Source organism: Nyctibius grandis, chromosome 10 (genome assembly GCF_013368605.1).
Source record: "Nyctibius grandis isolate bNycGra1 chromosome 10, bNycGra1.pri, whole genome shotgun sequence".
NCBI classification, from domain to species: Eukaryota; Metazoa; Chordata; class Aves; order Nyctibiiformes; family Nyctibiidae; genus Nyctibius; species Nyctibius grandis.
Window position 1 is genome coordinate 13,641,839 of NC_090667.1, and position 136,764 is coordinate 13,778,602.

General features: G+C 60.1%; 8 protein-coding genes across 12 annotated transcripts in view; 2 read left to right on the forward strand and 6 right to left on the reverse strand.

Annotated features, from left to right (window-relative positions):
- TAP1 (transporter 1, ATP binding cassette subfamily B member) overlaps positions 1-3,462 on the reverse strand; it is a 7,739-nt gene extending 4,277 nt beyond the window's left edge. Inside the window, exons 1-4 of the mRNA XM_068409647.1 lie at positions 3,278-3,462; positions 2,761-2,863; positions 2,326-2,662; positions 1,620-1,817 (exon numbers count right to left, since the gene is read on the reverse strand). Coding sequence (XP_068265748.1) covers positions 1,620-1,817; positions 2,326-2,662; positions 2,761-2,863; positions 3,278-3,374 — 735 coding nt within the window. The 5' untranslated portion in view covers positions 3,375-3,462. The remainder of the gene's footprint in view (positions 1-1,619; positions 1,818-2,325; positions 2,663-2,760; positions 2,864-3,277) is intronic.
- Positions 3,463-4,398: 936 nt separating this feature from the next.
- Positions 4,399-9,893, forward strand: TAP2 (transporter 2, ATP binding cassette subfamily B member). The gene is made up of 13 exons (XM_068409646.1): positions 4,399-4,686; positions 4,857-4,906; positions 4,991-5,532; positions 5,632-5,740; positions 5,848-5,978; positions 6,050-6,255; positions 7,251-7,448; positions 7,537-7,665; positions 7,744-7,932; positions 8,893-9,066; positions 9,147-9,306; positions 9,381-9,520; positions 9,594-9,893. Exons 3-13 carry the CDS (start codon positions 5,058-5,060, stop codon positions 9,855-9,857), a joined length of 2,175 nt encoding a protein of 724 aa, XP_068265747.1. The 5' UTR covers positions 4,399-4,686; positions 4,857-4,906; positions 4,991-5,057; the 3' UTR covers positions 9,858-9,893.
- Positions 9,894-12,169: 2,276 nt separating this feature from the next.
- On the reverse strand, positions 12,170-15,504 carry LOC137668257 (class I histocompatibility antigen, F10 alpha chain-like). Its single transcript, XM_068409648.1, has 8 exons — positions 15,400-15,504; positions 14,650-14,913; positions 13,701-13,981; positions 13,354-13,621; positions 13,170-13,271; positions 12,983-13,015; positions 12,651-12,683; positions 12,170-12,472 (listed from the first exon to the last, which is right to left on the reverse strand). The coding sequence occupies exons 1-8, from the start codon at positions 15,461-15,463 to the stop codon at positions 12,459-12,461; spliced, it is 1,059 nt and encodes a 352-aa protein (XP_068265749.1). The 5' UTR covers positions 15,464-15,504; the 3' UTR covers positions 12,170-12,458.
- Positions 15,505-20,673: 5,169 nt separating this feature from the next.
- Positions 20,674-24,759, reverse strand: LOC137667626 (class I histocompatibility antigen, F10 alpha chain-like). Its single transcript, XM_068408555.1, has 8 exons — positions 24,653-24,759; positions 23,884-24,147; positions 22,162-22,437; positions 21,812-22,084; positions 21,628-21,729; positions 21,441-21,473; positions 21,110-21,142; positions 20,674-20,929 (listed from the first exon to the last, which is right to left on the reverse strand). Exons 1-8 carry the CDS (start codon positions 24,714-24,716, stop codon positions 20,916-20,918), a joined length of 1,059 nt encoding a protein of 352 aa, XP_068264656.1. The 5' UTR covers positions 24,717-24,759; the 3' UTR covers positions 20,674-20,915.
- Positions 24,760-34,361: 9,602 nt separating this feature from the next.
- Positions 34,362-36,887, reverse strand: LOC137667606 (class I histocompatibility antigen, F10 alpha chain-like). Its single transcript, XM_068408496.1, has 6 exons — positions 36,788-36,887; positions 36,132-36,395; positions 35,276-35,551; positions 34,926-35,198; positions 34,742-34,843; positions 34,362-34,587 (listed from the first exon to the last, which is right to left on the reverse strand). Exons 1-6 carry the CDS (start codon positions 36,849-36,851, stop codon positions 34,490-34,492), a joined length of 1,077 nt encoding a protein of 358 aa, XP_068264597.1. The 5' UTR covers positions 36,852-36,887; the 3' UTR covers positions 34,362-34,489.
- A 12,052-nt stretch (positions 36,888-48,939) lies between these two features.
- On the forward strand, positions 48,940-109,896 carry LOC137667575 (tenascin-X-like). 5 transcript variants are annotated; one of them, XM_068408405.1, is made up of 42 exons: positions 48,940-48,968; positions 52,328-52,530; positions 53,177-53,401; positions 54,972-55,084; positions 55,856-56,009; positions 58,189-59,166; positions 59,245-59,334; positions 61,671-61,964; positions 63,186-63,479; positions 64,346-64,639; positions 65,955-66,248; positions 67,145-67,438; positions 68,673-68,966; positions 69,829-70,122; positions 71,444-71,737; positions 72,845-73,138; positions 73,951-74,244; positions 75,122-75,415; positions 76,523-76,816; positions 77,633-77,926; positions 79,084-79,377; positions 80,710-81,003; positions 82,160-82,453; positions 83,590-83,883; positions 85,034-85,327; positions 86,480-86,773; positions 87,623-87,916; positions 89,066-89,359; positions 90,516-90,809; positions 91,649-91,942; positions 92,654-92,947; positions 93,286-93,579; positions 94,565-94,858; positions 95,165-95,458; positions 96,306-96,599; positions 104,642-104,766; positions 105,288-105,420; positions 105,838-105,989; positions 106,819-106,915; positions 107,507-107,668; positions 108,320-108,489; positions 109,816-109,896. In XM_068408405.1, exons 2-42 carry the CDS (start codon positions 52,332-52,334, stop codon positions 109,894-109,896), a joined length of 10,911 nt encoding a protein of 3,636 aa, XP_068264506.1. In that variant the 5' UTR covers positions 48,940-48,968; positions 52,328-52,331. The 5 variants fall into 5 exon arrangements, with proteins under 5 accessions (XP_068264506.1, XP_068264505.1, XP_068264508.1 ...); XM_068408404.1 differs by lacking the exon at positions 48,940-48,968 and adding an exon at positions 48,972-49,022; XM_068408407.1 differs by lacking the exons at positions 48,940-48,968; positions 83,590-83,883 and adding an exon at positions 48,972-49,022.
- Positions 109,897-109,997: 101 nt separating this feature from the next.
- Positions 109,998-120,135, reverse strand: CYP21A2 (cytochrome P450 family 21 subfamily A member 2). Its single transcript, XM_068409357.1, has 10 exons — positions 119,952-120,135; positions 119,555-119,644; positions 118,871-119,025; positions 117,730-117,825; positions 117,326-117,433; positions 116,200-116,286; positions 115,438-115,623; positions 114,372-114,541; positions 111,769-111,872; positions 109,998-111,206 (listed from the first exon to the last, which is right to left on the reverse strand). The coding sequence occupies exons 1-10, from the start codon at positions 120,133-120,135 to the stop codon at positions 110,938-110,940; spliced, it is 1,449 nt and encodes a 482-aa protein (XP_068265458.1). The 3' UTR covers positions 109,998-110,937.
- Positions 120,136-121,121: 986 nt separating this feature from the next.
- On the reverse strand, positions 121,122-125,955 carry CENPA (centromere protein A). The gene is made up of 4 exons (XM_068409358.1): positions 125,874-125,955; positions 124,390-124,481; positions 121,901-121,978; positions 121,122-121,256 (listed from the first exon to the last, which is right to left on the reverse strand). The coding sequence occupies exons 1-4, from the start codon at positions 125,953-125,955 to the stop codon at positions 121,122-121,124; spliced, it is 387 nt and encodes a 128-aa protein (XP_068265459.1).
- Between the last annotated feature and the right edge of the window lie 10,809 nt (positions 125,956-136,764).

Sequence of the window (136,764 nt, forward strand, 5' to 3'; positions counted from 1 at the left end):
TCCCCTGTCCCTGTGCCACCGTGTCCCCATGAACCCTGTCCCTGTGCCATTGTGTCCCTCAGCCATTGCCACCATGTCTCCATGTCCTGTCATTCCCATGCCATCACGTCCTCCAGCCCTGTGCCACCACATTCCATGTCCTCTGTCCCCATGACACTGTACCCCCCTGTCCCACTGCCCCCATGCCTTCTTGTCCTCCAGCCCCATGCCACCACGTCCCCTGTCCCCTGTCCCCAGGCCACTGGTTCCCCATGTCCCGTCACCCCCACACCATCACATCTCCCAGCCCTGTGCCACCACATCTGAAGTCCCCTGTCCTCATGCCACCATGTTCCCATGTCCCCCAGCCCTGTGCCACCCCATCTCTGTGTCCCCCAGCCCCATGCCACCACATCCCCATGTCCCCCGTCCCTGTGCCACCACATCTTCATATCCACCAGCCCCATGCCATCACGTCCCCATGTCCCCATGCCACCGTACCCCCATGTCCCCCAGCCTCGTGCCACCACATCTCCGTGTCCCCCAGCCCAGTGCCACCACAGCCCATGTCCCCTGTCCCCATGCCACCGTGTCCCCATGCCACCTTGTCCCCATGTCCCACCATCCCCACACCATCATGTCCCCTGTCCCCATGCCACCTTGTCCCCATGTCCCACCACCCCCACACCATGTCCTCTGTCCCCATGCCACCTTGTTCCCACACAACTGCACCCCTGTGCCCCATCACCCCCACACCGTCATGTCCCCTGTCCCCATGCCACCTTGTCCCCATGCCACCATGTCCCCATGTCCCACTGCCCCCACACCGTCATGTCCCCTGTCCCCATGCCACCACGTCCCCATGTCCCACCGCCCCCACACCATCATATCCCATTCCCATGCCACCTTGTCCCCATGTCCCACCACCCCCACACCATGTCCTCTGTCCCCATGCCACCTTGTCCCCATGTCCCACCACCCCCACACCATGTCCTCTGTCCCCATGCCACCTTGTCCCCATGTCCCACCACCCCCACACCATGTGCTCTGTCCCCATGCCACCTTGTCCCCACGCGACCGCATCCCCGTGCCCCATCACCCCCACACCATCATGTCCCCTGTCCCCATGCCACCTTGTCCCCATGCCACCTTTTCCCCATGTCCCACCACCCCCACACTGTCATGTTCCCTGTCCCCATGCCACTGCATCCTCATGTTCCACCACCCCCACACCATCATGTCCCACCACCCCCACATCATGTCCCGTCCCTATGCCACCTTGTCCCCATGTCCCACCACCCCCACACTGTCACGTGCCCTGTCCCCATGCCACTGCATCCTCATGTTCCACCACACCCACACCATCATGTCCCACCACCCCCACATCATGTCCCCTGTCCCCATGCCACCTTGTCCCCCTGCCACTGTGTCACCATGCTCCATCACCCCCACACCATCATGTCCCCTGCCACCATGCCACCTTGTCCCCACGCCACCGCATCCCCATGTCCCACCGCCCCCACAGAATGTCCCGTCCCCATGCCACCGCATCCCCATGCCCCACTGCCCCCCAGCACCATGGCCGCCCTGTGCCACCCCACCCCCACATCCCCCTGCCACCGTGTCCCCTGTCCCCATACCCCGCTGGCCCACAGGGTGGCCGCGTAGGTGGCCGCCTCCTTCCCCTCCAGCCTGTAGACGTGCCGCAGGCGCCCGTGGTACCGCTCGGCCGCCCCGGCCTCGTGGGCAAAGCTGCGGACGGTGGCCATGGCCCGGAAGGTCTCCATCACCACCTTGGTGGCATCTGCCAACGCCTCCTGAATCTGTTGTGACAGCCTCTGGGGACAGCAGTGTCACCTCAGGGCTGGTGAGCACAGGGGGGGAGCAGGGAGGGGATGGCAGGCATGGGGAGGGGACAATGAGTGCAGAGAGGGGACAAGGGGTGTAGGGAGAGGACAATGGGTGTGGGGAGGGGACAAGGGGTGCGGGGAGGGGACAAGGGGTGCAGAGAGGGGATAAGGAGTGCGGTGATGTGACAGCGGGTGCAGGGAGGGGACAGAGGAAACAGCAGACACACGGAGGGGACGGTGTGTGCACAGAGGGGACAGGGGGCACTTGGAGGGGACAGGGGGCACAGGGAGGTGACAGTGGGCATGGGGAGGGGATGGCAGGCAAACGGAGGGGATGGTGGGCACGTGGAGGGGACAAGGGGTGTGGATGAGGGGGAACAGCAGTCATGGGGAGGGGACAGTGGCACTTGGAGGGGATGGCGGGCATAGAGAGGGGACAGCAGGCACAGGGAGGTGACACGGGACCCGTGTGTGTCCTGTCCCCCCGCCTCGGTACCTGCTGGATCTTGCCGACGCACTGGGGCAGCAGCAGGACGACGGGCAGTGACAGGAGGGTGACAAAGGCCAGGTGGGGTGACACCCACGCCATGGTGCACAGGAGCAAGACACCCCGCGCCAGGTACCACAGCAAGAGGAGGAGCGCCTCGGCCACCGCCGCGTGGGTGGCCTCCACGTCCCCCGTCACCCGCGCCGTCACCGCCCCGGTCCCCATCGCCTGCAGGGAGGTGACATCCCGTCGCAGGACGGCGGCGAAGACGCGACGTTGGAGTTGTCCCAGCGCCCGGCTCAGCGTCCCCGCGTAGGTGACGTCGCAGACGCATTCGGCGATGGCACTGTGGTGGTGGCACCGGGGGGGGGGGGGGGGGGGCCTTAACGTGAGGGACACGTGTGTCACCCCCCCCATGTGACATCCCCGGTGTCACCGTCCTACCTGCCAAGCCCCAGCAGTGCCATGGGCCAGGCTGCCGCCAGCTCGTCCTCGCTGGCCACCCAGTCGGTGACGTGCCCCGTGAAGTACGGGACGGCCATGTCCCCTGCCGGGGAGTGGGGGGTGGGGACATGGCGTCAGGGTGATGGGGCCACGACCCCCCCCAAGTCTGTGTCACTATATTGGGGGGGGGGGGGGAGACACACCCCATGGTGTGACCTCGAGGGGCTGCTGATGCGCCCACCTGCCCTCCACCCTGTCCCACTGGGTGCTGCCCCCCCCCCACTGGGTGCTGCCCCCCCCCAAGCTGGGTGCTGCCTGCCCCCCACTGGGTGCTGCCCCCCCAAACTGGGTGCTGCCCCCCAAAGCTGGGTGCTGCCCCCCAAAGCTGGGTGCTTCCCCCCCCCCAAACTGGTTGCTGCCCCCCCCACTGGGTGCTGCCCCCCCCCCGGGTGCTGCCCCCCCTAAATCTGGGTGCTGCCCCCCCCCACACTGGGTGCTGCCCCCCCTGCCCCGGTACCGAGGACCGAGGCCACCATCAGCGCCGCCCCCATCGCGCAGCGCCGGCGCTCGGTGCTCAGCAGGGCCAGGAGGCGGCGGGCGGGAGCTGCCCCCATCGTCCGGGCCCGGTGTCACCCGGTGTGTTCCGGTGTGTCCCGATGTGCTCCGGTCTGGTGCCGGTGTGCTCCGGTTCTGCTCCGGTACGGTCCCGGGGTGCTCGGTCCGGCCCCGATGTGTCCCGGTCCTGGTCCCGGTGTGCTCTCGGTGGGATTGATCCGGTGCCGGTGTGCCCCGGTCCGGTCCCGGTGTCACCCGGTGTGTCCCGGTGTGCTTCGGTCCGGTCCCGGTGTGACCCGGTTCTGCTCCAGTCCGGTCCCGGTATCACCCGGTGTGTCCCGGTGTGCTCCGGTTCTGCTCCCGATCCCGGTACCGGTCACGTTCCCTCCCGGCAGCCGCCGCCGTTTCTCGGAAAACGAAACGAAACTAAACGGGGCGTTGCGGGGGAGAGGCGGGACCGGCGGCGGCTGCGCGTGGTCCAGCCCCGGGCATCGGAGGGGGGGGACCAGGTACCGGGGGGGCACCGGGCATCGCAGGGGGGACACCGAGTACCGAGGAGGGGGACACCGGGTACCGGAGCGTCACCGGGCATCGCAGGGGCGGCACCGGGCATCGCAGGGGGGCACCGGGCACGGAGGGCGGGGCACTGAGCATCATAGGGAGGGCACCGGGTACCGGGGTGGGGGGGGGCACTGCGTACCGGGGGGGCACCGGGTACCGGGGGGGCATCGGGTACCGGGGGGGGCACCGAGCATCGCAGGGGGGCACCGGGCACCGGGGGGGGTCCCCGGGGGTCGCCATCCCCCGTGTCCCTGCCCGGGGGGGTCCCTGGAGGATGGGGGGGGCTGGGAGAGGCGAGAGCCGAGCGGGCGGCGCTGATTGGCCGAGGCAGCATCGTCATCAGTTGCCGGGCAGATCGAGGTGGAAGAGTTTGTCGAGGGGCGAGGGGCGGGGAGGGGGCGGGGCGAGGGGAGGGGGCGGGGCCGCGGAAGTGAAACCAAGAGGCAGAGCGATCGGCATCGCAGCGGCAGTGCTGGGAGGTACTGGGTGGGACTGGGGCTACTGGGGAGCTGTAGTGGGAGCACTGGTGTGTGCTCTAGGGTGCTGGGCAGGGTCTTGGGGAGCTGAGGGGGCCGGACTGGGAGCACTCATGTTGACTGGTGAGTGCCCCAGGGTGCTGAGCATCATCTAGGGGAGCTGGACTGGGAGCACTGGTCTTTACTGGTGGGTACCCCAGGGTGCTGGGCAGGGTCCTGAGGATCCAGACTGGGACTGTGAGGCTGGACTGGGAGCACTGGTATTGACTGGTGAATTCCCTAGGGTGCTGAGTGTCATCTAAGGGAGCTGGACTGGGAGCACTGGTCTTTACTGGTGGGTACCCCAGGGTGCTGGGCAGGGTCCCGGGGATCCAGACTGGGACTGTGGGGGCTGGACTGGGAGCACTGGCCTTTACTGGGTGAGCCCCAGTGTGCTGGGTGGGGTTGAGGGGAGCTGAGGGGGCTGAACTGGAAACACTGGTATTGACTGGTGAATTCCCTAAGGTGCTGAGCATGATCTAGGGGAGCTGGACTGGGAGCACTGGTCTTTACTGGTGAGTGTCCCAGGGTGCTGAGGATCCAGACTGGGACTGTGGGGCTGGACTGGGAGCACTGGTATTGACTGTTGAATTCTCTAGGGTGCTGAGCGCCGTCTAGCGGAGCTGGACTGGGAGCACTGGTCTTTACTGGTGAGCCCCTCCAGCCATGGCGCTGCTCCCCGCCGCCCGCCTCGCCTGCCTCCTGCTCCTCGTTGATGTGCTGGTGCTGGCGGCGCTGGCCCGGCTTGCCCCGGCGGTGGCCCACTTGGGCCTGGTAGCCACGTGGCTGGAAGCCGGACTGCGGCTACTGGCGTTCCTGGTGGCCGGGCGGCTACTGGCCCTGGGGGGTCCCCGAGGAGCCGCCGCGGTGCTCAGCCTCACCCCGGCCACCTTCCTCACCCTCCGGAGCCTCCTGGTGCCGCCCGGGGCCGCGCCGCTGCAGCTGGCCACGGCCGCGCCAACCTGGGTGGCCTTGTCCCACGGGGCCACCGCCGCAGCGCTGCTGGCCTGGGCCGGGCCAGTCCCCGGCAAGGCCGCGGCCACCAAGTCACCGGTGACCTTGGGACAGCTGCTGGCGCTGGCGCGGGACGAGTGGCCCGTCCTCGGTGGCGCCTTCGTCTTCCTGGCGCTGGCCGTGCTGGGTGAGCGATGGGTGGGGAGGGACAGGAGGGATGGGTGGGGGGGGGACACGGGGGGTCCCGGCATTGTCACCCCCGCGCTGACCCCGTGCCACCCCCCAGGTGAGACCGCGGGGCCGTACTGCACCGGCAGGGCCATGGACGCCGTCCGCCACGGGGACGGACTCACCGCCGGCACCCTCGGCTTGGTCGTCGCCGCCGATTTGGGCAGGTGGGGTGGTGGTGGGGGGGGGATGTCCCGGTGTCCCCCTTGTCCGTCCGTCTGTCACCCGTGGCCGCGCTGACGGGGGTCCCCGTGTCCGTCCCCCCCCTCCCCAGCTCGCTCTTCGCCGGCTGCCGCGGGGGTCTCTTCATGTTGGCGCAAGCCCGGCTCAAACTGAGCACCCGCTACCGGCTCTTCTCCCGCCTGGTGCGCCAGGATCTGACCTTCTTCCAGAGGACACCAGCAGGTGTGTGTGGGGGGTCCCCATCACCACACAGGACCCCCAACCCCACCACTGACCACTTGTGGTCCCCGCAGCCGAACTGTCCTCCCAGTTGGACCACGACGTGCCGTTGCTGTGCCGGGTGCTGCCGCGGAGTGCCAACATAGCGTTGAGGAACGTGGGGATGGTGTTGGGGTTGGGTGGCTTCATGGTGGGTGTCTCGCCTCGCCTGGCACTGCTGGCGCTGCTGGAGGTGCCCCTCACCATCACCGCGCGCAAGGTCTACGATGCCCGGTACCAGGTAATGGTGGGGACAAGATGGGATGGTGGGGACAGGATGGAGACCAAGGAGATGGGATGGTGGGAATGGGAATGGTGGGGATGGGAAGGTGGGAAGGGGATCAGGGAAATGGGATGGGATGGTGGGATGAAGACCAGGGAGATGGGATGGTGGAAAGGGGATGGTGGGAATGGGATGGTGGAGTAGGGACGGGGGAGATGGGATGGTGGGAATGGAAATGCTGGGGACAGGATAGGACAGTGGGAATGGGGATGGTGGGAAGGGGATCAGGGAAATGGGATGGGATGGTGGGTTGAAGACCAGGGGAATGGGAATGGTGGGAATGGGAATGGTGGGGATGGGATGGTGGGAAGGGGATGGGATGGGACAGTGGGGATGGGATGGGACAGTGGGAGTGGGGATTGTCGGAAGGGTATCAGGGAAATGGGATGGGATGGCGTGTTGAAGACCAGGGAGATGGGATGGTGGGAATGGGAATGGTGGGGATGGGATGGGATGGGATGGTGGGAAGGGGATCAGGGAGATGATGGGATGGTGGGATGAAGACCAGGGAGATGGGACGGTGGGAATGGGAATGGTGGGGATGGGGAACTGGGGGGGACAGGATGGCGAGATGGGAACCAGGGGAATGGGGTAATGGGAGTGGTGGGGACAAGCTGGTGGGATGAGGACAGGGAGATGGGATGATGGGATGGGGGACACGATTACATGGTGGGGAGGGGGACGGGGGAGACTGGAATGGGGACGGGGGGACTGGATGGGATAAGACAGTGAGGACAGGATGGTGGGATGGGGGGGACTGGAATGGGGACGGAGGGACTGGGGGATGGGATGGGGGCACTGGGGACTGGAGGGGACAGTGGGAATAGTGGGATGGGGACAGGGTCAGTGGTGACAGGATGGTGTTGGCAGTGATGGGGACAGTGGGGTGGGGAGGTTTGGGGCCGGTGGGGATGTCCTCATGGGCGCTGAATCTGGTCCCCCACCCCGTGCAGGTGCAGCAGCGAGCCAAGCTGGACGCCGTGGCCAAGACGGCGGCAGCGGTGCAGGAGGCCGTGTCCTCCATCGAGACAGTGCGGACCTTCGCTGGGGAGGAGGAGGAGGAGCGCCGCCACAGCCGGGCCGTGGCCAAGGTGGTGGGGCTGCAGGACCAGATGGACGTGGAGCTGGCGGTCTTCACCCTCGTCCAGCGGGTGAGGCGGGCGAGGAGGGACCACCCCCCCCCCGGCGTACGGGCACCCCTGTACCCCACCCGCTGACCCCCCCACCCCGTCCCCATAGGCGCTGCAGTTGGCCGTGCAGGTGCTGGTGCTCTGCCACGGGCACGGGCAGCTCCGTGAGGGGACCATCACCACCGGTGGCCTCGTCACCTTCCTCCTCTACCAAGCTAAAGTCGGCCGCTGCGTGCAGGTGAGGTGACGTGACGCGGGGGCTGCACTGTGTCTGTCTGTCCCCCTCCCCCCGTGCCACCGCCTCTGCCCCACGCAGGCGCTGGTGTTTGGCCACGGCGACTTGCTGAGCAAAGCGGCTGCCAGCCGCAAGATCTTGGAGCATCTGGACCGGGAACCCAGCGGGGACAGTGGGGGCACCCTGGCACCCGCCACGCTGCTGGGCCACGTCACCTTCCAACACGTCTCCTTCGCCTACCCCATGCGCCCCGAGCACGTCGTCCTGCAGGTAGAGCTGGGGGGGGGTCTCAGGGGTCCCTAAGGAGGGGGATGGGGAGGTGTCCCTGAGCACCCATCCTGCCCCCCATCTTATCAACACAAATACCTCAGGGGGGCGTCAAGGGGATGGACCAGACTCTTCTCAGTGGTGCCCAGCGACAGGACAAGGGGCAACGGGCACAAACAGAGACATGGGAAGTTCCATCTGAACATGAGGAGGAACCTCTTTGCTGTGAGGGTGCCAGAGCCCTGGCACAGGCTGCCCAGGGAGGGGTGGAGTCTCCTTCTCTGGAGATATTCAAACCCACCTGGATGCGGCGCTGTGCAACATGCTCTGGGTGACCTTGCTTTGGTGGGGGGTTGGACTGGGTGATCTCCAGAGGTGCCTTCCAACCCTTAACATGAGCCAGCAGTGTACCCAGGTGGCCAAGGTGGCCAATGGCATCCTGGCCTCTATCAGGAATAGTGTGGCCAGGGAAGGGATCGTCCCTCTGTGCTCGGCACTGGTGAGGCCGCACCTCGAATCCTGTGTCCAGTTGTGGGCCCCGCACTTCAAGGAAGGTGTTGAGGTGTTGGAGCGAGTGCAGAGGAGGGCGACCAAGGTGGGGAAGGGTCTGGAGGGTCTGACCTACGAGGAACGGCTGAGGGAGCTGGGGGTGTTCAGCCTGGAGAAGAGGAGGCTCAGAGGTGACCTTAGTGCAGTCTACAACTACCTGAAGGGAGGGTGTAGGGTCAAGGTTGGCCAGGGGAGGTTCAGGTTGGACATTAGGAAGCATTTCTTCTCAGCAAGGGTCATTAGCCATTGGAAGGGGCTGCCCAGGGAGGTGGTGGAGTCACCATCTCTGGAGGGGTTTAAGACAAGACTGGACATGGCACTTAGTGCCCTGGTCTAGTTGCCGTGGTGTCAGGGCAACAGGTGGACTCGGTGAGACCCGAGGGCTCTGCCAACCTCATTCTGTGATTCCCCAAGGACGTCTCCTTCGAGCTGCACCCCGGCGAGGTGACGGCGTTGGCAGGACTCAACGGCAGCGGGAAAAGCACCTGCGCGGGGCTGCTGGAGCGATTCTACGAGCCCAGGGCCGGGGAGGTGCTGCTGGACGAGGTGCCGCTGCGGGACTATGAGCACCGCTACCTCCATGGCCAGGTGAGGGCAGCGGCCGGTTGGGCAGCACAACTGCGCCGAGCGGTGCCCGGTCTCAGCCTGCGCCTGGGGGAGGGGGGCAGGTGGTGTTGGTGGGGCAGGAGCCCGTGCTTTTTTCCGGCACCATCCGAGACAACATCACCTTCGGGCTGGAGAACTGCGGGGAGGAGGAGGTGAGGGCGGCCGCAGCCGCCGCCGGCGCCTTGGGCTTCATTTTGGAGCTGGATCAGGGCTTCGACACCGGTGAGTGCTGGGAGGGGGCTGGTGGGGAGGGGATCCAGGCACCCAGGTCTTGCTCACCCCCTTTTGTCTCGTAGATGTGGGGGAGAAAGGGGGGCAGCTCTCCGTGGGGGAGAAGCAGCGCATCGCCATCGCCAGGGCCCTGCTCCGCCGCCCCACTGTCCTCATCCTCGACGAAGCCACCAGTGCCCTGGAGGGGGAGGAGGGCGAGGCGGTGGTGAGTTGGAGTTGGGGGGGGGGTTGTCTCAGGTCCCACAGCGGGTGCTGATGGGTTGTGGCATCTCCTGCAGCTGCGGCAGTGGGTGCAGAGCAGGGTGGCCCGCACGGTGCTGCTCATCACGCACTGCCCGCGGCTGCTGGAAGCGGCCGACCGCGTCGTGGTGCTGGAACGCGGCTCCGTGGTCGAGACGGGGACGCCTGCCCAACTGCGGAGCCGCTGCGGGCCCTACAGCTGCCTGCTGCAGCGCTCCCCCGGCGCGGGGCGGCCAGGGACCCCGGGGATGGGCTGCGGGGAGCAGCAGCCAGCCCCTGCCCCCGTGACTGAGCAGGAGTAGAGGGCTGCTCCTGTTGGGATGGAGATTGGTATGAAATAAAGCAGAATCGCTTCGGAGAGGAGGCGGCTGGGCATGGGGGGGGGTCAAGGGGGAGTTACTTGCCCAGTGGCGGGGTCTCGGGTGCTGAAGCCATGTGCTCGCCCTCCCCTTGTCACTTGCCACCGTGGGAAGCACGTGGCGGTGGCCTCAGTGTGGTATAATTAATCTGGGGCCTCCCCCTTGTCCTTCACTCGCTCGATGCCGGCACATGGGTCATGTCGATGAAGGACCTGTGTGATGGCTGCAGCGGGCAGGTCCACCCCTCCATCATCAGCCCACCTGGACGTTGTGTCTCTCCTCCCGTGTCCCACGGGGCTCTGACCACCTCACAACGCCATTCCCAGCCCATGTCTCCCTCAGCCACTCCAATTTTGGCTACCTGGTCTACTGGCTCCTTGCGTTGATGTTCTCCAGGATCATGGCTCTTGGGCGTCGACATGACGGGGCTCTACCCGGGCACCAAGGTCCTGCTGCCATAACGCAGCAGCCCAGAGGGGTTTACCTCTGCGACCATCGCTCTGGCCACCCACGCAGGGCACTGGCCACCCTCAACGAGCCAGTACCGAGGCAGAACGCTGGCCGTGTCTCTCAGGCAGCAATGGCTAGGGCCAGCGGGGTGGCTTTGGCTTCTGCAGCTTCCCTCGAAGGAAGGAAGAGGGATAGAGACTTTTCCCCAAGGCCTGGAGGGAGAGGAGAAGGGCCGTGGTTTGACCATGAAAGAGGGAAAATCAAGACAGGCCAGAAGAAATGTTGTACAAGGAGGGGGGTGAGATGGTGGAACAAGTTGCCCAGGGAAACTGCGGACACTCCATCGCTGGGGGTGTTCAAGGTCAGGCTGGACAGGACCTTTGGGCAGCCTGACCTAGTGAAAGAGCTCCCTTTGGAAGCCACCGAAGCCATTTGTCCCTTGGCCCTGCCCGGCCCGAGCAGGAGCCCCCGTCCTGAGCAGAGCAGCCATTACCCGACTCACGTCATCACAAACCAGAAGCTTTTCACCCTGCGAGGAGCCCACATCCCTCTTGCCCAGGCTACGGCGCAAGGACACGTCACAGGTACCATCCTCCTGTGGTCCAGCATGGTCTTTCCATGGTGCTGGGTGTGAGGTTCGACCCCATTGGGACGTCCATCCCCTGGCTCAGGATCAGGAGGAGACACGTCCTCAGCCCATCTGCTGCGCCTGGGGAAGTGCGCGGCAGCCACCGGAGCAGCCATCTGCCTGGATGGTCCCTTCTCAGCTGCTCTCTCCCCCACAGTTGGTGCCTGTGGGCTGCCAGGACCGAGGTGGGTGCACCACCCCACTGCCTCATGTCCTCCCCACGGTCACGCAGCCAGAACCCTACCAGGTGGCACGCGGCCACCATACAGACCGTGGGCGCTGAACGCCGTCCAGACCTCTGGGGGCCCCAGCATTGTCCAGGTCACTGCAGACCACCACGAATGCCCTCAAACACCAGGTATCTTCCTTTCTGGTAGACCACTGACCCTGCTGGGTGACAAGACCTCCCTTGAGAGGATACTTTGCCTCCATGCTCACAAAGAGCCACCTCCCGAGGCCGTGGGTGGCTGCCCCTCTGCCGATCCATGGATCCCACACTCCCCAGCACTGGATCCTGGCTGCTGGGCTTCCCGACCTTCTAGTCCCAGCCTGACAGCCCCACCATCCCAGCACCACAGCAACCAGGGAGCAAACACCTTCATCTGGCTGATGGACGAGATCGTGGCCTGTATCTCGCAGTCCGGACAGGGACCAGGTCGTTCCTGCCTCTGCCCCCTCTCAGGGAAAGAGTCCACGGTGTGGCCAAGTGTGTGGCCAAGTGTCTCCTCGACTGTGAGAGCAACTATTAGAGTTCAGAGTTGAGCCCTGGTTTAGTTGTAGTAACCAGTTGGTGTAACCTCAGAGCAGGAGACCTTCTTCTCAGAGTCCATCTACGTGGCCTCAGAGAAGGAGACCTTCCCCTTCGTGCCTGCTTGCGTGGCCTCAGAGCAGATCTTCTCAGTGCCCATTTACGTGGCCTCAGACCAGGAGACCTTCTCAGTGCCCATCTGTGTAGCCTCAGAGCAGGAGACCTTCTCAGTGCCCATTTATGTAGCCTTGTAGCAGGAGACCTCAGCGTCCGTTTGAGTGGCCTCAGAGCAAAAGATCTTCTCAGCACCCCTCTGAGTGGCCTCAGGGCAGGAGACATTCTCATCCCTATATCTCAGGAGAGCTTCTTCTCAGCGCCCAGCTACGGGCCCTCAGAGCTCGCCACCTCCACACCACAGGGACACGGATACACAGGTGGGCAGCTGCATTTATTGCGCGTGAGAGGAGAACAGCTACAGTCAGAAGAGATCGGTTACAACCTCAAAATTAAACAATCAGAAATAACGAAGAGCGGCCAATTGTGAAAGCAAAAAAGCCAATTCCCCGCCAGCAGAGCCCCCGCACAGCCGGGGTGGGCAGTGCAGCGGGACAAGCTCTCTCTGCAGGCAGCTCCCAGCCCCCTCCAGCTCCTCTCTGCGTCCAGCCGGGCACAGGGCACGGGGCCGCATCCAGCCACGTGCCAGCCCCTCGGCCAGCGGTCAGGCGGTGATCCCTGCAGGGACGAGAGGAGAAGACAGCGTCACCCAGGGCCACCCCTGTCCCCAACCCTCTGCTCTGGGGGGTCTCGCTGCCCCCCTCCCGCAGCCCAGTGTGGCCCTGGCTGTGGGTGCCATGGGGGAGCACGGAGAGCTGGGACCGCCCCGGCCCTCCCCCCCGGCCCCACGCCGTACCTGCAGCCCCGCTGTCAGACCCCTTGTCTGAGCCTGCGAGAGAGAAACAGCCGTGAGCTGCCAGCCCCGCGCTCGCTGCGGGCACGGTGCCCGGACCAGGAGCCGGTCCGGGAGCCACGGCCGCACCACAGCCCCTGGAAGAAGGGGACGGTGCCGCGAGCACCGGAGGGGAGACACGGCCTCTGCCACACGGCCCCACTACTGGGCTTTAAAGAGGGGTAGCACAGGGAGCCCGGGGGATCGGGAAATGCCGGCAGGGAGCAGAAACCAGAGACACGAGGCCACCCGGGCACTGGGCAGTGGCTGGAGCCGGACCTGCCGCCGGTACTCACTTGACGCCACGTCATAGCCCAAATTCTTCTTCCCTGCAGAGAGAAAGAGCCATCAGCACCCACCGCGCTTCGCCGAAAGGCTTGGGGGCTCCCCAGGGCACAGCGGCTGGTGCCCACAGCCCCTCCCGGCCCCGCGGGCCCTGCCTTCCTCCCGCACCCCTCTGCCTCGCCGGCCCCGGTGCTTTACCCGACTTGTACTTCCAGAAGATGACTCCAGCGACGATGGCAGCGACAGCTAGGACGGCAACGAACCCCCCCAGCACGATGGCCAACAGGTTGGACTTGGGCTCTGGGGGAGAGCGGGGCCGTGAGGAGGGGAAGGGGAACCACCCCAGCCCACTGCCCCACGTGCCCACGGCCACCGGGCTCACCCCACGCAAAGAGGCCGGGCTCGGGCAGGCCGGTGTGCTCCACGCGGCACCGGTACTTGTCCTTCTCCTCTGGGCGGGCCTCGATGGAGGCCCAGGCGTAGTAGGTGCCGTCGCTGTTGGGCACGGTGCTGCCCCGCTCGGTCTCCTGGTCCCTGACCTCGCCGTCCTTCAGCCAGCTGATGGTGATGAGCCGCGGGTAGAAGCCGTAAGCGCGGCAGGACAAGGTCAGGATCCCGTCGGCCTCCTTCCCCGACACTCGCACCATGGGGGGGCTCTGGGGAGGGGGGTGGCGCTGAGGGCTGGCACACGCCCCTGCGCCGCCCGGTCCCCGGGGTCCCCGTCTCGCCCTCACCTTTCCTCTCCAGCTTGACCCGCCCGTAGCTCACGTATCTCCTCAGCCACTCAATGCAGGTGTTGTCCAGATACCCCTTCCAGCGATCAGCGACGGTCCCGTCCTCCTCCCACTTCCTCTTGGTGATTTCTGCCGCCGCGTCCGCCGCGGTGAACGTCATCGTGTCCATGTCCAAGGCGATAAAGTCCCTCCCGTCGTAGGCGATCTGCATATACCCCTTGGTGCTACCGTCCTCCAGGAGGTCACAGCCAAACATGTGCTGCCGCGTTTGAGCCCCTGAAACACGACCATGGAGACGGGGCTGAGGGGCTGCTGCAGCCCTGGGCCTTCAGTGGGGCACAGACCCCCCGGCAGTGCCCCCACTCCAGCCCCGTGTGAGGCCTGGGGGGATCCCCCCGTCCTGCCCAGGGCCCACAGCACTCGGGGTGTCCACATAAAGCCTGATGCAGAACCCTGCACCCATGGCTTGGCTGGGCTGGCACCCAGCCCCACAGCACCCTGGGACAGCGAGGGGCTGGGATGGGGTCCCCAGTGCCATAGGGGGACAAGGAGATGGGATGGAGTGGGGGAAGTCCTTCTGGCTCTGGGATGGGGCACCTGAGCACCATGGGGAGGGCAGGGAGCTGGGACACTGCAGGTGGGAGACCCTCTGGTTCTGGGGGTCTCAACTGCCGTGGGGATGGCGAGGGGCTGGGAGATGGCAGCCAGTCCCGGGATGGGGGTCATGGGCCCTGGGGGGTTGAGGATGTGGTGGGCTGGGGTGTCCAGAAGCCCCCCCTGGCTCTGGGACAGGGGATCCCAAGCACTGGCAGCCTGTGACAATGACGCCGGCAGGGAAGGGCCAACACAAGCCGGGGCATTAGCGTGGGGCAGGATCTCAGGCGGAGGGGGGTTGGAAACTCTCCTGTCCCACACAGTCCCGTCCCAGCCCAGCCCACACTCACTCCCGCTCTGGTTGTAGCGGCCCCGCAGCGTCTCCAGGTTCACACGGTTAATCTGCTGATTGCTCTTTTCAGTCTGGGTCTCGCTGTCCCAGTACTGCTGATCCACGCTGGCCGCCATCCAGCCCGCCCGGGGCTCCATCCTCCCCGTCTCGCTGTCGTAGCGCACAAAGGGGATCCCGTCCACGTACCCCACAGACACAAACTCGGGCACCCCCGGGCTGGGCTCTGACACCGCAACATCGAAGTAGCGCAGGGAGTGGAGCACTGCGGGGACATGGGGGTGGTGAGAGATGGGGGGCAGGGGGGTTGGGGGTGCCCGGGGTCATGGGTGGGCAGTGAGGCTGGGTGGGGGTCCCAGGGGAGGAGATCCGGGCGTGGGCGGCAGCTTCAAGGGGGATGAGACTGGTGGGGGGATGTGAGAGAACGAGGTGTATCCAGGAGGGGGTCCCTGTTCCCAGGAAGGGGAGCTCCGGGGGTCCCTGGTGTCAAGGACAGGGGGGTCTGGGAGACCTGGGGTGCCTGGGAAAAGGGGTCCAGGGGGGTCCGCGGTGCAGAAGAAAGTGAGATCTTGGGGGTGGGAAACCCGGGATGCCCGGGCAGGGGGGTCCAGGGGGGTCCCGGTGCCCAGGGATGGAGTGGGGACAAGGAGGGGGGAGGATCCCAGTGCCCGGGGAGGGTCCCTGTGCCCGGCAAAGGGGGTCCAGGGGGGTCCCGGTGCCCAGAGGGTCCCCCGGGGCCCCCCGCGCTCACCGCTCGCCGCCCCGACGACCACCCCCAGCAGCAGCCCCACGCCCAGCGCCCGGCCCGGCCCCATCGCGCTGCTCCGCTCCGCTCCCGCCCCGCGGCCGCACGGACCCGACCGCACAAGCCCCGCCCCAACGCCCGCAGCAAGACACGCCCCTCACCGCCATTGGCGCTCACACCGCCCGCCCACCAATGGCAGCCCGAGCCGCGTGCGACGTCACCGGGCGCCGGGCAGATCCCGGCTCCGCAGGTTGCCAACAGCGAAAGCGAAAGCGCCGGAGGCAGCGCGGGGGGGGCGGGGACAGGGGACCTCTGGGACCTCCCCGGGACCCCCCGGGACCCTCGGCCCGGGACCCGCCACGGGGCAGCCCAGCCCTCTGCCCCCCCGGACCCCTCCGCAGGGTCCCACACCCCCCACGCCCCCGCTGTGCCTGTGTCCCCCCAGCCCGGGGTCACCCCTGGGGCCCCCCAGCCCCAGAGACCCCCCGGGGCACCCCGGGACCCTGCGTCCTGTAACCCCCCAGTGGGGCACCCAGGCGTCCAGCGCCCCACGGCTCCCCAGGGGCTGGTTTGGCACCCGGTGTCCCTCATTCCCGGTGTCCCCCGTACTGGTCACTCTGCTCCTGGTGTCCCTCGTTCCCCTGTCCCTCATACCGGTCACCCTGCTCCTGCTGTCCCTCACTCCTGCCATCACCCTCCTTTCTCACACCGTGGCTGCTGCTGCCACTGGTTTCCCCCAGGCCCGTGCTCCTGCTGCAGCCAGATCTGCCTGCACAGGGCCGTATGCAACCGGGCTCTGCTCAGGGCCTAATTCCTGCGGTATCGCTCCAGCGGCGATTTCTTTTTCTTCACGCACACAGAAATTAAAGGGCTTTGTATAATCCGGGAGCCCCAATGCAGGAGCTGATGCCAAAGCTCCTTTTATCCCCTTAAAACCTCGCTCCCTTCCCGCACTCCACGCAACAGCTTCTGCCTCCTCAGCTCTTGGTGCTTCTGCCAGAGTTTGTTAATTCTCCCAACTCGGGGTCAACAAAACCCCACAGCTCCGAGGAGCCCTCGCAGCTGTTTCGTTGTGGCTGGACGTGGAAGCTTTAGTAGAGCTTCTCTTCTTTCTGGCTCTGTCACTCACTGCCCTTCCCTCAGGATAAAGCCAAAATATTTGACTTGCTGCTGACACAGCTCAAGTCTGGACGGAGATGCACGACGACATTGCTCCGCTAAGGCACTATGGAGATGTAGAGTGTCCTTTATACAGGTGTCCTCATCTTTACATGCTAGTAGTAAATCATCTACGTGTTGTACAAGAGCTGATTCACCCGGTAGCTTGATGTCTTTCACATCATTTCCCCGCTGTGAAAAAATTGTAGGAGACCCTGCAAACCCTCGCAGGAGACGTATCCAGGTTGATAGTTGTCCTTGCCACGGAAAGGCAAACAGAACTTGGCTCTTCTCATCTCAAGGGATAATGAAGAAGGCGGCGGTTGACCAATCGCAGTGAAGTGTTTTGCCCAGTGTGGTATTTGTAAAGGTAGAGGGATTGGGCGCTGCTGGAGGAGGAGCCACCACGTGCTCATTAACTACCCGGTGACCTTGGACAAAACGCTGTTCCGGGTCCCCGTCTTCATCTCATCTACTCTTTGGTCCAGGGACTAGAGGAGGGTTCTACGGTGACACACACACGCTTTCAAAATTCCTTGGGCTAAATACTGGTCTCTGGGCTTTTGGGTGCTCTTCTCAGCCTCTGGGGGAACAGGAGACTATGTCGTGGCCGGGGCGGGGTTTCCTCCCTTTTTTTTGTCATGTTTACGGGTTGAGCTGAAACTAGTAACCCTACAGCCGTGCTAGTCTTACTCCACAGCTTTGTTGGTACGGATTTCAAGACTTCTCCTATTTTTAGCTCATTATTTGGGCTTCCTGTGTCCACAGTCATCCCCATGTTGATCAAGTCTATCCCTTCAGGTGACAAGTGTAATTCTACGTCTAGAGCCCGCAGGAGATCTCTCCCTCACAGGCACACTGGGGAGCTCTCCACTAATACAAATTGCTCCCGTACACTCTTGTTTCCTGTCGTTACTAACAGGGGTTTACGCAAATTCTGCTCTTTCTCCTCCGACTCCATCTATTAAAATCCTGTATGTGGTCCCCGACTGCCTCGGGGTAAAATTCAAAAGGCATCACGTGACTACCCGATCTACCAAGAATTCAACTTCCTGACCTTCCCCTTCACCAATCATATGTCCCCGCTGGTCCCACCGGGTTACCCACAGAGTACAAATTTCTACTTTTCCCAGGCCCCCGCCACGATCCGCAGGGTCCCTTCCCTCCAGCCACCGTGATTGTGAGTCTTCCCCGGGGCAATTCCCCCCACTGCGAATTTCCTTTTTTGTCCTTTCCCGTGGCCAGAGTGGGCATTCCCACTCCACATGTCCACCGTTCCCATGATAATAACGCTCCCTTCCAGCATTCAGTGGTCCCATTGGTTCAACAAGGCCAAGGGTCGGGTCCTGCACTTGGGGCACAACAACCCCATGCACCGCTACAGGCTGGGGGAAGAGCGGCTGGAAAGTGCCCGGCGGAAAAGGACCTGGGGGTGTTGGTCAATGGCTGGTGACTATGAGCCAGCAGTGTGCCCAGGTGGCCAAGAAGGCCACCAGCATCCTGGCTTGTATCAGCACTATTGTGGCCAGAAGGAGGAGGGCAGGGATTGTCCCCCCTGTGCTCAGCACTGGTGAGGCCGCACCTCGAATCCTGGGTGCAGTTTTGGGCCCCTCACGACAAGAAAGACCTTGAGGTGCTGGAGCGAGTCCAGAGAAGGGCAACGGGGCTGGTGAAGGGTGTGGAGCACAAGTGTGATGGGGAGCGGCTGAGGGACCTGGGGGGGTTTAGCCTGGAGAAAAGGAGGCTGAGGGGAGACCTTCTCGCTCTCCACAACTGCCTGAGAGGAGGGTGTAGCGAGGTGGGGGTCGGTCTCTTCTCCCACATAACAAGCAATAGACAAGAGGAAACGGCCTCAAGTTGCCCCAGGGGAGGTTTAGATTGGAGATCAGGGACACGTTCTTCACTGAAAGGGTTGTCAAGCACTGGCACAGGCTGCCCAGGGCAGTGATGGAGTCACCAACCCTGGAGGGATTTAAAAGCCGCATAGATGTGGTGCTGAGGGACATGGTTAGTGGTGGCCTTGGCAGTGCTGGGTTAACGGCTGGACTCGATGATCTTAAAGGTCCTTCCCAACCCAAACGACTCTGTGATTCTATGATTCCTTCCCATTCCCCTTTCCCTTTTTTCCTGCTCTTAGCTCAGACCCCGCAATCTGCTCTTCTCCCTTCCCAGCCCCTGCATTTCGCTTCTCAATTCCTCACTCAATCCGCAGCCAGTAAATTTCCCTCTTGTTCTTTTGCCTTTTTTCCTCTCTTTAACCTGCTCCAGCTTTTCACCTTTCCTCACGCCCATCACACACAAACACAGCAACACTCAAAACCATTTGCAATCTCTGTCCCTGCCACCCGGGCAATGTTCTTTAAAGCATTTCCTTGCGTCGGGGGCTGGCTGATCCACAAAGATGCTCGTTGTGAGTGCGCCATTAAAATTCTGCGCCGTCCCTCCTCTGGATTTTAGCAGAGCTTGTCGGAGCCGTCCCCAAAATCACCCGGGGGCTCCTCAGCTCTCTGCCTGCATTCTTGGACTTTAGGCCAGTTCCCCACGAGTTCCCCAAATGCTCCAACGGCTTCTACTAAATCCCGGAGCCCTACCGACAAACGGCTCCATCCCCTGCACCAGTATACTCCCAGTTTGGATCATTTGCTGGCCAGGGGTTTGTTTCCTCCCACCTCTTGAGCCAATTCAGCACCCTTAGGAATTATTTTCTCTCTCTGATCAGGTTGGAAGAATTCCCTCAGCAACACCAGGGACCCTCCCCAGCTGTGACTGTACCCAGTGCGTCTGTTAGAAAAGAGTCGAGCACATTTCTCAGTGTCCTCCCTCAGTCTCGGCATTTTACTTCCCCACAGAACCACAGAATGTCAGGGGTTGGAAGGGACCTCTGGAGATCATCGAGTCCAACCCCCTGCCAGAGCAGGACCAGTCTAGGGCAGGTCACACAGGAACGCATCCAGACAGGGCTTGAAAGTCTCCAGAGAAGGAGACTCCACAGCCTCTCTGGGGAGCCTGTTCCAGTGCTCTGTAACCCTCACAGGAAAGAAGTTCTTCCTCATGTTGAGGTTGAACTTCCTGTGCTCCAGCTTGCATCCATTGCCCCTTGGCCTATCGCAGGGCACAAGTGACAAGAGGTTGCCCCTTTCCTCTTGACACCCAGCCCTCATCTATTTATGCACATTAATCAGATCCCCTCTCAGTCTTCTCTTCTCCAGACTCAAAAGCCCCAGGGCTCTCAACCTTTCCTCCTAAGGCAGCTGCTCCAGTCCCTTCATCATCCTCGTAGCCCTCCGTTGGACTCTCCCCAGTCGATCTCTGTCCCTCTTGAACTGGGGAGCCCAGAACTGAACGCAATACTCAGGTGAGGTCTCACCAAGGTAGAGCAGAGGTGGACGAGGACCTCCCTCATTCTGCTGGACACACTCTTCTTAATGCACCCCAGGAGGCCATTGGCCTTCTTGGCCCCAGGGGCACATCGCTGTCCCCTGGGTAACTTGTAACCACAGAGCCAAGTCACCGGGACGCCAAGGTCGGTCAGTCAATACACACGACACAGGTGGGCCTCCGGCCCCGGTCGCACGGCAGCGGGATGAGGCCAGACGTCAGGAACCACAGGACAGAGCCCGGCAGCTGGCAGAGCAGAGCAGGAAGGCAGAGAAGGAGCATCAGGTGGGATGGACGCAGCTGCGGCATCATCTGAGGCTTCATCCAGGGCAACAGTCTCCGCTGCTGCAAGCGTTACCTTTGCCAATGCCTCGTTCATCCCACACCACTGACTGGGGTGTTTTCTCTGCCACACCCAATCATCCCAAACGCACCAGGAATCCATTTGTCCCCAGAACCAATCCTCCAGGCGACGTCGCAGCGAGGGGAGTCTGTGCTGGTCCAAGGTCCCTTGCGGTGGCCACCGCTCTGCCAGGTTTCCAGCTCTCGTTAGAAATGGCCGGTCTTCTCGACACAAAGTGAAGCCAACACACAGCACTGCACCAGTGACCAGGGAGAAAATCAACCCTGTCCCAGCCGACACCAGTGCAGCCCTCGAGCCGAGGCTGCGAGAGCAGCCCAGGCACTGGGAGAGGAGGCACAGTCCGAGGGTGGGGACCGGCAATTATCACACACGACAGCAAATGGACACACGCAGAACAAATTGGTTACAACCTCAATAAAATGGAAGCAATTGGAGTGCTCAATTGTGAAAGGAAAAAAGCCAATTCCCGGCCAGCAGAGCCCCCGCACAGCCGGGGTGGGCAGCGCAGCGGGACAAGCTCTCTCTGCAGGCAGCTCCCAGCCCCCTCCAGCTCCTCTCTGCGTCCAGCCGGGCACAGGGCACGGGGCCGCATCCAGCCACGTGCCGGCCCCTCGGCCAGCGGTCAGGCGGTGATCCCTGCAGGGACGAGAGGAGGAGACAGCGTCACCCAGGGCCACCTCCCTGTCCCCAACCCTCTGCTCTGGGGGTCTCGCTGCCCCCCTCCCACAGCCTGGTCTGGCTCTGGCTGCGGGTGCCACGGGGGAGCACGGAGAGCTGGGACCACCCCAGCCCTCCCCCCCCGGCCCCACGCCGTACCTGCAGCCCCGCTGTCAGACCCCTTGTCCGTGCCTGCGAGAGAGAAACAGCCGTGAGCTGCCAGCCCCGCGCTCGCTGCGGGCACGGTGCCCGGACCGGGAGCCGGTCCGGGAGCCACGGCCGCACCGCAGACCCTGGCAGAAGGGGACGGTGCCGCGAGCACCGGAGGGGAGACACGGCCTCTGCCATATGGCCCCACTATGGGGCTTTAAAGGGGGCAGCACAGGGAGCCCGGGGGATCGGGAAATGCCGGCAGGGGTCAGAAACCAGAGACACGAGGCCACCCGGGCACTGGGCAGTGGCTGGAGCCGGACCTGCCGCCGGTACTCACTTGACGCCACGTCATAGCCCAAATTCTTCTTCCCTGCAGAGAGAAAGAGCCATCAGCACCCACCGCGCTTCGCCGACAGGCTCAGGGGCTCCCCAGGGCACAGCGGCTGGTGCCCACAGCCCCTCCCGGCCTCCCCGGCCCTGCCTTCCTCCCGCACCCCTCTGCCTCGCCGGCCCCGGTGCTTTACCCGACTTGTACTTCCAGAAGATGACTCCGGCGACGATGGCAGCGACAGCCAGGACGGCAACGAACCCCCCCAGCACGATGGCCAACAGGTTGGACTTGGGCTCTGGGGGAGAGCGGGGCCGTGAGGAGGGGAAGGGGAACCACCCCAGCCCACCGCCCCACGTGCCCACGGCCACCGGGCTCACCCCACGCAAAGACGCCGGGCTCGGGCAGGCCGGCATGCTCCACGCGGCACCGGTACTTGTCCTTCTCCTCTGGGCGGGCCTCGATGGAGGCCCAGGCGTAGTAGGTGCCGTCGCTGTTGGGCGCGGTGCTGCCCCGCTCGGTCTCCTGGTCCCTGACCTCGCCGTCCTTCAGCCAGCTGATGGTGATGAGCCGCGGGTAGAAGCCGTAAGCGCGGCAGGACAAGGTCAGGATCCCGTCGGCCTCCTTCCCCGACACTCGCACCGTGGGGGGCTCTGGGGAGGGGGGGGCGCTCAGGGCCGGCACACGCCCCCGCACCGCCCGGTCCCCAGGTTCCCCGTCTTGCCCTCACCTTTCCTCTCCAGCACGGCCCGCCCGTAGCTCACGTATTTCCTCAGCCACTCGATGCAGATGTTGTCCAGGTAGTGCTTCACCTGCTCAGCGACGGTCCCGTCCTCCTCCCACTTCCTCTTGGTGATTTCTGCTGCCGCGTCCGCCGCAGTGAACGTCATCGTGTCCATGTCCAAGGCGATAAAGTCCCTCCCGTCGTAGGCGCTCTGATAATACCCCCTGGTGCTACCATCTCCCAGGAGGTCACAGCCGAGCATGTGCTGCAACACATGAGCCCCTGAAACACGACCATGGAGATGGGGCTGAGGGGCTGCTGCAGCCCTGGACCTTCAGTGGGGCACAGACCCCCCAGCAGCACCCCCCACTCCAGACCCGTGTGATGCCCGGGGCCCACAGCACTCGGGGTGTCACATGAAGCCTGATGCAGAACCCAGCGCCCAGGGCACCCAGCCCCACGGCACCCTGGCACAGCGAGGGGCTGGGATGGGGCACCTGAGCACCATGGGGAGGGCAGGGAGCTGGGACACTGCAGGTGGGAGCCCCTCTGGTTCTGGGGGTCTCCATCGCCATGGGGATGGCGAGGGGCTGGGATGTGGTGGCCAGTCATGGGGATGGGGGTCCCGGCCTCTGTGGGTTTGGGGATGTGCTGGGTTGGGGTGGCCAGAAGCCCCCCCTGGCTCTAGGACAGGGGAACCCAAGCACCGGGAGCCCTGTGATGCCGGGCAGGGAAGGGCCAGCACAAGCCAGGACATTATTGATGTTCAATATCTTTATAGATGATCCAGACGTAGAGATTGAGCGCACCCTCAGTAAATCTGCACATGACACCAAGCTGAGTGGGAGTGTCGATCTGCTGGAGGGCAGGAAGGGTCTGCAGAGGGATCTGGCCAGGTTGGATCGATGGGCCGAGACCAACAGCGTGAGGTTCAACAAGAACAAGTGCCGGGTCTGACACGTGGACCACAACAACCCCCGGCAGCGCTACAGGCTGGGGGAAGAGTGGTGAGAAAGAGCCCTGGGGGTGCTGATCGACAGCCGGCTGAACGTGAGCCAACAGCGTGCCCAGGTGGCCAAGGTGGCCAATTGCATCCTGGCCTCTGTCAGGAATAGTGTGGCCACCCAGTCCAGGGAAGTGATCGTCCCTCTGTGCTCGGCACTGGTGAGGCCGCACCTCGAATCCTGTGTCCAGTTGTGGGCCCCGCACTTCAAGGAAGGTGTTGAGGTGTTGGAGCGAGTGCAGAGGAGGGCGACCAAGGTGGGGAAGGGTCTGGAGGGTCTGACCTACGAGGGACGGCTGAGGGAGTGGGGGGTGTTCAGCTTGGAGAAGAGGAGGCTCAGAGGTGACCTTAGTGCAGTCTACAACTACCTGAAGGGAGGGTGTAGGGTCAAGTTTCGCCAGGGGAGGGTCAGGTTGGACATTAGGAAGCATTTCTTCTCAGCAAGGGTCATTAGCCATTGGAAGGGGCTGCCCAGGGAGGTGGTAGAGTCACCATCTCTGGAGGGGTTTAAGAAAAGACTGGACATGGCACTTAGTGCCCTGGTCTAGTTGACATGCTGGTGTCAGGGCAATGGTTGGACTCAATGAGCCCAGAGGGCTCTTCCAACCTCATTGATTCTGTGTGATTAGCGTGGGGCAGGATCTTGGGTCGGGGGGGCTGGAAACTCTCCTGTCCCACACAGTCCCGTCCCAGCCCCACGGAGCCCCAGCCCAGCCCGCACTCACTCCCGCTCTGGTTGTAGCGGCCCCGCAGCGTCTCCAGGTTCACACGGTCCATCTGCTGCTGACCCTTTGCCATCTGGGTCTCGCTGTCCCAGTACTGCTGATACACCCTGGCCGCCATCCAGCCCGCCTGGGGCTCCATCCTCCCCAACTCGCCGTCGTAGCGCACAAAGCGGTTCCCGTCCACGTACCCCACAGCTGAGAACTCGGGCACCCCCGGGCTGGGCTCCGACACTGAAGCAGCAAAGTAGCGCAGGGAGTGGAGCACTGCGGGGACATGTGGGGTGGTGAGAGGTGGGGTCAGGGGGGTTTTGGGGAGACAGGGGTGCGTGTGCCCAGGGTCCAGGGGTGGGCAGCGAGGCTGGTTGGGGGTCCCAGGGGAGCAGATCCTTGTGTGGGCGGCAGCTTCAGGGGGGATGAGACTGGTGGGGGGATATGAGAGAACGAGGTGTATCCAGGAGGGGGGGTCCTCATCCGAGGAAGGGGAGCTCGGGGGGGTCCCTGGTGTCAAGGACAGGGGGGTCTGGGAGACCTGGGGTGCCTGGGAAAAGGGGTCCAGGGGGGTCCGCGGTGCAGAAGAAAGTGAGATCTTGGGGGTGGGAAACCCGGGATGCCCGGGCAGGGGGGTCCAGGGGGGTCCCGGTGCCCAGGGATGGAGTGGGGACAAGGAGGGGGGAGGATCCCAGTGCCCGGGGAGGGTCCCTGTGCCCGGCAAAGGGGGTCCAGGGGGGTCCCGGTGCCCAGAGGGTCCCCCGGGGCCCCCCGCGCTCACCGCTCGCCGCCCCGACGACCACCCCCAGCAGCAGCCCCACGCCCAGCGCCCGGCCCGGCCCCATCGCGCTGCTCCGCTCCGCTCCCGCCCCGCGGCCGCACGGACCCGACCGCACAAGCCCCGCCCCAACGCCCGCAGCAAGACGCGCCCCTCACCTCCATTGGCGCTCACACCGCCCGCCCACCAATGGCAGCCCGAGCCGCGTGCGACGTCACCGGGCGCCGGGCAGATCCCGGCTCCGCGGGTTGCCAACAGCGAAAGCGAAAGCGGCGGAGGCAGCGCGGGGGGGGCGGGGACAGGGGACCTCTGGGACCCCCCGGGACCCCCCGGGACCCTCGGCCCGGGACCCCCCACGGGGCAGCCCAGCCCCCAGCCCCTCAGACCCCTCCGCAGGGTCCCACACCCCCCACGCCCCTGCTGTGCCTGTGTCCCCCCAGCCCGGGGTCACCCCTGGGCCCCCCAGCCCCAGAGACCCCCCGGGTCACCCCGGGACCCTGCGTCCTGCCGGTGTCCCTCGTTCCAGGCGTCCCTCGTACCAGACATACCTTCTTCTCAGCACCCAGCTACCTGACCTCAGCGCAGGACACCTTCTCAGCACTCATCTGCCTGGCCTCAAGAGGAGAAAACCCTCTTCGCAGTGTCTTTATGTGTGACCTCGGAGCAGGAGACCTTCTCAGGGCCCGTGCGCATGGCCTCAGAGCAAGAGAACTTCTCCGTGCCCATTTGTGCGGCCTCTGAGCAGGAGACCTTCTTCTCAGCGCCCATCTGCATGACGTCGGAGCAGAAGACCTTCTCAGCAGCCATATGCATGGCCTCAGAAGAGGAAACCTTCTCAGTGCCTGTTTGTGTGGCCTCTGAGGAGAAAACCTTCCTCTCAGTGCCTGTTTGTGTGGCTCAGAGCAGGAGACCACTTTCTCAGTGCCCCTCTGCGTGGTCTCGCAGCAGCAGACACCCCTGGAGCACTGGGACAGAGACTGGCGGCTCTCCAGGAGGGGCAGGCGGGGCAGGTGAGGTGGAGGAGCTGCACTGTATGGAAGGGAGAGGTTTGGCCGCACAGCCCTCACAGGACGCGATGACGTGATCGAGAGCCTCTGGGTGGGGATCAGAGGATGGGAGACAGAGCAGATGGTGCAGGGGGTGTCCACCACCCATCGTCCAGCCAGGATGCCAGCACCGGTGAGTTACTCCATAGGCAGTTAGGAGAAATCTCTGGATTGGTCGCCCTTGTCCTTATGGGAGACTCCAACATCCCAGCCATCAGCCGGGAATGCCGTACTGTGGGACCAGGAGGTCTGGGAGAGTCCTGAAGCTCATGGAAGATGACTTCTTGTCACAAGTACTCCGTGACCCACCTAAGAGAGATGGCCCCTGTTAGTGGAAGGAAACCCAGGACAGGAGTGCTGTGATGGAGGGCCGCCAGCTCTTCTGGAGGGTTTGCTATCGTTAGTGTTGGCCATCATGGGGTCACGGGCTTCTGGAAGCAGGCCAATGACAGGAGTGGTGGGATGGAGGGCCACCAGCTCTTCAGGAGGGTTAGCCACCGTTAGTGTTGGTCTGCGAGATTCTGGGAGATTGGCTACTTAGACCACGGGACTCGTTTCGAGAAGCCTGGTCTTCTGGCAGCCAACGGGGTCCATCTGTCAGAGAAGGGCAAGACCGTCTTGGGTCATAGGCTGGCCAAGCTGGTAAAGAGGGCTTTAAACTAGAGTTGCCGGGGGAGGGGAACCTCAGTCCATCCCAATTCAGCCAGTCCGGTGCCAGGGCCAGCAGTAGGTGCCCAGAGGCTGGAGAAGGACGGCAGGTCGGCAGGAGAGCGCTGGAAGGGCAGCGGGAAGGAACGTCAGGCAGCTTCGTGGGGCGCCCAACTGAAACGCCTCTGTGGAAACGCACGGAGCAGAGGGAGCAAACGAGAGGAGCTGGAGACGGGCGCGGACCTGCAAGGGTACGACCTTGTTGGCATCACGGAGACGTGGTGGGATGGCTCTGATGAGCAGAGCGTTGGAACGGAGGGTGCGGGCTGTTTAGGAAGGATGGGCGGGGAGACGAGGAGGGGGGTTGTCCTCTATGTGAATGGCCAGATGGAGTACACGGAGCTCTGGGGATGGAGGAGGAGCCGCCGGAGAGCTGATGGGTCAGGACTAAAGGGAGGGCAGGGACGGGAGATGTTATCTTCACCATTGGAGCTGGTGGAGTCACCATCTCTGGAGGGGTTTAAGAAAAGACTGAACGTGGCACTTAGTGCCCTGGTCTAGTTGCCATGGTGGTGTCAGGGCAATGGTTGGACTCAGTGATCCCAGAGGGCTCTGCCAACCTCATTGATTCTGGGATTCTGTGATAGTGGGCGTCAGCTACAGGCCACCTGACCAGGAAGACCGAGCGGATGAGGCCCTCTACAGACAGATGTAGCCTCACGTTCACAGGCCCTGGTCCTCATGGGAGACTTCAACCACCCCAATATCTGTTGGACGGACAACACAGCTGAGCACAAGCAATCCAGGAGGTTCCTGGAACGCGTGGATGACAACTTCCTTCTCCAAGTGATAGAGGAGCCAAGGAGGAGAGGTGCCACGCTGGACCTTGTTCTCACCAAGGAGGGGCTGGTGGGAATGTGAAGCTCAAGGGCAGCCTTGGCTGCAGCAACCATGAAATGGTGGAGTTCAAGATCCATAGGGCAGCAAGGAGGGCGCGCAGCCAGCTCACCACCCTGGACTTCAGGAGATTTGGCCTCTTCGGGGACCTGCCTGGGAGAGTCCCTTGGGATAAAGCCCTGGAGGGAAGAGGGGCCCAACAAAGCTGGTTCGTACTCAAGGACCACCTCCTCCAGGCTCAGGAGTGTAGGGGCCTGGATCGTGGGAAAGTTATAGAGAGAACATACCAGTACACTGTTATGTAACAGCATGAGATAGCAAGAAAGTATAGGGATGTGGCTTGCTTAAGTTTATAGTAAGTATCCAATTAGAACAGTAGAGGTGGCACGCAGCCAGATTATGGACAATACTTGTAGCCAATAGCTTAGTGTGTGACCGTTACATAAGAGAGTATGTAGGTTATAAAAGTGTGTGTTAACCAAAAAAAAGAAGCTACTAGAGCACCATATTGGTGTGCTGTAGTTCTTTCCTCGCGCGGACCCCAACAAGGAGCAATCCATCCCGACACTGAGGAAGGCAGGCAGAAACGCCAGGAGGTCTGAAGATGACTTCTTGTCACAAGTACTCCGTGACCCACCTAGGAGAGATGGCCCCAGTGGGGAACAGAACGTCAGAGTGGCGAGGAGGGTTGTAAACACGCTCAGGTGACTTGCAGCTGAGGTGGCGAAAAAGACAGAGATTGTGTTAATCGTTGTTTAGTCTTGTGTGCTGGACAAGTAGAACATCTGCTTCTGCCCTGGGTGCTGCTTTGGGGATCCCCCAGTTGGTGAGGTCACAGGAATCACGGGCCACACCTGCAGTAACTGTGTGCAGGTCTGGGCTCCCCAGTTCAAGACAAGGAGCTACTGGAGAGAGTCCAGCGGAGGGGTACGGAGATGGTCAGAGGGCTGGAGCATCTCTGCCATGACGAGAGGCTGAGGGAGCTGGGGCTGTTCAGCTGGAGAAGAGCAGACTGAGGGGGATCTTATCAATCCTCACAGATACCTCAGGGGAGGGTGTCAAGGGGATGGGGCCAGACTCTTCTCAGTGGTGCCCAGCGACAGGACAAGGGGCAACGGGCACAAACTGAGACATGGGAAGTTCCATCTGAACATGAGGAGGAACCTCTTTGCTGTGAGGGTGCCAGAGCCCTGGCACAGGCTGCCCAGGGAGGGGGGGAGTCTCCTTCTCTGGAGATGTTCAAACCCACCTGGACACGATCCTGTACACCATGCTCTGGGTGACCCTGCTTTGGTGGGGGGTTGGACTGGGTGATCTCCAGAGGTCCCAACCCCAAACAGGCTGGGATTCTGTGAATTAATTTACTCTCTGTATTTCACCCGTGGTTTCGTGGCTGTTCCTGGGTCCTGCCTGTGTTGGCTCACACCCCCCAGACCTGTTCTTTGTGAACGGAGAAAGACCCATGGGTGACAGGGCGGTCGGTGGCTGTCCTGGCCACATCGATCACAAAATGGTTGAGTTGATGAGGGTGCTGGTTGGCAGGAGGCTCAACAGGAGTCAGCAGCATGTCCTGGTAGCCAAGAGGGCAAAGTCCATCCAGTGGTGTCCCCATCCCTGGTGCAGCCTCACCTGAAGTGTTGTGACCAGATCTGGGCCCCACCCATTGAGAAGGATGTGAAGGTCCTTGAAGGTGTCCAGATGAGGGCAACCAAGCTGGTGATGGGGCTGGAAGGAATGTCCTGTGAGGAGCAACTGAGGACTTGGGGCTTGTCTAGTTTGGAGAGAAGGAGGCTGAGGGGCCACCTCAGACCTTCTCATCAACTGTGCACCTCAGAAGAGCAGACCTTCTGGGTGTCCATCTGGGTGGCCTCAGACCAGGAGAACTTTGCAGCACCACTCTTTGCGGCCTCAGGGCAGGAGACCATCTTCTCAGAGCCCATTTGTATGGTGCAGTGCAAGAGACGTCAGTGACCATTTCTGTTGCACCAAAGCAAGAGACCTTCTAGAGCACGAGACCTTCTCCTCGGCACCCACAGTGGTGGCCGTCTGCTCCACCGCGGAGCTCCACGGGCCGCAGGGTGGCCGTCTGCTCCACTGCGGAGCTCCACGGGCCGCAGGGTGGCCGTCTGCTCCACTATGGACCTCCATGGGCTGCAGAGGGACAATGTGTGTCACACCATGGTTTCTACCATGGGCTACAGGGGAATGTCTGCTCTGGTGCATGGAGCATCTCCTCCTCCTCCTCCTTCTTCACTGACCTCGGTGGCTGCAGGTATATGTGATCACAGAGGTGCTACCACTGTCACTGATCAGCTCGGCTTTGGCCAGTGGTGGGTCCATCTTGGAGCCAGTTGGAAGCGGCTCCATCCAACATGGGGGCAGTTTCTAGCATCTTAGAATCACAGAATCGTTTGAGTTGGAAAGGACCTTGAAGATCATCGAGTCCCACCATTAACCCAGCACTGCCAAGGCCACCACTAACCCATGTCCCTCAGCACCACATCTACACGGCTTTTAGATCCCCCCAGGGATGGGGACTCCACCACTGCCCTGGGCAGCTCCTCATCACACTTGTGCTCCAGACCCTTCACCAGCTCTGTTGCCCTTTTCTGGACTCGCGCCAGCACCTCAAGGTCTTTCTTGTCATGAGGGGCCCAAAACTGCACCCAGGATTCAAGGTGGGGCCTCACCAGTACCGAGTCCAGGGGGATGATCCCTGCCCTCGTCCTGCTGGCCACACTAGTGCTGATACAAGCCAGGGTGCTGGTGGCCTTCTTGGCCACCTGGGTGGCGAAAAAGACAGAGATCGTGTTGATCATTGTTTAGTCTTGTGTGCTGGACAAGTAGAACATCTGCTTCTGCCCTGGTGCTGCTTTGGGGATCCCCCAGTTGGTGAGGTCACAGGAATCACGGGCCACACCCGCAGTAACTGTGTGCAGGTCTGGGCTCCCCAGTTCAAGACAAGGAGCTACTGGAGAGAGTCCAGCGGAGGGGTACGGAGATGGTCAGAGGCTGGAGCATCTCTGCTGCGAGGAGAGGCTGAGGGAGCTGGGGCTGTTCAGCTGGAGAAGAGCAGACTGAGCGGGGATCTTATCAATGCTCACAGATACCTCAGGGACGGGTGTCAAGGGGATGGGGCCGGACTCTTCTCAGTGGTGCCCAGCGACAGGACAAGGGGCAACGGGCACAAACTGAGACACGGGAAGTTCCATCTGAACATGAGGAGGAACTTCTTTGCTGTGAGGGTGCCAGAGCCCTGGCACAGGCTGCCCAGGGAGTGGGGGGAGTCTCCTTCTCTGGAGATGTTCAAACCCACCTGGACACGACCCTGTGCGACGTGCTCTGGGTGACCCTGCTTGGGCAGGGGTTGGACTGGGTGATCTCCAGAGGTCCCAACCCCAGCCAGGCTGGGATTCTGTGAATTAATTTACTCTCTGTATTTCACCCGTGGTTTCGTGGCTGTTCCTGGGTCCTGCCTGTGTTGGCTCACACCCCCCAGACCTGTTCTTTGTGAACGGAGAAAGACCCATGGGTGACAGGGCGGTCGGTGGCTGTCCTGGCCACATCGATCACAAAATGGTTGAGTTGATGAGGGTGCTGGTTGGCAGGAGGCTCAACAGGAGTCAGCAGCGTGTCCTGGTAGCCAAGAGAGCAAAGTGCATCCGGTGGTGGCCCCATCCCTGGTCCTCATGTCCCCATCCCTGGTCCTGGTGCATCACTGTATCACCAGTCAAGAAAGAGGATTATCCCGCTGTATTTCGCATTGGTGCAGCCTCACCTGGAGTGTTGTGACCAGACCTGAGCCCCACCCATTGAGAAGGATGTGAAGGTCCTTGAAGGTGTCCAGATGAGGGCAACCAAGCTGGTGATGGGGCTGGAAGGAATGTCCTGTGAGGAGCAACTGAGGACTTTGGACTTGTCTTGTTGGGACAGAAGGAGGCTGAGGGGCCACCTCATTGCTCCCTGCAGCTTCCGGATGAGGGGACGTGGAGAGGGAGGTGCTGAGCTCTTCTCCCTGGGAACCATGGATGGGACGCCTGGGAATGGTTCAGAGCTGCACCAGGGCAGGTTTAGACTGCAACGAAGCTGGTGAAGGGTCTGGAGTGCAAGTGTGATGAGGAGCGGCTGAGGGACCTGGGGGTGTTGAGTCTGGAGAAAAGGAGGCTGAGGGGAGACCTTCTCGATCTCTACAACTGCCTGAAAGGAGGGTGTAGCAAGGTGGGGGGTAGGTCTCTTCTCGCAAGTGATAGGAGGAAACAGCCTCAAGTTGCCCCAGGGGAGGTTTAGATTGGAGATCAGGGACAATTTCTTCCCCAAAATGGTTGTCAAGCACTGGAACAGGCTGCCCAGGGCAGTGGTGGAGTCCCCATCCCTGGGGGGATTCAAAAGCCGTGTAGATGTGGTGCCTCTGCAGGACCCTTCTCTCCTACAGACACCAGGAGCAGCTGCAGCTGCTGGGGCACACGCAGATACCAACGCTCGGCATCTTCGCGCTGCCGGCACAGGAGAGGGGCAGCACAGGCTGGACCCCCCCAAGGGATCCCACGATTCACCCGAGGGGGGCTGGGGTGGGGGTTGCAGGGGGAGGCCTGGGCACAGCAGCTCCCTGGAAGGGTTCCCCAACCCCACCTGACTCAGCCCGGCTCCTGCCCGGCCCGGCTGAGGGGACAGCGGGGAGGGCAGGGCCACAAGCGGCCGCTCCCTCACCGGCCCCGGAGGGAGGCAGGGAATGAGGGGAGGGGGGGTAGGGATGACGGGACATGGGGAGCGCAACCCCCCCCCCAGGCCCCCTTCCCACACCCCCGCCCAGCCCCACCAGCACCCACCGCCCGCTCCCCACCCGCGCTGGGGCCGGGCCCCCCCCCCCAGCTCCGCCGCCCCGCACCGACACGATCACTCCCGCCCCTCTCACAGCGCCCGGGCGGCTTTGAGGGAGCCGGGGGCGGGGCCGCCTTTTAAAGGCCTCCGCAGCCCGCCCACAGCCTTCACCAATCAGCGCGCAGAGGCTGAGAGTGGCGGGGGAGATAGCCAATCGCGGCGATGCACCTCTTTAACCCCTCCGCGTGATCCGCCGGCTGTGAGGGACGCGCTGCTGCCGCCCCCCCACCGCGATGACGGCGTATCCTTCCGCCCAGGCGCTCTATTTTGCGTGGAAACTTGGTCATTTGACACCCACAGAGACATCAGGGGGGTGCAGGACACCCCCAGCCCCAGCAGCCGAGTCTGCGGACATTGTTCCAGGGGAGTGAAGGGCATTGGGGGGGTGTTGTGAGGAAACTCCCTTCCCTCACCAGAGTATCTATCACTTTTAGAATGTAAAAGCGTATTAGTTGTGTTAATGTGTATTATTTCACATCATACACAGGGACGCGATGGGGTAGCAGGATTGTTCTAGGTGCTTTGGTATGAAATAAAGCAAATTAAGGAGGGCCCAGCCCTGGAAATAAGGACTTTCCTTCTCAGGAGCTTGGAGATAAAGGATCCCCCTACTCAAGGAGTCCCAGGATGGGAGTGGTGAGGTGGAGGACCACCAGCTCTTCAGAGGGTGAGCCCTTGTCAGCATTGGCCATCATGGGGTCATGGGCTAGCGGAAGCAGTCCGATGACAGGAGTGGTGGGATGGAGGGCCTCCAGCTTTCAGGAGGGTTAGCCACAGTTAGCCTTGGTCATCATGGTGCTATGGGTTAGTGGAAGGTGTCCCAAGATGGAATGGTGGGATGGAGGGCCACCAGCTCTTCGGGAGGGTTAACCATCATCAGCATTGGTCATCATGTTGCCATGGGTTAGCAGAAGGAGACCCAGGACGGGAGTGGTGGGATGGAGAAGAACAGACTGAGGGGGGATCTTATCAATGCTCACAAATACCTCAGGGGGGTGTCAAGGGGATGGGGCCAGACTCTTCTCAGTGGTGCCCAGCGACAGGACAAGGGGCAACAGGCACAAACTGAAGCGCAGGCGAAAGCAGGAGGTTCCAAAATCTCTCTCTCTAGCAAGGACCAAGCACCGTGGTGCCTGCGTCCCCGCTCAGGTTGCCGGTGTCCCTCATATTGGTCATCCTGCTCCTGCTGTCCTTCATTTCCAGTGTCCCTCATACCCATCACCCTGCTCCCGCTGTCCATCCTGGCCAGTGTCCCTCATACCAGTCATCCTGCTCTTCCTGGTCCTTATTCCCAATGACACCTGTACCGGTCATCCTGCTCCCGCTGTCCCTCATTCCTGCTGTCCCTCAAACTGGTCCTCCTGCTCCTGCTGTCTCTCGTTCCCAGAGTCCCTCAAACTGGTCATCCTCCTCCTTTGCTCCCTCATTCCCAGTGTTCCTTGTTCCAGTCAGCCTGCTCCTGGGGTCCCTCGTTTCCCATGTCCTCATACTGTCATCCTGCTCCTCCTGTCCATCATTCCAGGTGTCCCTCGTACTCGTCATCCTGCTCCTACTGTCCCCCTTGTTCCTGGTGTCCCTCGGACCAGTCATCCTGCTCCTACTGTCCCTCATTCCAGATGTCCCTCGTACTGGTCATCCTCTTCCTGCTGTCCCTTGTTCCCAGTGTCCCTCGGACTAGTCAGCCTGTTCCTGCTGTCCCTTGTTCCCCATGTCCCTCAGACTAGTCACCCTGCTCCTGGTGTCCCTTGTCCCCATGTCCCTCATACTGTCACCCTGCTCCTCCTGTCCCTCATGCTGGTGTCCCCAACACCCCTGTGCCGCTGGTCCAGACTAAAGGGAGGATGTGCAAGAGAATGACCCTGGCAGAGAGCCCGGGTCCTCCTGCGAGGGTTCAGGGTGCTCTGTGCTAGAAGCTATCACTGAAGGGACCTTTCCTGTGGCTCATGGCCCAGCAAGGACGGTTTTGTCACCACGTCCTTACAGAAGCCCTTCTTGGTGCCTTTGATCTCCCTCACCAGGTTCAAGTCATTCGGCTTTAGCTTTCCTGACCTCATCCCTGGGTGCTCGGACAGTGTCTCTGGGTTCCTCACACTTGCCCATCCTTCCTTCCACCCTCATACGCTTCCTTTTGGGTTTGAGTTGGGCCAGGAGCTCTTTGTCCATCCACGCAGCCCTCCTGGCATTGCTGCCTGACCTCCCGCTCCTGGGGCTGGACCTCGCTGGAGCTTCGAATCACACAACTGTTGAGGCTGGAAAAGGCCTTTAAGATCATAGAGTCCAACTGTTAATCCAGCACTGCCAAGCCCACCACGAAGCCACGTCCGAGGATCCGAGGGTGCCGTCCCTGCACCCGAGCTCCCAGACCTCAGAGTCACGAGACCACCACGGTACTGGGCAGTGGCTGGAGCTGGACCTGGACCTGTTGCTGGGACTCACTTGACGCCATGTCGTAACCCAAATTCTTCTTCCCTGCAGAGAGAAAGAGCCATCAGCACCCACCGCGCTTCGCCGACAGCCTCGGGGGCTCCCCAGGGCACAGCGGCTGGTGCCCACAGCCCCTCCCGGCCTCCCCGGCCCTGCCTTCCTCCCGCACCCCTCTGCCTCGCCGGCCCCGGTGCTTTACCCGACTTGTACTTCCAGAAGATGACTCCGGTGACGACGGCAGCGACAGCCAGGACGGCAACGAACCCCCCCAGCACGATGGCCAACAGGTCGGACTTGGGCTCTAGGGGAGAGCGGGGCCGTGAGGAGGGGAAGGGGAACCACCCCAGCCCACCGCCCCACGTGCCCACGGCCACCGGGCTCACCCCATGCAAAGAGGCCGGGCTCGGGCAGGCCGGCATGCTCCACGCGGCACCGGTACTTGTCCTTCTCCTCCGGGCGGGCCTCGATGGAGGCCCAGGCGTAGTAGGTGCCGTCGCTGTTGGGCGCGGTGCTGCCCCGCTCAGTCTCCTGGTCCCTGACCTCGCCGTCCTTCAGCCAACTGATGCTGATGAGCCGCGGGTAGAAGCCATAAGCGCGGCAGGACAAGGTCAGGATCCCGTCGGCCTCCTTCCCCGACACTCGCACCGTGGGGGGCTCTGGGGAGGGGGGGGCGCTGAGGGCCGGCACACGACCCCGCGCCGCCCGGTCTCCGGGGTCCCCGTCTCGCCCTCACCTTTCCTCTCCAGCACTGCCCGCCCGTAGCTCACGTATCTCCTCAGCCACTCGATGCAGGTGTTCTTCAGGTAGTGTTTCCTCCGCTCAGCGACGGTCCTGTCCGCCTCCCACATCCTCTTGGTGATTTCTGCCGCCGCGTCCGCCGCAACAAATGTCATCGTGTCCAGGTCAAAGGCTGTAAAGTCCCTCCCGTCGTAGGCGTCCTGATAATATCCCTTGGTGCTACCGTCCTCCAGAAGGTCACAGCCAAACATCCGCTGCCGCGTTAGAGCCCCTGAAACACGACCATGGAGACGGGGCTGAGGGGCTGCTGCAGCCCTGGTCCTTCAGTGGGGCACAGACCCCCCGGCAGCCCTGTGTGATGCCCGGGGGGATCCCCCCGTCCTGCCCAGGGCCCACAGCACTCGGGGTGTCACATAAAGCCTGATGCAGAACCCTGCGCCCAGGTCATGGCTGGGCTGGCACCCACCCCCACAGCACCCTGGGACAGCGAGGGGCTGGGATGGGGTCCCCAGTGCCGTAGGGGGACAAGGAGAGAGAATGGCATGGGGACCCCCTCTGGCTCTGGAATGGGGGGCCTGAGGACAAGGCGATGGGAGCCCCTCTGGTTCTGGGGTTCTCAACTGCCGTGGGGACGTGAGGGTCTGGGCTGGGGTGGCCAGAAGCCCCCACTGGCCCTAGGACAGGTGATCCCAAGCACCGGCAGCCCAGTGACAATAATGCCAGCAGGGAAGGGCCAGCACAAGCCGGGGAGTTAGCATGGGGCAGGACCTTGGGTTGGGGGGGTTGGAAACTCTCCTGTCCCACACAGTCCCGCCCCAGCCCCACAGAGCCCCAGCCCAGTCCACACTCACTCCCGCTCTGGTTGTAGCGGCCCCGCAGCGTCTCCAGGTTCGCATGGTTAATCTGCTGATCGTGCTTTGCGGTCTGGGTCTCGCTGTCCCAGTACTGCTGATCCACGCTGGCCGCCATCCAGCCCGCCCGGGGCTCCATCCTCCCTGTCTCGCTGTCGTAGCGCACAAAGGGGATCCCGTCCACGTACCCCACGGTCACGAACTCAGGCACGCCCGGGCTGGGCTCTGACACCGCAACATCAAAGTAGCGCAGGGAGTGGAGCACTGCGGGGACACGGGGGGTGGTGAGAGATGGGGGGCAGGGGGGTTGGGGGTGCCCGGGGTCATGGGTGGGCAGCGAGGCTGGGTGGGGGCTGGTTCAGAGGGGATGAGACTGGTCGGGGGATGTGAGGGAGCGAGGTGTGTCCAGGAGGGGGGTCCCTGTTCCCAAGAAGAGGAGACTGGGGGGCCCCGGTGGCAAGGATACGGGGGTCTGTGGGCAGGGAGACCTGGGCTGCCGGGGAAAAGAGGTCCGGGGGGGTCCCGGTGCCCAGGGATGGAGTGGGGACAAGGAGTGGGGAGGATCCCAGTGCCCGGGGAGGGTCCCTGTGCCCGGCAAAGGGGGTCCAGGGGTTCCCGGTGCCCAGAGGGTCCCCCCGGGGCCCCCCCGCGCTCACCGCTCGCCGCCCCGACGACCACCCCCAGCAGCAGCCCCACGCCCAGCGTCCGGCCCGGCCCCATCGCGCTACTCCGCTCCGCTCCGGCCCCGCGGCCGCACGGACCTGACCGCACAAGCCCCGCCCCAACGCCCGCAGCAAGACACGCCCCTCACCGCCATTGGCGCTCACACCGCCCGCCCACCAATGGCAGCCCGAGCCGCGTGCGACGTCACCGGGCGCCGGGCAGATCCCGGCTCCGCAGGTTGCCAACAGCGAAAGCGAAAGCGCCGGAGGCAGCGCGGGGGGGGCAGGGACAGGGGACCTCTGGGACCCCCCGGGACCCCCCGGGACCCTCGGCCCGGGACCCCCCACGGGGCAGCCCAGCCCTCTGCCCCCCCGGACCCCTCCGCAGGGTCCCACACCCCCCACGCCCCCGCTGTGCCTGTGTCCCCCCAGCCCAGGGTCACCCCTGGGGCCCCCCAGCCCCAGAGACCCCCCGGGGCACCCCGGGACCCCGCATCCTGTAACCCCCCAGGGGGGCACCCAGGCGTCCAGCGCCCCACGGCTCCCCAGGGGCTGCTTTGGCACCCGGTGTCCCTTGTTCCCGGTGTCCCTCATTCCCCCTGTCCCTCGTACCAGTCACTCTGCTCCTGCTGACCCTCGTTCTTGGTGTCCCTGGTGCCGCATGTCCCACTCCTGGTGTCCCTCGTGCCAGACACTCCTGCTCCTGGTGTCCCTCGTGCCCTGGTGTCCCTCATACCAGACATACCTTCTTCTCAGTCACCATCTACGTGGCCTCAGAGCACGAGACCTCCTTCTCAGCACCCATCTGCATGATGTCAGCACAGGAGACCTTCTCAGCACTCGTCTCCATGGCCTCAGAGCAGGAGACCCTCTCAGCACTCATCTGCGTGGCCTCAGAGGAGAAAACCTTCTTCTCAGTCCCTTTATGCATGACCTCAGAGCAGGAGACCATCTAAGCGCCTGTGTGCATGACCTCAGAGGAGAAGACCTTCTCAGCACCCATCTGAATGGCCTCAGAGGAGAAAAACCTCCTCAGCACCTTTATGTGTGACATCAAAGCAGAAGACCTTCTCAGCACCCATCTGCATCACCTCAGAGGAGAAAACCTTCCTCTCAACGTCCATTTGCGTGGCTCAGAGCAGGAGACCACCTTCTCAGTGCCCCTTTGCACGGTCTCGCAGCAGCAGACACCCCTGGAGCGCTGGGATGGAGGCTGGCGGCTCTCCAGGAGGGGCAGGCGGGGCAGGTGAGGTGGAGGAGCTGCACTGTATGGAAGGGAGAGGTTTGGCCGCACAGCCCTCACAGGGTGGGATGACGGGGTCCAGAGCCTCTGGGTGGGGATCAGAGGATGGGAGACAGAGCAGATGGTGCAGTGGGTGTCCACCACCCATCGCCCAGACAGGATGCCAGCACCAGTGAGTTACTCCATAGGCAGTTAGGAGAAATCCCTGGATTGGTCGCCCTTGTCCTTATGGGAGACTCCAACATCCCAGCCATCAGCCGGGAATGCCGTACTGTGGGACCAGGAGGTCTGGGAGAGTCCTGAAGCTCGTGGAAGATGACTTCTTGTCACAAGTGCTCCGTGACCCACCTAGGAGAGATGGCCCCTGTTAGTGGAAGGAAACTCAGGACGGGAGTGGTGGGATGGAGGGCCACCAGCTCTTCAGGAGGGTGAGCCATCGTTAGCGTTGGCCATCATGGGGTCATGGGCTTCTGGAAGCAGGCCAATGACAGGAGTGGTGGGATGGAGGGCCACCAGCTCTTCTGAAGGGTTAGCCACCGTTAGTGTTGGTTGTCACAATGTTTTGGGTTAGTGGATGGAGTCCTAGGACTGAGGAACTTCAGCCCGTGGAAGGACCCATGGCAGGGGGACATGGGGACATGGTGTAGAGCGCATGGGGACATGAACATGGTGGGGAGGGTGTGGTGACATGGTGGAGGGACATGGGGACTTGGTGGAGACATGACAGGTGGACATGGGGACATGGATGTGTTGGTGAGGGTGTGGGAACACAGCAGAGGGACGTGGGGACATGGTAGGGATGGTGTGGGGATGGCGTGGAGACATGGTGTGGGGACACAGACATGGTGGGAAGGGTGGGGCGACATAGTGGAGGAACATGGGGACATGGTGGGGACACGGCAGGTGGACATGAGGACATGGTGGGGAGGTTATGGGGACCCAGAGGTGGTGGGGAGGGTGTGGGGACACAGCAGGGGGACACGGGGACATGGTGGGGGGACAGAGGAACATGGTGGGGACATGGTGGGGGGACAGAGGAACATGGTGAGGGCACGGCAGGTGGACATGGGGACATTGTGTGGAGGGCATGGGGACATTGTGGGGGGCCTTGGGGACATGGCAGGGAGGGCACGGGGAGGGCCGGGGACACTGAGGGAGGGGGCGCGGGGGTGTCACCTCTGTCCCCCCCCAGGGCGTGTCCCTGGAGCTGCGCCCTGGGGAGGTGCTGGTGGTGGTGGCCCCCCTGGGGGCGGGGAAGAGCACCCTGGTGTCCCTGGTCCTGTGCCTGCACGTCCCCACCACCATCCCCGTGTCACCAGGTGTCCCCAGTGGGACCCCACCACCACCCCCTGTGTCACCAGGTGTCCCCAGTGGGACCCCACCACCACCACCTGTGTCACCAGGTGTCCCAGTGGGATCCCACCACCACCCCTGTGTCACCAGGTGTCCCCAAGGGGTCCCCACCGCCACCCCCGTGTCACCAGGTGTCCCCAGCCATCTCTGCCACTTTCCCACGGTGTCCCCAGCCACCATCACCACGTCCTTGCTGTGTCCCCAGCCATGTCCCCACCATGTCCCCACCACATCCCCACTGCATCCCCTGCCACCATGTCCCCACCGTGTCCTCAGTTGTCCCCTCCACCACAGGTGGCCACTGTCCCCACCGGGTGGGTGACCTCATCCCTGGATGCCAAGAGCCAGCTGCAGGGGGGAGGTGACACCCGTGTCCCCTCAGTCCCTGTGTCCAGCAACACCCTGGTCCCTTGGGGTCCCCCTGGGTCCCCAACCTCAGTGTCCCCGGGGTCCCTGGTCCCCATGTCCCCTTGGTCCCTGCTCCCCATGTCCCCTGGATCCCCACTCCCCGTGTCCCCTGGATCCCTTGTCCCCATGTCCCCTGGATCCTCATGCCCCGTGTCCCCTCAGTCCCCTGTGTCCCCACCCCCGGGGTCACCAAGGGATGGGGACAGCAGGAACCAGGATGGGGACACTGAGAGCATGGATGGGGACACCACAAAGAAGGATGGGGACATTGGGAACAGGGATGGGGACAGCAGAAGCAGGGATGGGGACACTAGGAGATGGGATGGGGACACCGCGGCCAGCGATGGGGACACCACAAACCAGGATGGGAACACTGGGGACAGTGACAGGGTCACTGAGAACATGGATGGGGACACTAAGAGATGGGATGAGGACAACAGGAGCTGGGATGGGGACACCGGGGACAGGGATGGGGACTCTTAAGGGATGGGATGGGGACACTGGGGACAGTGATGAGGTCACTGAGAACATTGGGAACAGGGACACTTAGAACATGGATGGGGACACCAAGAGATGGGATGGGGACAGCAGATGCTGGGATGGGGACACCAAGGGATGGGGACACCAAGGGATGGGGACACCACAAGGAAGGATGGGGACACCACAAGGAAGGATGGGGAGAGCAGATGCCATGATGGGGACACTGGGGACAGCGATGGTGACACCAAGGGATGGGGACACCGGGGATAGGGATGGTGACCCTGGAAGCTGGGATGGGGACACCAGGAGATGGGGTGGGGACACCATGGCTGGGGGGGGGACACCGGGGACAGGGATGGGGGGAGGGGTGGGGGGTCATCAGTCCCCTGGGGTGGGGGCAGGGCGGGGGGGACACGCGGTGACGTCCTGGGTGTCCTGTGAGGGTGGGGACCCTGGGGGGGGTGTCCGTGTGTTGGGCATCGGCCCCTCCCCCCCCCGCCGCCTGGGTGTCCCCCTCCCCCCCCTCCCCCCCCATTACGTCACCTGGTGCCGGAGGCCCAGAACGTTCCTTGGCAGGACCCACCGTGGGGCTGCGGGGGGGTGGGGCCCCCCTGCCCCACACATCCCCCAGCTCCACACGTGCCCCCCAGGTGCCCCCCTGCCCCCCCAGCCCCACATGTGTCCCCCAGGTGCCCCCCTGCCCCCCCAGCCCCACACGTGCCCCCCAGCCCCACAAGTGCCCCCCCAGCCCCACAAGTGCCCCCCAGCCCCACAAGTGCCCCCCCAGCCCCACAAGTGCCCCCCCAGCCCCCCTGTCCCCCCTAGTCCCACATGTCCCCCCCAGCCCCACACGTGCCCCTCAGGTGCCCCCCTGCCCCCCCCGGCCCCACATGTGCCCCCCCCAGCCCCACACGTGCTCCCCCAGCCCTCCATGTCCCTCCCAGCCCCACATGTCCCCCCCCAGCCCCACACGAGCCCCTCAGGTGCCCCCCTGCCTGCCCCGGCCCCATATGTCCCCCCCCCGGCCCCACACGTGCCCCCCAGGTGCCACCCTGCCCCCCCATGTGCCCCCCTGTCCCCCCCGACCCCACACGTGTCCCCCCCGGCCCCACATGTCCCCCCCCAGCCCCACACGTGCCCCCCCAGCCCCCCCCCCCGCCCCACGTGCTGGCCCCGCCCCACGCGGGGGCCATGAGCTCACCCCCCCCCCCCCCCCCCGCCCCACGGGACCCCCCGCCCCCGCCCTGACCCCGCCACACCTCGTGCCGGACCCACGTGCCCCCCTCCCCCCCCCCCCCCCCCGGACCCCCCCCGTCACACCCCTCCCCCCCCCCCCCCCCCCCCGGGTCCGGCCGAGACAACAACAGCGGAGGAGGGGGGGAGGGGGGGGGATGAGTCACGGCCCCACCCGGGACCGGCCCCACAAGTGGGACCGTGGTTACTGGGAGCACTGGGAGCACTGGGACAGGGGGCACTGTGGTTACTGGCAGCACTGGGGCAGGTGTGACCGTTGTTACTGGGACCACTGGGAGCCATGGGGCAGGTGGCACCGTGGTACTGGGAGCACTGGGAGCACTGGGGCAGGTGGCACTGTGGTTACTGGGAGCACTGGGGCAGGTGGGAGCGTGGTTACTGGGAGCACTGGGAGCTGTGGGGCAGGTGGGATTGTGGTTACTGGGAGCACTGGGGCAGTTGGCACTGTGGTTACTGGGAGCACTGGGAGCACTGGGGCAGGTGGCACTGTGGTTACTGGGAGCACTGGGGAAGGTGGGAGCACTGGGGCAGGTGGCACTGTGGTTACTGGGAGCACTGGGAGCACTGGGGCAGGTGGCACTGTGGTTACTGGGAGCACTGGGAGCACTGGGGAAGGTGGGAGCGTGGTTACTGGGAGCACTGGGGCAGGTGGGATTGTGGTTACTGGGAACACTGGGGCAGTTGGCACTGTGTTTACTGGGAGCACTGGGAGCACTGGGGCAGGTGGCACTGTGGTTACTGGGAGCACTGGGAGCACTGGGGCAGGTGGCACTGTGGTTACTGGGAGCACTGGGAGCTGTGGGGCAGGTGGCACTGTGGTTACTGGGAACACTGGGAGCACTGGGTCAGGTGGCACTGTGATTACTGGGAGCACTGGGAGCTGAGGAGCAGGTGGGAGTGTGGTTACTGGGAGCACTGGGAGCACTGGGGCAGGTCTGACCGTGGTTTCTGGGAGCACTGGGAGCAATGGGCAGGTGGCACTGTGGTTATGGGGAGCACTGGGACAGGTGGGAGCATGGTTACTGGGAGCACTGGGAGCCGTGGGGAGGGTGGGACTGTGGTTACTGGGAGCACTGGGAGCACTGGGGCAGTTGGCCCTATGGTTACTGGGAGCACTGGAAGCACTGGGCAGGTGGCCCTATGGTTACTGGGAGCACTGGGGCAGGTGGGAGCGTGGTTACTGGGAGCACTGGGAGCCGTGGGGAGGGTGGGACTGTGGTTACTGGGAGCACTGGGAGCACTGGGGCAGGTGGCACTGTGGTTACTGGGAGCACTGGGGCAGGTGGGAGCGTGGTTACTGGGAGCACTGGGAGCCGTGGGGAGGGTAGGACCGTTGTTACTGGGAGCACTGGGAGCACTGGGGCAGGTGGCACTGTGGTTACTGGGAGCACTGGGAGCACTGGGGCAGCTGGCACCGTGTTTACTGGGAGCACTGGGAGCACTGGGGCAGGTGGCACTGTGGTAACTGGGAGCACTGGGAGCACTGTGAGCACTGGGGCAGGTGGGATTGTGCTACTGGGAGCACTGGGACAGGTGGGACTGTGGTTACTGGGAGCACTGGGAGCACTGGGAGCACTGGGACAGGTGGCACTGTGGTTACTGGGAGCACTGGGAGCACTGGGACAGGTGGCAGCGTGGTTACTGGGAGCACTGGGAGCACTGGGGCAGGTGGCACTGTGGTTACTGGCAGCACTGGGGCAGGTGGCACTGTGGTTACTGGCAGCACTGGGAGCCGTGGGGCAGGCTGTGCTGTGTTACTGGTGTTACTGGGAGCACTGGGACAGGCTGTACTGGTGTTACTGGTGTTACTGGGATCCCTGAGGCAGGCTGTACTGTGTTACTGGTGTTAATGGGAGCACTGGGACAGGCTGTACTGGCGTTACTAGTGTTACTGGGATCCCTGGGGCAGGCTGTACTGGTGTTACTGGTGTTACTGGTGTTACTGGGAGCTGTGGGGCAGGCTGTACTGGCGTTACTAGTGTTACTGGGAGCCCTGTGCTATGTTACTGGTGTTACTGGGAGCACTGGGAGAGGCTGTACTGGCGTTACTAGTGTTACTGGGATCCCTGGGACAGGCTGTACTGGTGTTCCTGGTGTTACTGGGATCCCTGGGGCAGGCTGTACTGGTGTTACTGGTGTTACTGGTGTTACTGGTATCCCTGGAACAGGCTGTACTGGCGTTACTGGTGTTACTGTGAGCCCTGTGGCAGGCTGTACTGGTGTTACTGGTGTTACTGGGATCCGTGGGATAGGTTGTACTGGCGTTACTGGTGTTACTGGGAGCACTGGGAGAGGCTGTGCTGTGTTGCTGGTGTTACTGGGAGCACTGGGAGATGCTGTACTGGGTTCTTGGGGGCCCTCGTTCATGCTGTGCTGTGTTGATGGTGTTACTGGGATCCATGGGGCAGGCTGTACCGGATATACTGGTGTTACTGGTGTTACTGGGAACCCTGGGTCAGGCTGTGCTATGTTACTGGTGTTACTGGGAGCACTGGGAGAGGCTGTACTGGCGTTACAGGTCTTACTGCGGACCCTGGTTCATGCCGTGCTGTGTTACTGGTGTTACTGGGATCCCTGGGACAGGCTGTACCGGATGTACTGGTGTTACTGGCGTTACTGGTGTTACTGGGAACCCTGGGTCAGGCCGTGCTGTGTTACTAGTGTTACTGGGATCCCTGGGACAGGCTGTACTGGTGTTCCTGGTGTTCCTGGGAGCCCTGGGGCAGGCTGTATTGGTGTTACTGGTGTTACTGGTGTTACTGGTGTTACTGGGATCCCTGGAACAGGCTGTACTGGTGTTACTGGTGTTACTGGGAGCCCTGGGGCAGGCTGTACTGGCTTTACTCGTGTTACTGGGATCCCTGTGGCAGGCTGTACTGGCGTTCCTGGTGTTACTGGGAGCCCTGGGGCAGGCTGTACTGGTGTTACTGGTGTTACTGGTGTTACTGGTGTTACTGGGATCCCTGGAACAGGCTGTACTGGCATTACTGGTGTTACTGGGATCCCTGGGGCAGGCTGTGCTGGCTTTACTGGTGTTACTGGGATCCCTGGGACAGGCTGTACTGGCGTTCCTGGTGTTACTGGGATCCCTGGGTCAGGCTGTGCTATGTTACTGGTGTTACTGGGATCCCTGTGGCAGGCTGCACTGGCGTTCCTGGTGTTACTGGGATCCCTGGGGCAGGCTGCACTGGCGTTCCTGGTGTTACTGGGATCCCTGGGGCAGGCTGTACTGGTGTTACTGGTGTTACTGGGATCGCTGGGGCAGGCTGTACTGGCGTTACTAGTGTTACTGGGAGCCCTGTGGCAGGCTGTGCTATGTTACTGGTGTTACTGGGAGCACTGGGAGAGGCTGTACTGGCGTTCCTGGTGTTACTGGGATCCCTGGGAGAGGCTGTACTGGCGTTCCTGGTGTTACTGGGATCCCTGGGGCAGGCTGTACTGGGTTACTGGTGTTACTGGGAGCACTGGGAGAGGCTGTGCTGCATTACTGGTGTTACTGGGAGCACTGGGACAGGTGGCACTGTGGTTACTGGGAGCACCGGGAGCACTGAGGCAGGTGGCACTGGGGTTACTGGCAGCCGTGGGGCAGGCTCTACTGGCGTTACTGGTGTTACTGGGAGCCCTGGGGCAGGCTGCACTGGCGTTCCTGGTGTTACTGGGAGCCCTGTGGCAGGCTGTACTGGTGTTACTGGTGTTACTGGGATCCCTGGGGCAGGCTGTACTGTGTTACTGGTGTTAATGGGAGCACTGGGACAGGCTGTACTGGCGTTACTGGTGTTACTGGGATCCCTGGGGCAGGCTGTACTGGTGTTACTGGTGTTACTGGGATCCCTGGAACAGGCTGTACTGGTGTTCCTGGTGTTACTGGGATCCCTGGGGCAGGCTGTACTGGTGTTACTGGTGTTACTGGGATCTGTGGGATAGGTTGTACTGGCGTTACTGGTGTTACTGGGAGCACTGGGACAGGCTGTGCTGTGTTGCTGGTGTTACTGGGAGCACTGGGAGATGCTGTACTGGGTTCTTGGGGGCCCTCGTTCATGCTGTGCTGTGTTGATGGTGTTACTGGGATCCATGGGGCAGGCTGTACCGGATATACTGGTGTTACTGGGCACCCTGGGTCAGGCTGTGCTATGTTACTGGTGTTACTGGGAGCACTGGGAGAGGCTGTACTGGCGTTACAGGTCTTACTGCGGACCCTGATTCATGCCGTGCTGTGTTACTGGTGTTACTGGGATCCCTGGGGCAGGCTTTACTGGCGTTCATGGTGTTACTGGGATCCCTGGGGCAGGCTGTACTGGTGTTACTGGTGTTACTGGGATCCCTGGGGCAGGCTGCACTGGCGTTCCTGGTGTTACTGGGATCCCTGGGGCAGGCTGTACTGGTGTTACTGGTGTTACTGGGATCGCTGGGGCAGGCTGTACTGACGTTACTAGTGTTACTGGGATCCCTGTGGCAGGCTGTGCTACGTTACTGGTGTTACTGGGAGCACTGGGAGAGGCTGTACTGGCGTTACTAGTGTTACTGGGATCCCTGGGACAGGCTGTCCTGTGTTACTGGTGTTACTGGGAGCACTGGGACAGGCTGTACTGCGTTCCTGGTGTTACTGGGATCCCTGTGGCAGGCTGTACTGGGTTACTGGTGTTACTGGGAGCACTGGGAGAGGCTGTGCTGCATTACTGGTGTTACTGGGAGCACTGGGACAGGCTGTACTGGTGTTACTGGTGTTACTGGGATGCCTGGGGCAGGCTGTACTGGCATTCCTGGTGTTACTGGGATGCCTGGGGCAGGCTGTACTGGCGTTACTAGTGTTACTGGGAACCCTGGTGCATGATGTGCTGTTTTACTGGTGTTACTGGGATCGCTGGGGCAGGCTGTACTGGCGTTACTAGTGTTACTGGGAGCCCTGTGGCAGGCTGTGCTATGTTACTGGTGTTACTGGGAGCACTGGGAGAGGCTGTACTGGCGTTCCTGGTGTTACTGGGATCCCTGGGGCAGGCTGTACTGGTGTTACTGGTGTTACTGGGATCTCTGGGGCAGGCTGTGCTGCGTTATTGGTGTTACTGGGAGCCCTGTGGCAGGCTGTACCGGATGTACTGGTGTTACTGGTGTTACTGGGAGGACTGGGAGAGGCTGTGCTGCATTACTGGTGTTACTGGGAGCACTGGGACAGGCTGTACTGGTGTTACTGGTGTTACTGGGATCCCTGGGGCAGGCTGTACTGGCGTTCCTGGTGTTACTGGGATCCCTGGGACAGGCTGTACTGGCGTTCCTGGTGTTACTGGGATGCCTGGGGCATGCTGTACTGGTGTTACTGGTGTTACTGGGAACCCTGGTGCATGCTGTGCTGTTTTACTGGTGTTACTGGGATCCCTGGGGCAGGCTGTACTGGCGTTACTAGTGTTACTGGGAGCCCTGTGGCAGGCTGTGCTATGTTACTGGTGTTACTGGGAGCACTGGGAGAGGCTGTACTGGCGTTCCTGGTGTTACTGGGATCCCTGGGGCAGGCTGTACTGGTGTTACTGGTGTTACTGGGATCCCTGGGGCAGGCTGTACTGGCGTTACTAGTGTTACTGGGAGCCCTGTGGCAGGCTGTGCTATGTTACTGGTGTTACTGGGAGCACTGGGAGAGGGTGTACTGGCGTTCCTGGTGTTACTGGGATCCCTGGGGCAGGCTGTAGTGGCGTTACTGGTGTTACTGGGATCTCTGGGGCAGGCTGTGCTGCGTTATTGGTGTTACTGGGAGCACTGGGACAGGCTGTACTGGTGTTACTGGTGTTACTGGGAGCCCTGTGGCAGGCTGTACCGGATGTACTGGTGTTACTGGTGTTACTGGTGTTACTGGTGTTACTGGGAACCCTGGGTCAGGCTGTGCTATGTTACTGGTGTTACTGGGAGCACTGGGAGAGGCTGTACTGGCGTTACTGGGAACCCTGGGTCAGGCCGTGCTGTGTTGCTGGTGTTGCTGGTGTTACTGGGAGCCCTGTGGCAGGCTGTACCGGATGTACTGGTGTTACTGGCGTTATTGGTGTTACTGGGAACCCTGGGTCAGGCCGTGCTGTGTTACTGGTGTTACTGGGATCCCTGGGACAGGCTGTACTGGTGTTCCTGGTGTTACTGGGAGCCCTGGGGCAGGCTGTACTTGGTTACTGGTGTTACTGGGATCCCTGTGGCAGGCTGTACTGGCGTTCCTGGTGTTACTGGGAGCACTGGGTCAGGCTGTGCTATGTTACTGGTGTTACTGGGATCCCTGGGGCAGGCTTTACTGGCGTTCATGGTGTTACTGGGATCCCTGGGGCAGGCTGCACTGGCGTTACTGGTGTTAATGGGAGCACTGGGACAGGTTGTACTGGCGTTCCTGGTGTTACTGGGATCCCTGGGGCAGGCTGTACAGGTGTTACTGGTGTTACTGGGATCGCTGGGGCAGGCTGTACTGGCGTTACTAGTGTTACTGGGAGCCCTGTGGCAGGCTGTGCTATGTTACTGGTGTTACTGGGATCCCTGGGAGAGGCTGTACTGGCGTTCCTGGTGTTACTGGGATCCCTGGGACAGGCTGCACTGGCGTTACTGGTGTTACTGGGATCCCTGGGGCAGGCTGTACTGGCGTTACTAGTGTTACTGGGAGCCCTGTGGCAGGCTGTGCTATGTTACTGGTGTTACTGGGAGCACTGGGAGAGGCTGTACTGGCGTTCCTGGTGTTACTGGGATCCCTGGGGCAGGCTCTGCTGTGTTACTGGTGTTACTGGGATCCCTGGGGCAGGCTGTACTGGTGTTACTGGTGTTACTGGGATCCCTGGGACAGGCTGCACTGGCGTTACTGGTGTTACTGGGATCCCTGGGGCAGGCTGTACTGGCGTTACTAGTGTTACTGGGAGCCCTGTGGCAGGCTGTGCTATGTTACTGGTGTTACTGGGAGCACTGGGAGAGGCTGTACTGGCGTTCCTGGTGTTACTGGGATCCCTGGGGCAGGCTCTACTGTGTTACTGGTGTTACTGGGATCCCTGGGGCAGGCTGTACTGGCGTTACTAGTGTTACTGGGAGCCCTGTGGCAGGCTGTGCTATGTTACTGGTGTTACTGGGAGCACTGGGAGAGGCTGTACTGGCGTTCCTGGTGTTACTGGGATCCCTGGGGCAGGCTCTACTGTGTTACTGGTGTTACTGGGATCTCTGGGGCAGGCTGTGCTGTGTTACTGGGATCCCTGGGGAGGCTGTGGCGGCGTTACTGGTGTTACTGGGAGGCCCCCCCCCCCCGCTGGCAGCCGGCCCCTACATCTGGCCGCCCCCGCCCAGCTGTTTGGTTACCGGGGCAACCGGCTGCCCGTAAACACATGGGGGGGGCGGTGCCACGCCCTCGGCCACGCCCCCGGCCACGCCCCCCGCCTCGCGCCAGAGCCGACCCCACCCCGGAGCGGAGGCGCAGGGACCGGCTGGGGACGGGAGGTACTGGGGGCACTGGGGGTACTGGTGGTACTGGGGATACTGGTGTGACTGGAGGTACTGGTGATACTGGTGTTACTGGTGGTACTGGTGTTACGGGTGGTACTAGGGGTACTGGTGTTACTGGGGCTACTGGGAATACTGGTGTTACTGGAGTTACTGGAGTTACTAGGGGTTTGGGGGTTATTGGAGTTACTGGGGTTACTGGGGATACTGGAGTTACTGGGGTTATTGGAGTTACTGGGGTTACTGGGGATACTGGAGTTACTGGGGTTCTTGGAGTCACTGGTGATACTGGAGATACTGGTGTTAGTGGGGGTACTGGGGCTACTGGGGCTACTGGTGTTAGTGGGGGTACTGGTGTTAGTGGGGGTACTGGTGTTACTGGGGCTACTGGGGGTACTGGAGATACTGGGGTTCTGGAGGTTACTGGGTCTACTGGTGTTACTGGGGATACTGGGAGTACTGGTGTTACTGGTGTTACTGGAGTTACTAGGGGTACTGGGGTTATTGGAGTTACTAGGGGTACTGGGGATACTGGTGGTACTGGCGTTACTGGAGTTACTAGGGGTACTGGTGTTACTGGGGGTACTGGATGTATTGGTTTTATTGGGGGTATTGGGGCTACTGAGGGTACTGGTGTTACTGGTGTGACTGGGGGTACTGGTGTTACTGGGGTACTGGTGTTACTGGGGGTACTGGGATTACTGGTGTTAGTGGGACTACTAGTGTTACTGGGGTTACTGGGGCTACTGGGGGCACTGGTGTTACTGGGGCTGCTGGTACTACTGGAGTTAGTTACTGGAGTTACTGATGGTACTGGTGTTACTGGGGCTGCTGGGGGTACTGGTGTTACTGGAGTTACTGGGAGTTCTGGAGGTTACTGGGTCTACTGGGGATACTGGTGTTACTGGAGTTACTAAGGTTACTGGGTGTACTGGTGTTATTGGTGTTACTGGTGGTACGAGGGATACTGGGAGTACTGGAGTTACTGGTGGTACTGGGAGTACTGGGGATACTGAAGGTACTGGTGTTACTGGGGCTATTGGGGGTACTGGGGGTAGTGGTCTTAGTGGGGCTACTGGGGGTACTGGGGTTACTGGTGTGACTGGAAGTACTGGTGATAGTGGTGTTACTGGGGTTACTGGGGGTAGTGGTGTTACTGGGACTACTGGGTGTATTGGTGTTACCAAAGTTACTGGGGGTACTGGGGGTACTGGTGTTACTGGAGTTACTGGGGGTTCTAGGGATACTGGTGGTACTGGGGTTGCTGGGGCTACTGGGGTTGCTGGGGCTACTGGGGTTACTGGAGGTACTGGAGTTACTGGTGTTACTGGGGCTGCTGGGGGTACTGCTGTTACTGGAGTTACTGGTGGTACTGATATTACTGGGGGTACTGGGGATACTGTGGGTACTGGTGGTACTCGGGGTACTGGTGTTACTCGGGGTACTGGTGTTACTCGGGGTACTGGGGCTACAGGTGTTACTGGGGGTACTGGTGTTACTGGGAATATTGGGTGTACTGGAGTTACTGGAGTTACTGGGTTTATGGGAGTTACTGGTGGTACTGGTGGTACTGGGGCTACTGGTGTTATTGGCGTTACTGTTGTTACTGGGGGTACTGTTGTTACTGGGGGTATTGGGGCTACTGGTGTTACTGGAGTTACTGCTGTTACTGGGGGCACTGGTGTTACTGGGGGTACTGGGCCTACTGGTGTTACTGGAGTTACTGATGGTACTGGGGGCACTGGAGGTACTGGGCTTACTGGAGTTACTTGGTTACTTGGTTACTTGGTTACTTGGTACTGCTGTCACGGGGGCTACTGGTGTTACTGGTGTTACTGGGGGTACTGGTGTTACTGGGGGTACTGGAGCTGCATGTGCTGGAGGTGACTGGAATTGCTGGAGTCACTGGTGTTACTGGGCTTACTGGGGTTACTGGAGCTGCTGGTGTTGCTGGAGTTACTGGTGTTACTGGAGTTGCTGGACTCATAGGGGTTACTGGAAGTGACTGGAGTTACTGGTATTACTGGTGTTACTGGAGGAGTTGCTGGTGCTGCTGGAGGTGACTGGTGCTACTGGAGGAGACTGGAGGTGACTGGAGTTGCTTGTGTTGCTGGTGTTGCTGGAGGTGCTGCTGTGGCTGATGTTCCTGGAGACTGGGGGTTACTGGAATTACTGGTGTTCCTGGAGACTGGGGGTTACTGGAATTACTGGTGTTGCTGGAGAGAGGCATTACTGGGGTTACTGGTGTTGCTGGAGAGGGAGGGTTACTGGGGGGTTACTGGGTGATACTGGTGTTACTGGGGGACTTGGAGGGGGATGAAGCTACTGCAGTTAGTGAGAACTGGGGTGTTACTGGGGAGGTCACTGGTGTTACTGGGGGTTACTGGTGCAGGGCCCACACAAGGGTGGTGGGTGGATGCTGTGGGTCACAGTGTTGCTGTGTCCCCTGTAGGTGTCCCCATGTCCCCTGGGTGTCCCCACGGGTGTCCCTGTGTCCCCTGGGTGTCCCTGTGTCCCCCAAAAGTGTCCCCGTGTCCCCGGGTGTCCTCTACGAGTGTCCCTGTGTGTCCCCTATAGGTGTCCCTGTGTCCTCTGGGTGTCCCCCATGATGTCCTTATGTCTCCTGGGTGTCCCCTGTGTCCCTCATGACTGTCCCTGTGTCCCCTGGATGTCCCCTATGGGTGTACCCTATGTCCCCAAGTGTCCCTTGTGTCCCCTACAATATCCCTGTGTCCCCTGTGTGTCCCCTATAGGTGTCCGTGTGTCCTCTGGGTGTCCCCTATGATGTCCCTGTGTCTCCTGGGTGTCCCCTGTGTCCCTCACGACTGTCCCTGTGTCCCTTGGATGTCCCCTATGGGTGTCCCCTGTGTCCCTTATGGGTGTCCCCGTGTCCCCTGTGGGTGTCCCTGTGTCCCTTGGGTGTCTCCTGTGTCCCCTAAGATATCCCTGTGTCCCCTGTGTGTCCCCTATGGGTGTCCCTGTGTCCCCTGGGTGACCCCATGGGTGTCCCTGTGTCCCCATGGGTGTCCCTGCGTCCCCAGGTGACCCCATGAGTGTCCCTGTGTCCCCAGATGACACCACGGGTGTCCCTGTGTCCCCTCGGTGTCCCCCACGGGTGTCCCCTGTGTCCCCAGGTGTCCCTTGTGTCCCCTACGATATCCCTGTGTCCCCTGTGTGTCCCCTATAGGTGTCCGTGTGTCCTCTGGGTGTCCCCCAAGATGTTCCTGAGTCCCCTGTGTGACCCCATGGGTATCCCTGTGTCCCCTGGCTGTCCCCTGTGTCCCCTATGATATGCCTGTGTCCCCACGGGTGTCCGCAGGTGTCCCCATGGGTGCCATCCATCCCCTTTCCCGCAGGACCATGACCCCCGGGCTGCCCCTGCTGCTGCTGGCACTGGCACTGCGGGGGGGGATGGGGACCCCCCCCGTGTCCCCACCGGGTCCCCCCTGTGGGGCGGCAGCGCTGGTGGCCATCTTGGGGCGCCTGCGGGAGCTGGAGGAACAAGTGCGGGCGCTGCAGGGACAGTGCGGGGACAGCCGGGGACCCCAGGCTGGCACCGGTACATGGGGGGCCGGGGGGGATGTGGGGGGACATTTGAGGGGACATGGGGACATGGGGGGGGACGTGGGTGGACATGGGGAGATATGGGGGGACAATGGGACAAGGGACATCTGGGGGGACATGGGAGGGATGTGGGGGGGATGTGGGGGGACATGGGGGGGGACATGGGGGGGGACATGGGGGGGACATGGGGGGACATGGGGAGATGTGGGGGACATTGGGACAAGGGACATCTGGGGAACATGGGAGGGATGTGGGGGGGATGTGGGGGGACATTTGGGGGGACAGGGGGACATTGGGGCATGGGGGGGACATTGGAACAAGGGACACCTGGGGGGACATGGGAGGGACGTGGGGGAGACATGGGGGGACATGGGGACATGTAGGGGGCGTGAGGGTTGTGGGGATGTTGGGGGGGGGACAGGTGGGGGCTGTGGGGGGACATGAGGGACATGGGGGGGACACAGGGGACGTGGGGTCATGTGGAGGGACATGGGGGACATGTTGGGGGATGTGAGGGTGACATGAGGGACGTGGGGGGCGACATGGGGGGACATGGGGGCTCATGGGGGAACAGGGGGGTGGCACACCAAGGGCCCTGGGGGCCTCGTCACCCCCGTGTCCCCCTCCTTGTCCCCCCACAGGACAGACGCTGTCCCGGGAGCTCTGTGTCCCCCCCGGTGGGGACGGCTGCGGCTGCCCCTCCCCCCCCACCCCTCCCCCCCCCGCCCCTCCCCCCTGTCCCCTCGGCTGCAGTGACCAGGGCCGCTGTCACGGGGGACGCTGTCGCTGCTTCCCCGGCTTCACTGGCCCCCACTGCGCCACCCCCACCTGTCCCCCCGGCCGCGGCGGGCCCCGCTGCGCCCTTGGTACGTCCCCGAGTGTCCCCAAGGGTCACCAAGGGTCTCTAGGTGTCCCCAAGGGTCCCCGGTGCTCACCCCAGGGTCCCCATCCCAGTGCTTCCAGTACCCCCCATCTCCCTCCTCAGCCATTGTGAGCCCTGATGCCACCTTGGTAGGTCCCCAATTGTCCTCGAGGGTCCCCAAGTGTCCCTGAGTGTCCCCAAGGGTTCTCAGTGCTCCCCCCAGTGTCCCCATCCCAGTGCTCCCAGTGCTCCCCCCACCTCCCTCCTCAACCGTAGTGAGCCCTGATGCCACCTCGGTAGGTCCCCGAGTGTTCCCAGGAGTCCCCAATTGTCCTCAAGAGTCTCCGAGAGTCCCTGAGTGTCCCTGAGTGTCCCCAAGGGTCCCCAAGTGTCCCTGATTGTCCCCAAGGGTCCCCGGCGCTCCTCTCAGTGTCCCCATCCCAGTGCTCCCAGTACCCCCCTACCTCTCTCCTCGGCCGTAGTGAGCCCTGATGCCACCTCAGTACGTCCCTGAGTGTCCCCAGGGGTCCCTGAGTGTCCCCAAGGGTCCCCAGTGCTCCTCCCAGTGTCCTCATTCCCAGTGCTACCAGTGCCCCCTGCTTGTCCCCCCTCAGCTATGGCAGACCCTGAAACCACCAGTGTCCTCCAGTGCTCTCCCAGTGCCCCCCAGTGCCCTGGCCCACCCTGAGTGTCCCCATGGTGTCCCTGTCCTGTGGGTGCCCCATATCCTGGTGTCCCCATGGCCTTGTTCCTTGGGTGTCACTTCCATGTCCCCATGGTGTCTCAAGGTTGTCGTGTCCCATGGTGTCCCCAGGGTGTCCCAGTCCCATGATGTCCCCAGGGTGTCCCAGTCCCATGATGTCCCCATGGTGTCTCGAGGGTGTCCCTGTCCCCATGATGTCTGTAGAGTGTCCCCATTCCCTGGGTGCCCTGTCCCTATGCTGTCCCCATGGGGTCCCCAGGGTGTCCCCATCCCATGGGTCCCCCATCCTGTGGTGTCCCCAGGGTGTCCCCATTCCATGAGTGCCCTGCCCTATGGTGTCCCCATCCCGTGGTGTCCCCATGGTGTCTCAAGGGTGTCCTGTCCCCAGAGTGTCCTCAGGATGTCCCCATCCCCTGGGTGCCCCATCCTGTGGTGTCCCCAGTGTATCCCCAAAGGTCCCCAGTGTCCCAAGGTGTCCCAGTCCCATGGTGTCCCCACGGTGTCCCCATCCCATGGGTCCCCCCATCCCGTGGTGTCCCCAGAGTGTCCCCATTCCATAAGTGCCCCACCCTATGGTGTCCCAGTCCCATGGTGTTCCCAGGATGTCCCCATCCCATGGGTGCCCTGGCCCCATGGTGTCCCCAGGGTGTCCACAGAGTGTCCCCAAGGATCCCCAGTGTCCCAAGGTGTCCCAGTCCCATGGTGTCCCCAGGTTGTCCCTATCCCATGGGTGCCCCATCCTGTAACATCTCTAGGGCTTCCCTGTCCCATGGTGTCCCCAGAGTGTCCCCATCCCATGAATGCCCCATCCCATGGTACCCCAAAGTGTCCCCTCGGTGTGGCACCCCATGATGGGACCGTGTCCCCACAGAGATCCCCTCAGTGACACCACGCTTGGCCACTCGCAACCAGACGTCCTTCCGTGTGACCTGGCCCCGCCCCCTGCTGCCGGTGGATGGCTACCAGGTGGCCCTCGTCCCCCTGGTGAGCTGGGGACGGGGACAAGGGTGGGGACAGGTCCCCAGTGCCATGGTGACCCCAGTGTGGTGGCCCCAACATGTTCTTCATCCCCAGGATGAGGTGGCATCTGTGGCCACCCATTAGGGGACACTATAGGGGTGTTCCTATGGTGTCCCCAATGTGTCCCCAATGTCCCTGTTGTCCCCAGAGCAAGCCAGTGGTCAGGCCACCTCTTACTGCCTAACTCAGGGATGGGGACATCTCCCCGCTGTGTCCCTTGTCCCCAGGATGAGCCGCGGTGGTGTCACCCATCTGCTCCTTGGCTTAAGGATGGGTCCCCACGTGGTGTCCCCAACGTGTCCCCAACATGTCCTTTGCCACAGGATGAGCCAGCAGCTGTGGCCACCCTCCTGCTACCTGGCTTGGGGACAGAGATGTGTCCCCAGCATGGTGTTCCCAGTGTCCCCAACATGTTCCCTGTCCCAAGGATAAGCCATCTGCCAGGACATGTCCCCACCATGGTGTCCCCAATATGTCCCCAGTGTGTCCCTAACATGTCCCCCAGCCCCAGGACAAGCCATTGGCTGCAGCCACCTGCCTGGCTCAGGGATGAGGAGGTGACCTCACCACACTGTCCCCAGTGTGTCGCTCCTTAACTGTCCCTATCGTGTCCCCAACATGTCCCCCAGCCCTGGCAGAAGCTCTTGGCTGTGGCCACCTCCCTCCTGCCTGACTGAGGGCCAGGTCCCACCATGGTGTCCCCAGCATGTCCTTGGCCATGTCCCTTGTCCCCAGGACGAGCCAGCAGCGATGACCACCCATGAGTTGCCCGGCTCTGCTGTCACCTTCGAGGTGACAGGGCTGGCACCTGGCCACGCCTTCGAGTTCTTCATCCAGGCCCAACGGGAGCAGCACCTCGGAGCGCCCGGCACCCTGCGCGTCCGCACCCGTACGTGTCACCTGCTCAGTGTGGGGACCGCGAGGGGACAGACATGGGGATGGGGACACCACGGGGATGGCAAGAGGCGTGGGGACATGGGTGGGTATGACACGGGCATATGGTTGGGGACAGTGGTGCCATGGGCAGGGGGACAGGGATGGGGACACCACAGGGATGGCAATGGGTGTGGGGACATGGACGGGGATGGCACGGGCACATGGATGGGGACAGTGGTGCCATGGGCAAGGGGACAGGGATGGGGACATGGACGGGGATGGCATGGGCACATGGATGGGGACAGTGGTGCCATGGGCAAGGGGACAGGGATGGGGTCACCACGGGGATGGCAGCGGGTGTGGGCATGGGGACAGGGGTGGGGCTGGCACATGGATGGAGTTAGGGATGATGGTGGCGTGGTCATGGGTGTGGGGACAGGGATGGGGACAGCATGGCCATGGGAACAGAGGTGACACAGGGACGGGGACAGTGATGGCATAGTGTCATGGGCAAGGGGACAAGGGTGGCATGGGGACAGGAATGGGGACAGCACAGGCACGTGGTCAGGGTTGGCACAGTGATGGGGATGGTGGTGGCATGGTCACGGGTGTGGGGACAGGGATGGGGATGGCATGGGGACAGCGATGGGGATGGCATGGACTTGGGGATGGCATGGACTTGGGGACAGCATGGACAGCTTGGGGACAGGGATGGGGATGGCACAGGGATGGGGTTGGGGACAGTGATGGCATGGTCATGGGTGTGGGGACAGCAATGGGGACGGCTTGGGCATGGGGACAGCATGGACAATGTGGGGACAGGGCTGGCATGGACATGGGGACAGAGATAGGGATGGCACAGGCATGTGGATGGGGGTGACACAGGGATGGGGACAGTGATGGCATGGGGACAGGGGTGGCATGAGCAGAGGGATGGGGACAGGGATGGGGATGACACAGGAATGGTGACAGGGACAGGGACAGTGACGGCATAGTCATGGGGACGGGGGTGGCATGGGCACAAGGATCGGGACAGAGATGGGGACAGCCATGGAGATGGCATGGGCATGGGGACAGGGATGGCATGGGCATGGCACGAGGAGGGGGACAGCATGGGGACAGGGATGGGGACAGCATGGACATGGGGACAGGGATGTTCTGGGAACATGGATGGCATGAGCACGGGGATGGGGACAGTAATGGGGACAGCCATGGAGATGGCATGGGCATGGGGACAGGGACAGCATGGGCACAGGGATGGCATGAGGATGGGGACAGCATGGGCACAGGCATGGTGACAGGGACAACATGGGGATGGTGATGGGGACAACAGATGGAAGGGAACAGCGTAGGGATGGGGATGGCGTGGGGACAGGGACAGCATGGTGGCAGGGATGGGGACAGGGACAGGATGGTGACAAGCATGGGGATGGCAGAGGGATGGGGATGTCATGGCCACAGGGGTGGGGACAGAGGCTGCCACGGGGACAGGGACTGGGATGGCCACAGGGACAGGGACGGTACCTGCAGCCTCTGTCCATCCCCGTGTGTCCCTGTGTTCCCACGGCTCTGTGGGGTCACATGCGTCTGTCTGTCCTGGTGGGTCTGTGTGTCACCGGTCGGTCCCCGTTGTGTCCGTGTGTCCCCTTGGGTCTGTGTGTCCCCATGTATTTGTCTGTCCCCATGGGTCCATGTGTCCCCATGGGTCTGTGTGTCCCCACGGGCTCATCTGTCCCCATGGGCTTGTCTGTCTCCACAGGCTCGTGTGTCTCCATAGGCTCATGTGTCCCCATGGGTCCATCTGTCCCCATGGGCTTGTGTGTCCCCGTGGGTTCATGTGTCCCCAGGGGCGTGTGTGTCCCCATGGACTCATCTGTCCCCATGGGTCCTGTGTCCCCATGGCTCCACATGTCCCCACATCTCCTGGTGCTTCCCTGTGTGTCCCTCTGTTGCCTGGGTCCGGATGTCCCCAGTCTGTCCTCGTCACTCCATCTGTCCCAGTCTGTTCCCATGAGTCTGGGTGTCCCAAGCCTGTCCCCATAGGTGTCCCCAGTCTGTCCCTGTGCGTCCATCTGTCCCTGTCCCTTCCCATGTCCATCCATCCCTGTGTCCCCCTCTGTGGGTCCCCGGGCTCTGGCAGATGGAGACTTTTGGGGACAGGTTGATGACCCTGGTCCCCTTTGCTCTCGCAGTGCTTGCCCAGACTCTGCCCACCCACAGGGGGTCCCCAGGATCCACTCAGGGTTCTCTGGGATCCCCGACGTCACCAGTGGCCCCAGCGTCACCATCAGCCCGAGGGTCTCCGGCATCCCCAAGGTCCCCCGTGTCACCGGCATCCCGGGGGTCACCAGGGTCCCTGGGATCACCGGCATCAGCAGTGTCACCAGATACATCCTTGGGGTCACCAGGGTCTTTGGGGTCACCAGCAGCCCCAGCGTCTCCAAGATTTCCAGCAGCCCCAGTTTCTCGAGGGTCCCCATCATCCCCGAAGTCCCCAGCATCACCAGAGTCCCCAGCATCACCAGCATCCCCAGCATCCCCAAGGTTACCAGTGTCCCCAAGGCCCCCAGAGGCACCAGCATCCCCAGTGTCCCCAAGATCACCTGCATCTCCACGGTCCCCAGCATCACCACAGTCCCCTGTGTCACCTCCATCTCCGTGGTCCCCGGTGTCCCCAGCATCCCCAGTGTCCTCAGTGCTCCCAGGTGGCCCATCCCTGCATGACCTCGGGGCCAAGCTCTCCTCCTACAATGGCTCCTTGCTACAGCGCCTGGAGAGCCACCTCCGGGCTACAAACTTCCCTCTTCGGGGCAACCAAACAGTGCCGGCAGTGGCCCGTGCCATTCTCTCTTACCTTCTACGCCGCAGTCCAGCCCCGTTGCGTCACCAACTTCTCCGCCAGATCCCCCACCCCAAGCCCCAGTTGATACCGGGGGCCGCCGGTGAGGCTCTGGTGGACCTGGATGGGTTGCGAGGCCATGCAGAGACTGTGGTGATCCGTTACCGGCTCCTGGAAGAGCCGGAGGGGGCCGAGGGGGAGCTACAGGTGCCGGGTGACACGACGGTAGCCCGGGTGCCAGGGCTGGTACCGGGGGCCACGTATCGGGTGGAGGTGCACGGCGTGGTGCGGGGGCACGTCTCCAAGTCCTACACGTTCCTGGTGACGGCAGGTGGGTGACAGGGATGGAGATGGGGACAACATTGCAGGGGAACATGCCATAACCACCCACTCCTCTTTGGGGTTGCAGGGGTAGGTGGCACCCATGAGCCCCCCCTGGAGTGGGAACAGATGTATGAGATGGAGTTGAGTGAGCCCCAAGGTGCTGTAGCCAAAACAGGTACCATGGGGTGGTCCATGGTGGTGTTGGGAGGGGGCTGGGTGTTCAGGCCGAGGTAGGCTTGGTAGATAAGTTGGGGATGGGTAGGTGGGTGGTTGGATGGGCGGGTGGGTGAGTGGATAGTTGGGTGGATGGATGGATGGGTTGGATGAGTGGATGAGTGGATGAATGGTTGGATAGATAGCTGGGTGGATGGATGGAAGGATGGGTGGGTGGGTGGGTTGAATGGGTGGGTGGGTGGATGGGTGGAAGAATGGTTGGATAGATAGCTGGGTGGATGGATGGAAGGATGGGTGGGTGGGTGGGTTGAATGGGTGGGTGGGTGGATGGGTGGAAGAATGGTTGGATAGATAGCTGGGTGGATGGATGGAAGGATGGGTGGGTGGGTGGAAGGATGGGTGGAGGGATGGATGGGATGGATGGGTGGGTTGAATGGGTGGGTGGGTGGATGGGTGGAAGAATGGTTGGATAGATAGCTGGGTGGATGGATGGAAGGATGGGTGGGTGGGTGGAAGGATGGGTGGAGGGATGGATGGGATGGATGGGTGGGTGGAAGGATGGGTGGAGGGATGGATGGGATGGATGGGTGGGTGGAATGATGGGTGGGTGGGTGGGTTGAATGGGTGGGTGGGTGGATGGGTGGAAGAATGGTTGGATAGATAGCTGGGTGGATGGATGGAAGGATGGGTGGGTGGGTGGAAGGATGGGTGGAGGGATGGATGGGATGGATGGGTGGGTGGAAGGATGGGTGGAGGGATGGGTGGTTGGATGGATGGGATGGATGGGTGGGTGGAAGGATGGGTGGAGGGATGGATGGTTGGACAGATGGATGGGATGGATGGGTGGGTGGGTGGAAGGATGGGTGGAGAGATGGATGGTTGGATGGATGGAAGGATGGGATGGATGGGTGGGTGAAAGGATGGGTGGAGGGATGGGTGGTTGGATGGATGGGATGGATGGGTGGGTGGAAGGATGGGTGGAGGGATGGATGGTTGGACAGATGGATGGGATGGATGGGTGGGTGGGTGGAAGGATGGGTGGAGGGATGGATGGTTGGATGGATGGAAGGATGGGATGGATGGGTGGGTGAAAGGATGGGTGGAGGGATGGATGGTTGGATGGATGGATGGGATGGATGGGTGGGTGGAAGGATGGGTGGAGGGATGGATGGTTGTATGGATGGATGGGATGGATGGGTGGGTGGGTGGAAGGATGGGTGGAGGGATGGATGGTTGGATGGATGGGTTGGATGGGTGGGTGGGTGGATGAATGGTTGGATAGATAGCTGGGTAGATGGATGGAAGGATGGTTGGGTGGGTGGATGGATGGATGGTTGGATGGGTGGGCTGGATGGGTGGGTGGGTGAATGAATGGTTGGATAGATAGCTGGGTGGATGGATGGAAGGATGAGTGGAAGGATGGGTGGGTGGATGGATGGGTGGGTTGGATGGGTGGGTGGGTGGATGAATGGTTGGATAGACAGCTGAGTGGATGGATGGAAAGATGGTTGGGTGGGTGGTGGTTGGATGGATGGAAAGATGGATGGTTGGATGGGTGGAAGGATGAGTCATGGGTGGATGGATGGGTGGAAGGTTGGATGGTTGGATGGGTGGAAGGATGAATCATGGCTGGATAGATGGGTGGATGGATGAGTGGATGGGTGGAAGGTTGGGTAGATGAGTGGGTGGTTGGAAAATGGATGGTTGGATGGGTGGGTGTGTGGATGGTGGTTTGATGGATAGATCATGTCTGGATAGGTAGATGGGTGGGTGGTTGGGTGAATGGATGGATGATTGGGTGGGTGGATGGATGGGTGGGTGGTGGTTGGTTGAATGGATCAAAAGATGAACGGTTGGATGTGTGGAAGGGTGGAGGGATCATGGCTGGAGAGATGGGTGGGTGGAAAAATGGATGGGTGGAAGGATGGATGGTTGGATGAGTGGAAGGATGGAGGGATCATGGCTGGATAGATGGGTGGGTGGTTGGATGGATGGTTGGATGGGTGGGAGAGTGGATGGGTGGATTCAAAGACTGATGTAAGGAGAAGCAAATGGCAAACCAGGTCACTGACTGGATGGGAGCCTGGATTCTTGAATGGAGAAATGGACACAGATCAACGGGCTGATGGATGGAACGATGGACGAAAAATAGAGTGAATGGACGGTTGGATGAATGGGTGGAGACCCTGTTGGATCAGTGGGAGGATGGGTGGCTGGTTGGGTGCTTGGATTGAAGGGTGCGTGATTTGACAGGTGGGTGGGTGGACAGATGGTTGAGCAGAAAGATGCATGGGTGGGGGGATCTTCATGTTCAGCATTGTGCCATCTCCATGCAAGTGCCAGCCCCATCATCGGAAGAACCACCACCCCGGCCCCGCCTGGGCGAGCTGACTGTCTCCCACGTCACCCCTGGCTCCGTCCAGCTGGAGTGGAACGTCCTCGAGGGCACCTTTGACTCCTTCACGGTGCAGTACAGGGATGTACAAGGCCAACCTCAGGCACTTGCAGTTGATGGCGGGTCCCGGAAGGTGACCGTGCCCGGGCTGTCACCGTCCCGCCACTACAAGTTCAACCTGTACGGGGTGTGGGGTCGGAAACGGATTGGTCTCATCTCCACCGACGCTGTCACACGTGAGGGTGGCTTTGGGCCCTGTCTGTGTCCTCTGTGGGTGGTGGGTTTCTAGGAAGTCAGGAGCCGTTGACCTTGAGGGATATGGGAAAGGCATCTGGCCCTTGATTTGCTGGCGGGTGTGGGTGCATGGAAGGTTGGAGAGATGTTGGTATGGAGGGGTGGATGATTGGATGGTGGGTGGGGGATTGATTGGACAGTGGGTGAATGGATGGGTGGGATTGGATGGGTGGGACTGGATGGATGATGGATGGATGGTTGCGATTGAATGGATGGGGAGGAATGGATGGATGGGGATGGGTGGATTGAAGCCTGGATCTAGAGCACAAGTCCTGTGAGGAGCGGCTGAGGGAACTCAGGTTGTTCAGTCTGGAGAAAAGGAGGCTGAGGGGAGACCTTCGCACTCTCTACAACTACCTGAAAGGAGGGTGTAGCGAAGTGGCGGTCGGTCTCTTCTCCCAAGTAACAAGCGATAGGACGAGAGGAAACGGCCTCAAGTTGCCCCAGGGGAGGTTTAGATTGGAGATCCGGGACTATTTCTTCATGGAAAGGGTTGTCAAGCACTGGCACAGGCTGCCCAGGGCAGTGGTGGAGTCACCATCCCTGGGGGGATTTAAAAGTCATGGAGCCGTGGTGCTGAGGGACATGGGTTAGTGGTGGCCTTGGCAGTGCTGGGTTAAAGGTTGGACTTGATGATCTTAAAGGTCTTTTCCAACCTCAATGATTCTGTGATTCTATGGACAGAAGCAGGGATGGATGGAAGCAGGGATGGGTGGAAGCTTGGGTGGACGGAAGTATGGGAGGTCAGGTGATGAATCGGTCTGTTTAATGACTGAAGGGATGGATGGGTGCCTGCTTGGATAGTTGGGTTCATGGATCCATGAACTGATGTGAGGGAGAAGGGTCATGAAGACATGATGGGTGACTGGTTGGAAGGAAGCATGGATGGGTGGGAAGAGGGATGGCTGGCGAGAGGGGTGGAAGGACACAGTTCTGGCAGGCTGGCAGCCTGAATTGCCGGACAAAGGGATATTGGATGCATGAGTGGATGGGTGGACGATGGGAAATGGCTGGAAGGGTGGGTGGTTGGGTGACTTGAGTGATTAGTGGGTGAAGAGATGGAGGGACAGTCAGATGGACTGATGGATGGATGCATGGATGGATGGATGGATGGATGCATGTCTGTCCCCAGCGTGTCCTGCATTGCGCTGTCCGTCTTGCAGCCCCGGCCCCAGCAAAGGAGGAACCACCATCCCAGCCAATCCTGGGTGAGCTCACGGCCTCCCACATCACCCCCGAGTCCATCGAGCTGGAGTGGAGCGTCCCCGAGGGCACCTTTGACTCCTTCATGGTGCAGTACAAGGACGCCCAAGGGCAGCCCCAGGTGGTGCCCGTGGACGGTGGTTCCCACAGGGTGACGGTGCCTGGGCTGTCACCATCCCACCGCTACAAGTTCATCCTGTACGGGATGTGGGGCCGGAAACGTGTGGGCCCCATCTCCACCAATGCTGTCACAGGTGAGGATGGGTGTGGGCTCCATCCATGTCTCCTTTGGGCACCGGGTTTTGAGTGTGGCAGGAGCTTGTCCAGCGGGGCCATCTCTTGGGTGTTGAGTGTTGGATGGATGTAGCGATGGGAGCAGGGAAGAGAGAGGGAGGGAGGGGTGGTTGGGTGGATGCTTGGATGGAAGGATGGATGGGTGGACGGATGGATGGATGAGTGTGGGGATTGTTGGGCGAGGAGATGGTTGGATGGATGGATGATGGTGGATGTTTGGTGAATACGTCAGTTGGGTGGGTAGATGATTGAAAGGATGTTTGCTTGGATAGATGGGTGTGTTGACGGAAGGGTGGGTGATGGGACGGTTGGGTTGAGGAATGGATTCAAGAACCGAAGGATGGAACAGTGCAGGGAAATATGGGTGATTGGATGGATGGAATCATGAATGATTGGATGGAGAATGGGAGAGAGAGAAGTTTTCATGGACCAGTAGACAAAGAGGTTGGTGGATGGATGGATGAAAGGAATGACAAAGACATGCATGAATGAATGGGTGACGACATGGGTGACCAACCAACTGGCTTAAAGAGCAGGTAGATGGTTTGGGTGATTTTTCTGATGGTTGGATGATGAGGTGGATGAATGAGCAGAGAGATGGAGTGGAAGGATGTGTGTGTGGATGGTTGGAAGGGTGATGGGTGGAATGGTGTTAAGGATGGATGGAAGGACTGGTGGGTGGATGCTTGGGTGAAGTGACACCATGAGGGATGATTAGATGAGTGTGAGGAGGATGGATGGATGGTCAGGTAGAAAAATGGATGGATGCATGGATGGATGGAGAGACGTGGATGTTATGCGCTGTGTTGTGCTCTCTCTGTTTCAGCTCCATTAGAGCCAGAGGAGGAACCACCACCCCAGCCAATCCTGGGCAAGCTCACGGCCACCCAGGTCACTCCTGAGTCCATCGAGCTGGAGTGGAGCGTCCCCGAGGGCACCTTTGACTCCTTCACGGTGCAGTACAAGGATGGCCAAGGGCAGCCCCAAGTGGTGCCCGTGGACGGTGGTTCGCGCAGGGTGACAGTGCCTGGGCTGTCACCGTCCCGCCGCTACAAGTTCAACCTGTACGGGGTGTGGGGTCAGAAACGTGTGGGCCCCATCTCCACTGACGCTGTCACAGGTGAGGGTGGCTTTGGGCTCCATCCATGTCCCCTTTTGATGCTGTGTTTGGAGTGTGGCAGGAGCTTGTCCAGCGGGGCCATCTCTTGGGTGTTGAGTGTTGGATGGACTTAGTGATGGGAGCAGGGAAGAGAGAGGGAGGGAGGGGTGGATGGAAGGATGGATGGATGGATGGGTGTATGAAGAAGTGAATGCTTGAGTGGGTTCAGGGTTGGATGGATGGGTGGATTCTTGTCCAGATGGAGAAGAGGTGGATGGGAAGACGAGTGGTTGGATGGATGTTTGGAAGCACGGCTGCACGGAGGGTGAAATGCGTGGATGAACACTTGTGTGGACAGAGGGAGAGATGAATGGCTGGAGGGGTGAATGGATGAATGGTCCAAAGGATGGACGAATGCATGGATGGATGGATGAATGGATGGACAGAGAGGTGGAGAGATGAATGGCTGGACAGATTGGTGAAGGGATGAATGAATGGATAGGAAGCAGAGGGAGAACTGGACAGAGTGGTGGTGTGACAACTGGGCCTGTTGATGGTTGGGTGGCTGGATGCCTGGCTGGGTGGAAGATTGGTCCTGGTGAATGGGTGATGGGAGGGCTGGAGGCCTGGGTGTCTGGATGGAGCAAGAGGTAGAGAGATGGATGTTGCGTGGATGGGTTGGTGGGTGGGTGATCAGCTGGATGGATGGTTGGATGGAATGGATGGATGGGTAGATGTTAATAGGTCGATTGGGTGGCTAGATGATTGAATGGATGGTTACCTGGATAGATGGGTGTGTTGATGGAAGGCTGGGTGATAGTATGGTTGGGTTGAGGAATGGATTCAAGGACCAGTGGATGGAATAGCGCAGGGAAATATGGGTGATTGGATGGATGAAATCATGAATGATTGGATGGAGAATGGGAGAGAGAGAAGTTTTCATGGACCAGTAGACAAAGAGGTTGGTGGATGGATGAAAGGAATGACAAAGACATGCATGAATGAATGGGTGATGACATGGGTGACCAACCAACTGGCTTAAAGAGCAGGTAGATGGTTTGGGTGATTTTTCTGATGGTTGGATGATGAGGTGGATGAATAGACAGAGATGGTGAGTGGCAGGATGTGTATGTGGATAGTTGGAAGGGTGATGGGTGGAACGGTGTTAAGGATGGATGGAAGGACTGGTGGGTGGATGCTTGGGTGAAGTGACACCATGAGGGATGATTAGATGAGTGTGAGGAGGATGGATGGATGGTCAGGTAGAAAAAAGGATGGATGAATGGATGGAGAGACGTGGATTTTTATGCCCTAAGTTGTGCCCTCTCTGTTTCAGCTCCAGCCGAGCCAGAGGAGGAACCACCGCCCCAGCCAATCCTGGGCGAGCTCACAGCCTCCCACATCACCCCTGAGTCCATCGAGCTGGAGTGGAGCGTCCCCGAGGGCACCTTTGACTCCTTCACGGTGCAGTACAAGGATGGCCAAGGGCAGCCCCATGTGGTGCCCGTGGACGGTGGTTCCCGCAGGGTGACGGTGCCTGGGCTGTCTCCATCCCGCCGCTACAAGTTCAACCTGTATGGGGTGTGGGGTCGGAAACGTGTGGGCCCTGTCTCCACCGACGCTGTCACAGGTGAGTGGGACTGTTGACCCCATCTGTGCCCCCTTGTTGCCCTGGGTATGGAGCAGGGCAGGAGCTGGGTCGGGGTCTGTCCTGATCCCCTGGGGCCAGTTGGGAACTGGGAATATCTCTTGGGTGCTGCTGGGTTGGAAAGATACAGGGACAGATGGATGGAAGTTTGAGTGATGTAAGGTTGGGTGGGTGAAATGTTGGCTGGAAGGTCTGATGGATGGATGGATGGATGGATGCATGGAAAGTTGAGTGGATGGATGGATGGAAGGTTGGGCAAATGTGTAATTGGTGCCTTGAGAAGATAGATGGATGGAACGTTGGATGGGTGCTTCACTGCATCCATGAATGGATGGGAGGATGGATTGAGGGACTGATGGATCAATGGGTGGATGAACCGTTGGAAGAGTTGGGCTGGTTCCCGATTGAAATGTGGTTCGGATGGTCGATGGACGCATGTTTCAATGGGAGTCTGGAAGGGTGGATGGATGGAAGGGTATGGATGAGTTTTTGGATGTCTAGTGAGAGGAGTGAGCAGTGAGAAGGTTGGATGGGTCAATGGAGGAAGGGATTCAAGGGCCAATTGGGGGAGAAATTTACATGGAAAGGGATTTGATGGAAATATGGAGGGATGGATTTTCGTAGGTGGAATGGAGAGACGGATGTTTGGAAGGTTGGATGGATGGATGGATGGATGGATGGAAGATTGTTCATAGCAAGTGGGTGATGGAAGGGCTGGAGGCCTGGGTGGCTGGATGGAGCAAGAGGTGGAGAGATGGGTATGTGAATGGATGGTTGGGTGGATGGGTTGGTGGGTAGGTGATCAGCTGGATGGATGGATGGTTGGACGGACAGACATGTGGATGTTTATGCCCTGCATTGAGCCTTCTCTATTGCAGCTCCAGTAGAGCCAGAGGAGGAACCACCATCCCAGTCAATCCTGGGCGAGCTCACAGCCTCCCACATCACCCCTGAGTCCGTCCAGCTGGAGTGGAGCGTCCCCGAGGGCACCTTTGACTCCTTCACGGTGCAGTACAAGGATGGCCAAGGGCAGCCCCAGGTGATGCCCATGGACGGTGGTTCCCGCAGGGTGACGGTGCCTGGGTTGTCACCGTCCCGCCGCTACAAGTTCAACCTGTACGGGGTGTGGGGTCGGAAACGTGTGGGCCCCGTCTCCACCGACGTTGTCACAGGTGAGGGTGGCTTTGGGCTCCATCCGTGTGGCATTTGGGTGCTGAGTTTGGAGTGTGGCAGGAGCTTGTCCAGCGGGGTCATCTCTTGGGTGTTGAGAGGGATGGTTCGTAGGATGGATGGATGGATGGGTGTATGAAGAAGTGAATGCTTGAGTGGGTTCAGGGTTGGATGGATGGGTGGATTCTTGTCCAGATGGAGAAGAGGTGGATGGGAAGACGAGTGGTTGGATGGATGTTTGGAAGCACGGCTGCACGGAGGGTGAAATGCGTGGATGAACACTTGTGTGGACAGAGGGAGAGATGAATGGATGGAGGGGTGAATGGATGGACAGAGAGGTGGAGAGATGAATGGCTGGACAGATTGGTGAAGGGATGAATGAATGGATAGGAAGCAGAGGGAGAACTGGACAGAGTGGTGGTGTGACAACTGGGCCTGTTGATGGTTGGGTGGCTGGATGCCTGGCTGGGTGGAAGATTGGTCCTGGTGAATGGGTGATGGGAGGGCTGGAGGCCTGGGTGTCTGGATGGAGCAAGAGGTAGAGAGATGGATGTTGCGTGGATGGGTTGGTGGGTGGGTGATCAGCTGGATGGATGGTTGGATGGAATGGATGGATGGGTAGATGTTAATAGGTCGATTGGGTGGCTAGATGATTGAATGGATGGTTGCCTGGATAGATGGGTGTGTTGATGGAAGGCTGGGTGATAGTATGGTTGGGTTGAGGAATGGATTCAAGGACCAGTGGATGGAATAGCGCAGGGAAATATGGGTGATTGGATAGATGGAATCATGAATGATTGGATGGAGAATGGGAGAGAGAGAAGTTTTCATGGACCAGTAGACAAAGAGGTTGGTGGATGGATGAAAGGAATGACAAAGACATGCATGAATGAATGGGTGACGACATGGGTGACCAACCAACTGGCTTAAAGAGCAGGTAGATGGTTTAGGTGATTTTTCTGATGGTTGGATGATGAGGTGGATGAATAGACAGAGAGATGGTGAGTGGCAGGATGTGTGTGTGGATGGTTGGAAGGGTGATGGGTGGAACGGTGTTAAGGATGGATGGAAGGACAGGTTGGTGGATGCTTGGGTGAAGTGACACCATGAGGGATGATTAGTTGAGTGTGTGGATGGATGGATGGTTGTGTACAAAAATGGACGGATGGGTGGAGGACAGACAGATAGACGTACATGTGGATGTTTATGTCCTTCATTGTGCCCTCCCTGTTGCAGCTCCATTAGAGCCAGAGGAGGAACCACCACCCCAGCCAATCCTGGGCGAGCTCACGGCTTCCCAGGTCACCCCTGAGTCCATCGAGCTGGAGTGGAGCGTCCCCGAGGGCACCTTTGACTCCTTCACGGTGCAGTACAAGGACGCCCAAGGGCAGCCCCATGTGGTGCCCGTGGATGGTGGTTCCCGCAAGGTGACGGTGCCTGGGCTGTCACCATCCCGCCGCTACAAGTTCAACCTGTACGGGGTGTGGGGTCGGAAACGTGTGGGCCCCATCTCCACCGATGCTGTCACAGGTGAGGATGGGTGTGGGCTCCATCCATGTCCCCTTTGGGCACCGGGTTTTGAGTGTGGCAGAAGCTTGTCCAGCGGGGCCATCTCTTGGGTGTTGAGTGTTGGATGGATGTAGGGATGGGAGCAGGGAAGAGAGAGGGATGGAGGGCTGATTGGGTGGATGCTTGGATGGAAGGATGGATGGATGGATGGATGGATGAGTGTGGGGATTGTTGGGCGAGGAGATGGTTGGATGGATGGATGATGGTGGATGTTTGGTGAATACGTCAGTTGGGTGGGTAGATGATTGAAAGGATGTTTGCTTGGATAGATGGGTGTGTTGACGGAAGGGTGGGTGATGGGACGGTTGGGTTGAGGAATGGATTCAAGAACCGAAGGATGGAACAGTGCAGGGAAATATGGGTGATTGGATGGATGGAATCATGAATGATTGGATGGAGAATGGGAGAGAGAGAAGTTTTCATGGACCAGTAGACAAAGAGGTTGGTGGATGGATGGATGAAAGGAATGACAAAGACATGCATGAATGAATGGGTGACGACATGGGTGACCAACCAACTGGCTTAAAGAGCAGGTAGATGGTTTGGGTGATTTTTCTGATGGTTGGATGATGAGGTGGATGAATGAGCAGAGAGATGGAGTGGAAGGATGTGTGTGTGGATGGTTGGAAGGGTGATGGGTGGAACGGTGTTAAGGATGGATGGAAGGACTGGTGGGTGGATGCTTGGGTGAAGTGACACCATGAGGGATGATTAGATGAGTGTGAGGAGGATGGATGGATGGTCAGGTAGAAAAATGGATGGATGCATGGATGGATGGAGAGACGTGGATGTTATGCGCTGTGTTGTGCTCTCTCTGTTTCAGCTCCATTAGAGCCAGAGGAGGAACCACCACCCCAGCCAATCCTGGGCAAGCTCACGGCCACCCAGGTCACTCCTGAGTCCATCGAGCTGGAGTGGAGCGTCCCCGAGGGCACCTTTGACTCCTTCACGGTGCAGTACAAGGATGGCCAAGGGCAGCCCCAGGTGGTGCCCGTGGATGGTGGTTCGCGCAGGGTGACAGTGCCTGGGCTGTCACCGTCCCGCCGCTACAAGTTCAACCTGTACGGGGTGTGGGGTCCGAAACGTGTGGGCCCCATCTCCACTGACGCTGTCACAGGTGAGGGTGGCTTTGGGCTCCATCCATGTCCCCTTTTGACGCTGTGTTTGGAGTGTGGCAGGAGCTTGTCCAGCGGGGCCATCTCTTGGGTGTTGAGTGTTGGATGGACTTAGTGATGGGAGCAGGGAAGAGAGAGGGAGGGAGGGGTGGATGGAAGGATGGATGGATGGATGGATGGGTGTATGAAGAAGTGAATGCTTGAGTGGGTTCAGGGTTGGATGGATGGGTGGATTCTTGTCCAGATGGAGAAGAGGTGGATGGGAAGACGAGTGGTTGGATGGATGTTTGGAAGCACGGCTGCACGGAGGGTGAAATGCGTGGATGAACACTTGTGTGGACAGAGGGAGAGATGAATGGCTGGAGGGGTGAATGGATGAATGGTCCAAAGGATGGACGAATGCATGGATGGATGGATGAATGGATGGACAGAGAGGTGGAGAGATGAATGGCTGGACAGATTGGTGAAGGGATGAATGAATGGATAGGAAGCAGAGGGAGAACTGGACAGAGTGGTGGTGTGACAACTGGGCCTGTTGATGGTTGGGTGGCTGGATGCCTGGCTGGGTGGAAGATTGGTCCTGGTGAATGGGTGATGGGAGGGCTGGAGGCCTGGGTGTCTGGATGGAGCAAGAGGTAGAGAGATGGATGTTGCGTGGATGGGTTGGTGGGTGGGTGATCAGCTGGATGGATGGTTGGATGGAATGGATGGATGGGTAGATGTTAATAGGTCGATTGGGTGGCTAGATGATTGAATGGATGGTTACCTGGATAGATGGGTGTGTTGTTGGAAGGCTGGGTGATAGTATGGTTGGGTTGAGGAGTGGATTCAAGGACAAGTGGCTGGAATAGCGCAGGGAAATATGGGTGATTGGATGGATGGAATCATGAATGATTGGATGGAGAATGGGAGAGAGAGAAGTTTTCATGGACCAGTAGACAAAGAGGTTGGTGGATGGATGAAAGGAATGAAAAAGACATGCATGAATGAATGGGTGACGACATGGGTGACCAACCAACTGGCTTAAAGAGCAGGTAGATGGTTTGGGTGATTTTTCTGATGGTTGGATGATGAGGTGGATGAATAGACAGAGAGATGGTGAGTGGCAGGATGTGTGTGTGGATGGTTGGAAGGGTGATGGGTGGAACGGTGTTTAGGATGGATGGAAGGACAGGTTGGTGGATGCTTGGGTGAAGTGACACCATGAGGGATGATTAGATGAGTGTGAGGAGGATGGATGGATGGTCAGGTAGAAAAATGGATGCATGAATGGATGGAGAGACGTGGATTTTTATGCCCTAAGTTGTGCCCTCTCTGTTTCAGCTCCAGCCGAGCCAGAGGAGGAACCACCACCCCAGCCAATCCTGGGCGAGCTCACAGCCTCCCACATCACCCCTGAGTCCATCGAGCTGGAGTGGAGCGTCCCCGAGGGCACCTTTGACTCCTTCACGGTGCAGTACAAGGATGGCCAAGGGCAGCCCCAGGTGGTGCCCGTGGATGGTGGTTCCCGCAGGGTGACGGTGCCTGGGCTGTCACCGTCTCGCCGCTACAAGTTCAACCTGTACGGGGTGTGGGGTCGGAAACGTGTGGGCCCCATCTCCACCGACGCTGTCACAGGTGAGGGTGGGTGTGGGCATCCTGTGGCCCATGGGTTTGCAGCGGACAGAAGCTTGGGCAGGACCCGTGTTGGTGCCTTGGGCCTCTTGGGAAACAGGAACAGCTTTGGGTGCTGATTGGGGATGGATGTATGGATGGGTGTGTGGGTGTTGGAAGGATGAAGGGATGGGTTGATGGGTGGAAAGATGAAGACTTGGATGAACTTTTTGCTGTTTGTGTGATTGACTGGTTGGATGGATGGATGGATGGAATATTGTATCGATCCTCGGATGAAAAGAGAATGGATATTTTCTTCCTTGGTTGATGGGCGGAATGGAGGCAAAGATGGATACATGGATGGGTGGATGGATGGATTGTGGGATAGGTCCCTCACTACAAGAAAGACCTTGAGGTGCTGGAGCGAGTCCAGAGAAGGGCAACGAAGCTGTTGAAGGGTGTGGAGCACAAGTGTGATGAGGAGTGGCTGAGGGGAGACCTTCTCGCTCTCTATAACTGCCTGAAAGGAGGGTGTAGCGAGGTGGGGGACGGTCTGTTCTCCCAAGTAACAAATGATAGGAGAAGAGGAAATGGGCTCAAGTTGCCCCAGGGGAGGTTTAGATTGGAGATCAGGGACAATTTCTTCATGGAAAGGGTTGTCAAGCACTGGAACAGGCTGCCCAGGGCAGTGGTGGAGTCACCATCCCTGGAGGGATTTAAAAGCCGTGTAGATGTGGTGCTGAGGGACATGGGTTAGTGGTAGCCTTGGCAGTGCTGGGTTAACGCTTGGACTTGATGGTCTTAAAGGTCTTTTCCAATCTCAGTATTCTGTGATTCTCAGGTAGAAGATGTGTTGGGTTCATGGGCTGGACGAGTGATTGGATGGTTGGGTGGACAGATATTTGGATGGAAGAGTGGAATGGTTGTTGGATGAACGGATGGTGGAATGGTTGCTTGGATGATCATTTGTTTGGAGGAATGAAGGAGAATCTGGTTGGTTGGATGGTGGAATGGAGGTGTGGATTAAAGGACCGATGGATGGAAAAAAGTCCATAGAGAGATGGGTGATTGGATGGGTGGGTGGATGGATGGATGGGATAGTTCTACCCTTTCTTCTCTCCTGTGCTGCAGCTTCAGCCGAGCCAAAGGAAGAACCAGCATCCCAGCCAATCCTGGGCGAGCTCACGGCCTCCCAGGTCACCCCCGAGTCCATCCAGCTGGAGTGGAGCGTCCCCGAGGGCACCTTTGACTCCTTCACGGTGCAGTACAAGGATGGCCAAGGGCAGCCCCATGTGGTGCCCGTGGATGGTGGTTCCCGCAGGGTGACGGTGCCTGGGCTGTCACCGTCCCGCCACTACAAGTTCAACCTGTACGGGGTGTGGGGTCGGAAACGTGTGGGCCCCATCTCCACTGATGCTGTCACAGGTGGGGGTGGCTTCGGTCTCCATCCATGTCCCTTTTGGGCACTGGGTTTCGAGTGTGGCAGGAGCTTGTCCAGAAGGTCCATCTCTTGGGTGTGGAGTGTTGGATGGACTTAGGGATGGGTGCAGGTTAGAGAAGGGGAGGGATGGAAGGATGGATGGATGAGTGTGGGGATTGTTGGGCGAGGAGATGGTTGGATGGATGGATGATGGTGGATGGTTGGTGAATAAGTCAGTTGAGTGGCTACATGACTGAACGGATGGTTGCATTGATGGAAGGGTGGGTGATAGGACAGTTGAGTAGAGGAATGGATTCAAGAACTGACGGATGGAATAGTGCAGGGAAATATGGGAGATTGGATGGAGGGAAGCCTAGATGGTTGGATGGAGAACAGGACGGGGAGAAGGATGCATGGGCAGATAGAGGAAGGGATTGGTGAGTGGATGAAAGGAATGACAAAGACATGCATGAATGAATGGGTGACGACATGGGTGACCAACCTCCTGCCTTAATGAGTAGGTAGGTGGTTAGTTTGTGTGGTTTGGCTGATGGTTGGATGATGAGGTGGATGAATAGAGAGATGGTGAGTGGCAGGATGTGTGTGTGGATGGTTGGAAGGGTGATGGGTGGAACGGTGTTTAGGATGGATGGAAGGACAGGTTGGTGGATGCTTGGGTGAAGTGACACCTGGAGGGATGATTAGATGAGTGTGTGGATGGATGGTTGTGTACAAAAATGGACGGATGGGTGGAGGGACAGACAGATGGACGTACATGTGGATGTTTATGTCCTTCATTGTGCCCTTCCTGTTGTAGCTCCATTAGAGCCAGAGGAGGAACCACCACCCCAGCCAATCCTGGGCGAGCTCACAGCCTCCCACATCACCCCCGAGTCCGTCGAGCTGGAGTGGAGCGTCCCCGAGGGCACCTTTGACTCCTTCACGGTGCAGTACAAGGATGGCCAAGGGCAGCCCCAGGTGGTGCCCGTGGATGGTGGTTCCCGCAGGGTGACGGTGCCTGGGCTGTCACCGTCCCACCGCTACAAGTTCAACCTGTACGGGGTGTGGGGTCGGAAACGTGTGGGCCCCATCTCCACTGATGCTGTCACAGGTGAGGGTGGGTGTGGGCTCCATCCATGTCCCCTTTTGATGCTGTGTTTGGATTGTAGCAGAAGCTTGTCCAGCGAGGCCATCTATGGGTGTTGAGTGTTGGATGGATGTAGGGATGGGTGCAGGGAAGAGAGAGGGAGGGAGGGGTGGTTGGGTGGATGTTTGGATGGAAGGATGGATGGATGGGTGGGTGGATGGATGAGTGTGGGGATTGTTGGGTGAGGAGATGGTTGGATGGATGGATGACGGTGGATGTTTGGTGAATACGTCACTTGGGTGGCTACATGATTGAAGGGATGTTTGACTGGATAGATGGGTGTGTTGATGGAAGGGTGGGTGATAGGACGGTTGAGTAGAGGAATGGATTGAAGAACCGATGGATGGAACAGTGCAGGGAAATATGGGTGATTGGATGGAGGTAAGCCCAGATGGTTGGACGGAGAATAGGAGGGAGAGAAGGATGCATGGGCAGATAGAGAAAGGGACTGGTGGGTGGATGAAAGGAATGATGAAGACATGGACGTATGAATGGATGACGAGGAGGGTGACCAACCACTTGCCTTAATGAGTAGGTAGATGGTTTGTTTGTGTGGTTTGGCTGATGGTTGGATGATGAGGTGGATGAATAGACAGAGAGATGGTGAGTGGCAGGATGTGTGTGTGGATGGTTGGAAGGGTGATGGGTGGAACGGTGTTTAGGATGGATGGAAGGACAGGTTGGTGGATGCTTGGGTGAAGTGACACCTGGAGGGATGAGTAGTTGAGTGTATTGATGGATGGTTGGGTACAAAAATGGAGGATGGATAGATGGGGGAGGGACAGACATATGGACATTGATGTGGATGTTTATGTCCTTCATTGTGCCCTCCCTGTTGCAGCTCCATTAGAGCCAGAGGAGGAACCACCACCCCAGCCAATCCTGGGCGAGCTCACGGCTTCCCAGGTCACCCCTGAGTCCATCGAGCTGGAGTGGAGCGTCCCCGAGGGCACCTTTGACTCCTTCACGGTGCAGTACAAGGATGGCCAAGGGCAGCCCCAGGTGGTGCCCGTGGATGGTGGTTCCCGCAGGGTGACGGTGCCTGGGCTGTCACCGTCCCACCGCTACAAGTTCAACCTGTACGGGGTGTGGGGTCGGAAACGTGTGGGCCCCATCTCCACCGACGCTGTCACAGGTGAGGGTGGGTGTGGGCATCCTGTGGCCCATGGGTTTGCAGCGGACAGAAGCTTGGGCAGGACCCGTGTTGGTGCCTTGGGCCTCTTGGGAAACAGGAACAGCTTTGGGTGCTGATTGGGGATGGATGTATGGATGGGTGTGTGGGTGTTGGAAGGATGAAGGGATGGGTTGATGGATGGAAAGATGAAGACTTGGATGAACTTTTTGCTGTTTGTGTGATTGACTGGTTGGATGGATGGATGGATGGAATATTGTATCGATCCTCGGATGAAAAGAGAATGGATATTTTCTTCCTTGGTTGATGGGCGGAATGGAGGCAAAGATGGATACATGGATGGGTGGATGGATGGATTGTGGGATAGGTCCCTCACTACAAGAAAGACCTTGAGGTGCTGGAGCGAGTCCAGAGAAGGGCAACGAAGCTGTTGAAGGGTGTGGAGCACAAGTGTGATGAGGAGTGGCTGAGGGGAGACCTTCTCGCTCTCTATAACTGCCTGAAAGGAGGGTGTAGCGAGGTGGGGGACGGTCTGTTCTCCCAAGTAACAAATGATAGGAGAAGAGGAAATGGGCTCAAGTTGCCCCAGGGGAGGTTTAGATTGGAGATCAGGGACAATTTCTTCATGGAAAGGGTTGTCAAGCACTGGAACAGGCTGCCCAGGGCAGTGGTGGAGTCACCATCCCTGGAGGGATTTAAAAGCCGTGTAGATGTGGTGCTGAGGGACATGGGTTAGTGGTAGCCTTGGCAGTGCTGGGTTAACGCTTGGACTTGATGGTCTTAAAGGTCTTTTCCAATCTCAGTATTCTGTGATTCTCAGGTAGAAGATGTGTTGGGTTCATGGGCTGGACGAGTGATTGGATGGTTGGGTGGACAGATATTTGGATGGAAGAGTGGAATGGTTGTTGGATGAACGGATGGTGGAATGGTTGCTTGGATGATCATTTGTTTGGAGGAATGAAGGAGAATCTGGTTGGTTGGATGGTGGAATGGAGGTGTGGATTAAAGGACCGATGGATGGAAAAAAGTCCATAGAGAGATGGGTGATTGGATGGGTGGGTGGATGGATGGATGGGATAGTTCTACCCTTTCTTCTCTCCTGTGCTGCAGCTTCAGCCGAGCCAAAGGAAGAACCAGCATCCCAGCCAATCCTGGGCGAGCTCACGGCCTCCCAGGTCACCCCCGAGTCCATCCAGCTGGAGTGGAGCGTCCCCGAGGGCACCTTTGGCTCCTTCACGGTGCAGTACAAGGATGGCCAAGGGCAGCCCCATGTGGTGCCCGTGGATGGTGGTTCCCGCAGGGTGACGGTTCCTGGGCTGTCACCGTCCCGCCACTACAAGTTCAACCTGTACGGGGTGTGGGGTCGGAAACGTGTGGGCCCCATCTCCACTGATGCTGTCACAGGTGGGGGTGGCTTCGGTCTCCATCCATGTCCCTTTTGGGCACTGGGTTTCGAGTGTGGCAGGAGCTTGTCCAGAAGGTCCATCTCTTGGGTGTTGAGTGTTGGATGGACTTAGGGATGGGTGCAGGTTAGAGAAGGGGAGGGATGGAAGGATGGATGGATGAGTGTGGGGATTGTTGGGCGAGGAGATGGTTGGATGGATGGATGATGGTGGATGGTTGGTGAATAAGTCAGTTGAGTGGCTACATGACTGAACGGATGGTTGCATTGATGGAAGGGTGGGTGATAGGACAGTTGAGTAGAGGAATGGATTCAAGAACTGACGGATGGAATAGTGCAGGGAAATATGGGAGATTGGATGGAGGGAAGCCTAGATGGTTGGATGGAGAACAGGACGGGGAGAAGGATGCATGGGCAGATAGAGGAAGGGATTGGTGAGTGGATGAAAGGAATGACAAAGACATGCATGAATGAATGGGTGACGACATGGGTGACCAACCTCCTGCCTTAATGAGTAGGTAGGTGGTTAGTTTGTGTGGTTTGGCTGATGGTTGGATGATGAGGTGGATGAATAGACAGAGAGATGGTGAGTGGCAGGATGTGTGTGTGGATGGTTGGAAGGGTGATGGGTGGAACGGTGTTTAGGATGGATGGAAGGACAGGTTGGTGGATGCTTGGGTGAAGTGACACCTGGAGGGATGATTAGATGAGTGTGTGGATGGATGGTTGTGTACAAAAATGGACGGATGGGTGGAGGGACAGACAGATGGACGTACATGTGGATGTTTATGTCCTTCATTGTGCCCTTCCTGTTGTAGCTCCATTAGAGCCAGAGGAGGAACCACCACCCCAGCCAATCCTGGGCGAGCTCACAGCCTCCCACATCACCCCCGAGTCCGTCGAGCTGGAGTGGAGCGTCCCCGAGGGCACCTTTGACTCCTTCACGGTGCAGTACAAGGATGGCCAAGGGCAGCCCCAGGTGGTGCCCGTGGATGGTGGTTCCCGCAGGGTGACGGTGCCTGGGCTGTCACCGTCCCGCCGCTACAAGTTCAACCTGTACGGGGTGTGGGGTCGGAAACGTGTGGGCCCCATCTCCACTGATGCTGTCACAGGTGAGGGTGGGTGTGGGCACCCTGTGGACCATGAGTGTGCAGTGGAGAGAAGCTTGGGCAGGACCCGTGTTGGTGCCTTGGGCTTCTTGGGAAACAGGAACAGCTTGGGTGTTGATTTGGGGATGGATGTATGGATGGGTGTGTGGGTGTTGGAAGGATGAAGGGATGGGTTGATGGATGGAAAGATGAAGACTTGGATGAGCTTTTTGCTGTTTGTGTGATTGACTGGTTGGATGGATGGGTGGATGGATGGATGGATGGAATAACGTATCGATCCTTGGATGAAAAAAATGGATATTTTCTTCCTTGGTTGATGGGCTGAATGGAAGAAAAGGTGGATACATGGATGGATGGATTGAAGAGTGCATGGATTGTGGGATAGGTCCCTCACTACAAGAAAGACCTTGAGGTGCTGGAGCGAGTCCAGAGAAGGGCAACGAAGCTGTTGAAGGGTGTGGAGCACAAGTGTGGTGAGGAGTGGCTGAGGGACCTGGGGGTGTTTAGCCTGGAGAAAAGGAGGCTGAGGGGAGACCTTCTCACTCTCTACAGCTGCCTGAAAGGAGAGTGTAGCGACGTGAGTGTTGCTCTCTTCTCCCAAGTCACAAGTGATAGGATGAGAGGAAACGGCCTCAAGTTGCCCCAGGGGAGGTTTAGATTGGAGATCAGGGACAATTTCTTCATGGAAAGGGTTGTCAAGGATTGGAACAGGCTGCCCAGGGCAGTGGTGGAGTCACCATCCCTGGAGGGATTTAAAAGACATGGAGCCGTGGTGCTGAGGGACATGGTTTAGTGGTGGGTTTGGCAGTGCTGGGTTAAGGGGTGGACTTGATGATCTTAAAGGTCTTTTCCAACCTCAATGATCCTATGATTCTGTGGTTGAATATGTGTTGTGTTCGCAGATTGGGTGTGTGATTGGATGGTTGGGTGGACAGATATTTGGATGGAAGGATGGAATAGTTGTTGGAAGAATAGGTGGTGGGATGGTTGGTTGGATGATTGTTTGGAGGAATGAAGGAGAATCTGGTTAGTCAGATGGTGGAATGGAGGTGTGGATTAAAGGAATGATGGAAGGAAAAAGGTTCATAGAGAGATGGGTGATTGGATGGGTGGATGGATGGATGGGATAGTTCTACCCTTCCTTGTGTCCTGTGCTGCAGCTCCAGCCGAGCCAGAGGAGGAACCAGCATCCCAGCCAATCCTGGGCAAGCTCACGGCCTCCCAGGTCACCCCCGAGTCCGTCCAGCTGGAGTGGAGCGTCCCCGAGGGCACCTTTGACTCCTTCACGGTGCAGTACAAGGATGGCCAAGGGCAGCCCCAGGTGGTGCCCATGGATGGTGGTTCCCACAGGGTGACGGTGCCTGGGCTGTCACCGTCCCACCGCTACAAGTTCAACCTGTACGGGGTGTGGGGTCGGAAACATGTGGGCCCCATCTCCACCGACGTTGTCACAGGTGAGCGTGGCTTTGGGCTCCATCCATGTGCCCTTTGGACACCGGGTTTCAAGTGTGGCAGGAGCTTCTCAGCGAGGCCATTTCTTGGGTGTTGAGTATTGGATGGATGTAGGGATGGAAGCAGGGAAGGGAAAGGGAGGAACAGACAGATGGATGGATGGTTGAATGGATGGATCTTTGGATGTTTGGATGGATGGAGGAAGAAGTGAATGGTTGAATGAACGCACGGTTGGATGGATGGGTGGATTCTTGTCCAGATGGAGAGAAGAAGGTGGACGGGAAGGCGAGAGGTTGGATGGCTGTTTGTAAGCACAGCTTTGTGGAGGGTGAGATGTGTGGATGAATGGTTGTATGACTGATAGATGAATGGATGGAGGGGTGGATGGATGAGCCTTCCAAAGGATGCATGGATGGATTTTGAGATGGATGGGTGGATGGACAGAGAGGTGGAGAGATGAATGACTGGAGAGATTTGTGAAGGGATGAATGAACGGATAGGAAGCAGAGGGAGAACCGGACAGAGTGGTGGGGTGACAACTTGGCCTGTTGATGGTTGGGTGGCTGGATGCATGGCTGGGTGGAAGATTGGTCTTGGTGAATGGGTAACGGGAGGCCTGGAGTCGTGGGTGTCTGGATGGAGCAAGAGGTGGAGAGATGGATGTTGCGTGGATGGGTTGGTGGGTGGGTGATCAGCTGGATGGATGGTTGGATGGAATGGATGGATGGGTAGATGTTAATAGGTCGATTGGGTGGCTAGATGATTGAATGGATGGTTGCCTGGATAGATGAGTGTGTTGATGGAAGGTTGGGTGATAGTATGGTTGGGTTGAGGAATAGATTCAAGGACCAGTGGATGGAATAGCGCAGGGAAATATGGGAGATTGGATGGATGGAATCATGAATGATTGGATGGAGAATGGGAGAGAGAGAAGTTTTCATGGACCAGTAGACAAAGAGGTTGGTGGATGGATGAAAGGAATGATAAAGACATGCATGAATGAATGGGTGATGACATGGGTGACCAACCAACTGGCTTAAAGAGCAGGTAGATTGTTTGGGTGATTTTTCTGATGGTTGGATGATGAGGTGGATGAATAGACAGAGATGGTGAGTGGAAGGATGTGTGTGTGGATGATTGGGAGGGTGATTGGTGGAATGGTGTTAAGGATGGATGGAAGGACTGGTGGGTGGATGCTTGGGTGAAGTGACACCATGAGGGATGATTAGATGAGTGTGAGGAGGATGGATGGATGGTCAGGTAGAAAAATGGATGCATGGATGGATGGAGAGACGTGGATTTTTATGCCCTACGTTGTGCCCTCTCTGTTTCAGCTCTAGCCGAGCCAGAGGAGGAACCACCGCCCCAGCCAATCTTGGGCGAGCTCACAGCCTCCCACATCACCCCCGAGTCCGTCGAGCTGGAGTGGAGCGTCCCCGAGGGCACCTTTGACTCCTTCACGGTGCAGTACAAGGATGGCCAAGGGCAGCCCCAGGTGGTGCCCGTGGACGGTAGTTCCCGCAGGGTGACGGTGCCTGGGCTGTCACCGTCCCACCGCTACAAGTTCAACCTGTACGGGATGTGGGGTCGGAAACGTGTGGGCCCCGTCTCCACCGATGCTGTCACAGGTGAGGGTGGCTACCCTGTCGCCCATGGGTTTGCAGTGGACAGAAGTTCGGGCAGGGCCTGTTCTGGTGGCTTGGGTCTCTTGGGAAGAAGGAACAGGTTTGGGTGCTGATTTGGGGATGGATGTATGGATGGGTGTGTGAGCACTGGAAGGATGAAGGGATGGGTTGATGGATGGAAAGATGAAGACTTGGATGAGCTTTTTGCTGTTTGTGTGATTGACTGGTTGGCTGGCTGGCTGGATGGAATAACGTATCAACCTTGGATGAAAAGAGAATGGATATTTGGTTCCTTGGTTGATTGGCGGAATGGAGGCAAAGGTGGATACATGGATGGATGGATGGATGGATGGATTGTGGGATAGGTCCCTCACTACAAGAAAGACCTTGAGGTGCTGGAGCGAGTCCAGAGAAGGGCAACGAAGCTGTTGAAGGGTGTGGAGCACAAGTGTGATGGGGAGCGGCTGAGGGACCTGGGGGTGTTTAGCCTGGAGAAAAGGAGGCTGCGTGGGGACACCTTCTCGCTCTCTACCAACTGCCTTAGAGGAGGGTTTTGTTTTGTAGCGAGGGGGGGTCGGTCTCTTCTCCCAGGTAACAAGTGACAGGAGGAGAGGAAAGAGCCTCAAGTTGCCCCAGGGGAGGTTTAGATGGAGATCAGGGACAATTTCTTCATGGAAAGGGTTGTCAAGCACTGGAACAGGCTGCCCAGGGCAGTGGTGGAGTCCCCATCCCTGGAGGGATTTTAAAAGCCGTGTAGATGTGGTGCTGAGGGACATGGGTTAGTGGTAGCCTTGGCAGTGCTGGGGTAACGCTTGGACTTGATGGTCTTAAAGGTCTTTTCCAATCTCAGTATTCTGTGATTCTCAGGTAGAAGATGTGTTGGGTTCATGGGCTGGACGAAGTGATTGGATGGTTGGGTGGACAGATATTTGGATGGAAGAGTGGAATGGTTGTTGGATGAACGGATGGTGGAATGGTTGCTTGGATGATCATTTGTTTGGAGGAATGAAGGAGAATCTGGTTGGTTGGATGGTGGAATGGAGGTGTGGATTAAAGGACTGGTGGATGGAAAAAAGTTCACAGAGAGAAGGGTGATTGGATGGGTGGATGGATGGATTGGATGGGATAGTTCTACCCTTCCTTGTGTCCTGTGCTGCAGCTCCAGCCGAGCCAGAGGAGGAACCACCACCCCAGCCAATCCTGGGCGAGCTCACGGCCTCCCAGGTCACCCCCGAGTCCATCCAGCTGGAGTGGAGCGTCCCCGAGGGCACCTTTGACTCCTTCACGGTGCAGTACAAGGATGGCCAAGGGCAGCCCCAGGTGGTGCCCGTGGACGGTGGTTCTCGCAAGGTGACGGTGCCTGGGCTGTCACCATCCCGCCGCTACAAGTTCAACCTGTACGGGGTGTGGGGTCGGAAACGTGTGGGCCCCATCTCCACCGACGCTGTCACAGGTGAGGGTGGCTTTGGGCACCCTGTGGACCATGGGTTTGCAGTGGACAGAAGCTTGGGCAGGGCCTGTGCTGGTTCCATTGGGACTCTGGGGAAACGGGAATAGCTGTTGGGTGCTGATTTGGGGATGGATGGATGGGTGGGTGTGTGGGTGTTGGAAGGATGAAGGGATGTCGTGATGGATGGATGGATGGATGGAATAATGTTTGGATCCTTGGATGAACGGAGAATGGATGTTCGGCTCCTCAGATGCTTCTCTGAATGGAGGCAAATGTGGATGAATGGGTGGATGGATGGATTGTGCGATGGGCCCCTCACGATGAGAAAGACCTTGAGGTGCTGGAGCGAGTCCAGAGAAGGGCAACGAAGCTGGTGAAGGGTCTGGAGCACAAGTGTGATGAGGAGCGGCTGAGGGATCTGGGGGTGTTTAGCCTGGAGAAAAGGAGGCTGAGGGGAGACCTTCTCACTCTCTACAACTACCTGAAAGGAGGGTGTAGCGAGGTGGGGGTCGGTCTCTTCTCCCAAGTAACAAGTGATAAGAGGAGAGGAAACGGCCTCAAGTTGCCCCAGGGGAGGTATAGATTGGAGATCAGGGACAATTTCTTCATGGAAAGGGTTGTCAAGCACTGGAACAGGCTGCCCAGGGCAGTGGTGGAGTCCCCATCCCTGGGGGATTTAAAAGCCGTGTTAGATGTGGTGCTGAGGGACATGGGTTAGTGGTGGCCTTGGCAGTGCTGGGTTAACGCCTGGACTTGATGGTCTAAAGGTCTTTTCCAATCTCAGTATTCTGTGATTCTCAGGTAGAAGATGTGTTGGGTTTGTGGGCTGGATGAGTGATTGGATGGTTGGGTGGACAGATATTTGGATGGAAGGGTGGAATGGTTGTTGATGAACAGATGGTGGGATTGTTGCTGGATGATTGTAGGAATGAAGGCGCACCTGTTTGGTTGGATGGTGGAATGGTGATGTGGATTCAAGGACTGATGGATATAGAAAGGTGCATGGACAGAAGGTTGATCTGATGGATGGAAGGAGAGATGGATGGATGGATGGAAAAATGTTCATAGAGAGATGGGTGGTCAGATGGCTGGATGGACATATGAGATGTTTATGCCCTGCCTTCTATCCTGTGTTGCAGCTGTGGCTGAGCCAGAGGAGGAACCACCATCCCAGCCAATCCTGGGCGAGATCACAGCCTCCCACATCACCCCCAAGGCCGTCGAGCTGGAGTGGAGCGTCCCCGAGGGCACCTTTGACTCCTTCACGGTGCAGTACAAGGATGGCCAAGGGCAGCCCCAGGTGGTGCCCGTGGACGGTGGTTCCCGCAGGGTGACGGTGCCTGGGCTGTCACCGTCCCACCGCTACAAGTTCAACCTGTACGGGGTGTGGGGTCGGAAACGTGTGGGCCCTGTCTCCACCGATGCTGTCACAGGTGAGGGTGGCTTTGGGCACCCTGTCGCCCATGGGTTTGCAGTGGACAGAAGTTCGGGCAGGGCCTGTTCTGGTGGCTTGGGTCTCTTGGGAAGAAGGAACAGGTTTGGGTGCTGATTTGGGGATGGATGTATGGATGGGTGTGTGGGTGTTGGAAGGATGAAGGGATGGGTTGATGGATGGAAAGATGAAGACTTGGATGAGCTTTTTGCTGTTTGTCTGATTGACTGGTTGGCTGGCTGGCTGGATGGAATAACGTATCAATCCTTGGATGAAAAGAGAATGGATATTTGGTTCCTTGGTTGATTGGCGGAATGGAGGCAAAGGTGGATACATGGATGGATGGATGGATGGATGGATTGTGGGATAGGTCCCTCACTACAAGAAAGACCTTGAGGTACTGGAGCGAGTCCAGAGAAGGGCAACGAAGCTGGTGAAGGGTGTGGAGCACAAGTGTGATGGGGAGCGGCTGAGGGACCTGGGGGTGTTTAGCCTGGAGAAAAGGAGGCTGCGGGGACACCTTCTCGCTCTCTACAACTGCCTTAGAGGAGGGTGTAGCGAGGGGGGGTCGGTCTCTTCTCCCAGGTAACAAGTGTCAGGAGGAGAGGAAAGAGCCTCAAGTTGCCCCAGGGGAGGTTTAGATTGGAGATCAGGGACACGTTCTTCATGGAAAGGGTTGTCAAGCACTGGAACAGGCTGCCCAGGGCAGTGGTGGAGTCCCCATCCCTGGAGGGATTTAAAAGCCGTGTAGATGTGGTGCTGAGGGACATGGGTTAGTGGTAGCCTTGGCAGTGCTGGGTTAACGCTTGGACTTGATGGTCTTAAAGGTCTTTTCCAATCTCAGTATTCTGTGATTCTCAGGTAGAAGATGTGTTGGGTTCATGGGCTGGACGAGTGATTGGATGGTTGAGTGGACAGATATTTGGATGGAAGGGTGGAATGGTTGTTGGATGAACGGATGGTGGAATGGTTGCTTGGATGATCATTTGTTTGGAGGAATGAAGGAGAATCTGGTTGGTTGGATGGTGGAATGGAGGTGTGGATTAAAGGACTGGTGGATGGAAAAAAGTCCATAGAGAGAAGGGTGATTGGATGGGTGGGTGGATGGATGGATGGGATAGTTCTACCCTTTCTTCTCTCCTGTGCTGCAGCTTCAGCCGAGCCAGAGGAAGAACCAGCATCCCAGCCAATCCTGGGCGAGCTCACGGCCTCCCAGGTCACCCCCGAGTCCATCCAGCTGGAGTGGAGCGTCCCCGAGGGCACCTTTGACTCCTTCACGGTGCAGTACAAGGATGGCCAAGGGCAGCCCCAGGTGGTGCCCGTGGATGGTGGTTCCCGCAGGGTGACAGTGCCTGGGCTGTCACCGTCCCGCCACTACAAGTTCAACCTGTACGGGGTGTGGGGTCGGAAACGTGTGGGCCCCATCTCCACCGACGCTGTCACAGGTGAGGGTGGCTTTGGGCACCCTGTGGACCATGGGTTTGCAGTGGACAGAAGCTTGGGCAGGGCCTGTGCTGGTTCCATGGGACTCTGGGGGAAACGGGAATAGCTGTTGGGTGCTGATTTGGGGATGGATGGATGGGTGGGTGTGTGGGTGTTGGAAGGATGAAGGGATGTCGTGATGGATGGATGGATGGATGGATGGAATAATGTTTGGATCCTTGGATGAACGGAGAATGGATGTTCGGCTCCTCAGATGCTTCTCTGAATGGAGGCAAATGTGGATGAATGGGTGGATGGATGGATTGTGCGATGGGCCCCTCACGATGAGAAAGACCTTGAGGTGCTGGAGCGAGTCCAGAGAAGGGCAACGAAGCTGGTGAAGGGTCTGGAGCACAAGTGTGATGAGGAGCGGCTGAGGGATCTGGGGGTGTTTAGCCTGGAGAAAAGGAGGCTGAGGGGAGACCTTCTCGCTCTCTACAACTGCCTGAAAGGAGGGTGTAGCGAGGTGGGGGTCGGTCTCTTCTCCCAAGTAACAAGTGATAAGAGGAGAGGAAACGGCCTCAAGTTGCCCCAGGGGAGGTTTAGATTGGAGATCAGGGACACGTTCTTCATGGAAAGGGTTGTCAAGCACTGGAACAGGCTGCCCCTGCTCCACAGGCAGTGGTGGAGTCCCCATCCCTGGGGGGATTTAAAAGCCGTGTTAGATGTGGTGCTGAGGGACATGGGTTAGTGGTGGCCTTGGCAGTGCTGGGTTAACGTTTGGACTTGATGGTCTTAAAGGTCTTTTCCAATCTCAGTATTCTGTGATTCTCAGGTAGAAGATGTGTTGGGTTTGTGGGCTGGATGAGTGATTGGATGGTTGGGTGGACAGATATTTGGATGGAAGGGTGGAATGGTTGTTGGATGAACAGATGGTGGGATTGTTGCTTGGATGATTGTAGGAATGAAGGCGCACCTGTTTGGTTGGATGGTGGAATGGTGATGTGGATTCAAGGACTGATGGATATAAAAAGGTGCATGGACAGAAGGTTGATCTGATGGATGGAAGGAGAGATGGATGGATGGATGGAAAAATGTTCATAGAGAGATGGGTGGTCAGATGGCTGGATGGACATATGAGATGTTTATGCCCTGCCTTCTATCCTGTGTTGCAGCTGTGGCTGAGCCAGAGGAAGAACCACCACCCCAGCCAATCCTGGGCGAGCTCACGGCCTCCCACATCACCCCCGAGTCCGTCCAGCTGGAGTGGAGCGTCCCTGAGGGCACCTTTGACTCCTTCACGGTGCAGTACAAGGATGGCCAAGGGCAGCCCCAGGTGGTGCCCGTGGACGGTGGTTCCCGCAGGGTGACGGTGCCTGGGCTGTCACCGTCCCGCCGCTACAAGTTCAACCTGTACGGGGTGTGGGGTCGGAAACGTGTGGGCCCTGTCTCCACCGACGCTGTCACAGGTGAGGGTGGCTTTGGGCTCCATCCATGTCCCCTTTGGGCACTGGGTTTGGAATGTTGCAGGAGCTTGTCCAGTGGGGCCATCTCTTGGGTGTTGAGTGTGGATGGACGTAGTGATGGGAGCAGGGAAGAGAGAGGGAGGGATGGGTGGTTGGGTGGACGTTTGGATGGAAGGATGGATGGATGGATGGATGAGTGTGGGAATTATTGGGTGAGGAGATGGTTGAATGGATGGATGATGGTGGATGGTTGATGAATACGTCAGTTGAGTGGCTACATGATTGAAGGGATGGTTGCATTGATGGAAGGGTGAGTGATAGGATGGTTGGGTAGAGGAATGGATTCAAGGAGCAATGGATGGAATAGTGCAGGGAAATATAGGTGATTGGATGGATGGAATCATGAATGATTGGATGGAGAACAGGAGGGAGAGAAGGATGCATGGGCAGATAGAGGAAGGGATTGGTGAGTGGATGAAAGGAATGATGAAGAAATGTATGAGTGAATGGGTGACGAGGTGGGTGACCAACCACTTGCCTTAATGAGTAGGTAGATGGTTTGTTTGTGTGGTTTGGCTGATGGTTGGATGATGAGGTGGATGAATGGGCAGAGAGATGGTGAGTGGCAGGATGTGTGTGTGTGGATGGTTGGAAGGGTGATGGGTGGAACAGTGTTAAGGATGGATGGAAGGACTGGTGGGTGGATGCTTGGGTGAAGAGACACCTGGAGGGATCCTTATCTGAGTGTATGTATGGATGTTTGGGTACAAAAATGGATGGATGGGTGGAGGGACAGACAGATGGACGTACATGTGGATGTTTATGTCCTTCATTGTGCCCTCTCTGTTGCAGCTCCATTAGAGCCAGAGGAGGAACCACCACCCCAGCCAATCCTGGGCGAGATCACAGCCTCCCACATCACCCCCGAGGCCGTCGAGCTGGAGTGGAGCGTCCCCGAGGGCACCTTTGACTCCTTCACTGTGCAGTACAAGGATGGCCAAGGGCAGCCCCAGGTGGTGCCCGTGGATGGTGGTTCCCGCAGGGTGACGGTGCCTGGGCTGTCACCGTCCCACCGCTACAAGTTCAACCTGTACGGGGTGTGGGGTCGGAAACGTGTGGGCCCTGTCTCCACCGATGCTGTCACAGGTGAGGGTGGCTTTGGGCACCCTGTCGCCCATGGGTTTGCAGTGGACAGAAGTTCGGGCAGGGCCTGTTCTGGTGGCTTGGGTCTCTTGGGAAGAAGGAACAGGTTTGGGTGCTGATTTGGGGATGGATGTATGGATGGGTGTGTGGGTGTTGGAAGGATGAAGGGATGGGTTGATGGATGGAAAGATGAAGACTTGGATGAGCTTTTTGCTGTTTGTGTGATTGACTGGTTGGCTGGCTGGCTGGATGGAATAACGTATCAATCCTTGGATGAAAAGAGAATGGATATTTGGTTCCTTGGTTGATTGGCGGAATGGAGGCAAAGGTGGATACATGGATGGATGGATGGATGGATGGATTGTGGGATAGGTCCCTCACTACAAGAAAGACCTTGAGGTGCTGGAGCGAGTCCAGAGAAGGGCAACGAAGCTGGTGAAGGGTGTGGAGCACAAGTGTGATGGGGAGCGGCTGAGGGACCTGGGGGTGTTTAGCCTGGAGAAAAGGAGGCTGCGGGGACACCTTCTCGCTCTCTACAACTGCCTGAGAGGAGGGTGTAGCAGGGGGGGTCGGTCTCTTCTCCCAGGTAACAAGTGTCAGGAGGAGAGGAAAGAGCCTCAAGTTGCCCCAGGGGAGGTTTAGATTGGAGATCAGGGACAATTTCTTCATGGAAAGGGTTGTCAAGCACTGGAACAGGCTGCCCAGGGCAGTGGTGGAGTCCCCATCCCTGGAGGGATTTAAAAGCCGTGTAGATGTGGTGCTGAGGGACATGGGTTAGTGGTAGCCTTGGCAGTGCTGGGTTAACGCTTGGACTTGATGGTCTTAAAGGTCTTTTCCAATCTCAGTATTCTGTGATTCTCAGGTAGAAGATGTGTTGGGTTCATGGGCTGGACGAGTGATTGGATGGTTGAGTGGACAGATATTTGGATGGAAGAGTGGAATGGTTGTTGGATGAACGGATGGTGGAATGGTTGCTTGGATGATCATTTGTTTGGAGGAATGAAGGAGAATCTGGTTGGTTGGATGGTGGAATGGAGGTGTGGATTAAAGGACTGGTGGATGGAAAAAAGTCCATAGAGAGAAGGGTGATTGGATGGGTGGGTGGATGGATGGATGGGATAGTTCTACCCTTTCTTCTCTCCTGTGCTGCAGCTTCAGCCGAGCCAGAGGAAGAACCAGCATCCCAGCCAATCCTGGGCGAGCTCACGGCCTCCCAGGTCACCCCCGAGTCCATCCAGCTGGAGTGGAGCGTCCCCGAGGGCACCTTTGACTCCTTCACGGTGCAGTACAAGGATGGCCAAGGGCAGCCCCAGGTGGTGCCCGTGGATGGTGGTTCCCGCAGGGTGACGGTGCCTGGGCTGTCACCGTCCCGCCGCTACAAGTTCAACCTGTACGGGGTGTGGGGTCGGAAACGTGTGGGCCCCATCTCCACCGACGCTGTCACAGGTGAGGGTGGCTTTGGGCACCCTGTGGACCATGGGTTTGCAGTGGACAGAAGCTTGGGCAGGGCCTGTGCTGGTTCCATTGGGACTCTGGGGAAACGGGAATAGCTGTTGGGTGCTGATTTGGGGATGGATGGATGGGTGGGTGTGTGGGTGTTGGAAGGATGAAGGGATGTCGTGATGGATGGATGGATGGATGGATGGAATAATGTTTGGATCCTTGGATGAACGGAGAATGGATGTTCGGCTCCTCAGATGCTTCTCTGAATGGAGGCAAATGTGGATGAATGGGTGGATGGATGGATTGTGCGATGGGCCCCTCACGATGAGAAAGACCTTGAGGTGCTGGAGCGAGTCCAGAGAAGGGCAACGAAGCTGGTGAAGGGTCTGGAGCACAAGTGTGATGAGGAGCGGCTGAGGGATCTGGGGGTGTTTAGCCTGGAGAAAAGGAGGCTGAGGGGAGACCTTCTCGCTCTCTACAACTACCTGAAAGGAGGGTGTAGCGAGGTGGGGGTCGGTCTCTTCTCCCAAGTAACAAGTGATAAGAGGAGAGGAAACGGCCTCAAGTTGCCCCAGGGGAGGTATAGATTGGAGATCAGGGACAATTTCTTCATGGAAAGGGTTGTCAAGCACTGGAACAGGCTGCCCAGGGCAGTGGTGGAGTCCCCATCCCTGGGGGGATTTAAAAGCCGTGTTAGATGTGGTGCTGAGGGACATGGGTTAGTGGTGGCCTTGGCAGTGCTGGGTTAACGCTTGGACTTGATGGTCTTAAAGGTCTTTTCCAATCTCAGTATTCTGTGATTCTCAGGTAGAAGATGTGTTGGGTTTGTGGGCTGGATGAGTGATTGGATGGTTGGGTGGACAGATATTTGGATGGAAGGGTGGAATGGTTGTTGGATGAACAGATGGTGGGATTGTTGCTTGGATGATTGTAGGAATGAAGGCGCACCTGTTTGGTTGGATGGTGGAATGGTGATGTGGATTCAAGGACTGATGGATATAGAAAGGTGCATGGACAGAAGGTTGATCTGATGGATGGAAGGAGAGATGAATGGATGGATGGATGGATGGATGGAAAAATGTTCATAGAGAGATGGGTGGTCAGATGGCTGGATGGACATATGAGATATTTATGCCCTGCCTTCTATCCTGTGTTGCAGCTGTGGCTGAGCCAGAGGAAGAACCACCACCCCAGCCAATCCTGGGCGAGCTCACGGCCTCCCACATCACCCCTGAGTCTGTCCAGCTGGAGTGGAGTGTCATCGAGGGCACCTTTGACTCCTTCACGGTGCAGTACAAGGATGGCCAAGGGCAGCCCCAGGTGGTGCCCGTGGACGGTGGTTCCCGCAGAGTGACGGTGCCTGGGCTGTCACCGTCCCGCCGCTACAAGTTCAACCTGTACGGGGTGTGGGGTCGGAAACGTGTGGGCCCTGTCTCCACCGACACTGTCACAGGTGAGGGTGGCTTTGGGCTCCATCCATGTCCCCTTTGGGCACTGGGTTTGGAATTTTGCAGGAACTTGTCCAGTGGGGCCATCTCTTGGGTGTTGAGTGTGGATGGACATAGTGATGGGAGCAGGGAAGAGAGAGGGAGGGATGGGTGGTTGGGTGGACGTTTGGATGGAAGGATGGATGGATGAATGTGGAAATTATTGGGTGAGGAGATGGTTGGATGGATGGATGATGGTGGATGGTTGATGAATACGTCAGTTGAGTGGCTACATGATTGAAGGGATGGTTGCATTGATGGAAGGGTGAGTGATAGGATGGTTGGGTAGAGGAATGGATTCAAGGAGCAATGGATGGAATAGTGCAGGGAAATATAGGTGATTGGATGGATGGAATCATGAATGATTGGATGGAGAACAGGAGGGAGAGAAGGATGCATGGGCAGATAGAGGAAGGGATTGGTGAGTGGATGAAAGGAATGATGAAGAAATGTATGAGTGAATGGGTGACGAGGTGGGTGACCAACCACTTGCCTTAATGAGTAGGTAGATGGTTTGTTTGTGTGGTTTGGCTGATGGTTGGATGATGAGGTGGATGAATGGGCAGAGAGATGGTGAGTGGCAGGATGTGTGTGTGGATGGTTGGAAGGGTGATGGGTGGAACGGTGTTAAGGATGGATGGAAGGACTGGTGGGTGGATGCTTGGGTGAAGAGACACCTGGAGGGATCCTTATCTGAGTGTATGTATGGATGTTTGGGTACAAAAATGGATGGATGGGTGGAGGGACAGACAGATGGATGTACATGTGGATGTTTATGTCCTTCATTGTGCCCTCTCTGTTGCAGCTCCATTAGAGCTAGAGGAGGAACCACCACCCCAGCCAATCCTGGGCGAGCTCACAGCCTCCCACATCACCCCCGAGTCCATCGAGCTGGAGTGGAGCGTCCCCGAGGGCACCTTTGACTCCTTCACGGTGCAGTACAAGGATGGCCAAGGGCAGCCCCAGGTGGTGCCCGTGGACGGTGGTTCCCGCAGGGTGACGGTGCCTGGGCTGTCTCCATCCCGCCGCTACAAGTTCAACCTGTATGGGGTGTGGGGTCGGAAACGTGTGGGCCCCATCTCCACTGACGCCATTACCGGTGAGTGGGGCTGTTGGCCCCATCTGTTTCTTTTGTTGCCCTGGGTATGGAACAGCGCAGGAGCTGCGTCCGGTTCTGTCCTCATCCTCTGGGGTCTGGTGGGATTTGGGAACATCTCTTGGGTGCTGCCTGGGCTGGAGAGATGGAGGGAGGGAGGGAGTGAGGGATGGATGGATGGAAGGATGGATGGATGCAGTAATGGATGGAAAGTTGATTGGATGGATGGATGGAAGGTTGGGCAGATGTGTAATTGGTTGCCTGAGGAGATAGATGGATGGGGGGTTGGATGAGTGCTTCACTGCATCCATGAATGGATGGGAGGATGAATTGAGGGATTGATGGATCAATGGGTGGATGAACCGTTGGAAGAGTTGGGCTGGTTCCGGGATTGAAATATGGTTCGGATGGTTGATGGACGCATGTTTCAATGGGAGTCTGGAAGGGTGGATGGATGGAAGGATATGGATGAGGTTTTGGGATGTCTAGTGAGAGGAGTGAGCAGTGAGAAGGTTTGATGGTTTAATGGAGGAAGGGAATCAAGGTCCGATTCGGGGAGAAATTTGCATGGAAAGGGATTTGATGGAAATATGGAGGGATGGATTTTTGTAGGTGGAATGGAGAGATGGATGGATGGAACATTGGATGGATGGACTGATGGATGGGATGGACATGTGAATGCTTATGCCCTGCCTTCTGCTCTGTCCGTTGTAGCTCCAGCTGAGCCAGAGGAAGAACCACCACCCCAGCCAATCCTGGGCGAGCTCACAGTCTCCCACGTCACCACTGAGTCCATCCAGCTGGAGTGGAGCGTCCCCGAGGGCACCTTTGACTCCTTCACGGTGCAGTACAAGGATGGCCAAGGGCAGCCCCAGGTGGTGCCAGTGGACGGTGGTTCCCGCAAGGTGACGGTGCCTGGGCTGTCACCGTCCCGCCGCTACAAGTTCAACCTGTACGGGGTGTGGGGTCGGAAACGTGTGGGCCCTGTCTCCACCGACGCTGTCACAGGTGAGGACATCTGTGGGTCTCATCTACGACCCCATTGGAACTGGGTTTGATGTGGGGCAGGAGCTCGTGCCAGGTCTGTCCTGGGGGTGTTTGGCCTCCTGGGCAATGGGAACATCTCTTGGGTGCTGTCTGGGTGTGAGGGGTGGGAACAGGCAAGGGTGGAGGGGTGGCAGGACAGATGGGTGGATGGGTGGTTGGATGGTTGGATGGATGGATGGATGGATGGAGAACTGATTACATGAAGGATGGGGGAGTGTTGGGTGGATGAATGTTTGGTATCTTGCTGGATGATGGCTGGTTGGATGTTCATGTCCTGCCTTGTGCTCTCTCCGTTGCAGCCCCAGCTCCAGAAGAAGAGAAGCCTCCGTCCCAGCCCCACCTGGGCGAGCTCACGGCCTCCCACGTTACCTCTGACTCCATCCAACTGGAGTGGAGCGTCCCCAAGGGCACCTTTGACTCCTTCACTGTGCAGTACAGGGATGCCCAGGGCCAGCCTGAATCCCTGCTCGTGGATGGAGGGTCCCACACGGTGACGGTCACTGGGCTGTCGCCGTCCCACCGCTACAATTTCTACCTGTACGGGGTGTTGGGGCAGAAATATCTGGGTCCCATCTCCCTTGACACCACCACAGGTGAGGGCGTGTGCTGGATCCATCCATGTCCCCTTTGGGTGCTGGGTTTGGGGTGTAGCTGGAGCCTGGCCAGGGCCCGTGCTGGTGCCTTGGGCCTGATGGGAACTGAGAACATGGCGGGGTGGATGGAGGGATGGGAGTGGATGAGGTTGGAGGGATGGAGGGATGGGTTGGTGGGGGAATGTTGGTTGGATGAATAGAAGGATGGAGAGAGGGAGGGAGAGGATGGATGGATGGAGAGAGGGAGGGAGGGAAAGAAGGTTGGATAGATTGATGGACTAATGGATGGAAGTTGGGTGGATGGATGGATGGAGGGTTGGGAGCAGGCAAGATTGGAGGGATGGAGGAATAGGTTGATGGAAGAATGTTTGTTGGATGGATAGAAGGGTGAATGGGGGGATAGATGGATGGAAGGTGGGATGGATGGAAGGTTGTGTAGGTGGAGGGATGGGAGCCTGTAAGGTTGAAGGTATTGGACGATATTGATGGATGGATGGTTTATTGGATGGATGGACACGGATGGATGGAGAGAAGGATGGATGGAGGGAGGGATGGTTGGATGGACACACAGTTCGATGGAGGGATGAAGGGAAGTTTGGATGGTGGCATTGATGGTTGGAGGGGTGGACACACGGATGGATGGACACAGGGTTGGATGGAGGGAGGGATGGATAGTCAGAGGAGGGATGTTTAGATGGGCACACAGTTGGATGGAGGGAGGGTGGGATGGTGGCGTGGATAGATGGATGGATGGATGGGTGGATGGATGGACGGGCAGACACATGGTTGGATGATGGATGGATGGAGGGATGATGGTATGGGTGAATGGATGGATGGGTGGGGGGGTGGGTGGGTGGAGCGATGGATGGATCAATAAATGTGCATGGAGCATGGAGGGATGCTTAGAGGAATGTTTGGTTGGTTTTCGGATGGACTGATGGGCGGGTTGATGTTCATGTCCTGCATTGTGTCCTCTCCATTGCAGCCCCAGCTCCACCAAAGGAGGAACCACCATCCCAGCCAATCCTGGGCGAGCTCACGGCCTCCCACGTCACCCCCGAGTCCGTCGAGCTGGAGTGGAGCGTCCCTGAGGGCACCTTTGACTCCTTCACGGTGCAGTACAAGGATGGCCAAGGGCAGCCCCAGGTGGTGCCCGTGGACGGTGGTTCCCACAGGGTGACGGTGCCTGGGCTGTCACCGTTCCGCCGCTACAAGTTCAACCTGTACGGGGTGTGGGGTCGGAAACGTGTGGGCCCTGTCTCCACCGATGCTGTCACAGGTGAGGACGTCTGTGGGTCCCATCTACGACCCCATTGGAACTGGGTTTGATGTAGGGCAGGAGCTCGTGCCAGGTCTGTCCTGGGGGTGTTTGGCCTCTTGGGCAATGGGAACATCTCTTGGGTGCTGTCTGGGTGTGAGGGATGGGAACAGGCAAGGGTGGAGGGGTGGCAGGACAGATGGGTGGTTGGATGGAGAACTGATTACGTGAAGGATGGGGGAGTGTTAGGTGGATGAATGTTTGGTATCTTGCTGGATGGTGGCTGGCTGGATGTTCATGTCCTGCCTTGTGCTCTCTCCGTTGCAGCCCCAGCTCCAGAAGAAGAGAAGCCTCCATCCCAGCCCCACCTGGGCGAGCTCATGGCCTCCCACGTTACCTCTGACTCCATCCAACTGGAGTGGAGCGTCCCCGAGGGCACCTTTGACTCCTTCACGGTGCAGTACAGGGATGCCCAAGGCCAGCCCGAGTCCCTGCTCGTGGATGGAGGGTCCCGCACAGTGACGGTCACTGGGCTGTCACCATCCCACCGCTACAATTTCTACCTGTATGGGGTGTTGGGACAGAAACGTGTGGGTCCCATCTCCCTTGACACCATCACAGGTGAGGGCGTGTGCTGGATCCATCCATGTCCCCTTTGGGTGCTGGGTTTGGGGTGTGGCTGGTGCCTGGCTGGGGCCCGTGCTGGTCCCTTGGGCCTGATGGGAACTGAGAACATGGCGGGGTGGATGGAGGGGTGGGTGAGGTTGGAGGGATGGAGGGATGGGTTGGTGGAGGAATGTTGGTTGGATGAATGGAAGGATGGATGGGAGGGATGGATAGAAGGTTGGATGGATGGAAGGTGGGATGGAGGGAAGATTGGATGGAGGGATGGAGTGGTAGAAGGTTGGAGGGAGGGATAGATGGACAGACACACAGTTGGAGGGATGGAGATAGGGTGAGATGGTGGCATGGAGGGATGGATGGATGGGCAGATACATGGATGGAGGCATAGATGGGTGGAGGGGTGGTGAAGTGGATGGAAGGTTGTGTGGATGGAAGGTTGGGTGGATGGATGGAGGTATGGAGGGATGCATGGATAGAAGGTTGGATGGATGGGTAGATGGAGGGATAGAGGGATGGGAGCATGCAAGGTTGAAGGGATTGGGGGATATTGATGGTTGGATGGTTTATTGGTTGGATGGATGGACACATGGATGGATGGATGGATGAAGGGACACATGGTTGGATGGAGGGAGGGATGGTTGTACGGCCACACACTTGCACGGAGGGATGGGGGGGACAGTGAGATGGTGGCATGGATGGATGGGCAGACACATGGTTGGGTAGAGGGATGGATGGGTTGAGGGATAAATGGATGGATAAAGGTACATGGTAGATGGGTGGATGGGTGGGTGGGTGGGTGGGCGGGCTGGTGTTCATGTCCTGCATTGTGGCCTCTCCATTGCAGCCCCAACTCCACCAAAGGAGAAGCCACCATCCCAGCCCCGCCTGGGCGAGCTCTCGGCCCCTCATGTCACCCCTGACTCCGTCCAGCTGGAGTGGAGCGTCCCCGAGGGCACCTTTGACTCCTTCACGGTGCAGTACAAGGATGGCCAAGGGCAGCCCCAGGTGGTGCCTGTGGACGGTGGTTCCCGCAGGGTGACGGTGCCTGGGCTGTCACCGTCCCACCGCTACAAGTTCAACCTGTACGGGATGTGGGGTCGGAAACGTGTGGGCCCCATCTCCACTGACGCTGTCACAGGTGAGGGCATCTGCAGGTCCCATCCATGTCCCCTTTTCGTGCTGGGTTTGGGGTGGTGGCAGGAGCTAGGGCAGGACCCGTCCTGGTCCCTTGGGTCTTGTGGGAACTGGAATATATCTTGGGTGCTAATAAGGGTGGGGATGATAGGATGGGTGCATGCAAGGTTGGAGGGTTGGGTGGGTAGGTGGATGGATGGATGGATGGATGGTTGGATGGATGGATGGTTGGATGGATGGATGGTTGGATGGATGGTTGGATGGATGGTTGGATGGATGGGTGGGTGGATGGATGGATGGATTGATGGATGGATGGATGGATTGATGGGTGGATGGATGGATGGATGGTTGGATGGCCGAATAGATGGGTGGATGATTGGATGGATGGATGGTTGGATGAGTGGATGGGTGGATGGATGGATGGATGGGTGGACCATTGGGTGGATGGATGGATGGATGGGTGGACCATTGGGTGGATGGTTGGTTGGATGGTTGGGTGGATGGCCGAACAGATGGTTGGATGATTGGATGGATGGTTGGATGGATGGACGGGTGAATGGATGGATGGGTGGATGGATGTTTTGTTGGTTAGTTGAGTGGGTGGATGGACTTGAAGGTTGGTGGGACAGATGGACGGACGATGGAGGGTTGGATGGATGGAAGGATGGCTGGGTGGTTGGGTAGAGTGATGTAGTTATAGGCAGAGGAACGTGTGGGTAGGTGGAAGGGCAGGTGGCTGGGTGGGCAGTGGCGGGAGGAGCTGCAGCGTGGATGGGTGAGGGGTGGGTGGGTGAAAAGGTGGACATAGACTGACTGGATGGTTGGTTGGATGAATGGAAGGTTGGATGGATGGATGGGTGGAAGGAAGGATGGATGGATGGCCAAACAGATGGTTGGATGATTGGATGGATGGTTGGTTGGACGGGTGGATGGATGGATGGATGGGTGGATGGATGGTTGGACCATTGGGTGGATGGTTGGTTGGATGGGTGGATGGCTGAACAGATGGTTGGATGAATGGGTGGATGGTTGGTTGGACGGGTGGATGGATGGAGGGGTGATTTGATGAAGGATGGTTGGATGGATGATTAGATGGATGGACAGACGGATAGTTGGATGGTTGGACAGTTGGATGGTTGATGGTTGGATGGTTGGTGATTGATGGTTGGTTGGTTGGACAGTTGGAGAGTTGCTGGTTGGAAGGTTGATGTTTGGAGAGTTGAACGGTGATGTTTGAACGGTTGATGGTTGGTGAGTGGATGGTTGGATGGTTGCACAGTTGATGCTTGGACAGTTGATGGTTGAATGTTGGATGGTTGGATAGTTGATGGCTGGATAGTTGGATCGTTGGATGTTTGATAGTTGGATGGTTGATGGTTGAATGGTTGATGGTTGATGGTTGGATGGTGGATGGTTGATGGTTGAATGGTTGGATGGTTGAATAATTGATGGTTGGACGGTTGATGGTTGAATGGTTGGATGGTGGATGGTTGGATGGTTGGATGGTTGGATGGTTGGCCGGTGGATGGTTGATGGTTGGATGGTGGATGGTTGATGGTTGGATGGTGGATGGTGGATGGTTGGATGGTTGGATGGTTGGATGGTTGATGGTTGGATGGTTGATGGTTGGATGGTTGATGGTTGATGGATGGTGGATGGTTGGACGGTTGATGGTTGGACGGTTGATGGTTGGACGGTTGAAGGTTGATGGTTGAAGGTTGATGGTTGGATGGTGGATGGTTGGATGGTGGATGGTTGATGGTTGGATGGTTGATGGTTGGATGGTTGATGGTTGGATGTTTGGATGGTTGGATGGTGGATGGTTGGCCGGTGGATGGTTGGCCGGTGGATGGTTGATGGTCGGATGGTGGATGGTTGATGGTTGGTGGTTGATGGTTGATGGTTGGATGGTTGATGGTCGATGGTTGGACAGTTGATGGTTGGATGGTTGGACGGTTGGATGGTTGGACGGTTGGATGGTGGATGGTTGGATGGTGGATGGTGGATGGCTGGATGGTGGATGGCTGGATGGTGGATGGTTGGATGGTGGATGGTTGGATGGTTGATGGTTGGATGGTTGAATCGTTGATGTTTGAATGGTTGGACAGTTGGATGGTTGATGGTTGGATGGTGAATGGTTGGATGGTGGATGGTTGATGGTTGGATGGTGGATGGTTGATGGTTGGATGGTTGATGGTTGGATGGTTGATGAATGGATGGTTGGTTGGTGGATGGTTGATGGTTGGATGGTTGATGGTTGGATGGTTGATGGTTGATGGATGGTTGGTTGATGGATGGTTGGTTGATGGATGGTTGGACAGCGGCGGCAGCAGCAACAGCGGCAGCAGCGACTTGAGGTTAGTGCGGGGGCGAGGGCGACATCGGGCTTAACCGGGCAGTTTTCGTACTCTGGGCCCCTCCCAAGCCCCCGCGAGCAGCAGCCCCGAGCTGCTTCCCCCCCCACCCCAGACCCGGAGGTTTCCGGCAACGAATCAGGAGAGGAGGGGGCGCAGCCGGAGGCACCGCGGGCGATTTAAGCGATTTAAACGCACCACCCCCTGTGATCGGGTGATAAAGAGCCTCCTGGAGGACAGGGACTAGTCCCTGCCCAGAGGGTACAGGGAGAGTCAGCAGTGACTGGTTGTGTCCCAGGGCGGGAGAGGCTGCAGCCGTTTGCAGCTCGTTGGGGAGCGCTGACTCCCTCCCAGTGCACAAGGCGAGGAAGGTGCCAAGGAGCTGTGAACCAGGGGTGTCACCAGCAGGTATTTCCCAGCTCAGTGAAAGAACAATGGTATCTACCCGGCGGAAGAAGACCAAAATGGATGTGGGAACCCAGACAGAGCTCCCACGGAAGGAGGCGATGGTGCAGGTCGCAGGCTGCAGGGAATGCTACAGCGTCTCTGTGGTGACGGGGCTGTGTGCGCTGTGAGCAGGTAGATGATCTGCTCGGCTGAGGGGCACAGCTGCAAAGCCAGGTTGAAAGGCTTCAAGCCGAAGTAGAAAGGCTTAGGAGCATTCGGGAGGCTGAAATGGAGATAGACTGGTGGAGCCAGGCTCTGCCTTCCCTGCAACAAAAATGGGAGCACCTGCCGGAGAGCTCCCAGGATCGAGGGACCCCTGTACTCTGCCCCTCTCAGGTGGAAAACAATAACCTAGAGGAGAGGAGTGAGTGGAGGCAAGTCTATGGCCGTGGCAAAAGGCGAGTGCCCTCCTTGCCTACCTCGCCTCCACAGGTGCCTCTGAGAAATAGATATGAAGCCGTAGTGGAATACAGCCGGTCCAATGGGGATGTGGTGGAGAGGCAACCTATATCAGAGGTCCCACCACAGTCAGAAAAACCTGGCAGGCGTATAGCTACCTCCTCCACAAGGAAGAAAAGAAGAGTTTAGTGGTTGGAGACTCCTTCCTAAAGGGATCTGAGGGCCCAATATGCAGAGCTGACCCCCATCACAGGGAGGTCTGCAGCCTGCCTGGAGCCCGAATCAGGGATATCACCAGGCAACTCCCCAACCTGGTGAAGGCCACAGACTACTACCCCCTGCTGATCTTCCAGACAGGTGGGGAAGAAGCTGCATCCCGTAGTCTGAGGGGAATGGAGAAAGACTACAAGGCCCTAGGACGGTTGGTGAAAGAGTCTGGGGCACAAGTTGTTTTCTCCTCCCTCCTTCCATTTTCAGGTGATGACGTGGGATGGAATAGTAGGATTCTCTCTGTTAATGCCTGGCTACAAGACTGGTGCTACAGGCAGGGCTTTGGGTTCTTTGATAATGGCTGGTTTTATAAGACACCAGGCGTGACCGTAATACATGGGAAAGGTTTATGTCGTCGGGGCAAAAGGGTTCTGGGACAGGAATTAGCAGGGCTCATTCGGAGGCTTTAAACTAGATTCGAAGGGGGATGGGGTAGTAGCTGGGCTTGCACCACTGGGGCAACGCTCTAGTGTTGAGGTAGACCAGGAGGCCTCCCATCCCCCTGGGGTGAAATCGGTGTGCTTGGCTCGCTCCCTGAAATGCCTGTACACCAACGCGCGCAGCATGGGGAATAAACAGGAGGAGTTAGAAATCCGTGTTCGGTCGGGGGGCTGTGATCTAGTGGCAATTACAGAGACTTGGTGGGACGCCTCGCATGACTGGAATGTGGTCATGGATGGCTATGTCTTGTTCAGGAAAGACAGGCCACTGAGGAGAGGTGGTGGAGTTGCTCTTTATGTGAGTGAGCAGCTCGAATGTATTGAGTTCTGTCCAGGGGCGGATCAGGAGCGAGTTGAGAGTTTGTGGGTGCGAATGAAGGGGCAGGCTGGCAGGGGTGATACTGTTGTGGGTGTCTATTGCAGGCCACCGGATCAGGATGAGGAGGGTGATGAGGCCTTCTACAGGCAGCTGAGAGCAGCCTCGCAGTTACAGGGCCTGGTTGTCGTGGGGGATTTCAACTCCCCTGATATTTGCTGGGAGGCCTACTCAGCCAGCCATCCTCAGTCCAGGAGCTTCCTCCAGTGCATTGATGATAACTTTCTGATGCAAATGGTGGATGAGCCAACTAGGAGAGGAGCGCTGCTGGATCTTATCCTCACTAACAAGGAGGGTCTGGTTGAAGAGGTGAAGGTTGAGGGCAGCCTTGGTTGTAGTGACCATGAGATGGTAGAGTTCAGGATCTCATGTGGCAGGAACAGAATAGCTAGCAGAATCACAACCCTGGACTTCAGGAGGGCCAACTTTGGCCTTTTCAAGCAATTGCTAGGGGAAATCCCATGGGACAGGGTACTAGAAGGTAAGGGGGCCCAAGAGAGTTGGTTAGCATTCAAGGACTGCTTCTTCCGAGCTCAAGATCAGAGCATCCCAGCAGGTAGGAAGTCAAGGAAGGGTACCAGGAGACCTGCATGGTTAAACAGGGAACTGCTGGGCAAACTCAAGTGGAAGAAGAGGGTGTACAGATCATGGAAGGAGGGGCTGGCCACTTGGGAGGAATATAAGTCTGTTGTCAGAGGATGTAGGGAGGCAACTAGGAAAGCTAAGGCCTCCTTGGAATTAAACCTTGCAAGAGAGGTCAAGGACAACAGAAAGGGCTTCTTCAAATACATTGCAGGTAAAGCCAACACTAGAGGCAATGTAGGCCCACTGATGAATGAGGTGGGGGCCCTGGAGACAGAGGATAAAAAGAAGGCGGAGTTACTGAATGCCTTCTTTGCCTCTGTCTATACTGTTGGAGGCTGTCCTGAGGAGCCCCGGACCCCTGAGGCCCCAGAAGGAGTCAGGATAGAGGAGGAATCTGTCTTGGTAGATGAGGGCTGGGTCAGGGACCAATTAAGCAATCTGGACGTCCATAAATCCATGGGCCCTGATGGGATGCAACCGCGGGTGCTGAGGGAGCTGGTGGAAGTCATTGCTAGGCCACTCTCCATCATCTTTACTAAGTCGTGGGCAACGGGAGAGGTGCCTGAGGACTGGAGGAAAGTGAATGTCACTCCAGTCTTCAAAAAGGGCAAGAAGGAGGACCCGGGTAACTATAGACCGGTCAGCCTCACCTCCATCCCCAGAAAGGTGATGGAGCAACTTGTTCTTGATGCTGTCTCTAGGCATATCAAGGATAGGGGGATCATTAGGGGCACTCAGCATGGCTTCACCAAGGGAAAGTCATGCTTAACCAACTTGATAGCCTTTTATGAGGATGTTACCCGGTGGATAGATGATGGTAAAGCTGTGGATGTGTCTATCTCGATTTCAGTAAAGCGTTTGACACGGTCTCCCACAGCATCCTCGCAGCTAAACTGAGGAAGTGTGGTCTGGATGATCGGGTAGTGAGGTGGATTGTGAAGTGGCTGAAGGAAAGAAGGCAGAGAGTGGTGGGCAATGGGACAGAGTCCAGTTGGAGGTCTGTGTCTAGCGGAGTCCCTCAAGGGTCGGTACTGGGACCAGTGCTATTCAATATATTCATGAATGACTTGGATGAGGGAATAGAGTGCACTGTCAGCAAGTTGGCTGATGACACCAAACTGGGAGGAGTGGCTGACACAGCGGAAGGCTGCGCAGCCATTCAGAGAGACCTGGGCAGGCTGGAGAGTTGGGCGGGGAGAAACTTAATGAACTATAACAAGGGCAAGTGTCGAGTCCTGCATCTGGGCAAGAACAACCCCATGTACCAGTACAAGTTGGGGGCAGACCTGTTGGAGAGCAGCGTAGGGGAAAGGGACCTGGGGGTCCTAGTGGACAGCAGGATGGCCATGAGCCAGCAGTGTGCCCTTGTGGCCAAGAAGGCCAATGGCATCCTGGGGTGGATTAGAAGGGGTGTGGTTAGCAGGTCGAGAGAGGTTCTCCTCCCCCTCTGCTCTGCCCTGCTGAGGCCGCATCTGGAATATTGTGTCCAGTTCTGGGCCCCTCAGTTCAAGAAGGACAGGGAACTGCTAGAGAGAGTCCAGCGCAGAGCCACGAAGATGATGAAGGGGGTGGAACATCTCCCTTCTGAGGAGAGGCTGAGGGAGCTGGGTCTCTTTAGCTTAGAGGAGACTGAGGGGTGACCTCATTGATGTTTATAAATATGTAAAGGGCAAGTGTCATGAGGATGGAGCCAGGCTCTTCTCAGTGACATTCCTTGACAGGACAAGGGGCAATGGGTGCAAGCTGGAACACAGGAGGTTCCACTTAAATATGAGGAAAAACTTCTTTCCGGTGAGGGTGACCGAACCCTGGCACAGGCTGCCCAGAGAGGTGGTGGAGTCTCCTTCTCTGGAGACATTCAAAACCCGCCTGGACGCATTCCTGTGTGATATGGTCTAGGCAATCCTGCTCCGGCAGGGGATTGGACTAGATGATCTTTCGAGGTCCCTTCCAATCCCTAACATTCTGTGATTCTGTGATTCTGTGATGGTTGATGGTGGATGGTTGGATGGTTGGATGGTTGATGGTTGGCTGGTAGATGGTTGGCTGGTGGATAGTTGGATGATTGCATCGTGGATGATTGCATCGTGGATGGTTGGATGGTGGATGGTTGGATGGTTGATGGTTGGCTGCTGGATGGTTGGATGATTGCATGGTGGATGGTTGGCCGGTTGATGGTTGGATGGTGGATGGTTGGACGGTGGATGGTTGGATGGTTGGACGGTGGATGGTTGATGGTTGGATGGTTGATGGTTGGATGGTTGAACGATTGGATGGTTGAACGGTTGGATGGTTGATGGCTGGATGGTTGATGGTTGGATGATTGCATGGTGGATGGTTGGCCGGTTGATGGTTGGATGGTGGATGGTTGATGGTGGATGGTTGATGGTGGATGTTTGATGGTGGATGGTTGGATGGTTGATGGTTGGATGGTGGATATTTGGCCGGTTGATGGTTGGATGGTTGATGGTTGATGGTGGATGGTTGCTGGTGGATGGTTGGATGGTGGATGGTTGGATGGTGGATGGTTGATGGTTGAACGATTGGATGGTTGAACAATTGGATGGTTGATGGTTGATGGTTGGCTGGTGGATGGTTGATGGTTGGCTGGTGGATGGTTGATGGTTGGATGGTTGATGGTTGGCTGGTGGATGGTTGATGGTTGGATGGTTGATGGTTGGCTGGTGGATGGTTGGATGATTGCATGGTGGATGGTTGGCTGGTTGATGGTTGGATGGTGGATGGTTGGATGGTTGGACGGTGGATGGTTGATGGCTGGATGGTTGAACGATTGGATGGTTGAATGATTGGATGGTTGGATGGTTGATGGTTGGCTGGTGGATGGTTGGATGATTGCATGGTGGATGGTTGGCCGGTTGATGGTGGATGGTGGATGGTTGGATGGTGGATGGTTGGACGGTGGATGGTTGGACGGTGGATGGTTGATGGTGGATGGTTGGATGGTTGATGGTTGGATGGTTGGATGGTTGATGGTGGATGGTTTATGGTTGGATGGTGGATGGTCGGCTGGTTGATGGGTGGCTGGAGCGCTGGTGTGTTGGAGCCCTACCTGGGGTGTCCCGGTGGGGAGAGTCCCCTGGGGCTGTGGGTGGGCGGGTCCTTGGGGGGGGCGGGGTTTGGGTGGTGTCATTGGCCCCACCCCTCCCCTGCACAGGCGCCCCAGGGACCCTCTGGGTGGGGACCGTGTGGCCCCGCAGTGCCCGCCTGCACTGGGCGCCCCCCCGTGCCCCCCCGGAGGGCTACGACCTCGTCTACGGCCCCCCTGGAGGGGCCCAGCAGGTAACGACCCCCCCCCAGCACCCCAAAACCCCCAGAACCCCCCTGGGGACCCCAAAACCCCCTGGGGACCCCAATACCCCCTGGGACCCCATAACACCTCTAGGGCACCCCATAACCTCCCTGGGGACCCCAATACCCCCTGGGGACCCCAAAACCCCCTGGGGACCCCAATACCCCCTGGGACCCCATAACACCTCTAGGGCACCCCATAACCCCCCTGGGGACCCCAATACCCCCTGGGGACCCCAAAACCCTCCTGGGGACCCCAATATTCCTTGTGGGACCCCACTAGCAACACAGGGACCCCATTAATGCCCTGGGGACCCCAATAACCCCTCAGGGACCCCAACACCCCCCATACACCCCAATATCCCTTGTGGGATCCCCAATACTCCCTTAGGGCACCCCAAGACACCCTTTGGGCCCCAATGCCTCCTTGGGACACCCCAGTAAGACCCCTGGGGACCCCAATAGCACCCAGGGGACCCCAATACCCCCCTGTCCCCCCCCTTCCCCCCCAGATGCTGCGGGTGCCCCCCGAGGCCACGTCCCAGGAGCTGTGGGGGCTGGAGCCAGCGGGGCACTACGGGGTGCAGCTGTGGGGCCGGGGGGGGGACACCCCCCCCACCCCACTCCAGGTCACCTTTGACACCCGTGAGCCTGGGTGGGGGTGCTGGGTCCCTGGCGGGGGGGGAGCACCCAGATGCCTGGGTTATGGGTGGGGGGGTCCTGGGTCCCTGGGGGGGTGGTCCTGGGTCTTTGGGTGGGGGGGATCTGGGTTCTTGGGTGGGGGGCACCCAGACGCCTGGGTTACGGTTGGGTGGAGGTCCTGGGTGGGGGGGGGTGGGGGGGGTCCTGGGTGTTTGGGTGGGGGGGATCTGGGTTCTTTGGTGGGGGGCACCCAGACGCCTGGGTCCATGGGTATGGGGGGGTTCCTGGGTGACTGGGTGGGAGGGTGCTGGGTCTTTGGGTGGGGGGCACCCAGACACCAGGGTGCCCTGAGTATGGGGGGTCTTGGGTCTTTGGGTGGGGGGCCCTGGGTCCCCATCCCCCCATGTGCCCCCCCCCCAGCACCCCTCCTCCACCCGCACCCCCGGGACTGCGCCGAGGAGCAGCTGAACGGGCCGGGGCCTTCACGCGAGACCATCGTCTTCCTCGGGGGTGACCCTGCGAGACCCCTGAGGGTCTTCTGCGACATGGAGACCGATGGGGGCGGCTGGCTGGTGGGGGTCACTGGGAGGCACTGGGGGGACACTGGGAGGGCACTGGGAGGGGCTGGGGGGCGTCTATAGGGGGATTTGGGGGGGATTGGGGGAAATGGGGGGATTGGGGGATCTTAAGGGCAATGGGAGGGCTGGGGGGGACTGGGAGGACATTGGAGGGGAGCTGGGAGGGCACTGGGGGAGCACTGGGAGGCACTGGGGGGAACTGGGAGGCACTGGGAGGGGATGGGAGGCTTTTATAGGGGCATATTGGGGGTGTTTATGGGGGAAATGGGGGTTTGGGGGGCATTGGGGGGGGGTTGAGGGCACTGGGAGGACTGGGAGAGCACTGGAAAGGCACTGGGCGGGGAACTGGGGGGTACTGGGGGGAACTGGAGGGAATTGGGGGACACTGGGAGGGACTAGGGTGCTTCTACAGGGGGATTTGAGGGGGTTTATGGGGGAAAATGGAGGTTTTGGGGGGCATTGGGGGGGTCTTGAGGGCAACGGGAGGACTGGGGACACTGGGAGGGCACTGGAGGGGAACTCGGAGGGCACTGGAGGGAATCTGGGAGGCACTGGGGGGGAACTGAGGGGCACTGGGAGGCACTGGGATGCACTGGGGGATACTGGGAGGGTCTGAGGAGCTTCTATAGGGGGATTTGAGGGGGTTTATGGGGGGAAATGGGATTGGGGGGCATTGGGGGGGTCTAGAGGGCACTGGGAGGACTGGGGGACACTGGGATGCACTGGGAGGGGTCTGGGGGGACACTGGGCGTCCTGGGGGGGTCAGTGGGCGTTGGGGGGTGCTGGGGTCCTCCCTGACCCCCCCGACCCCCCCCACCCAAAGGTGTTCCAGCGGCGCCAGGACGGGGGCACCGATTTCTGGCGGGGGTGGGACGCGTACGCCCACGGCTTCGGGAACGTCACTGGGGAGTTCTGGCTGGGTGAGGGGGGGGCACCCAGGGGTCTGGGGGGGTCCCAGGGTTTTGGGGGCACCCAGGGGTCTGGGGGGCACCCAGGGGTTTGGGGGGAGACCCAGAGTTTGGGGGGCACCCAAGGGTGCTTGGGGGTGCCCCAGGGCTATGGGTGGTCCTGGAGGGGGGTGCCAGGGTCTGGGGGTGCCCCGGGGCTCCGGGTGGTCCCGGGGGGGGGTCCCAGGGTCTGGGGGTGCCCCAGGGCTCCGGGGGGTCCCGGGGGGGGGGGGTCCCAGGGTCCGGGGGTGCCCCAGGGCTCCGGGGGGTCCCGGGGGGGGTCCCAGGGTCTGGGCGTGCCCCAGGGCTCCGGGTGGTCCCGGGGGGGATCCCAGGGTCTGGGCGTGCCCCAGGGCTCCGGGTGGTCCCGGGGGGGGTCCCAGGGTCTGTGCGTGCCCCAGGGCTCCGGGGGGTCCCGGGGGGGGTCCCAGGGTCTGGGTGTGCCCCAGGGCTCTGGGTGGTCCTGGGGGGGGATCCCAGGGTCTGGGGGTGCCCCAGGGCTCCGGGGGGTCCTGGGGGGGGTCCCAGGGTGTGGGGTGCCCCACGGGCCATGTCGGGGCGCAGGGAACGAGGCGCTGCACGCACTCACGGCGGGGCCCCCCACGGAGCTGCGTGTGGACCTGCGCACCCCCCGCGACGCCGCCTTCGCCCGCTATCGTGACTTCGCTGTCGCCGGCCCCCACGAGCACTATCGCCTCCACCTCGGCGCCTACAGCGGCACCGCCGGTACCGGGGGGGGGGCCTGGGGGTCCCTTGGCCCGTGAATGGGGTCCCTGGGGGGTCCTGGGGGTCCCTTGGCCCGTGAATGGGGTCCCGGGGGGGTCCCTGGGGGGGGTGACCTTGGGGGGGGGTCTGGGTGCTCTGGACCATGGTGGGGTCCCCGGGGGGAGGGGGGGTGTCTGGGTGGGGTCCGTGGGTGGGGTCCCTGGAGTGTCCCGGGGTGGGGTGTCCCTGGGGGGGTCTGGGGGTCTCCAGTCCATTGAGGGGGGGGTCCCAGGGAGGTCCCTCCAGCGGGACCCTAGAGGTGTCCCTGGGGGGGTCCCTGGGTGGGGGGTCCCCGGGGGTGTCCCTGGGGAGGGGTCCTGGGTGGTGGGTCCCTGGGGGGGTCCTTAATTGGGGTGTCCCTGTTGGGGAGGGTCCCTGGGGGGGTCCCTTGGGGGGGTTCCTGGGAGGGGTCCCTGGGTGGGGGGGTCCCTGGGGGGGGTCCCTGGGGGGGGTCCCTAATTGGGGTGTCCCTGGGTGGAGGTTCCCTGTGTGGGGGGTCCCTGGGTGGGGGGGGGTCCCTCGGGGGGTGTCCCTGGGGGGGGGTCCCTGGGGGGGGGAGTCCCGGGGGAGGTCCCTGGGGGGTGCCCCTCACGTGGGTCCCCCCCCCCCCAGGGGACGCCCTCTCGTACCACGCGGGCAGCCCCTTCTCCACACGGGACCGCGACCCCCGTGCCCGCCCCCGCCCCCGGCCCTGCGCCGTGGCCTACGCGGGGGCCTGGTGGTACCACAACTGCCACTACGCCAACCTCAACGGGCGCTACGGCACCACGCGGCACCACCAGGCACCTATAGCGGGGGGGTGTATAGGGGACCGGGGGGGGGACCTATGGGGGACCTATAGGGGGCTGATAGGGGACCGGAGGGGGGGCTGGGAGGGGGTTAATGGGGGATACAGGGGTGGTAATGGGGGCTTTAGGGGACCATACTGGGGTCTACAGGGGGCAAAATGGGCCCTATAGGGGGTTAATGGGGGATATAGGGACCAGGGACCTATAGGGGACTGATAGGGCACCTATGTGGGACCCGGGAGGGGGGCTGGAGGGGGCTGGGGGGGGTTAATGGCGGATACAGGGGGTTAATGGGGGCTTTAGGGGACCATACTGGGGTCTATGGGGGGGCTAATGGGGTCTATATGGGCCTATGGGAATCTATAGGGGGTCTGTGGGGGTCTTTAGGGGCCTATGGGGGTCTGTGGGGACTGATGGGGATCTATAGGGTCCTAAGGGAATCTATAGGGGCCTATAGGGATCTATGGGGGTCTATAGGGTATCTATAGGGCCCTATGGGGGTTCATAGGGGTGTATGGGAATCTATAGGTGTCTATAGGGGCCTATGGGAATCTATAGGGGTCTGTGGGCTCTATAGGGGCTTATGGGGGGTCTGTAATGGTCTATGGGGGTCTATAGGGCCTATGGGAATCTATAGGCATCTATAGGGTATCTATAGGGTCCTATAGGGGTCTGTGGGTGTCTCTAGGGGCCTATGGGGGTCCATAGGGGTGTATGGGAATCTATAGGGGCCTATGGGGGTCCATAGGGGTGTATGGGAATCTATAGGGGCCTATGGGAATCTATAGGGGTCTGTGGGGCTCTATAGGGGCTTATGGGGGTCTATAGTGGTCTATGGGGGTCTATAGGGCCCTATGGGTGTCTGTAGGGGCATATGGGAATCTATAGGGGTCTATAGGGGCCTATGGGGATCTATGTGAGTCTGTAGGGACCTATGGGAATCTGTGGGTGTCTATAGGGGCCTATGGGGGTCCATAGGGTTGTATGGGAATCTATAGGGGTCTGTGGGGCTCTATAGGGACCTATGGGGGTCTATAGTGGTCTATGGGGGTCTATAGGGCCTATGGGAATCTATAGGCATCTATAGGGGCCTATAGGGGTCTGTGGGGGTCTATAGGGGCGTATGGGAATCTATAGGGGTCTATAGCGGCCTATGAGGGTCTGTAGGGTTCTATGGGGGTCTGTAGGGGCCTATGGGAATCTATGGGCGTCTATAGGGGTCTATGGGAATCTATAGGACTCTATAGGGGCTTATGGGGGTCTATAGGGTCTCTATAGGGTCTCTATAGGGCCTGACCCCCCCCCGTCTCCCCCCCTCAGGGCATCAACTGGTTCCCCTGGAAAGGCTTCGAGTTCTCCATCCCCTTCACCGAGATGAAGCTGCGGCCGCAGCGCGACTGAGGGGGGCTCTATAGCAGGGGGGGGGCCCTATAGCAGGGGGAACCCTATGGGGGGGGCCCTATAGCGGGGGGGGCCCAGGAAGGAGCTGGGACTCGGGGGGGTGAGGGGGGGTCCTGGGTGAAGCTTTATTGGGGGTTGGGGAATAAAGGCGGCTGAACCGTGTGGTGAGTGTGTGGGGGCACCCATGGGTGGGGGGGGGAGATGGGGGGAGGGGAGGCCAGGCAGGCGGGGGGGGGCACCCAGAGGTGCGGGCAGGGGGCAGGCAGCACCCATGGGTGGGGGTCACACGGGGTTAGGCAGCACCCACGGGTGGGGGGTCACACGGGGGGGCACACGGGGGTCAGGGAAGGGTCAGGCAGCACCCACGGGTGAGGGTCACGCGGGGGTCAGGCAGGGATCAGGCAACACCCATGGATGCAGGCAGGGGGTCACACGGAGGTCAGGCAGCACCCATGGGTGGAGGGTCACATGGGGGTCAGGCAGTGTGCAGGCAGCACCCATGGGTGGGGGTCACACAGGGGTCACGCAGGGGTCAGGCAGCACCCACGTGTGGGGGTCACACGGGGTCAGGCAGGGGTCAGGTAGGGGTCAGGCAGCACCCATGGGTGGGGGTCACGTGGGGGTCAGGCAGTGTGCAGGCAGCACCCATAAGTGGGGGTCACACGGGGTCAGGCAGTGTGCAGGCAGCACCCACGTGTGGGGGTCACACAGGGGTCAGGCAGGGGTCAGGCAGCACCCACGGGTGGGGGTCACACGGGGGTCAGGCAACACCCAGGGGTGGGGGGGGGGGGGGTCACACGGGGGTCAGGCAGGGGTCAGGCAGCACCCACGTGTGGGGGTCACGCGGGGTCAGGCAGGGGTCAGGTAGGGGTCAGGCAGCACCCATAGGTGGGGGTCACACGGGGTCAGGCAGGGGGTCAGGCAGCACCCATGGGTGGGGGTCACGCGGGGTCAGGCAGGGGGTCAGACAGGGGTCAGGGCGGGGTCACGCGGGGGCCGCACGGGGATGGCCCGCAGCCGGTAGGGGGCGCAGCGCAGGGGTCACGCAGGGGTCAGGGCGGGGTCACGCGGGGGCTGCACGGGGATGGCCCGCAGCCGGTAGGGGGCGCAGCGCAGCACGGTGCCCGCGCGCCCCGCCCCCAGCGCCGGCAGCCGCCCCGCGCGCGCCGGCACCAGCCGGAAGTCGCGCACGAGCCGCCCCAGCAGCGCCGCGAGCTCGGCGCGCGCCAGCCCCGCCCCCACGCACGAGCGCGCCCCGCACCCGAACGGCAGCAGCGCCCGCCAGGGGGCGCCCGGCGCCAGGAACCGCTCTGGGGGGGGGGGAAGGGGTCAGGGGGCACCCAGGGGTCTGGGGGGGCACCCAGGGGTCTAGGGGGCACCCAGGGGTCCGGGGGGCACCCAGGGGTGTCAGAGGGGGGCACACAGGGGTCTGGGGGGGGACCCGCTGGGGATCCACCCCAAGGGGTTGAGGGGACCCAGGGGTGTCAGAGGGGGGTCCCTGGTGTCCACAGGGCACCCAAGGTGTGTCAGAGGGGACTCAGGGGTCCAGGGGGGCACCCACCCCCACAGGGGTCGGAGGGGGCACCCAGGGGTGTTGGGGGGACCTAGGGGTCTGGGGGGGGGTCCCAGGGGTCGGGGGCACCCAGGGGTGTCAGTGGGGAACCAGGTGACAGGGGGTCCCACCCCGGGGGGGTTCAGGTGTCCCACCCCGGGTGCAGGGTCCCACCCAGGGGTCAGGGTCCCACCCCGGGGTCAGGGGTCCCACCCAGGGGTCGGGGTCCCACCCCAGGTGACAGGGGGGTCCCCCCCCAGGGGGTTCAGGGGTCCCACCCCGGGGTCAGGGTCCCCCCCCGGGTGCGGGCCCCCCCGTACCGGGCAGGAACTCCTCGGGGTGCTCCCAGATCTCGGGGTCCTGCTGGGCCGCCAGGAGGTTGGGGACCAGGATGGAATCGGCCGGTACTGGGACACCCGCGATACTGGGAGGGGACAGGGGGTAACTGGGATCGGCTAGGGCCTACTGGGGCTCTATTGGGATCTACTGGGACCATACTGGGACCTGCTGGGCTCCACTGGGGCCTACTAGGGGTTTATTGGGGTCTACTGGGGCATACTGGGACCATACTGGGATCTACTAGGGCCTACTGGTGGTCTCTTGGGGTCTACTGGGCTGTACTGGGGGGTTATTGGGGTCTACTGGAGCCATACTGGGACCATGCTGGGATCTGCTGGAGCCTACTGGTGGTCTCTTGGGGTCTACTGGGGCCCTACTGGGGCCCTGCTGGGACCTGCTGGGGCCTACTAGGGGTTTATTGGGGTCTACTGGGTCCTACTGGGGGGCTAGTGGGGGTCTACTGGGGCCATACTGGGACCTGCTGGGGCCTACTGGGGGGTTAGTGGGGTCTACTGGGGCCATACTGGGACCATACTGGGATCTGCTGGGGCCTACTGGGGGTCTATTGGGATCTACTGGGGCCATACTGGGACCTGCTGGGCTCTACTGGGGGGTTAGTGGGGTCTACTGGAGCCATACTAGGACCATACTGGGACCTGCTGGGGCCTACTGGGGGTTTATTGGGGTCTCCTGGGGCCATACTGGGACCATACTGGGACCTGCTGGGGCTCTACTGGGGCCTACTAGGGGTTTATTGGGGTCTACTGGGGCCTACTGGGGGCTAGGGGGGTCTACTGCGGCATACTGAGGGGTTAGTGGGGTCTACTGGGGCCATACTGGGACCATACTGGGACCTGCTTGGGTCTACTGGGGGTCTACTGGGGCCATACTGGGACCATACTGGGGACTGCTGCGCTCTACAGGGGCCTACTGGGGGTTTATTGGGGTCTACTGGGGCCTACTGGAGGGCTAGTGGGGTCTACTGGGGCATACTGGGACCATACTGGGATCTACTAGGGCCTACTGGTGGTCTGTTGGGATCTACTGGGGCCATACTGGGGGTTTATTGGGGTCTACTGGGGGTCTATTAGGGGTTTATTGGTGTCTACTGGGGCCTACTGGGGGGCTAGTGGGGTCTACTGGGGCCATACTGGAACCATACTGGGATCTGCTGTGGCCTACTATTGGGGTCTACTGGGGCCATACTGGGACCATACTGGGATCTGCTGGGGCCTACTTGGGGTCTATTGGGGTCTACTGGGGCCATACTGGGACCATACTGGGATCTGCTGGGGCCTACTGGGGGTCTATTGGGGTCTACTGGGGCCATACTGGGGTCTGCTGGGGCCTGCTGGTGGTCTGTTGGGGTCTACTGGGGCCATACTGGGACCATACTGGGATCTGCTGGGGCCTACTGGGGGTCTATTGGGGTCTACTGGGGCCATACTGGGATCTGCTGGGGCCTACTGGGTGTCTATTGGGGTCTACTGGGGCCATACTGGGACCATACTGGGGTCTGCTGGGGCCTGCTGGGGGTCTATTGGGGTCTACTGGGGCCATATTGGGGTCTGCTGGGGCCTGCTGGGGGTCTATTGGGGTCTACTGGGGCCATACTGGGACCATACTGGGACCTGCTGGACTCTACTGGGGCCTACTGAGGCCATACTGGGGCCATACTTGGACATGCTGGGCTCTACTGGGGCCTACTGGTGTTCTACTGGGGTCTACTGGGGCCATACTGGAACCTACTGGGGGCTACTGGGGGGGCTAGTGGTGTCTACTGGGGCCATACTGGGCTATACTGGCAATACTGGGGTCTGTTGGAGTCTGCTGGGCCTTACTGGGGATGCCCAATGTCCCTACTGGTCTATAGTGGTTCATACTGGTCCATACTGGTCTATACTGGTTCATACTGGTCCATAATGGTCTATACTGGTCCATACTGGTCTAAACTGGTGCAAAACCGTGCTACACATTGGTGCACAGAGCTGCAACCTGATGTCCAGTGGTTCCTACTGATCTATACTGGTCCATACTGGTATATACTGGTCTATAGTGGTTTGTGCTGGTCCATACCAGTCCATAGTGTTCTATACTGGTCCATACTGGTCTAAACTGGTGCAAAACACTGCTACACATTGGTGCACAGAGCTGCAACCTGATGCCCAGTGGTTCCTACTGATCTATAGGGGTCCATACTGGTATATACTGGTCCATACTGGTCTATAGTGGTTTGTGCTGGTCCATACTGGTCCCTAGTGTTCTATACTGATTCATACTGGTCCATACTGGTCTAAACTGGTGCAAAACACTGCTACACATTGGTGCACAGAGCTGCAACCTGATGTCCAGTGGTTCCTACTGATCTATACTGGTCCATACTGGTATATACTGGTCCATACTGGTCTGTAGTGGTTCGTGCTGGTCCATACTGGTCCCTAGTGTTCTATACTGGTTCATACTGGTGAAAAACACTGCTACACATCAGTGCACAGAGCTACAACCTGATTTCCAGTGGTTCCTACTGATCTATACTGGCCCGTACTGGTCCGTAGTGGTCCGTACTGGTCCGTGCTGGCCGTACCTGGTGTGGCGCAGGGCGCAGTGGGGCAGCGCCAGGGGCGCGGGGGGCCGCAGGCGCAGGGTCTCGGTGACGGTGGCGTGGAGCAGGGGCAGGCGCGCGGCGTCCCCCAGCTCGGGGGTCCCCGTGGGCCCCAGCTCCCGCCACAGCTCTGCCCGCAGCCGCTCCTGCAGCTGGGACACGGGGACACACGTGTGACACACGCGTGACGTGTGCCGCCTCCGCGAGGGTGACACGCGTGTCACGGGGCGTCGTTGGGGGGGGGGTCCCAATCGCAGGGGGACATAAAGGGGAGCGAGGGGACGTGGGGACACGGATGTGACACGGCAGTGACACGCGTGTGGCAGCTCGGGGCGGGGTGGGGGGATGGTGATGGACACGGGGAGGGGACACGGGGGACATGTAGGACACGGGTGGGGACATGTGTGGGGCCTTGGGGACACATGTGGGGACACGTGGGGACATGGCCACGTCGGTGGCACACGTGTGGCACCTCATGGTGGTGCAGGGGGAGGGTGACAGCCATGGGGAGGGGACACGGGAACATGTAGGACACGGGTGGGGATATGGGACCCCCTGGGGACACCTGTGGGGTCTCGGGGACATGTGTGGGGACATGGACATGTGGTGACACGCATGTGGCATCTTGGGGTGGTGCAAGGGGATGGTGACAGCCATGGGGAGGGGACACGGGGGAGCACAGAGGACACGGGTGGGGACACGGGACCCCATGGGGACACGTGTGGGGCCTTGGGGACACACATGTGGGACACTGACACGTCGGTGACACACGTGTGGCACCTCATGGTGGTGCAGGGGAAGGCGTTGGCCATGGGCAGGGGGACATGTAGGACACGTGTGGGGACATGGACATGGTGGTGACACGTGTGGCACCTCGGGGCGGTGCAGGGGGATGGTGACAGCCATGGGGAGGGGGACACGGGGGACATGTCGGACACGGGTGGGGACACGGGACATCCTGGGGACACACGTGGGGATCTGGGGACACGTGTGGGGCCTCGGGGACACGCGTGGGGACACGGACACGCAGGGGACACGCGTGTGGCACCTCGGGGCGGTGCAGCAGGAAGGCCACCGCCCAGGCCAGCGCGGCCGCCGTGGTCTCGGTGCCCCCGATGAACAGGTCAACCAAGGTCATGTGCAGGCGGGGGGGGCTCAGGGGACCCCCCGGCACCCCGGGGTCCCGCCCCTGCAGCGCCCCCAGCACCGTGTCCGCGGGGGGGCACGGGCCCTCCTGGGGGGGGGGGACACGGGTCACCCCCCGCCAGCACCCATGGGTGCCCCCTGAGACCCCCCCCCAATACCCACAGATGCCCCCCCTGACCCCTGGGTGCCCCCTGAGACCCCGGGGTGCCCCCCCCAGACCCCCCCATCACCCCGGGGTGCCCCCCGACACCCCTGAGTGCCCCTACCAGACCCTTGAGTGCCCCCCCCTCCGGGTCCCCCCGACACCCCTGGGTGCCCCTACCAGACCCTTGAGTGCCCCCCCCTCCAGGTCCCCCCGACACTCCTGGGTGTCCTCCCCAGACCTCTGGGTCCCCCCTGACACCCATGGGTGCCCCCCAACACCCCTGGTTGCCCCCCCCAGACCCATGGGTGCCCCCCATCACCCCTGTGTCCACTACCCTGACACCCCTGGGTGCCCCCCCGGGTCGATGGATTCCCCCCCAGAACCCTGGGTGCCCCCCAACACCCCTGGGTGTCCCCCCCCAGACCCCTGGGTACCCCACCCATCGGTCCCCCCCGACACCCCTGGGTGCCCCGCCCCCCCCCCCGGGCGCCCCCCCCCCCCATGGGTGCCTCCCCCCACCTCGTGCCGCCGGATCAGCTCCTGCACAAAGGCGTCGCGACGCTCCACGAGCCGCAGGAGCTTCCGCAGCGACGGGTTGGGCAGCGCCTGCGACGTATGGACCCCATAGGGGACCCCCGACCCCCCTGAGCCCCCCCAGACCCCTACAGACCCCCCAGACCCCTATAGACCCCCCCTGCCCCATAGATACCCTATAACCCCCTCAGCCCCATAGAAACCCTATAGATGCTCCTCCACCCACCCTGGACCATATGGATCCCATGGGGGACCCCCTGACCCCCCTGAGCCCCCCCAGACCCCTGCAGACCCCCCAGACCCCTATAGACCCCCCAGACCCCTACAGACCCCCCCAGCCCCATAGATACCCTATAACCCCCCTCAGCCCCATAGAAACCCTATAGCCACCCCCACACACACCCTGGACCATATGGATCCCATAGGGGACCCCCGACCCCCCTGAGCCCCCCAGCTCCCTATAGACCTCCCAGACCCCCATAGACCCCCCCCTGCCCCATAGATACCCTATAACCCCCCTCAGCCCCATAGAAACCCTATAGCCACCCCCACACACACCCTGGACCGTATGGATCCCATAGGGGACCCCCGACACCCCCTGAGCCCCCCAGCTCCCTATAGACCCCCCAGACCCCTACAGATCCCCCAGACCCCTACAGACCCCCACAGACCCCCCAGACCCCTACAGACCCCCCAGACCCCTATAGACCCCCCCCTGCCCCATAGATACCCTATAATTCCCCTCAGCCCCATAGAAACCCTACAGCTGCCCCCCCCTGGGCCATATAGACCCCCTCCCCAGCCCTATAGGCTCCCCCACCCCCTATAGATCACCCCAGCCCCCCCAAACCCCCACACCTGCCCCTCGCAGACCCCCCACCCCATATAGACCCTATAACACCCCCCCAGCCCCATATAGCCCCTATTAACACCCCCCCCAGCCCCATATAGACCCCATAGGGGCCATATAGCCCCTCTCCAGCCCCATATAGACCCCTCCCAGCCCCATATACCCCCACCCCGGGCTATACAGCCCCATATACCCCCACCCCAGGCCATACAGCCCCATATACCCCCCCCGGGCCATACAGCCCCATAGGGCCCGGCTCACCCGCAGCGGGGGCAGCAGGTCCAGCACCCGCACCCCCGCCCTGCCCCACACCTCCAGCAGCTCCACGATGCAGCGCGAGAAGGCCCGAACCTCCGCCTCGGGGGGCAGCTGGAGGGGGGGACCCCGAGAGCTGGGACCCCTTGGGGGCACCCCAACCCCCTGGGACCCCCCCCAGCACCCTTGGGTGCCCCCAAACCTTTGGGACCCCCCCCAAACCCTAGGACCTCCCCAAACCCCTGGGTCCCCCCCCAACCTCTGGGTGCCCCCCCCAACCCCTGGGACCCCCCAACCCCTGGGTGACCCCCCAAACCCTGGGACCCCCCAAACCTCTGGGTGCCCCCCCCAACTCCTGGGACTCCCCCAACCCCCTGGGTGCCCCCCCGACCCCTGGGTGCCCCCCAAACCGTGTCCCCGAAGAGGAGGCGCCCGATGGTGCTGCACGTGTGGAAGGAGAAAACCTCAAAGGGGTCCAGGGGGGCCCCCCCGTAGGAACGCAGCTCCTGGGGGGTCAGAGAAGGGGTTTGGGGGGTCCTGGGGGGGGGATGTGGGGCTCTAGGGGGGTTTTGGGGTGTCCTGGGGGGGGATGTGGGTCTCTAAGGGGGTTTTGGGGTCCCCAAAGTGGTTTTGGGGTGTCCTGGGGGGGGGATGTGGGGCTCTAAGGGGGTTTTGGGGTCTCATAGGGGGGTGTGTGGGGCTCTAAGGGGGTTTTGGGGTGTCCTGGGGGGGGATGTGGGGCTCTAAGGGGGTCTTGGGGTCCCTAAGGGGGTTTTGGGGTGTCCCAGGGAAGTATTGGGGTCCCTAAGTGGGTATTGGAGGACCCTGAGGGTTTTTTTGGGGTCCCTAAGGGGGTTTTGGGGGGCCCTGAGGGGGGGTTAGGGGGTCCCAGGGGAGTTTTGGGGTTCCCAGGGAGGTGTTAGGGTGCCCTAAGGGGGTTTGGGGAGGCCTTAGGGGGGGTTTTGGGGTGTTCCAGGGGCATATGGGGTGATTTCGGGGTGCAAGGGGGGGTGTTGGGGTGCGGGGGGGGCTTTTGGGGTTCAGGGGTTGATTTTGGGGGGGCAGGGGGGGTTGGGGTCCGGGAGAGGGTGGGGGGTTTGGGGTGCAGGGGCAGGTTTTGGGGTGCAGATGGGTTTTGGGGTGCTGGGGGGGTGTTGGGGTGCAGGAGGGTGATTTGGGGGTTCAGGGGGTGATTTAGGGGTACAGGGGTGTTTGGGTGCCGGGGGGGTGTTTGGGGTGCAGGGGGGTGTTTAGGGGTGCAAGGCGGGGGGTTTGGGGCCAGAGGGGGCTGGGGGGTTTTGGGGAGCAGGGGGTGATTTGGGGATACGGGGGGGGTGTTGGGGGTGCACGGGGGTGTTTGGGTGCCGAGGGAGGGTCTGGGGGTGCGGGGGGGGGGGTTGGGGGTTCAGGGGGGGTTGGGGCTGCAGGGGGGGGGTTGGGGTCCGGGGGGGGTGGGGAGGTGTTTGGGGGTACGGGGGTGTTTGGGTGCCGGGGGGGTCTGGGTGCCGGGGGGGGTGTTTGGGGTCCATGGGGGGGGGTCTGGGTGCTCACCGCGCACAGCTCCCCCGCCTGCCGCCGCAGCACCCCCCGCAGCCGCCCCCCCCCCGCCCGGGCCAGCGCCCCCCGCGCCGCCCCCCGCTGCCGCCGCCAGCCCGGGGAGGCCCCGCCCAGCGCCAGGGCCCCGCCCCCCGGGGCCACGAGCTCCGCTGGGGGGGGCAGAGGTGGGGGGGACACGGTCAGGGGCGAGACCCCCCCATAGCCCCCCCCACCCCATAATCCCCTCCCCCACCCCACAGCCCCCCATATCCCCCTCCCCAGCCCCACAGCCCCCCCCACCATACCCCCCCCGCCCCATAACTCCCCCCATACCCCCCTCCCTCACCCCACAGCGCCCCCTACCCCATAGCCACCCTATAACCCCCCATACCCCTCCCCCACCCCATAGACCCCCCACACCATAATACCCTCCCCTGCCCCATAGACCCCCATAAACCCCCCGTCCCATAACCCCCCATACCCCCCCACCCCACAGCCCCCCCATTCCCCCCACCATATCCCCCCCAACCCCCCACCCCACAGCCCCCCCCTACCCCCACCCCCCATATCCCCCCCATACCCCCCCACCCCATAGCCCCCCCATACTCTCGCCCCCCCACAGCCCCCCCATACCCTCCCCCGCCCTATAGCCCCCCGTAACCCCCCCATACCCCTCCCAGCCCCCCCCCCCCCCCGTACTCAGGTAACTCGGGGGTCGCCCCCCCCACGCCCCCCAGTGCCGGGCCAGCGCCTCCCGGATCGGGCCCACGGAGTTGAGCACGAGCACGTCTGGTGGGGGAGGGGGAGAGATGGGGGGGGGCTGGGGGGGAACCCGAAACTGGGGGGAGGGCCAGAACTGGGGGGGGACCCCAAAAAGGGAGGGGGGGGTTGGGGAGGGGAGGGGGGGGGGTGTCAAGGTGGGGGAGGGTCAGTTTTGGGGTCCCCCGGGGAGGTTCGGGGGTGTCGGGGGAGGGGGGTTGGGGGGGTCCCCAAGGGCTGGGGGGAAAGGGGTCAGTTTTGGGGTCCCCCGGGGGGGTTGGGGGGGTTCAGGGTGGGGGTTGGGGTCAGTTATGGGGTCCCACCCCCCCGCACTCACCGCGCCCCCCCAGGCGCATGCGCAGGATCGGGCCGTGCCGGCGCGCGAGGCGGCTGAGGTGCAGCGCCCCCTGCGGGTGCAGCAGGTGCAGCGCGCCCCCCCGCAGGCCCCGCCCCCCGCCCCGCCCCCCCATCACCAGCACCACCAGCAGCACCAGCAGCACCAGCACCAGCGCGGCCGCCATCGCCCCCGGCGGGGGGAGCCCCGATGGGGAGCCCCTATATGGGGGGGACCCCAAAGCCACGCCCCCGAAGCCACGCCCCAAGCCCCTCCCATGATAAGCCCCGCCCCCGCCTCTATAAGGAAGGACCCCAAGCCCCGCCCCCAAACCCACGCCCCCACCTATAGAATGGCGCTATCGCTAAGCCCCGCCCCCTCTGGAAACCACGCCCCGACTTTTACAGTGGTGGAGCCTTAAGCCCCGCCCCTTCACAAGCCCCGCCCACTCAGGGCCCACCCTCCCAACAGTGGGATTACATAAGCCCCGCCCCTTCACAAGCCCCGCCCCCCAGCACCAGCACCCGGGGGGGGTTTAACAAACATTTATTGGGGTCCCCATGGGGGGGTGGTCCCTGGGGAGGTGGGGTCTCAAGGGGGGGGGTCCCAGGGGGTCCCCATTAGGGTGAGGGTCCCATGGGAGGGTCCCAGGGTGGGGGTTCCTGGGGGGGGTCATAGGGGGTGTCTCAGGGTGGGAGTCCCATGGGGGGGTCCCCATGAGGGTGGGGGTCCCGCGGGGGGGTCCCAGGGTGGGGGTCCCGCGGGGGGGGTCCCAGGGTGGGGGTCTCAAGGTGGAGTGTCCCGGGGGGAGTCCAGGTGGGGTCCCCATGAGGGTGGGGGGTCCCAGGGGGCTCTGGGGGAGGTTCGCATTAGGGTGGGGGTCTTGGGGGGGGTCCCCATGAGGGTGGGGGTTCCGGGGGGGGTCCTCATGAGGGTGGGGGTCTCAGGGTGGGGTTCCCATGAGGGTGGGGGTCCGTGGGGGGGTCCCAGGGTGGGGATCTCAGGGTGGGGGGGTCCGGGGAGGGTCCCCATGAGGGTGGGTGTCCAGGGGGGCTCTAGGGGGGTCCCCAGGGTGGGGGTCTCAAGGTGGGGTGTCCCAGGGGGCTCTGGGGGGGGGTTCCCATGAGGGTGTGGGTCCCAGTGGGGGTCCCCAGGGTGGGGGGGGAGTCCCCTTTAGGCGCCCCCCCCCTCGAGCCCCCGCAGGCGCCGCGCCAGCTGCAGGTCGCGGGGGTAGAGGGTGACGCGGCGGGCGTGCAGGGTGCACAGGTACGCGTCCTCCAGCAGCCGCACCGTGAACGCCTCGGCCGCCTGCGGGGGGGGACCCGGAACTCAGCACCCACCCCGGGGAGGGGGGAAAGGCAGGGACCCCCCCAAACCCACCCAGGGGGCTCCCAAAGGCACCCCCGGGGGGCAGGGGGCACCCAAACACCCCAAAGTAGCACCCCAAACCTCCCCCCCATAACCCCAGACACCCCCCCCAGCACCCATAGCCCCCCCAGCACCTATAGCTGTCTCCCAGCACCCACAGCTCCCCCCAGCACCCCCAGGCCCCCCCCAGCACCTATAGCCCCCCCCAGCACCTATAGCCCCCCCCTAGCACCCATAACCCCCCCCCAGCACCCATAACCTCCTCCAGCACCCACAGGCCCCCCCAGCACCCATTGGGTCCCCCAGCACCTATAGCCTCCCCCCAGCACCCACAGCCCCCCCCAGCACCCATAACCCCCCCCAGCACCCATTGGCCCCCCCAGCACCTATAGCCCCCCCCAGCACCCCGAGGCCCCTCCCAGCACCCATAGTCCCCCCCAGCACCCACAGCCCCCCCCAGCACCCACGGGCCCCCCCAGCACTCATAACACCCCCCTAGCACCCATAGCCCCACGCAGCACCCCCAGGCCCTCCTAGCACCCATGGGCCCCCCAGCACCCATAGCCCCCCCCCCCCGCACCCACCTCCTGCAGGGCCATCAAGGCCATGCTCTGCCACCGATAGTCCACCCCCCGCGTGAAGACGAGGCAGATCTCCCGCACCTGGGGACACGGGGACACCCGGGTGACACGAGGGGGACACGTGGGGGGGGCACCCTGGGGACACCACCCTGGGGACACCCCGGGCATGGGGACACCATGGGGACACCACCCTGAGAACACCTTGGGGATGGGGACATGGGGACACTGCCACCATGGGGACACCCTGGGCATAGGGACATGCTGGGTGTCACCCTGGGAACAATCTACCCCAGGGCAAGGGACACCCTGGGGATGGGGGCATCTTGGGGACACCAACCTGGAGACACCTTGGGGTTGGGGACACCTTGGGGACACCCGGGGGGGGCACCCTGGGGTTGGGGACACCACCCTGGGGACACCCTGGGGATGGGGACACCTTGGGGACACCACCCTGGGGACACCCTGGGGTTGGGGACACCACCCTGGGGACACCCTGGGGATGGGGACACCTTGGGGACACCACCCTGGGGACACCCTGGGGTTGGGGACACCACCCTGGGGACACCACCCTGGGGACATCATGGGGACACCCCAGGCACGGGACACCATGGGGACACCACCCTGGGGACATCATGGGCATGGGGACACCTTGGGGACACCTTGGGGACACCACCCTGGGGACACCCTGGGGATGGGGACACCTTGGGGACACCACCCTGGGGACACGTTGGGGATGGGGACATGGGGACACTGCCACCATGGGGACACCCTGGGCATGGGGACATGCTGGGTGTCACCCTGGGGACACCTTGGGGTTGGGGACACCTTGGGGACATCTCTCTGGGGACATCCTGGGGCTGGGGACACCACCCTGGGGACATCTTGGGGATGGATACACCTTGGGGACACCACCCTGGGGACACCTCGGGGTTGGGGACACCATGGGGGCACCTCTCTGGGGACACCCTGGGGATGGGGACACCTTGGGGACACCACCCTGGGGACACCTCGGGGTTGGGGACACCATGGGGGCACCTCTCTGGGGACACCCTGGGGATGGGGACACCTTGGGGACACCACCCTGGGGACACCCCGGGCATGGGGACACCACGGGGACACCACCCTGAGAACACCGTGGGGATGGGGACATGAGGACACTGCCACCATGGGGACACCCTGGGCATAGGGACATGCTGGGTGTCACCCTGGGGACAATCTACCCCAGGGCAAGGGACACCCTGGGCATGGGGACACCTTGGGGACACCACCCTGGGGACACCCTGGGGATGGGGACACCTTGGGGGCACCTCTCTGGGGACACCCTAGGGTTGGGGACACCACCCTGGGGACATCTTGGGCATGGGGACACGTTGGGGACACCTCTCTGGGGACACCTTGGGGTTGGGGACACCTTGGGGACACCACCCTGGGGACACCCTGGGGTTGGGGACACCACCCTGAGGACATCTTGGGCATGGGGACACCTTGGGGACACCACCCTGGGGACACCTTGGGGTTGGGGACACCTTGGGGTTAGGGACACCACCCTGGGGACATCATGGGGACACCCCGGGCATGGGACACCATGGGGACACCACCCTGGGGACACCTTGGGGATGGGGACATGGGGACACCACCCCGGGGACACCCTGGGGACCCCCAGGGACATGCCACCCCCCAGGCGAGGGCCACCCTGGCTGTGGGGACACGGGGGGACAGTGTCCCCGCTGGGGGAGGGGCGGAGGGGACACCCCGTCCCGGAGGGCCCCTATTGGGGGGGGAGACACAAGGACACAGAGGGGGGGGACAAGGCCATCGCGTCACCGTGGGGGAGGGGACAAGGACAGGGGGAGGGGACCTGCGTCATGGGGTGGGGGGACAAGGACGGGGGACAGGGCTGGGGGGCACTGGGGGGAAGCTTGGGGGGTCCTGGGGGTGTCAGGGGGGTTTGGGGTCCCCGGGGGTATTTTGGCGTCCCTGGGTGGATGATGGGGGGTCCCGGGGGTGTCTGGGGGGATCCCAGGGGGGTCCCAGGTGGTTGGGGGGGTCCAGGGGGAAGTTGGGGGGGCCCAGGGGTGGATTTTAGGGGTCTCAGGGGGATTTGGGGTGGCCCCAAGGGGGATTTGGGGGGTCTTGGGGGTCCCCGAGGGGGTTTGAGGGGTCCCGGGGGGGGGTTTTGGGGTTCCTGGGGGGGGTTTGGGATCCCCGGGGGGGTTCTGGGATTCCTGGGGGGGTTTTGGGGTCCCCGGGGAGGGGACAGGGTCCCCGGGGGGTGTTTTGGGGTCCCCGGGGGTGTTTTGCGGTTCCTGTGGGGGGCTTGGGGTCCCTGGGTGGCAGTTTGGGGTCTCCGGGGGGGTTTTGGATCCCTGGGGGGTGTTTTGGGGTCCCCGGGGGGGGGTTTGGGGTCCCCAAGGGGGGTTTGGGGTCCTTGGCGGGTGTTTTGGGGTCCCGGGGGGGTTTTGGGGTCCCCGGGGGGGTTTGGGGTCACGCACCAGGCGGGCGAAGGGGGCGAGGCGCAGGAGCAGGCGGGTGCTGCTCTGGTAGCGGCGGATCTCCTGGAGGGCGCGACGGCCGGGGCGGGCACCTGGGGGGGACAGGGGGGGACATGGGGGGGACATGGGGACGGGGGGGACATGGAGGGGGTGGGGGGACATGGGGGGATGTGGGGGATATGGGGGGGACATGGGGACATCGGGGGACGTGGAGGATGTGGGGGATGGGGGGGGACATGGGGACATGGGGGATATGGGGACAGGGGGGATGTGGGGGGGACATGGGGGGACATGGGGACAGGGGGGACATGGGGGGGACATTGGGACATGGGGGGACATTGGGACACGGGGGGGACATGGGGGGGACGTGGGGGATATGGGGGACGTGGGGGGACATGGGGGACATGGGGGGAATCTATAGGGTCTGGGCAGGGGGCGGGGCCAGGCTCTGTAGGGCTCAGGGGGGTCTATAAGGGCCCGGGGGGGGTCTATAGGGTCCAAAGGAGGATTTATAGGGGCAGGGGGAGGGGGGGATCTATAGGGCCCGGGGGGGATCTATAGGTTCTAGGAGTGATCTATAGGGCCCAGGGGAAGGGGGAGGGGGGATCTATAGGGGCAGGGGGGGAGGTGGGATCCAGGGGGTCTGGGGGAATCTATAGGGGCTGGGGGGGGGCGAAGGGATGGATCTATAGGATCTAGGGCGATCGGGAGGGTCAAGGGGAGGGAGAAATCTATAGGGTCTGGGGGGGTGTCTATAGGAGGCAGAGGAGTAGGGACGGATCCATAGGGTGTAGAAGGGATCTATAGGGCCCAGTGGGGTCTATAGGACAGGGGATTTATGGCAGGGGGGATCTATAGGGCCTGGGGGAGAGAAGGGAGGGGTCTACAGGGTCTGAGGGGATCAATGGGGTCAGGGGGAGTGAGAAATCTATAGGGTCCAGGGAGGGTCTATAGGGCTGAGGGATCAGGGAAGGGTCTATAGGGCAGGGAGGGGGCAGAGAAGGTTCTATAGGTTCCAGGGTGAGTCTATAGGGGTTGGGGGGAGCAGAGAAGGGACTATAGGGCCCAGATGGGGTCTATAGGGTGTGGGGGGGGGGGCGGTCAGGGAAGGATCTGTGGGTTTCAGGGAGGATCTATAGGGGCCGGGGGGGAGGATCAGGGAAGGGTCTACAGGGTCCAGGGCGGGTCTATAGAGTCAAAGAGGGGGGATAGGGAAGAGTCTATAGGGTCCAGGGGAGTCTATAGAGTCAGGGGGGTCAGAGCAACGTCTATAGAGTCTGGTGGGGATCTATAGGGTCAGGGGTGGTCAGGGAAGGGTCTATAGGGTCTGGGGGGGGGTAGGGAGGGTCTTTAGGATCCAAGGGGGATCTATAGGGGTTGGGTGGGGTCAGGGGGGGTCTATAGGGTGAGGGGGGTCTTTAGGGGTTGGGTGGGGTCAGAGGGGGTCTATAGGGTCCATAAGGTGCGTGTCCCCCCCAACTCACGCCGAGGCCGCCGGGGCGGGGGGGCCGGAGGGGGCGAAGGGGGGCGGCGGCGCCGGGGGGCGGGGGGCTTGCGGCGGGGCATGGCGAGGCCCCGCCCACTCGGGGGTCGGGGTCGGGGTCAAAAGCCGAGCCGTCACGGGGGGGGCCTGGAGATGGGGGGGGGAGGGTGGGTCAGGGGGGCCCCAGGAGTCCGGGTGCCCCCCCCCACTCCCCCATGGGGTCATCCCCCCACCGTGACGTCACACCCCCGCACACGCCGTGACGTCACCCATGCGCCGTGACGTCACGCGCAGACCCCCCAACGCGCCACCGCCGCCGCCACTCGCATTCAAACCTCCCGCCGCCGCCGCCGAGCTCCACGTGACGTCACTGTTGCCCGCCGCAGCACTCTCCGACCAATCGGAGCTCGCTCCTGCCAATAGGAACCCGCCCCCTGGCCAATAGGGGCCGCCTCGGCCGCTCTGCGCAGCCGGAGGTCTCGTCTCGATGGTGCCGCGGAGGCCGCGGAGAAGGGAGGGGGAGGAGGGGGTGCCGAAGGGCTCATTAGGGTAACTTTGCATGACTCCTCCCCAGACCCGGGGCCTCACGGGAGATCCGGGAGTCCGGGCGCGGAGCTCAGCGTTTATTGGGGGGGCGGGGGACCAGGGCGCGGCCCCAGTTACTCCCACTAGAATGACAGAGGTTCCCTGTATGATCCCAGTCACTACCAGTAAATCCCAGTTGCCCCACTGGGGTGACAGTGGCTCAGAAACACCTCCAGTACGAGCGCTGAAGAGTCTGGAGAGGCCCGGTTACCTGCAGAGTGCTTTGAATCAGCACCACACTATAACAAGCCCTGCCAGCGTGCTCAGGGTCACTCTCAATATGACCCCAAATGCCTCCATCATGATCCTACTGTCTCCCAGTATATCCCAGTCGTGGCCACTATGGTGCCAGTTGCCCCACGCATGCTCCCACTGCTTCCCAGTATGATCCCAGTTGCATCAATTGTGAACACAGTCACTCCCAGTATGATCCCAGCTCCCACAAGCATGGTCCCAGTCACTCCCAGTATATCTCAGTTGCCCCAAGCATGGTCCCAGTCACTCCCAGTATGTTTCCACTTGCCACAAGAGTGGTCCCAGTCACTCCGAGTATGAGCCCAGTTGCAATCAGCGTGGTCCCAGTCACTCCCAGTATGACCCCAGATGCAACCAGCGTGGTCCCAGTCACTCCCACTCACTCCCAGTATGATCCCAGATGCCCCAAGTTTGGTTCCAGTCACTCCCAGTATGACACCAGTTGCCCCAAGTGTGGTTCCAGTCACTCCCAGTCACTCCCAGTATCATCCCAGATGCCCCAAGTGTGGTCCCAGTCACTCCCAGTATATTCCAGTTGCCCCGAGTGCGGTCCCAGTGACTCCTAGTATTATCCCAGTTGCCCCAAGCATGGTCCCAGTCACTCCCAGTATGATCCCAGTTGCCCCAACTGTGGTCCCAGTCACTCCCAGTATGATCCCAGTTGCCCGAAGTGTAGTCCCAGTCACTCCCACTATATCCCAGTTGACACAAGCATGGTCCCAGTTTCTCCCAGTATATCCCAGTTGTCTCAAGTGTGGTCCCAGTCGCTCCCAGTATATCCCAGTCTCCCCCAGTATGCTCCCAGTTGTTCCCAGTATGTTCCCAGTTGCTCCAGCATGCTCCCAGTGACTCCCACCATGGTCCCAGTTGCACCCAGCATGGTCCCAGTAACTCCCAGTAGGATCCCTGTTGCACCTAGCATGGTCCCAGTCCTTCCCAGTATGATCCCAGTTGCCCCATTTGTGGTCCCAGTCACTCCCATTGACTCCCAGTATGATCCGAGTAGGCCCAAGCATGGTCCCAGTCACACCCAGTATATCCCAGTTGCCCCGAGTGTGTTCCCAGTGACTCCCAGTATGATCCCAGTTGCACCAAGCATGGTCCCAGTCACGCCCAGTATGTTCCCGCTTGCCACAAGTGTGGTCCAAATCACTCCCAGTATGATCCCAGTTGCCCCAAGTGTGGTCCCAGTCACTCACAGTCACTCCCAGTATGATCCCAGATGCCCCAAGCAAGGCCACAGACACTCCCAGTATATACCAGTTGCCCCCAACATGGTCACAGTCACACCCAGTATGATTCCAGTTGCCCCAAGTGCGTTCCCAGTCACTCCCAGTATGTTCCCACTTGCCACAAGAGTGGTCCAGTCACTCCCAAAGATCCCAGTAGGCCCAAGCATGGTCCCAGTCACTCCCAGTATGATTCCAGTTGCCACAAGCGTGGTCCCAGTCACTCCGAGTATGAGCCCAGTTGTAATCAGCGTGGTCCCAGTCACTCCCAGTCACTCCCAGTATGATCCCAGATGCCCCAAGTGTGGTTCCAGTCACTCCCACTATGATTCCAGTTGCCCCAAGTGTGGTTCCAGTCAATCCCAGTCACTCCCAATATGACCCCAGTTGGCCCAAGCATGGTCCCAGTCACTCCCAGTATATCCCAGTTGCCCTGAGTGTCGTCCCAGTCACTCCCAGTATGATCCCAGTTGCCACACGCATGGTCCCAGTCACTCCCAGTATGAGCCCAGTTGCAATCAACGTGGTCCCAGTCACTCCCAGTATGATCCCAGATGCCCCAAGCATGGTCCCAGACACTCCCAGTATGATCCCAATAGGCCCAAGCATGGTCCCAGTCACTGCCAATATGATTCCATTAGGCCCAAGCATGGTCCCAGTCACACCCAGTATATCCCAGTTGCCCTGAGTGTCGTCCCAGTCACTCCCAGTATCATCCCAGTTGCCACACACATGGTCCCAGTCACTCCCAGTATGATCCCAGATGCCCCAAGCATGGTCCCAGACACTCCCAGTATGATCCCAGTAGGCCCAAGCATGGTCCCAGTCACTGCCAGTATGATTCCAGTAGGCCCAAGCATGGTCCCAATCACTCCCAGTATATCCAATTTGCCCCGAGTGTGGTCCCAGTGACTCCAAGTATGATCCCAGTTGTCCCAAGCATGGTCCCAGTCACTCCCAGTATGTTACCGCTTGCAACAAGTGTGGTCCCAGTCACTCCCAGTATGACCCCAGATGCCCCAAGTGTGGTCCCAGTCCCTCTCAGTCACTCCCAGTAAGATACCAGTTGCCCCAAGGATGGTCCCAGTCACTCCCAGTATGATCCCAGTTGCCCGAAGTGTGGTCCCAGTCACTCCCACTATATCCCAGTTGACTCAAGCATGGTCCCAGTTTCCCCCAGTATATCCCAGTTGTCTCAAGTGTGGTCCCAGTGGCTCCTAGTATGTCCCAGTTGCCCCAAGCAGGGTCCCAGTCACTCCCAGTATGATCCCTGTTGCACTCAGCATGGTCCCAGTCCCTCCCAGTATGAACCCAGATGCCCCAATTGTGGTCCCAGTCACTCCCAGTCACTCCCAGTATGATACCCAGATGCCCCAAGCATGGTCCCAGACACTCCCAGTATATCCCATTTGCCCTGAGTGTGGTCCCAGTGAGTCCCAGTATGATCCCAGTTGCCTCAAGCATGGTCCCAGTCACTCCGAGTATGAGCCCAGTTGCAATCGGCGTGGTCCCAGTCACTCCCAGTATGATCCCAGTTGCCCAAATTTGGTTCCAGTCACTCCCAGTATGATCCCAGTTGCCCCAAGTGTGGTCCCAGTCACTCCCACTATATCCTAGTTGCCTCCAACATGGTCCCAGTCCCTCCCAGTATGATCCCAGATGTTCCAAGCGTGGTCCCAGTCACTCCCAGTATGATCCCAGATGCCCCAAGGATGGTCCCAGACACTCCCAGTATATACCAGTTGTCCCGAGTGTGGTCCCAGTCACTCTCGGTATGATTCCAGTTGCCCCAAGCGTGGTCCCAGTCACTCCGAGTATGAGCCCAGTTGCAATCAGCGTGGTTCCAGTCACTCCCAGTATGATTGCAGGTGCCCCAATTGTGGTCCCAGTCACTCCCAGTATGATAGCCAGATGCCCCAAGCATGGTCCCAGTTTCCCCCAGTATATCCCACTTGTCTCAAGTGTGGTCCCAGTCGCTCCCAGTATGTCCCAGTCGACCCCAGTATGCTCCCAGTTGTTCCCAGTATGTTCCCTGTTGCCCCAGCATGCTCCCAGTGACTCCCAGCATGATCCCAGTTACCCCAAGTGTGGTCCCAGTCACTCCCAGTATATCCCAGTTGCCCCAAGCATGGTCCCAGTCACTCCCAGTATGATCCCTGTTGCACTCAGCATGGTCCCAGTCCCTCCCAGTATGAACCCAGTTGCCCCAATTGTGGTCCCAGTCACTCCCAGTCACTCCCAGTATGATACCCAGATGCCCCAAGCATGGTCCCAGACACTCCCATTATGATCCCAGTAGGCCCAAGCATGGTCCCAGTCACTCCCAGTATATCCCATTTGCCCCGAGTGTGGTCCCAGTGAGTCCCAGTATGATCCCAGTTGCCCCAAGCATGGTCCCAGTCGCCCCCAGTGTATCCCAGTTTCCCCACGTTTGGTCCCAGTCACTCCCAGTATATACCAGTTGCCCCCAGCGTGGTCCCAGTCACTCCCAGTATATCCCAGTTGCCTGAAGTGTGGGCCCATTGACTCCAAGTGTGTTCCCACTTGCTGCAAGTGTGGTCCCAGTCTCTCCCAGTATGTTCCGGTCGGCCCCTGCGTGGTCCCAGTTGCTCCCAGTATGTTCCGCGTTGCCCCAAGCATGGTCGCAGTCACTCCCAGTATGATCCCATTTGCACCTAGCATCGTCCCAGTCATTCGCAGTCAGTCCCAGTATATTCCAGTTGCCCCAAGTGTGTTCCCAGTCACTCCCAGTATACCCCAGTATTATCCAGCATGTTCCCAGTGACTCCCAGTATGATCTCAGTTACCCCAAGCATGGTCCCAGTCCCTCCCAGTATGTTCCCGCTGGCCACAAGTGTGGTCCCAGTCACTCCCAGTACGATTCCAGTTGCCCCAAGCGTGGTCCCAATTACTCCGAGTATGAGCCCAGTTGCAATCAGCGTGGTTCCAGTCACTCCCAGTATGATCCCAGTTGCCCCAAGTGTGGTCCCAGTCACTCCCAGTATATCCCAGTTTCCCCCAACATGGTCCCAGTCCCTCCCAGTATGATCCCAGATGTTCCAAGTGTGGTTCCAGACACTCCCAGTATGATCCCAGGTGCCCCAAGTGTGGTCCCAGTCACTCCCAGTCACTCCATGTATGACCCCAGTTGCCCCAAGTGTGGTCCCAGTCACTCCCAGTCACTCCATGTATGATCCCAGATGCCCCAAGGATGGTCCCAGACACTCCCAGTATATACCAGTTGTCCCGAGTGTGGTCCCAGTCACTCCCAGTATGATTCCAGTTGCCCCAAGCGTGGTCCCAGTCACTCCCAGCATGTTCCCACTTGCCACAAGAGTGGTCCCAGTCACTCCCAAAGATCCCATAGGCCCAAGAATGGTCCCAGTCACTCCCAGTATGATTCCAGTTGCCCCAAGCGTGGTCCCAGTCACTCCGAGTATGAGCCCAGTTGCAATCAGCGTTGTTCCAGTCACTCCCAGTATGATTCCAGTTGCCCCAATTGTGGTCCCAGTCACTCCCAGTCACTCCCAGTATGATAGCCAGATGCCCCAAGCATGGTCCCAGTTTCCCCCAGTATATCCCACTTGTCTCAAGTGTGGTCCCAGTCGCTCCAAGTATGTCCCAGTCGGCCCCAGTATGCTCCCAGTTGTTCCCAGTATGATCCCTGTTGCACCCAGCATGGTCCCAGTCACTCCCAGTATGATCCCAGTAGGCCCCAAGCATGGTCCCAGTTGTTCCTAGTATGTTCCCAGTTACCCCAGCATGCTCCCAGTGACTCCCAGTATGATCCCAGTTGTCCCAAGTGTGGTCCCAGTCACTCCCAGTATATCCCAGTTGCCCCCAGCATGGTACCAGTCACTCCCAGTATGATCCCTGTTGTACCCAGCATGGTCCCAGTCCCTCCCAGTATTATCCCAGTTGCCCCAAGTGCGTTCCCAGTCACTCCCAGTCACTCCCAGTATGATCCCAGTTGCCCCGAGTGTGGTGCCAGTCACTCCCAGCATGATCCCAGTTGCCACAAGCATGGTCCCAGTCACTCCCAGTATGTTACCGCTTGCCACAATTGTGGTCCCAGTCACTCCCAGTATGACCCCAGATGCCCCAAGTGTGGTCCCAGTCCCTCCCAGTCACTCCCAGTATGATCCCTGTTGCACTCAGCATGGTCCCAGTCCCTCCCAGTATGAACCCAGTTGCCCCAATTGTGGTCCCAGTCACTCCCAGTCACTCCCAGTATGATACCCAGATGCCCCAAGCATGGTCCCAGACACTCCCATTATGATCCCAGTAGGCCCAAGCATGGTCCCAGTCACTCCCAGTATATCCCATTTGCCCCGAGTGTGGTCCCAGTGAGTCCCAGTATGATCCCAGTTGCCCCAAGCATGGTCCCAGTCACTCCCAGTATATTCCCGCTGGCCACAAGTGTGGTCCTAGTCACTCCCAGTATGATCCCAGTTGCCCCAAGTGTGGTCCCAGTCACTCCCAGTATATCCCAGTTGCCCCCAGCATGGTCCCAGTCCCTCCCAGTATGATCCCTGTTGTACCCAGCATGGTCCCAGTCCCTCCCAGTATGATCCCAGTTGCCCCAATTGTGTTCCCAGTCACTCCCAGTCACTCCCAGTATGACCACAGTTGCCCCGAGTGTGGTGCCATTTACTCCCAGTATGTTACCGCTTGCCACAGTTGTGGTCCCAGTCACTCCCAGTATGACCCCAGATGCCCCAAGTGTGGTCCCAGTCCCTCCCAGTCACTCCCAGTATGATCCAAGTAGGCCCAAGCATGGTCCCAGTCACTCCCAGCATGATCCCAGTTGCCCCAAGTGTGGTCCCAATCACTCCCAGTATGTTCCCACTTGCCACAAGTCTGGTTCCAGTCACTCCCAGTATGATCCCAGTTGCCCCAAGTGTGGTCCTGGTCACTCCCAGTCACTCCCAGTATGATCCCACTTGCCCCTACTGTGGTCCCATCACTCCCAGTCACTCCCAGTATGATCCCAGATGCCCCAAGTGTGGTCCCAGTCACTCACAGTCACTCCATGTATGATCCCAGTTGCCCCAAGTGTGGTTCCAGTCACTCCCAGTATATACCAGTTGTCCCCAAGCATGGTCCCAGTCACTCCCAGTATATCCCAGTTCCCCCAAATGTGGTCCCAGTGATTCCCAGTATATCCCAGGTGCCCACAGCATGGTCCAAGTCACTCCTAGTATGATCCCTGTAGCCCGAAGCATGGTCCTAGTCACTCCCAGTATATCCCAGTTTTCCCGAGTGTCGTCCCAGTCACCCGCAGTATGACGCAGTTGCCACAAGTGTGGTGCCAGTCTCTCCCAGTATGAGCTCAGTAGCAACCAGCGCGCTCCCAGTCACTCCCAGTCACTCCCAGTATGATCCCAGATGCCCCAAGTGTGGTTCCAGTCACTCCCAGTATGATCCCAGTTGCCCCAAATGTGGTTCCAGTCACTCCCAGTATATCCTAGTTGCCCCCAACATGGTCCCAGTCCCTCCCAGTATGATCCCAGATGCCCCAAGTGTGGTCCCAGTCACACCTAGTATATCCCAGTTGCCTCAAATTTGGTCCCAGTCACTCTCGGTATGATCCCAGTTGCCCAAGCATGGTCCCAGTCACTCCCATTATATCCCAGTTGCCCCGTGTGTGGTCCCAGTCACTCCCAATATCATCCCTGTTGCACCCAGCATGGTCCCAGTCCCTCCCAGTATAATCCCAGTTGCCCCAATTGTGGTCCAAATCACTCCAAGTACATTCCAGTTGCCCCCAGCGTGGTCCCAGTCATTCGTAGTCACTCACAGTATGACCCCAGTTGGCCCAAGTGTGGTCCCAGTATATACCAGTATGATCCCAGATGCCCCAAGTGTGGTCCCAGTCACACCCAGTATATCCCAGTTGCCTCAAGAGTGGTCCCAGTCACTCCCAGTATATCCCAGTTGCCCTGAGTGTCGTCCCAGTCACTCCCAGTATCATCCCAGTTGCCACACGCATGGTCCCAGTCACTCCCAGTATGATCCCTGTTGCACCCAGCATAGTCCCAGTCACTCCCAGTATGATCCCAGATGCCCCAAGCATGGTCCCAGACAGTCCCAGTATGATCCCAGTAGGCCCAAGCATGGTCCCAGTTGTTCCTAGTATGTTCCCAGTTACCCCAGCATGCTCCCAGTGACTCCCAGTATGATCCCAGTTGACCCAAGTGTGGTCCCAGTCACTCCCAGTATATCCCAGTTGCCCCCAGCGTGGTCGCAGTCCCTCCCAGTATGATCCCAGATATTCCAAGCGTGGTCCCAGTCACTCCCAGTATGATCCCAGTTGCCTCAAGTGTGGTCCAAATCATTCCCAGTCACTCCCAGTATGACCCCAGTTGCCCCAAGTGTGGTCCCAGTCACTTCCACTCACTCCCAGTATGATCCCAGATGACCCAAGGATGGTCCCAGACACTCCCAGTATATACCAGTTGCCCCCAGCATGGTACCAGTCACTCCCAGTATGATCCTTGTTGTACCCAGCATGGTACCAGTCACTCCCAGTATGATCCTTGTTGTACCCAGCATGGTCCCAGTCCCTCCCAGTATGATCCCAGTTGCCCTAAGTGCGTTCCCAGTCACTCCCAGTCACTCCCAGTATGATCCCAGTTGCCCCGAGTGTGGTCCCTGTCACTCTCGGTATGATTCCAGTTGCCCCAAGCGTGGTCCCAGTCACTCCGAGTATGAGCCCAGTTGCAATCAGCGTGGTTCCAGTCACTCCCAGTATGATTCCAGTTGCCCCAATTGTGGTCCCAGTCACTCCCAGTCACTCCCAGTATGATAGCCAGATGCCCCAAGCATGGTCCCAGTTTCCCCCAGTATATCCCACTTGTCTCAAGTGTGGTCCCAGTCGCTCCAAGTATGTCCCAGTCGGCCCCAGTATGCTCCCAGTTGTTCCCAGTATGATCCCTGTTGCACCCAGCATGGTCCCAGTCACTCCCAGTATGATCCCAGTAGGCCCCAAGCATGGTCCCAGTTGTTCCTAGTATGTTCCCAGTTACCCCAGCATGCTCCCAGTGACTCCCAGTATGATCCCAGTTGTCCCAAGTGTGGTCCCAGTCACTCCCAGTATATCCCAGTTGCCCCCAGCATGGTACCAGTCACTCCCAGTATGATCCCTGTTGTACCCAGCATGGTCCCAGTCCCTCCCAGTATTATCCTAGTTGCCCCAAGTGCGTTCCCAGTCACTCCCAGTCATTCCCAGTATGATCCCAGTTGCCCCGAGTGTGGTGCCAGTCACTCCCAGCATGATCCCAGTTGCCACAAGCATGGTCCCAGTCACTCCCAGTATGTTACCGCTTGCCACAATTGTGGTCCCAGTCACTCCCAGTATGACCCCAGATGCCCCAAGTGTGGTCCCAGTCCCTCCCAGTCACTCCCAGTATGATCCCTGTTGCACTCAGCATGGTCCCAGTCCCTCCCAGTATGAACCCAGTTGCCCCAATTGTGGTCCCAGTCACTCCCAGTCACTCCCAGTATGATACCCAGATGCCCCAAGCATGGTCCCAGACACTCCCATTATGATCCCAGTAGGCCCAAGCATGGTCCCAGTCACTCCCAGTATATCCCATTTGCCCCGAGTGTGGTCCCAGTGAGTCCCAGTATGATCCCAGTTGCCCCAAGCATGGTCCCAGTCACTCCCAGTATATTCCCGCTGGCCACAAGTGTGGTCCTAGTCACTCCCAGTATGATCCCAGTTGCCCCAAGTGTGGTCCCAGTCACTCCCAGTATATCCCAGTTGCCCCCAGCATGGTCCCAGTCCCTCCCAGTATGATCCCTGTTGTACCCAGCATGGTCCCAGTCCCTCCCAGTATGATCCCAGTTGCCCCAATTGTGTTCCCAGTCACTCCCAGTCACTCCCAGTATGACCACAGTTGCCCCGAGTGTGGTGCCATTTACTCCCAGTATGTTACCGCTTGCCACAGTTGTGGTCCCAGTCACTCCCAGTATGACCCCAGATGCCCCAAGTGTGGTCCCAGTCCCTCCCAGTCACTCCCAGTATGATCCAAGTAGGCCCAAGCATGGTCCCAGTCACTCCCACTATGTCCCAGTTGACCCAAGCATGGTCCCAGTCACTCCCAGTATGATCCAAGTAGGCCCAAGCATGGTCCCAGTCACTCCCAGTATGATCCCAGTTGCCCCAAGTGTGGTCCCAATCACTCCCAGTATGTTCCCACTTGCCACAAGTCATGTTCCAGTCACTCCCAGTATGATCCCACTTGCCCCTACTGTGGTCCCATCACTCCCAGTCACTCCCAGTATGATCCCAGATGCCCCAAGTGTGGTCCCAGTCACTCACAGTCACTCCAGATATGATCCCTGTTGCCCCCAGTGTGGTTCCAGTCACTCCCAGTATATCCCAGTTGTCCCCAGAATGGTCCCAGTCACTCCCAGTATGATCCCTGTTGCCCCAAGCATGGTCCCAGTCACTCCCTGTATCTTCCCTCTTGCCACAAGAGTGGTCCCAGTCACTCTCAATGATCCCAGTACCCCCAAGCATGGTCCCTGTCACTCCCAATATATCCCAGTTCCCCCTAATGTGGTCCCAGTGACTCCCAGTATATCCCAGGTGCCCCCAGCATGGTCCAAGTCACTCCCAGTATGATCCCTGTAGCCCGAAGCATGGTCCTAGTCACTCCCAGTATATCCCAGTTTACCCGAGTGTCGTCCCAGTCACCCCCAGTATGATTCAGTTGCCACAAGTGTGGTGCCAGTCACACGTAGTATATCCCAGTTGCCTCAAGTTTGGTCCCAGTCACTGTCGGTATGATCCCAGTTGCCCAAGCATGGTCCCAG

Bases quoted from the DNA above. Each gene is read 5' to 3' on its own strand.
- LOC137667606 (XM_068408496.1), bottom strand. From the start codon at position 36,851: ATGGGGCCGGGCCGGACGCTGGGCGTGGGGCTGCTGCTGGGGGTGGTC. The intron at 35,552-36,131 runs GTGAGTGTGGAC...GTCGTGTTTCAG, and splicing joins CCGCTACAACCAGAGCGGGA to GGGCTCTAACGCGGCAGCGG. The intron at 35,199-35,275 runs GTGAGGGCGAGA...CCCCCTCCCCAG, and splicing joins GGCAGTGCTGGAGAGGAAAG to AGCCCCCCACGGTGCGAGTG.
- LOC137668257 (XM_068409648.1), bottom strand. From the start codon at position 15,463: ATGGGGCCGGGCCGGGCGCTGGGCGTGGGGCTGCTGCTGGGGGTGGTC. The intron at 13,016-13,169 runs GTAAAGCACCGG...TTCTCTCTGCAG, and splicing joins CTTCTGGAAGTACAAGTCGG to GGAAGAAGAATTTGGGCTAT. The intron at 12,684-12,982 runs GTGAGTACCGGC...TCTCTCTCGCAG, and splicing joins GGGCTATGACGTGGCGTCAA to GCTCAGACAAGGGGTCTGAC.
- TAP2 (XM_068409646.1), top strand. From the start codon at position 5,058: ATGGCGCTGCTCCCCGCCGCCCGCCTCGCCTGCCTCCTGCTCCTCGTT. The intron at 5,979-6,049 runs GTGTGTGTGGGG...TGGTCCCCGCAG, and splicing joins CTTCCAGAGGACACCAGCAG to CCGAACTGTCCTCCCAGTTG. The intron at 7,666-7,743 runs GTGAGGTGACGT...TGCCCCACGCAG, and splicing joins AAGTCGGCCGCTGCGTGCAG to GCGCTGGTGTTTGGCCACGG.
- LOC137667626 (XM_068408555.1), bottom strand. From the start codon at position 24,716: ATGGGGCCGGGCCGGGCGCTGGGCGTGGGGCTGCTGCTGGGGGTGGTC. The intron at 22,085-22,161 runs GTGAGGGCAAGA...CCCCCTCCCCAG, and splicing joins GGCCGTGCTGGAGAGGAAAG to AGCCCCCCACGGTGCGAGTG. The intron at 21,474-21,627 runs GTAAAGCACCGG...TTCTCTCTGCAG, and splicing joins CTTCTGGAAGTACAAGTCGG to GGAAGAAGAATTTGGGCTAT.
- CYP21A2 (XM_068409357.1), bottom strand. From the start codon at position 120,135: ATGGCGGCCGCGCTGGTGCTGGTGCTGCTGGTGCTGCTGGTGGTGCTG. The intron at 119,645-119,951 runs GTGAGTGCGGGG...CTCCCCCACCAG, and splicing joins CATGCGCCTGGGGGGGCGCG to ACGTGCTCGTGCTCAACTCC. The intron at 115,624-116,199 runs GTGGGGGGAGGC...CCCCCCCCCCAG, and splicing joins AGCTGATCCGGCGGCACGAG to GAGGGCCCGTGCCCCCCCGC.
- CENPA (XM_068409358.1), bottom strand. From the start codon at position 125,955: ATGCCCCGCCGCAAGCCCCCCGCCCCCCGGCGCCGCCGCCCCCCTTCG. The intron at 121,979-124,389 runs GTGCGTGACCCC...CCGTGTCCCCAG, and splicing joins TCGCCCCCTTCGCCCGCCTG to GTGCGGGAGATCTGCCTCGT. The intron at 121,257-121,900 runs GTGGGTGCGGGG...CCCCCCCCGCAG, and splicing joins CCTTGATGGCCCTGCAGGAG to GCGGCCGAGGCGTTCACGGT.
- LOC137667575 (XM_068408405.1), top strand. From the start codon at position 52,332: ATGACCCCCGGGCTGCCCCTGCTGCTGCTGGCACTGGCACTGCGGGGG. The intron at 63,480-64,345 runs GTGAGGATGGGT...TCTCTGTTTCAG, and splicing joins CTCCACCAATGCTGTCACAG to CTCCATTAGAGCCAGAGGAG. The intron at 73,139-73,950 runs GTGGGGGTGGCT...TTCCTGTTGTAG, and splicing joins CTCCACTGATGCTGTCACAG to CTCCATTAGAGCCAGAGGAG.